The sequence below is a fragment of the Homalodisca vitripennis genome, chromosome 4 (assembly GCF_021130785.1).
Source record: "Homalodisca vitripennis isolate AUS2020 chromosome 4, UT_GWSS_2.1, whole genome shotgun sequence".
Taxonomy (NCBI): Eukaryota; Metazoa; Arthropoda; class Insecta; order Hemiptera; family Cicadellidae; genus Homalodisca; species Homalodisca vitripennis.
In genome coordinates this window covers 163,751,261-163,895,439 of record NC_060210.1, presented here as the reverse complement: position 1 = coordinate 163,895,439, position 144,179 = coordinate 163,751,261, and the positions used below count along the sequence as shown (strand labels likewise).

General features: G+C 33.4%; 6 protein-coding genes and 1 long non-coding RNA gene across 7 annotated transcripts in view; 3 read left to right on the top strand and 4 right to left on the bottom strand.

The window, feature by feature from the left end:
- The window catches only part of LOC124361263 (neurobeachin-like protein 1), a 155,692-nt gene extending 136,761 nt beyond the window's left edge, over positions 1-18,931 (bottom strand). Inside the window, 6 exon segments of the mRNA XM_046815310.1 lie at positions 4,381-4,434; positions 5,573-5,661; positions 7,598-7,793; positions 13,577-13,729; positions 15,607-15,813; positions 18,730-18,931. Of these exon segments, the coding sequence (XP_046671266.1) occupies positions 4,381-4,434; positions 5,573-5,661; positions 7,598-7,793; positions 13,577-13,729; positions 15,607-15,813; positions 18,730-18,801 (771 nt within the window). The 5' untranslated portion in view covers positions 18,802-18,931.
- Positions 18,932-23,710: 4,779 nt separating this feature from the next.
- On the bottom strand, positions 23,711-30,843 carry LOC124361516 (synaptic vesicle glycoprotein 2B-like). The gene is made up of 4 exons (XM_046815570.1): positions 30,717-30,843; positions 27,788-29,331; positions 24,440-24,618; positions 23,711-23,873 (listed from the first exon to the last, which is right to left on the bottom strand). Exons 2-4 carry the CDS (start codon positions 29,309-29,311, stop codon positions 23,780-23,782), a joined length of 1,797 nt encoding a protein of 598 aa, XP_046671526.1. The 5' UTR covers positions 29,312-29,331; positions 30,717-30,843; the 3' UTR covers positions 23,711-23,779.
- A 15,145-nt stretch (positions 30,844-45,988) lies between these two features.
- LOC124360509 lies at positions 45,989-70,234 on the bottom strand. The gene is made up of 7 exons (XM_046814199.1): positions 69,850-70,234; positions 60,920-61,348; positions 60,582-60,670; positions 58,331-58,487; positions 54,206-54,273; positions 47,687-47,756; positions 45,989-46,766 (listed from the first exon to the last, which is right to left on the bottom strand). Exons 1-7 carry the CDS (start codon positions 69,997-69,999, stop codon positions 46,587-46,589), a joined length of 1,143 nt encoding a protein of 380 aa, XP_046670155.1. The 5' UTR covers positions 70,000-70,234; the 3' UTR covers positions 45,989-46,586.
- Positions 70,235-74,759: 4,525 nt separating this feature from the next.
- LOC124360507 (dual specificity protein phosphatase MPK-4-like) lies at positions 74,760-107,709 on the top strand. The gene is made up of 8 exons (XM_046814198.1): positions 74,760-75,374; positions 79,545-79,676; positions 83,798-83,897; positions 86,014-86,100; positions 95,173-95,321; positions 96,447-96,546; positions 96,786-97,009; positions 103,913-107,709. The coding sequence occupies exons 1-8, from the start codon at positions 75,305-75,307 to the stop codon at positions 104,014-104,016; spliced, it is 966 nt and encodes a 321-aa protein (XP_046670154.1). The 5' UTR covers positions 74,760-75,304; the 3' UTR covers positions 104,017-107,709.
- Positions 107,710-107,711: 2 nt separating this feature from the next.
- On the top strand, positions 107,712-112,707 carry LOC124360508. The gene is made up of 2 exons (XR_006922245.1): positions 107,712-109,277; positions 109,407-112,707. It is a non-coding gene; the product is annotated as an uncharacterized LOC124360508 (long non-coding RNA).
- Positions 112,708-113,976: 1,269 nt separating this feature from the next.
- LOC124360505 (paired mesoderm homeobox protein 2-like) lies at positions 113,977-142,980 on the bottom strand. The gene is made up of 5 exons (XM_046814196.1): positions 142,576-142,980; positions 124,205-124,389; positions 116,893-117,037; positions 115,930-116,040; positions 113,977-114,457 (listed from the first exon to the last, which is right to left on the bottom strand). Exons 1-5 carry the CDS (start codon positions 142,697-142,699, stop codon positions 114,339-114,341), a joined length of 684 nt encoding a protein of 227 aa, XP_046670152.1. The 5' UTR covers positions 142,700-142,980; the 3' UTR covers positions 113,977-114,338.
- Positions 138,103-141,207, top strand: LOC124360506 (pupal cuticle protein Edg-84A-like). The gene is made up of 2 exons (XM_046814197.1): positions 138,103-138,231; positions 140,697-141,207. Exons 1-2 carry the CDS (start codon positions 138,136-138,138, stop codon positions 141,060-141,062), a joined length of 462 nt encoding a protein of 153 aa, XP_046670153.1. The 5' UTR covers positions 138,103-138,135; the 3' UTR covers positions 141,063-141,207.
- Positions 142,981-144,179: the final 1,199 nt, after the last annotated feature.

Here is a 144,179-nt window from a genome sequence, read left to right as displayed (position 1 = left end):
ATACAAAAAAACTTTAAACCTCATTTTGAAGTGTATTGTTATATAGAACAAAATGCTGTAAATCTGACCACAAAAAAGCATAAACTGTTTATAAATGTCATCTCTTCAAAGTCTGTTGGCTCCTAGTAAAATTGTTTAGTCAAGCAATATGCAGGTTGATCATGTAGGAAATGGTTTTATTAACTTCATTGTGGATTTTAAACACTTTCAGTTGTGCTACGATCGCAGTGTCTTCCTTAAAATATGTAGCCACTCTCCCCATATGCATAATTTGCTCTGGGGAACTGAACAATCAGCTTATATCCTGGGATTGCAGTACTTTTTATTTCCATTTTCAAGAGCCATGTTCAGTTAGAACAAGAATGGTTGCTGATATAAAATGGCTGATAAAAGCTATTTTGACATCAGTAAAACTGTAAATAAATGTTTACTAATGTTCTCAGGCTTATTTAAAATCACAGTTGTGTTTTTAGGGCCTAAGTTTAGTTGTTTAATTGTATTTTCATGATTTTTAAATGAAAACTAAAACTTGTTTTGTTGAATGTAAAATAAATAATACAGTATTAAATAAATAAAAAGTATAGTTGACTACTAAACTAACATTTTTTTCTACAAAATAGTGTAACTCCCAATTGTACAAAGAAACAGTCCACTTTTCTTCTAGGCTGTCTATTTGTACTAGTCCTTATAACAAATATACAATTGTACCAACTTTTCCAATATATATTCTATTTAAATTATTTTTTCAGCTAAAATCATACCTTGAACACTGAGATCTAAAAACTTACTTTGCTCCTATATAACTGACTCTGTTACCTCTGGGCTAGTCCCTGAACAATTTTTGTCTAGAGCCTGTGCTCATTGTCAACCTTTGTAATCTGGCTTCTTCTTCCTCTAAGATAATATTTCACCAACTCGATAGCATTTTCACAAAAACCATAAAAGTACATCTTAACTAATAACATATCATGACTTGTAGGGCTGAAAGCCTACAAATAATTCATGTAACTTAACTATATTTTCTGCTGTCTTTAGCATCAATGAGATCACATAAACAGATTCATCAAGGCAGTATATGTACTGTGGCTTTATCTAAGACCAGATTGTGTTTCTAACGGAATATTTTTATAATTCGAGTATTTCATAATCTGAAAAGTGATTATTTTCTCCAGAATTGCAGACAAAATTGAAATAGATCCAAACTAATTAATGCTAAGAGGGTGGGCGCCTTAGGTAGGGGATAATCTTCAGAGTTTTAATCAACTGTATAGATATTTCATCGGTTCCTGTTGCTCTTGATTTTACTTTGTTCGTTGCTGATTTGACATCAGTAGTGACTACATGGACATTTATAACAGGTGTCGTACCATCTATTTTACTCAAGTTAAAGTAACACACATTTTCATTATTAGTATTATTTTTCACTGCCCTCTGTGTAAAATATTTATTTGACTCATTTAAGTCTAGATCATTTGATAAGTTTCTCACTGGTAGATTTTCCAACGATAACGACAAATTAAGATAAGTCCAAAAATCTTTGGGGATACTTGAAGATGACAGTCTGTAAAATATGTCCTCTATGACTTCCATTCCATACTAATTGGTTCAGTTCATTACGTGTTTTCTCATACAATGCCCAATTTTCATTAGTGCTGGTTTTTTAAAATTTCCTATGTTATTTATTTTTAATTTTAGTAATATCACCATTTATCCAGTGTACCAAGTAATATTGCGGATGCTCTATATATTCATTGAACTGTCTCAGTCAATCTCAGATCAGCAGCTACAGCAAGTTCTTTATTAAGCTTGGAAAAACGATTTAGGTAATCATGTTAGGCAGCTGGTCTTTTTTTGTCAAATTTTACAGTACAACAAATCAGCTTGTGATCCGTTATCTTTTCTCCTCTAAGGTACAAAACACCTGGTGCATTGATTACGATGGGTAACCATGCAGTGAGAGAGTGGCAAAATAAAAAATATTTGTAGACAAATTGGGTAAAACTATGACGTTTTCACATGTGACATAGTAACTTGTATCCTGACGAAATGAGCTATAGATATGAAATTTTGCTCTTACCTTGTTGTATAAATAATTTTACTCTCTGATTAAATTTAATTATGATAAAATCAGCCCAGAAGGAGACAAACATACATGCAGGTGAAACTAATAGATATGAGATGGGCAAATTTCTCACTTTAACTATTTTTAAACAATAAATCACAGTAATAACCCTTTAAGCACCAACATCTTAAGGCCTATTGAGAAACGCCAAGGTGATATTAACCAATTTTTCAGTCTTTGTATAGAAACTCATTTTACATTTTGTTAATAGAGATAAATAAACCAATTTTGTTCTGTTTTGTTGTAAATTTAATGCTCTAAAAGGGTACTTAACTTAAAAATATATAATAAATTATTTATTACTTTTCAAACACACAGAAAATAGTGAAAATTTTGAAATTTCATTTGAAATTTTGAGTTTGTTGTGAAATTAGAGAAATAAAAAAATATTTTATATAAGGTACCATGTATATAAAAAAACTGGTAAATAAAAACTACAAAATGTGTTATTTTAACCTAGATATGTTTCACTAATTTAATTAATAATACTAATAATTAATAATATATTATACAAGGTCTGTCCAAAAAGTATCCAACCGCCAACCAGTAGGCGGCCGCGGCGTAACTGACCGGCTCGAACCGGTTATTGGAGGGGAGGGGCGAGCCTACTCCTTCCCATATTAGGCATTGAATGCGATCCGGTCACTCAGTGAGTCACAGCACTCTGTTCCGTACAGTACTGTCGTGTGTGTGCGTCGCATTTCAATATGACTGAACGTGTTGAGCAGCGCATTTGCATTAAATTTTGCCAAAAACTTGGCCATTCAGCATCAGAGACGATTACTATGATACGGAAAGTTTATGGTGACGTGTCTATGGGCGATACACAAATAAAAGAGTGGTTTAGGCGGTTTAAAAATGGCCGCATATCAGTGGAGAGTGATGACCGATCTGGCAGGCCTTCAACGGCCACAAACGCTGAAAATGTTAAACGTGTTCGTGCAGCAATTAATGAAAACCGTCGATTGACTGTCCGAGAGCTGGAAGAAGATTTAGGAATACCAAAATCGTCAGTTTGTAACATTTTACACGAAGATTTAAAAATTAACCGTGTTTCGGCAAAATTTGTTCCTCGGCTGCTGACAGAAGACCAAAAGAACTGTTGACTTGAAATCGCACAGGACAATCTGGATTTGATAAAAAAGTGACCCAGGGCTATTTAAAAAAGTTATTACTGGTGATGAGTCATGGGTTTATGGCTACGACCCTGAAACAAAGGCTCAATCTTCACAGTGGAAAACTCGCAAAGAGCAACGGCCGAAAAAAGCAAGACAAAGTCGAAGCAATGTCAAGACAATGCTGACAGTTTTTTTTTACCAGGACGGCGTTGTTCATCACGAATATGCTCCAAGAGTCCAGACAGTGAATGAGGAGTATTATCTTGAGGTCCTAAGGCGGCTACGAGATGCAGTGCGAAAGAAACGACCTGAACTGTGGACAAGCCGTGACTGGATCCTGCACCACGACAAAGCGCCAGCTCATTCCTCAAATCTTATTCAGCGTTTTTTGGTCAAACACGACATCAACAAACTACGACAGCCTCCCTACAGTCCTGACATAGCTCCTTGTGACTTCTGGCTATTTCCGAATTTAAAAAATTCCTTTGAAAGGAAAAAGATTTGACGATGTTCAACAAATAAAACAAAATGTGACGAAGGACCTGTTAGCCATTCCACAAAATGAATTTAAGGAGTTTCCGGAAGTGGGAGGAGCGTTGGAATTAGGTAGTGGCTTGTGGAGGGGAGTACTTTGAAGGGGACCAGATTGCCGTTGCCGCAGAGTAACGTCAGTTCATGCCAGACGTCAAGGTCGGATACTTTTTGGACACACCCCGTATATATATGTCTATTAAACGTCCTACCAGCAGCACGTTTTTCTACGGAAAAACTAAATGTCCTCCAAATAGGACTCAAAGGGTTATATTTCAATCAAAATGACATCTTATTTTAAACAATTACTTTATTGTTGATTGTTATGAAAATGAATTTCCAAGATGTGATTTTTAGAATAACCTACATAAATTACACAACAAGTATAGTAACATCTAAAACAATGTTGTTCTTTGACATTTCAAATAATATATACATTGTACTTTTAGGTACATATGGAGGAAAAAGCAAACAACACAACAGAAATATAAAACTTATGTACATTCCACAATGAAGTGAAGACAGCAATAAAAGTGATGATAGCCAAGCAATGAACACACAGGCTGTGCATGCACTGCACTCTACAGTTCACCTCAGCCTACCACTCACCCTTTCATTATCTGTTTTGGAGTCTGAACATTCGATTTCATTTTTAAATGAGCTCTGTAAAAAACATATCTATTCATATTCAATCTGTTGCCTGCAGTGTAAATATTAGACTTAAACTAGCTACATGTTCGGTGTTTCTTCTTACCAGTAATGAAATGAAACTAATGCCACACTAAACACATAAATGAATATACTAATAGATTTATATGACAGCAATAAGAATACAATGAGATAAAGTTAACTAGCAGTTATAAAATTAAGAATTAAATTAAATTATAGAACAATTCTGTGCAAGAGCCTTGACTGTTTCATTCCTTACATACTAAAGATTCCTATTTTCCTAAAAGCCATAAACCGAATCAATTATTAATTTCAGAAATAATTAATTGTTTATAGTTTATTGCAAAGTGATGTACTCTACATCTTTAGAATCATTCATCATGTACATCCTCTAGTTTTCTACTGAAAATATTTACTTTTAATTGCAAAACTAGATTTTAACATTGGTCCTAACTCTTGAAGTTTGAACAAGTCATGTAAGTTTGTGCTCAAAATAATTATTTGGTCAGGATTGTTTAGTTTTCAAAATTCTGATGTAAAGAATATCATGTTCAGAAACTCCCCAGGAGTAGCAAAGCAACAATTAAATTGAATTGACAACTCCCACAGTGTAACAATTCACAATTATTCATGTATTGAACATGGCTTAGTTGCATCAACCACTCCAACATAAATTCCCGTTCATCACTGTGTGATACACATTAATCTGTACTAACTGTTCTTTTGTGGGACTACTTAAATTTTACCAAATACATCTGTGTTCACATTTAGCACAAACATTGTTTTTGATGATGTCTGAACAAATTAATAGTTAATTTAATTTTATCAGCAATATTTTCTTCCTTTGATAATCTTACCAATAGTACAAATTACCTTTTATTGATGATGTAAAACAATAAATTAAAAAGTTTTTACCTTTTACCTACACTGTGTTTTTTATTTTCTAAATGATCTTTTATGTTATAAATAAATAAATATGGCCCAAATGTAAGCCATATTGATGACAGATATCAACACTTTTAATTGTAACTGTTCTAACAACATACACACAGGAAGTTTAGTTTGAACATCTCTACAGATCTAAATGTTGACATGAGTACCAGGGTAGGAGAAAGGAGAAGCAAATACTTACATGGGCACCACACACAACAGCTCCGAGCACGCTGAGCATTTCTCTACTGAGCTCAGGGAATTGAGTTACAATTTTTGTTTCAAAACATTCTGAAACATAAAGTACAATACTTAGCTGAGCTATTTTATGTTATAAAGAGAAAAGACTAAATTTGTACAATTTTGACCAAAACCTTCATCACTTCTGCTTTCATTATATAAATTCCAATTTTATGCCAAAATTACAGCCACTGTGTTGTAGAGTACTCTATGATAAAAAAATGTGACTTTTAACTTAGAATCCTCTGCATATATTCAATTTACAATGTTTTAAAACACAAGTGACTTCAAAAATACATATATTCCTTCAGTATTTGGAATAGGTAACAAGTAACTGTATAGGATTTCCACTATCATTGGTGATGAAGTATAAGAAAGCTTTTGTAAAACTTCATAATTTGTTAAATAGTATTACTGTGGGTAGACTTTATAGCCTGGGAGTTTTATTTTAAGTATTATTTTCCTATAGTTATATTTCTATACCTAAGACTTTATCCAAGAGTTTCTTATGGGAAGATCTTTACTAAATATAAATAATAAACAATTAGTATTGACTGATAATGGTTTTGTAACATGTTGACTGCGGCAGACACCGCTGTGCACATGCTGTCTTATGAGATTAGTAACGATCACTCACTGTAGACTAGTAGTGAAGGTGTAAACGTAAACAATTCATTAAAATTGAGACACTAAAAATTAAGTTTCTGGGATGAAGCATTTATGGATTTGAGACGTGTTAATATTTATAACTCAGTTTTAAACTTTAGCTTTATGTTAAAGATGGAGACTGATGCACAGCTGGCAACTAATTGAAACTACAGCTAATCCATCAGTTGGCTACACGAGGGAAAATACTAGAGAGAAATGAGATATGTCTTTAATCTCATAGTGTATGTTTAGGGCATAGTTTGGGTCCTAAATCTGAAACTACTTCAACCTCTATACTGTATTTATTTATTTTTTTTTATTTAAATTCTTTATTGAACATATTCTTAGAGAATAGTACAATTTAAAAATTCATTTATCGTGTAAAATGGATGGTCTTGAAGCCAGAGTTTTTAGTTTGTGTCCAAACTGCAGCCGGTCTCTCCTCTTCAGTTCTAGTGGGAGGGCGTTCCACAGCTTTGCTCCGACATACGTTGGCTTCTTCTCCGTGGGCGCTAGGCGGTGAGCTGGAAGATGGTAGTTTGCAGCATGCCGAGTGTTGTAGTCATGTTGCTGTGCTCCAGTCATCACTTCATCGGGTGATTTCAGGTGTACGTAGGTCACAGCTTCTAGGATGTATAGGTTGACCACAGTGAGAATCTTCAGTTCTTGAAAGGCTTGCCTGCATGATTCTCTTGTGCGTAGGCAAGTGTGTATCTAATATACTTACTACATGGACCAATTTGTTGAATCCAAGAAGCAGTTCTTTCCACTATTTACTTGTTCTATCTCAGAAACCAAGAAAGGTAAACTTGAATATAATATGACTTTATACTATAAAAAAGCAAGTTGGAATATTGATGACTTGAAATATTTTTAAATTAAATAATAAATGCTTTAATTAAAAAGGCAGAGTTGGTGTTATCAGGTGCCTTTCTACCACTTAATCTTAACTTGACAATGTCGCTTTTTTATTTTTGGAAATACAACATCTAACTTTGGTTCTGTCTGCTTTAATTGTATCATGTCTTATTAATATTGCGTATAGTACTTTTAAAATAGATCTATTCACACAAGTTTTAAAATGTATTGCTCAGAATAACCATAGAGACTAATTACGTGCATAAACGGTGAACCATTATTAAGTGAAATACATGTGTAATGTTTGTAAAGTTAGAGTACTGTATACATCATAATACAACTCATCTACATTAAGACATGTGTTAATAAGATAATTTACTTGAACTATTTTAGTTAAAAGTACAAAAGAAAACAAACATATTTGTAACAAACAAAAAATAATTGTTATTTCATAATGAAGTAAAATAAAATTAATAGTTACCATAGATAAAAGGAACAATTTCGTTGTGCAGTAGCGCAGGGTGGAATGCAAGCCTGTCAGGAGGAGGGGGTGGAGAGGGGGTCTGCAGAAAGTGTCTCCACATCAAGTAGGGGTCGTACAGGCATTCAAGAAAATGACATAGATTGGTGCAGAACTCTCTAGCTTCTGCTTCAAACACATAGTCTCCAGCCACCATCTAGAAACACATTTATCATAAAATGTTCCACATCAACTAGGGGTGATACACGCATTCCAGAAAATGACAAAGATTGGTGCAAAAATCTTTAGCTTCTGCTTCAAACACATAGTTTCCAGCCACCATCTAGAAACACACTCATCTGGCATATCTATGTTTTGATCCCATTTCTATTAAGTTCACTTAATTAGGAACACAAATAGATAAACAAGAATAGATATATGGTTACTTTATGATTTATTTTCCAACCTATTATAAGAAACGTATAAAATAAATATATGAAAAATGTGATACCTATTGTTAAATGATGTTTTCATTGTTATTGTTCAGCATTATTGATAATTTATACTAACCTTAGAACTGTTAATCACCATTATCTTGTTGGCAAACACAATTTCTGTAGTTTCAGTTAAATTTTTCCTGTCAAAAACATACCTTCATACAATAACTTCTTTTCCTAAGTTTCCTAGTCTACATTAGAGTTTCAGTAAATGCTCCTATAAATGAAACATGACTTTGAGCAATGATACGGAATAAGATGCTGAGATGTAGTTTTCTTCCAGTGCCCACACCTTACATCACAGATGCTAGGGAATATACATGTAATAGTCTGAGTGACGTCCCTATTGGAGACAGTATCACAAATCTGTCCTGGAGTGAGAAGACAAAATTAAGTGTGGAGAATGGAACTTTCACAATCATTATAAGATACATTAGAGTTGCCTTTGAGAAGCTTCCTAGTATGCATTTGCTTTCCAGATAATGCTTCTCAAGGAGTCCTTTAAATGAAACAATATGTAGTAACGAGATGGAGTAAGATTGAATGACCATAACTTATACCTTAGATTCTAAGGAATATATTTTTGCTCATGTTAATGGTCTGAATGGTGTCTACTGGAGGAAAAACCAAAATCTGTCCTGAATTAATGGGACAGGATTGAATTTGGAGATTGGGATTTTCTAAATATAAGTTACCTCAGAATTGCTGTAGGAAGTTTCCTAGTCTACATCAGGGTAAAACAGTAACTCCTGTAGGAGTCCTTTGAATCACAACTTGGCACAAAGATATAGAATGAGATGCTATTATGTAGTTTTCTTCTAATAATCATGCTGATAGGGCAGATTCAATAACTGTACTTATGATTCATACTTTCATAGAGGGTACAACCTCTTAGATACAAAACACAATGTATTGTACATTCATTGACTACAACGGCCAATGCGTTGTACCTATCAATATTCAACTATTGAAAGTAAAGTTTATACAGGTTGCTTATAAAACATTACATAATGTTATATTTAGAAGGACTGCAATAAGGAGGAATGTATTTCTATAATGCATTATTTTAGAATTAATTGTCTAACACATGTGTCCCTTAAAATTTGGTGCCATTTTCAAAATTTTTGTGGTATTCACTTTGATAATTTTGTAAAATTAAAATTATTTTTTACTCTTTAGTTCATTCATTTTAGTAAAAATACTGAAGTCAGTTTCATTTTTAAAATTGTATTATTTAAAACCTTGTGTGAAACTCTGAAATGGCCCGATTCTATAGAAATTAATAACCGTCACTTTTAAAGTATATGATAGTTGATCCAAAAACCATTTTCTGCATATCTGCCTGTCATTATACTGTTATGATATAATACTACTTTCCCACGTGTTTTCTTTATGTTGTGAATTCTGAGTGCTTTCGTTTCCTTCTTTACATGTGGAATTAAGAGAAAATCATCCGAAGGTAGGCAAGTTGAAGAAGATGCGTTAGGCAGCAATACTATGCCAATTTTTCCATATACTTGCTAACAGAAAGGTTTCTGTATTCAGGTTTGTTGGTTTCCGTTATGGTGGAAAAACCAGCCTTCTGCCTGCCACAAATTAGTTTTATAAATACTACAGTGCAATCTTTCTGGAACTTAAATATAAAGCTTGATAAATGGTTGGCCTGATGGAACTAACTATGAATGGGAATAACATTATGTGATCTTTCCTTCATTCAAGTTTATTTTTTACAATGGAAAGATTGTGAAGGAAACTATTTTTCCGGACATTTGCAAATGTTTCATGATACAATAAATCAGTAACAGCTACAATTCGTAATCAGTGGTGTTCCTGATTTATTGTATTATTGAACAATGTCAAATGTCTTGAAAAATCCTGATTCCTTCATGTTAACTTTATTGACAAGAGACTAATATAATAAGGTTCAAAATTGTAACATATTCATGCAAGACAAACTATAACCAAATAAATTATGTATTTGAATTTATAAATAGATAATTCATTAAATTCATGCAAGAGCCAATAAACCCTCAGAATTGTCTTCTTATAGAAGCTTGAATTCCAATAATATAATCAAATCAGATTGGATATTATTAGGCTCCAATGGAAAAAAATTATAAAAATACCATATCAGAGTACAGTATTTAAAATTATACATAAAAAATAATTGAATATAGTTTTTATTGATTAGTTTCTTATTGTATATTTTATATTGTCTTTTATATTCTCTGTATATATAATATTGTTTTTATAATAAGTTTATTTACTGATTTTACTTATTTAATTACGACTAAAACATATTTAACCATTTAAAAATATGTTCATGTTTTCCTTGTTTCAACTTTTTAGTATAAATAACAGGTTATATTAATCCAATAAGAGAATATTGATATTATGTGTATATAAATATAATTATAATATATAAATTTATTTGAATAACGTGTTGTTTGAAATCTTTATTTGAAAAATATAAGAAAAAACATACAATAAATAAACATAATAGACATTTAAGGCTTGTTTCAACCTTCCAAATATACTTATGATTATCCAAACATTTCATAAATTATTTTCTAATCAACAAATGCCTCATGATGACAGTAATGTCATGATTAAAATGAAACTCCCCACCACTGTATTATGTTGCCACACCTACGCAGTCATATTAAACAGAATTGGACTAATCTATTGATAAAGAACAATAATGATAACAAACAGAACAAGGTGATATAGCTACGATTTATAACACAACTAACTGCTATAGTAATGATTAATAATAGGCTTTATTAAAGCCTGTTATTCACAGAACATGTCAAAGAGATATACTGTGACATCTAATATAAAGGGTAATATTGAGCGTTTTTATCACAATATAGTACACTTAAAAGAAAAAAGAATATATACTGTTGATTTTTTTAATTGGTAAAACCATATAAATCAGATAACTTTATGTATTTAAGTTGATTTTTAATTGGATTGCTTAATATGGAATTACATCACATTATGAAAAACATTACAGAATTAACCATAGATTTAAATCGTGAGGGGAATGAATACAACACATCAGTTGTTATAGATTAATTAATTAAAATATAGACATTGTATGTATCAAACTTATAATTGCACATGTGTTTTCTCCATACGGACATGATTTACAAGAATTTCTTATTCATTTCAGAGGGAGGGTCTTAAAAACAATCCTGAAAAGTCATATTTTCATTCTCCTGTAGAATACCACCAACCTAAACAACCTCAAATGCCTTAGGCTTGGAAATGCATCTGTTACATTCTAAAGAAGTAAAGTATGTGGGTGTTACCCTATATCAAAACCTGACATGGAATGCCCAGCTAGACAATATGTTCAGTAGAACAAAATACTCCCTTGAAACCTACTATAACTATATTAGCTATTTAGTTCCTTGATATATCAGTATTAACCCTGTCAGTGCCGTACCTATTTTGCTATGTTACTCTCTTAAATTACTGGTCTGGTTTTTTTATATTTGCAAGATTTTCTGAAATAACCACTTGACAGATTGTTATGATTGTCGTTTTAATTTTTTTGTAATAAAAAAAAGAATATAACACCTATTTTTCTGGTAAAAATAAAATACAATATATTTTTAATGTGTTAGTACATTTTTTATACACTTTATAACTGAGTGTTATTCAAATTTGTCCATAAGTATTATTTTTTTAACCCTTTCAGGGCCAGGACCAAATATGAGATGTTGCAAAATTTTTTCACACATCATATTCGCTTGTGACTAGTCAAAAGTGCCAGGCTAAAATTGGTGATTTTGCAGTCTCTTAGATTAAAATTTATAACTTTTCATAAAAATTAGAGAATGACCTAAAAGTTGCACCAAATTACTCGTATAGATATATACTATCAACAACAAAAATATATAGATGTAGTTTTAAGTAATTAAAATTTTTTTTTAATAATGTTTTAATAGATTAGATACATTTTTTTATTTTTTTTGTAAATAACTAAAAAAATGAAAAATAATTTTACTGTGGGAAGCTATTTTATTATATTGTACATTTAGAAAGGAACAACCATACAAAATTTTGTGTTATTTCTCTCATAAATAAATTTTGTATGACACATTTTGTATAAATATGCATAATTGTACTTCGCAACAAGTGATAAAGCAACTGACTCTTACACTGCAAGAAACTTAAAATAAATATTTACATTATGGATGTAGTACCGGTAAACAGATGATTGTAGGATCCATAAACAGTTTCAATACAGTTAAAAACACTATTTACCAAGAAATATTTACACAATTTTATTTGAAATTTATTTACACTTTTTCTATTTACAAATATGCTACTTACAATTTCACTCCCGTGAGATCGCATATTGTCAGTCATTGTAACTACTACACACAAGCTAAACACGTAACTACTAACACTACTAATATTTACAACCACAAAATAAAATAATGAAGAAGAATCCAACATACAATAGTACGATTACACTAAAGCATAGAGAATTAACAACAATAGATCGAGTCAGCTGATAATGTCACGTGACAATTATTACGAAATAAAAATGCATAGACCTCCAAAATAAAATGATATTCATATTAATTATCTACAAATATACCAGGGAATAAAAAAAACATAAAACTTTAATCATTTAATGTCGTATTTATTTAAGAAAACGACGAATATCAAGGTGACTATATATTGCCGCCTGGCGCTTTTCGCATATGTCACTGACGGCAATATATTGCCGCCTGGCCCGGAGAGGGTTACATTTTTTAAGTATACCAAGTGAAAGGCCATGAAATTATAAACAAAGTCCATGCATAATATAATATTTTTCCACAGTAAACTAATGTCAACAGTAGATCATCAAATTTGTATGTACTTGGTAACAGTACTGGGAACAATAAAGCAAATAAAAACTCATTGCTATGGAAATATCCAAATATCAATATTGATATTATTATAATACTAAATGTAAATTGAACATTGCTTTATGATTTGTTTTACATCGAAACGTAATTACAGAACAAAGTAAATAGTGGTACTAGGCAAACACGTAATTCACATTTGACGAATTTATCGGTTGACAGAACATAACAAAATCTAATTTAATTATCATTCCGTAGTGGATCCAAAGAGTGGATCCTGAGAACTTTAATATCATCTTTCAAGCAAAGGTCTACAAATTTCTCAGCTTGTCTGTGAGATGCTACTTTTAATTTTATTTCTCAGTCTACTAGGCTAAGATTTTTAGCTGTTAATACCTGCCAGTCTCTTGTAAACTATTTAAACTATCTTGATAAGGCTCATTCACACATTCCTGTTAAGTCCAGTAAGATAATATTTACACCTTACATTGTAAATACATATTTTATTTACAGACTTATTGAAAACAAATAATTTCCAATTTCTAACATTACAACATAATTTATTGTATTTTGAAAAAGTCTTCAGAAAAGGTTAATGGAATAAACATATTGAAACAAAAAAAAACCAAGTTCACCTGATGAATGATTGCATTAGCTATCCCGACTGCTTGACTAACAAAGTCACAGGATGCAATGAGTGGGATGTTGTCGAAGTTGCGGCTGATTGCTGTGAGACAACGAATCAACAGATCGACCTCTACAATGGCTTCTCCTTGTAAACCACCCTGCTGGTCACACACATCATAATAAATTAACAGGTGAATCATATGTTTCACAGTTGTTATTCTCTTGTATACATAACTATTATTTCAGCAGTTAATACTGTGCTGTTGCAAGATACGGTATGCTACTTGGAGGCTAGATTCTGACCTTAGTTAGAGGCTAGGGTGTAGTGATATCAAGTTTCAGATGTTTCCTGATATCTACATTGGTATGGGGCCTTATAAAGATGTATTAGTGAAGGTATAGAATTTAGCATTGGAAACTGAATGTCAGCACCTTAACAGAACAACCAAGGTTGGAATCACCATTGGTAGGCCTTCACATAATATTATAGGACTCTCTCAGATGCTAATTGTTTCTAGAATATTAATTAAAGACATTTGTTAAGCATGCATCACAAGATTTATAGGTCATCATTCGCCCATTACAATGTTGTATTGTATCAAAAAATAACAAAAATAGTAAAAGAAAATATTGATTACAAAAGTTTCCTCAATTGTTATCTAGATCAAATCAGAAATTGACTAAGAGAGAATTGCTTTTCCTGCAGTTAGCAGAACTGCTGGTGGGAGTAACAAGCTACAAATCTAATGAGTATCCCACTGAACAATGATAAAATCCCTCATAAAGAACCTCATGGGAATCCCCAATGATAATGATTAAGCGATAATCTGCTGAGTCACCAATGATAGCTCAGACTGTTTTTGTTTACATATTTACTGTAGTGTGATAGTGATTTAATATTCAAAAACTACAAGTAAACTGGTTTTTTCTGTAGTAAGATCTGAAATAATACAAATAATGAAATATCCAGTGCTCAAGTAATGTTAACACATTAAATGTAAACATTTCTGGCATTATGGCAATCCAACTGACATCAGCAGTGATTGAGTTTAAGAACCTCTATACTGTGTAAACATTTCAAATAGTTGTGAGAGATTTTTGTACAAAAAATCTATAAACATAGTTTAAACCATAATCTGAACAAAGTGAGTTTTATAGATTTACTGCAGATTGGTAGGAAACTTTACGTTTGTGCTGAGCTGTTCAAAAACATTACTAAAATATATAATGGTCAGTGACAAAACTACTGGAGGGCTGGAGTTGAGGAAGATCAACTCCTCCCAAAAGCTCTAAAAAAGTTAGTAAATGTTATACATATAACAGCAATCCAACTTTTTTGAAATAAATCAGTTAAATGGTTTATTTTGAATTACTATACCTATCTAATTTATTTAGATTTATTCTACACCCCTTGTTATGGTGTGCTCTTCAATCAGATTCATCCTTTCTCCCAAAGCCTAAGTCGGCACCCACTAAGCAAGACGTATTACTACAAAGTAAACAATCAATAATAGGTCTTATAAGCAATTTACTTGTATAGTGACATAAATAATTACATAAAGTCATCAAAGATTGAACATTCCCTCTGTTCAATTCTGACAGTATTGAAAGAATAAAAATGAAGAATAGTGGAGTAAAAGGATAGGTATTACCTTTGATTTTATTAGCTACACAAGAGATAACTCATCCAACGAGGCATGACAAATGTGAGTGCTCGCACTACACTCTGTAGAGTGAGAGGCAGGCCCAGGTAGTAAATATTTAAAAGGTAACATCAAATTTACATGGCGCAGCCCTAGCACTCGACGTAGGAACTTACTGAAATACTCCTCAGGACCTCAGCACTTCTCATTTGTATCAATGATTTATCTCCTGTGTAACTAATACAATCAAAGGTATTACTACATGCTACCTATGTTAAAAATAAAAATGAAGTACTATACTCATGAAATTGGAGCTTTAAAACTAATACAATAATTATTAAATATTCAAATTACAGTATAGTTATTAAGAAATGTTTAAATAGTTTAAAACTTACCTTATCTACATTGTCTTTTGCTATAAAAATGAACTTCCCTATAGCTGGTAACAATTCTTCAGGAAGTCTGGACAAGTGAGGCCCAAAGTCATCTTTGACTGAATTCCAATCCGGGAGTGTTTTTATGTCTGACCATTCTAGTTTTAACTGAGCTTCCCAGATTGCTACAAAACCTTTAATGAAGTGGCGAAAATGACTTTCTTCATTCTATAACAATGAATTGAACATTAAATACATTTTGCACTTCATAACACATTTTTGCCATCCAACCATATTACTACTGCAATTTGAAATCATCTTGAAAATATATATATATTACAAAAAACTGCAAGTACAAAAACCTATTTCAATTTATTAACAACTTAGCTTGACTATAAAGAACGTCACAAGTTGCTTTTGGTCTGAAAATAATTGTTATGTCACGTAATATTTTATGTGTTTGTATATTTATCAGGATTTAATATTTTGGTTTTAAAGTACCCTATATGTTAAATGGTAAAAATGGTTTAAATGGAATTTATATAAACATTAACAACGACAATTTGTGTGTTGAATCTTAATTGAATTGGTTATTTAATCAATTAAAGCTAGTTGACTATCTTGTTTGTATAAAATATAATTTGTAAACAAATGTAGAATCCTTTCTATTACAAATTCATAAGCTTAATATTGCACTTATGATGCTACAATAATTGTATTTACTGAACATTTAGAAGATGTCCAACAATACTAAAATTGAGTTACAATCAATCAAATCTCTTTTGTGTCCAATACAAACTTTACAGTAGAACAAGTCTAATGATATTATTTTTTTTTTAATAAACTGCATTTAACAAATTAAAACAACTTTCTGCTGATTAAATATTGCATTATGTTATATTATTTACAACATAGTCTTTAAAAAATCAAAAGAACAAAAAAAATTATTTACAAAAAAAATGATTTTACTTTGTTTTAAGAATAAACAACATATCTCCTCGTGTAGATCATGGGGAAGCCTAGTGTAAATTGAGAGACAGACATGGTTTGTACTTTGATCATTGAGAGTAAGCATGTTCCTTCCTCTTGAGCAATAGTGATGGTACGAACTATTTGTAATAAATTGTTTAGTTATGTTCCTTATGTACATGTACACCTCATATTTCACTGGCCTTACCACTGTCATTATTCCATTTTCATAAAAGATGAACACTCGACTGCAGTTCACCCATGTCCCAAAGTTGCTTTCTCAAAGTTTTTATTACTTGAGAGCCCATTCCATTACCACAATGCTATTTTATAAAGATACCTATTGACTATTAAGTTTTTTTTTTTTTTAATGCAAATGTATGTAACTTTAAATCAATAAGGATTGTGTATTCTTTGAATAAATTTGAAATTATTGAGTAATCCATGTTTAATAAACTTGGCTTAAAGTTGTTCTCAACTTCTCATATTCTGAGAACACAGCCTTAAAAAATGATGTTTACATATTGAACTATAGCTTAATTATGAGTTCCTATGGAAAAATCAAAGAGAAATTGGCATAGCATTATATGCATGAAATGCTAGAAGACCAAATAAAGTAAAAATGTAACGTTTGCTTTTATTTGTTGTGAACTTATCTTCAGCCAATATGCTTTCAACATATAATTGAAGAAAACTATGTATCCTACTTTCTTGTTATCTCATTGACCATCAAATGAAAACTTTAAAGACACCTAGTCATCATCTCAAAACCTTTTGGACCAAATACTAAAAGTTTACCTTTTGAATCAAAGTTCACATGTGTTTGTATTCAAGTATTGTTAATTTACTGTGTATGATATGAGGTTGAGTGGTAGAGAGGGTTTGACAGCCCTAACGCTGCCTCTTCAATAAATGCAATTTTCATTTCATTTCATTTCAAATACTGATCTGGAAATTCCCCCATCAGTACCGCCTGCAGTATTCCTCCTAGGTTAATATCAGTGTAGATTATAGCAAATACTAAACTAAACTAAATAAAAAAATAATATAACTGGTCATTCAAAGTTTTGAACGTTAGAACTATCTTCAAATTTAAGTTATTATTTAAGTGGCCTACATACATTTCTTGTTATACTTAGACGTTTAACACAAAAAAAGATTTTTTTGCCATTATTATTGAAAAATTAGACGGCAAAAAAAATGTCCAGAAATAAGCCGTCGTCGTGAACGTGTTAATATATTTAATAATTGTTTTCTCTGTTATTTCTTTTGTTTCATTGGATAGAGTAATGTATTTATTGTGAATTACAGTAAGTAACTTTTTTTACCTCCAATTATGTGACATATATGTATTAAATGTATAAGAATAAAAATATAATGTCTAACATATTTAATCTTACCCTACAAGTAATTATAACAAAATTATATATAAATCCATCACAATCACTTGACCTATATCATATAGACCTAACTATTTACACTACTTACTTTGAATGATTGAATCTTCAAATTACATGTAAATAATTTGATATAAAGAATAATACTCTCAATACATAATTCTTCTCACTATATTATGTTAATCATTTAGTCCTATAGATTAAATGTAATAAGCCTACCACTGCCTTGTCGCCAGGCTAAGTTTTAATAAAAGACCAGTTGTACATAATTCATGTTCCACAGAAAAAATTGCCTCAGTCCATTTTGTGCACAAGACTATTACTACAGAAATATTCCTTATTAAACTTTGAATGTATTACATTCCCACTAATGTAAGCCTACTATAGTTGAAAAAATGCACTCATTTTCTTCAAATAAACATTAGAAAATGTATATAATTTATACTAAATAAGACTTAAATATTACTCTCATATTGTAAATAAACTTACATTTAATGTTTATACCACACTTTATTTGTTTTGAAACTCAAACATAATAAATTAATCATTTTGTTGGTATGATTCATAATTTGTTACACTGATCATAACCTAACTTTTCTTGTGTACATATGAGAATTAGTAACGCAATCCACCAAATATTACTGATATGGATTATTATATATTCAGATTAAAAAACATTCTGGTGAAAAGTTTGAAGCAACTAAATAAAGAAAATTCAAGAATATTAATTTTTCTAAGTGTTTTAATATACTATAGCCTAAGTGTACTTTTAGGTTACCTTAGTTGTGTATTGCACCCATGATGAATATATTTCTTGTTTGTTTTCCATTGTAAATACATTTCCTGACATAACAACTGCTGTGCATACTTAGCGGAACAAATAATTATCACTAAATTGTTTCTTCTCCGAGAAGAATTAATAAGGATATCCCGATTCAAATGTAAATAAACACGGTAAACTGACACTGACAGCATCTACAGTCGGCTGCATAGAAATTTTTTTAAAGGTGGCAGAACAAAGCAAGGAACCAGCTGATACAGACTCCATAGAGAACGAATAGTTATGAGTGTATAAAATTTAATTATTTTTATCACTTGTTAACCGCAATAAAAAGAAAATTGTCAATTATTTCCACTGAATATGTATAGCAAACAAATACTAATTTACAGATTATTTAACAATTGTCATGCCTATGATTGTATTTTATTATATCGTCTCGTCAATAAGATAGTGTGCTGTTTGCAATGTATTAGAGGGTTTACTGTTGATTTAGACCAAGGCATTAATGACTTTTAATGTTATACACGTAAAATTTTACTCCGTCATAATTATTTTAATGGGATCATCGTTAAAATAAAGCCTCACATCCGCTTTCTGCAGGCTCACTGTACTAACATTTTACGTAGGTATTCCATCTAGGTGACCAGAACTAGAGGAGCAATTACACAGTTATCTCGATTCATTTGTTCGTGCTCCCCCCTAAATGCCTGTTTAGTTGGGCTCGACAGATACAACAGCTAATGAGACTTCTGCGACTCCTATTAGAGATCGGCTCCTCGTACTACTTACATATAGTCCGCGCCAAAATTTGAAATGTTTTAGAACGAAATGCGGTCTTTTAAGGGGACTGTTACCCAAAAAATAAATAAAATAATAATTTTTTTTATTTTTCCTTATTTTTCTTTGGAATGTACTTATTTCGTTGCAGTAATTTGTTTTTTTCCTATGATTCCTATAAGTTGGTAAAAAAAAAAATATTATTGAAACCCTTGGCATCTCATTTTTCGACACTAACTGAACATCAGTCATGTTCCACTAACTAACACTTTCATATATTTCACCCCGCATCATTGTTTTGCTGTATTTAACTTTTTATGTTGGCTATACTGTCTAGCATCTTTATTTAAGGTTACTATTATTGTTACTAGTCCTCCTCCGTAGACTAATGGATATAGTCTCGGCTCTCTAACTGAGAGATCACGGGTTCAAATCCCGGGGAGGTCCAATCAGGCATAGACACGATTAGAGTACTGTGCAAATAAATACCAGTATAATAAATCAGAGTACTTTGCTAATAAATATCAGTGTAATATTAAAACCAGTGTACATCGAAGCCAGCATAGCTTAAAAACTGAGGCTTAAAAAGAGAAAAAAAAAAAAAAAAAAAAAAAAAAAAAAAATATTGTTACTACTGTCATCTGCTTACAGTTTTATGCTTGTTTACAAACAACTCAAAACCAAAATGAGTCATTGAATAGTGTCATTTGGTCCCTAATACCAAAAAGATCTTTTGTAACTCTGCCTACCCTTAAATTTGGTGTTTACTCTGCAGTTTGTAGCTTTAATGACGGCTTTTCTAGTAAATTACAAGTTTTGGAAGCATTAAACCTACGTCCAGGGAAAAATTTTGTAAAAGCGATGCAGCGCCTAGAAATAGTGCGAGTGAAGGAAGCGGACAAGAAAGTTCAAGAACTAGAAAAGAAAATAAGGAACAAGAGAGCTTTGAAAAGAAAACGCCTTGAATACATGTTTACACAAAGTGAAGATCCTAATAATCCATCCTACAGCTTAAGGAAACTACTAGGCTATTGTAGTAAAAGACATTTTCTTCGATTCCCGTAAGTTGGTTTTTTTTCTATTTAGATGCAAGTTTTCTCAGCCATTTATGAACTTAGACCTCTCAAATTTTTACCACTTGTACTTTGTACTATAATCTAGGTCCTGACCAAAGGGTTTTACAAAATAAAAAGTATTATCTTAGAAATAAAATATGTTTTGTGATTTTTTAAGTTTTAAAAAGGTGAATTCCTTAAATTAGTTTTTTAATACTAAAAGATGATAAATTCTAATTTTTGTTGGTCATGAACTATAAAAAGTTGTGCTTTAAAAGACAAAAAAAATCAAAGCTCTATCATGACTCATTATTTTAGAAACCTGTATTAAGTTTATATGGACTAAGATAGGCGGTAACAATCCCCTTAATAATCAATAAACATAAAAACACTTTTACACTTGCAAGAAGTTTACTAATGAAAATTCTGCGCATTTCCAGTTACGTTATGCAGTTGATACCAGTATGTTTGAAATAATGAATAAATCTTGATTTTATAACTTCGATTATGCATTGACAGCAGGAAACTATTAGTATACCGTTTCAAAATATATTAAAAGTTGAAAATGCACCTCAAGAACTTTAACTGAATGCTGCAATTCAGATGCAGATCTTCTTTCATTTTTAGGTAGGTTGTTAAATTTATTTCGTAGCCTAGGTTTATTGATTTTATTATTGTGTTGATTATTCCAGTCATTGAACAAAATTATTATTGTTACACATCCATGTTTTTAAATGTTTCGTTGCAGATCATTGAGTGACGTCTTTTAGAAAACAAAACACTTTGCAAGAGGAATGTTTTCAATTTTTGAGGATCAACATATGTGAAAAAACCTTCTTAAAATTACCTTTGTGGAATCCAAGTACGTACATGTACAGAACAAACCTTTCTGATGAACATGTAAAATCTATTTTAGTGATAAAGGTATTAAAGTTCGAGCCAAGATGCGCTAACAGTGGTGTTATTATACAACAACTGCACAAATCTCAGACAAGATATACAAGGGATTGTTCAATAGAAAAAGCGTTGTTAATATTTATAAAGAATTTCAACTTTAATTAATAAATAAATGTTTTTTGTATAGAAATGTTTGATCTTTCTCTTAATAAATCTACTGCATTAGCGCACTTACTGTAGAACTTTCAAGTCTTAGTAGTTGACGTATCCAACCAATGAATGTTATACGTTATAGCCAAAAACAACTTGAAGTTTGAAAATGAAATATTTATTTTTGGCAAAAATAGTGAGATAGATTATAATATTGTGTGCTGTAGAGACACCACATTTGATTTTTTTTTTTAATTTTGGATTATATAGTTTTTATAATAATAATCTACATATAACCCAAGGTTATTTAAATAAAAACAAAAACTAAATTCATTTTAATTTTTATATTTTGCTCCAGCTTATTTTAATATTTTGGCATATTTTTAACAATTATTACATACGTATTTTTGAATTTTTGTAGTAAATGTATTTTGTTGAACGAAAACTATATATTTATTTAAGGGAAGGTGTTGTACCTCTGCTCATATTGTGCCATTGACCACCCCTACAAGTCCTGCTACCTGGTGCCATTTGTTCAAAGTTTCTCTATTTAGTGCACAGAATGTCCGCTATAGGCACTGCTGTCTTTAGAACCAATTTTGATTGTAGAATCTGTTACTCACAAAAGTGGACACAAATATTTATTTGCTCTTTTTACTGTCAGGTAAATATTTTCAGTTAGAGTTCTCATAATTTTCTTTACTTTCTGTTAACGATGATTTCTATCAGTGCGAATAGTCCGTTTATCTTAATTTCTTTAAAGTCCAATAGATTCAATTCAAAATATAAAAATAGTCTTTCCTTTTTTTCTAAAATATTTTCCATTACATGGCTAAGAAATAAGAAATTGAATATTACTTTCAAAAAAGAAAAGTGAAAATTGACTTGCGCACTTATTTCTTTTAGAAACAAAACCCACGCATTGCACATTAACCAAACTCCACAGCAAGTTCCGAATACCCGGATATCAAAACGGAGTAGGTTGAACGGACCAGTTTTGCTGCTATTGAGCTTCCTATACAGTACTTACTACAAGTAAATTCTCTTAATACTAGACGTATTTGACAATCAAATATTAAGTTACCTACAGTAGTATATTTTGTTGTATCAAATTCTGCTTTAAGGCATACACGTGGAGTACAATGTTTTGTTTTACTCGTATCCGATGGGCGTAGGGCGTAGAGGGATGAGAGACATTTTAGGTATAGAGTCTTCCAACTCAGGAGCTCAAGAGGCGACCCTTGCACAACACGCACACATCGTCACACGCCTATTATTATCGTACCGATGACTCATATTATAATATAATACACCGGCCTTGGTCTAGTTTTTACATTATTATGTTAGGTTAATATTTATGTAATTTTTTAATTCTGCATTTTATTTCATGAAAATAGAGTCGAAATAACTACATTTCTGATGTATCTTAGAAACAAGGGGATCATTGATCAATGATCAACTCGACTTCTAATATACGTCTAGAATGTCGTACGCATTCCGTGTTTAGACTATATTTTCATGAAATAAAATTCAAAATTAAAACATTGCAAGAATATTAAACTAACAAGAACATTAAATATTAGTAGTTTTGCATATTAAAGCCGATGTGTTAACAAAATACTTAAAAATAAAAAAGTTAACTAACTTATGTTTTAATACTAGGTTTTATATAACTGACACAATGTTCTGGTGAAATCTTTAAATAAAACCGAACTAATACTCTTTCGGCATAAAGTCTTCATCAGAGAAGTAATGTGTTGCAGTAAAACAGTACTGAACTCTCTTAAATTTTAAAGAAATATTAAATGTCAAAGTATCACAGATAAAACACATAATGATAAGAACGATCATGTGAACACACAAATTAATGTCCGTAGAGACAATTCGTCTGGTGGACATAACCCACATCGTCCTGCCACTCCTGAATATCTGATCACCACATTAAAGGACAACTATTGAACCTAAACTAACTTTTGACGAAATAATTAACAAGATATTAGGTATTAAAACTCATTCATAGTAAGCATTACAATAAAAACGTAATTTTCGAATATACTTATAGGGCAAGAATAAACTATGTAAAATAATTTACACATGAATTTGTTGAACTATTTATTACTCCAACAAATAAAACACTGAAAACGAATTCCATAATTGGAAAGTGTGGATCAGGTTTCCCGCCTCATAGTTGGCAGCAATAAGCACGCCAGCCCGCTCAGCACCAGGTTGGCTCCCATGCCGTAAAACAGGTAGCTGCAGTGCCTGCACACACAGACACACACAGTAGACCTGATTTAATACCGTAATTTATATTTCCTCATTGTTTATATTTTATCTTAATTATGGTTTTTTCTTTAGTTTTTGCACTTTTTCGTAACTATCTCACACTAACATAACTAACTAAAATATTAAATAATCGGTTTTTATATTTTGATGTTTAATTAATGCTATAAGAAGTATATATTGTTTATAATAATTATTGTATTTAAAATATACATTAATATTAACACTGTGTAAGAATATTATGCATTAATAACGTTATAAATTATAAATTATCAGGAAGCACAAAAGGTTAATAATATTCGTAACATTTTAAAGAAGCATAACTTAAGAGGATGGAATCATTTCAAATTTTTCATACTGTTTCAACCTTTAGGAAGGACAGTAAATATTTGATTTAATAATTTATAAAACAAATCAATCCAACTGAAAACCAATTATTGCACCGCCTACCTGCAATAGAAATATTTTGTATTCAGAAGTAAGCTGTTAATGAACCGGTTTGAAATTTTAAACTGTATAAAGTGCGTTTGCCCCCAACGACTTACTTGTCGATCATGACACCAAAGACGACGTTGCCGACGACAGACCCGATGCGACCGACAGTCACGGTCAGAGACAGCGCTGTCCCGCGTGTGTTGATGGGGAAGATCTGGACGATGGCGCAGAACAAGATTGCCTCCGCTAGGTTAGTGAGTGACTTGAGCAGACTGAGCATGGTGACGGCCTGGAACAGAACCAAAGCACTACAAGACACAACTTCTGTCCGTCCGTAGATATCCCTCTGTGCAATATGGAATTTGGCAGTCAACTATGACGTAAAATAATAATTTGATTGTTCAGGTCCGATTACCAGTTGCTGCCAAGTTAATCTTCTACGAACAAAGTAATCAGAGTATACAATAGGCTGTTTTTTCAATATTTTAAAGATATTCAGTTTGTCAGTCGAGTCAGTTTTACCCCAGAAAATCAAACCACATGAATCGAAACCTAAGTAGCAATCACACACACACACACAATCGAATGAGCTAAGAATAAGCAGAATATAGAACAATTTATTTAAAATAATCAGAACGTGGTACTGACAGATGACATTCAAATGACAAACTTTAGACAAAGGAAATATTTGTCTACATAAATATATTATATAATATATATAATATATAATACATATATACATAGTATAATATATACTTGACCTACGAAGAGACAGACCTATGCGTAAAAAATTAATTAATTTGATGTGAAATATTTTTGTGCTCGATAAATATTTGATGTACGACTAACACCATGTCCTTCATTTATTTCATTTACATTTAAATAAGTGTTTTAACATAATACATTTTATGTTTTACATTTAATTTAATAATTACATTGCAAATTTTATTTTAATGGTATCAAACAGAAAAAGAATGAAAATGATAGTTATTTTAATTATCATTTGTTACAAACAGAGATAATTTTGTAGTAAGTCTACCCTTAGAAAATTACTCGTAAACTATTTGTCTAAAAAAACTAGACTGTCATTAAAAAAACAATCATAAGCACTATTAAGCGTAGCCTGGATCATCTGCACAATGGAACAGCTCCATTTACTTAGGACTAGACAAAGAACTGTTGAATGGTATTCTCAAACAATATATATCTCAATGTTACACGGTAAGTATTATTATTGCCTTACGTGTAAAATGTCCTCTTTAGAGTCGTGCCTAACTATTCTTCAGAAGGAGAAGAAGATATAGAAACATAAAATAAAAAATGTCACTTCTGACTCAAGCACAAGAAAGTCAGATTTCACATGAGGCTGTCGACTTGAAGCTGTATTAATAGTTTATAAACTTAAACCTATAGTGAAAAAGTGGTGGATGAGACAGTGACACCTAAGAGTAGGGCATATTAGTCGGAGAAGAGTCCTTCTTAACTAGTTCATATCCTATACAAATATTTGGCCGACTTCTTACAATTTTACTTCTTGCATCAGATTTATTTCTCTGGTAAAATATTATACCCCCGGTTAAGTTAACCATCAGGAAAACGCAACTCTTGATGAACCAATCCGCCTGGTGTACTTATAATCATAATATATTTAGCTCCCTCAAGGAACAGAAGCACCTGTTCTTTTAACCTCCGGTAACCTTGCCTGCCCTGAGGTCTTCTAGATGAAATAAAACACTATGACCATCTTTTCGGCTGATAAAGATTACCGCATTCGGTTAAATGTTCATCAGGTATTCCAAACATGTTTACCTTTAAACTCGCTGTGGTACGGAATTACTTAGAGGATTCAAAGTCAAGCCCACTTTTCTGGTATATTAAAAATTTTAAATTTGGCAAAATTTTAGCTTAGTCCATGTACTCACTAGAAATTGGCTGACAGCTATCAGTTTGTTCTTTTATATTACAAACTTCTTGGATAAGAGGATTCATCTGATAAGTTAAATTCGGAGGTGGGGTTACCAGGGAGCTAAAAGTACCGTATTATTAAGTTATTTACTGGATTTTAATAAAGTTTTGTCTTGGAGGGTGTTTTGTGGCTTAACCGTTGGAGATACAACAAAAAATGACTGTGCCTTTTATGTAGGAAATTTTAAATTCTTTAACAATTTGGCAGTGGATTTTGAGCTATATCCTCTGGTTTGCCTAGTACACAACATGGGAAAAGAGACTGCACCGGACAGACATTGTATATTTTTGTAGGAATGTGAATGGCTGCCATCTTGAAACTCCTTATTGTTGTTGGCTAACAAACTCGTCTAAGCTATGTACAAATACTGTCTATGTATCAAGTTTGGCATAGATCTATTAAGGCACACGGTAGTTATCGGTTCACAATTATTCCCGCAATGTTGTGTACTAGATAAACTTTGTACGCCTATAATCTGAAAAGCATATTAAAAACTGTTTGAAACAAATATTTTTGTAAATTACCTGAGAAATCTAAAACACTTTTTTACTTCGAATGGCCGCCATCTTTAAAGACTTTAGTCTAAAGACGTAGTCAGAAAGGTGGTCCTTCTAAAAATATTAATTTTTTAGTAAACGGTTATTATTATTTACATAATTCAGTATTACTGACATGTACTGTTGAAACATCGTTCTCAACAAAGAAACGGGTCAAGAACTTTTTAAGGAACAGAATGGAGCCTTACTCTCTGTCCACTACGGGATAATATCAGTAGTCTGGATTACCCCCCCCCCATTTTTTCCTGGCTACGTTCTTGCTTTAGTCCTTCTGCAATGTGGGAGCAGACATGTATTGCTGAGATGTTTGTCTCCGGAAAACAGAGATAAATGTACTAAAACATTTTATACCATACAAAAAACCATAAACACTCACAAAATCCATTGAAGAATATGTTTCTTATACTCTGAATAGTGACAATATATCTTATAAAGATTATTTTGTTATGTTTATCCTTAATTCTTGGTCCTCATTGTATCCTTAATCATTTCACATCGAGTGTGTACGAAATTGTGACAAACTATTGAAAGCCTAAGTATCTAATCATGTATGACAATATGTATGGAGAACGTAAAAACCGTGTATTTAAATCGTATGTAAAACTTTACTCTTGCTTTAAATATGTAATAAAATAATGTTAGAAAAAATACGTTTCAGGAAGTTTCCATTTAAATAAAGATTTTAAGAAAATAAAGCGTTTTATGTAATAAAACCTCAAGGTTATAAATGTATATAAGAAAATTTAACCTATTGCAAGAATCCTAATACTATGTTACACTGTATTAATATTTGTACTACATTACATATGTTTATAAAAATATATACAAGGATACGTATATATATATATATATATATATATATATATATACGTTTTGGCACCTAACTTATATATATATATATATGTGCCAAAATACAACATCGTCTGTAACTTTACCTGAAATACGGAATAGACGTGAACAAGGCAGGCTGCGGGTACAGCAGCGCTGAGCATGATACCGACAAGTAGGACTTTCTTGCTGACCAGCTCAATGAGACACAGCAACATCAGTGTGGTGGGCATGCAGGCCAGGCATGTGATGATGGTGTGTAGAAACGTCTCTAGCTTTATTTCAGAACTGGCCTGATCCTCCTCGGCCTGGATAGAAGCGGTGGTACACAGCGAGGGGCTCGAGCCGGGATGAGTGTCCAGGTAGTGTTTCTGGCGGTGCAGCAGCTCCGGCACCCACAACATCATGGTGTAGTACACCGATATTAAGCCGAAGTCGACGTAACAAGTAATGATGATGTTGAAGCACGATCTACCGCTGAACAGATCTGCGTGCTGTTTTAAAATCCCCCCCATTAAGTTCTTTACTCGTTTACAAAAAGGGATGTTCTTCACTGTTTGGAAGTAATAATGATCCGCTTCTGCACTCTCGCTAAGAACTTTGACCGAGAACTCGTCTTTGGATTTTCCGGTGTTGCTGACAAACATTCTTACCAAAACATCGCGAGTCTTTGTCAGTTTCCCCTGAAGCAGTAGAAATCGTGGACTCTCCGGCATCCTGGACAAGCACAGGGCCGCGATCATACTGGGGATGCCACAAGTGAATACGAACATGCGCCAGGAATCGTACACGAAAACGCCTCTTTCACCGAACTCTATTTTATGCGGGAGAATCGCCAAGCCGATTACGGGCAGAGCGATGATGCCCACAGTCCACATCAACTCTAGCCTGGCCAAGTACCGGTCCCGGTGAGAACTACCTAGGAACTCCCCTAAGTACGCGAACACTATGCTGGTAGCACCGATTATACCGAATCCGTTAAAGATCCGAAGCACGTAGAAAGGCTCGTAATGCTGGCAGAGGCTGGACACGAACGAAGCCAAACAGTCGATCGAGAGGGCCCAGAGAAGAACGAACCTACGCCCTCTACTGTCGGCGAAATGACCCCAGAAGTAGCCCCCGACCACCATACCCCACAGAGGAGCCGTGTTTAGCACTCCCTTGTCGACTGACTTGAGGTTGAAGTCGTTCTGAGCCGCGGGCAGCACGAGTGAGAGTGTCGTCGTGGACAATGAACAGCAAGCATACACGAAGCCACACAAGACCCACAACTTGTACTGGAAACAGCCGTGACCGGTTTCTTCAATCGCTGTTTCAAAATCGATTGGTTCTTCTTCATACGAGGGAGTTATTTTCATCAAAACAGTTTGAATGGACGCTATACTCATGCGTTCAGGTGGTATGAACGACTGAGACGGCTGCAGCGCCCCATGTGGGCCCGCTTTGATGTTCTCCGCCACAGCCTGAGACAGGACTCCGAGCATCAGGTGACCATCGACCTCAGAGAGACCTGATAGATTTCGTCTTAGTGATGTAAAACTTTGAACAGTGTGTGCAGGAGTTAGAGTAGGCGGGGGTTCATTGGCGTTCCTACGTATATTTTCTTCGTTTCCTCTTGAATTTTCTGGCATCTTCTTCTATCAAATCTTAGCTACAAAATAAAAAGCAGATTATATATAAATGCAAGCTTGGGTTGACAACGAATTGTCCTTTAAATACTCGAATGACTATTAAGAACATTTTGTACAAGAACATATTTTGGTACAAGAACTGTGAGTTTTAACTACTGTGATTATATCAGTAACATTCTTACTACAGACAAGTTGGGTACGTGATCTGATTAAGCGGCGAGTATATGTGCTTACAGGTTATAATGACAAAGTCCAAATATTATCATCCAAATTTTAATTGATGTGTAGCATCAAGTTCAGTGAACTAATGTCTACTGTTGATTTTACATTGTTCATCTATTAACTGAGGATGGCTCTCCAAGCGTGGAAATATTTCAAGAATGAATTTGTAAGCAATGATTCGACGCGGTGCGGTGTGTGTAAAAGTACAGTTGTAAATATCTAGAATTCTTTTTTTGCGTTCGTTCTTGATCTCATTTGTTTTAGGTACTTTAAGTGCATTAAAGGTATCAAAGTTTAGCATAGTTGCAAAGTATTCTAAAATTAATAATGTATTTCGTGTATTCGTTTCATGACAAATTTTACAGTAATCAAAAAAACAATTATTCAGTATTTTACACACACTCATTACAGCGTTCATACAAACTTTGGAAGTAATGTTGTTCAAAATCAATATAACATTTTTCTTAATGCAATTCAACTTGGGATCGGTTCTTAAAATTGGATGAATATTAAAGAATAGAAGTTCTAAAAGTAGATCAGTGACTGAATTTAAAACAGAAACGACGTACAAATAAGAAGCTGTAATATTTTCGGCTACAATCAACATTTTTAGTTTGTGAGATCTAAAATAGTGTAGACTTAAGCTTCGTATGTTATCCTAACAAAAGCTTTAAATAATATACTCGATCAAATCACATTTATTTTGTAAATGTGGCTCTACTTAACTCCTAAATAGGTTATTTACGCTGTAAAAAAATGATATTTTTTATTTTTACAAATCCAGAATTATTTGGAAACAAGATTATTCATGAAAAAAAGTTTTATTGGTCAGAGTGTATTTATGTCGATTGTTTAATTTTTCAATCTGTAATGTGTGATTTGAAGACTTGAACACTACTAAAATCGTGCTTCGCCACTTATTAATGTCATCTTTTAATGGCAGTAACGCAGTTTCTGTACGTTATTAACATGACATTTAATTATTGTTTTATATATATTGTCTCAATAAAAGAATATCACAACGATAACAGTTACAATATATATTGACATATTAAAATTTTATGTTTCTTAGTTTGTGTTGGTTAGGAAGAATAGTGGTGAAGGTGTCTAACAACCTTTTATTTGTTATTTATAGACTTAATCAAAAATTTATTTATAATCTAAGATAGGTAATCCTACTTACACGTTGAAATATTATCCAATAAAAGCTTTTGATATGAATAAAAATGTTAATTCACTAATGATATGTATTTTTATTTTCCAATAGTATTGTTTACGATAGTAAATAAAAACACACCTGAGAAAAGAAAGAACAAAACAGCGTCTCTAAGTGTTCACGCGACAGACTGCTTCACACAAAAAAAACTATGCAGCTGTTTTATAAAAATAACCAACTTTAAAAAGCGTAAATATAAGAATATAAAAGGTAAAGTATAATTTTAATTGGAAAAGCCGAAAGTGAACCAAACCGAACAATACAGTTTTTTTAAGACGACGCTAAATTTTAACAAACATGTATATTATTAGATCATTAATTTCAAAGTTATACGTTGTATAGACATTTCCCCTTATTTCAGTCCTTCTAAATATTATGCGTAAGCAAAAAGTGGCACGGTTTAGGGTTTTTTTTTCTAAACAATGACCAATTTAATAGTTGAATGCTGTATTAACTGTTAGTGATTATTCTTTATACTACGTATTTCATCAACTTTGTCTTCATTGCCCCAGGATGGATTCCACATTACCTCCAATAGGGATGTCACTAAAATCAATACTATGAATAACATGTTTCGAAGTGAAATGTGTAATAATCAGGTGGTATCATTATTAATAACCTATGAATAATCATGAGGTAACTCGAGAAAATTTAACAAATTCCAATCTTGCCCTCTGTTTCGCCCCGTTGCTCCGGAATATTTTTATATCGCGTCCAGTAAAGACGTCGCGTCATCCCGAAGCTAAACACGAAAAGTCATGTTTTCTAGCATTTTTGAGGTAAGTTGCAGATATTCTGAGGAACCCGCATTCATGCAATCCAATTTAGGATTTGTCATATGGTTTAGCGAGCGAAACTTACTAAATGATTTCTTTGGTAATATACTGGTACAATCCTTGAATTATTAGAGAATAACTACTGTGTGGGACAGTTCTCTTAAACTTAAACGATTCATTAAAACTGTTTTAGTAGTTTCGAAAAATGGGTACTCATGAAAAAGAGAAAGAGTTAGAATGTATGAACTATTCCTTTTTTGAACTCGGTTACTGACGTCCGTTGTATTTGCTGAATGTTTCATAAAAAGCATTACCGTATATACTTAACCATCCTGGCAGATAATCTCTGATATGACACCACGATATACCGTGTGTCCCACGACAAGGTTTAAACGTTTGATTTTATATTATTTGCCCATTTATGCACCAAATATTTTCAAACTCTACACAATTAATAAAATATTTTTTTTTAATATTCTGTGAAAATTAAAGCTCCCTGGCAATTGTAGAAACGAAAAATGGTGACATATTGAAAATTTTACCATTTTGCTTCTTATAAAAATCCATTTCTTGAAGTAACTGATTGATTACTACGTTGGGTAGTTTTAAAGAACTTAATAAAATTATATTTTATTAACAACTCACTTACTCATTATAAATATATTATAGTTTTTAGTGTATGAAATATTCTACACATTGCAACATTTTTAGAACATAAAATAAAATATTTTACTTACGTTAGGTACTTAACAAAATATAAAAATGTACAAGTACATAAAGGTTCATGTTGTAAAAACTCATTAGTCCCAAAGGGGGAAACCATATCTGATGAAAGCAAACAATTAACACAAGATGGTGACTGATTTCCCTGTTTTTCTTCATAATCTGTTTCATTTCCAGCATTTTCATTATCCTCATCACTTTTATCTGCTTCAGACTCACTTCCATTTTGGAGACCTTCTTATTCTTCTTCTTCTGGTGGGGTTTCCTGAGATTGCATTCCTGTCCTTTTCAGATCCTTGTTTTTCATATTGCCCATGAAGAATGCATCAGTACAGTTGTTGATGACAATGATGCTCTTGACACGCAGCAGAATTGACTCCATCACAGCCCTGATTGGTGGGACGAACTGAGTTAACCCTAAGTCCTTACTGACCTTGATAAAATTGCAAATGGTTTAAATGAATTATAACGCTTATTGTTGCTCTTCTAGTCATAATCATGGTCTTAATGCAATTTTTTTTATTAATCATATTCTCTATCGTTTTGTTATTCTATAGTGTTGTTATTTGTTCGTTTGTTATTCATTGCTCTGTTATTTTCGCTTTGTTATGGTTATTATTGAGTCCGTTGTTTTTGTTCTTTTCTGTTATCTTTGTTAACTGATTCGTAGTACTTTCTAGTCACCGTATTATTAGTATTTGTAGCAGAGTTGTCGGATATCTTCATTGAGTAAGTATTTAAGTATTCAATGTCAGATTTAGTTGTAAGGCATTGCATTGACAGTTAAGCATCTTGTAGCATAGCTATTGTTATATCCAATTGTTTGTTTACTCGTTAAGTTTTTTTGCTGATTTTTTTTCTTAACATGTGCCATCAACTTGTTGTAAAGTGTAAATTGTGTATTGCCGTTGGAATGTAAATAAATAAATAAAATAGCTGTTTGATTAAAGAATATTGCTTATGCTATAAAAACATAACCTAACCTCCTCCCTTACAGTTTTACTGATATAGAAGTTTGAGAAACGGCGTTTAATGTTGAACAAAAGGTGTTAGCGTGGACTATTGCTTTTGAAATTACAGAGGCAATTAAACAATTTCGGGTTGCCTACCCAGAAGTTGAACCACCTAGCAATCCAACATTAACTAAGTGGAAAAATCTTTTGTTAGAAACTGGAAGTGTTGTAAAAAGTACTGTAGAGGATCCAATGAGGAAAGAGAAGTACTAGTAAGGACATCAATGCTCCGCTCCCCATGTAAACCGAAATTACTAAGGATGGTTGAACTTGAAACTGGTATTCCAAAGTCTTCAGTACGGAAAATAATTAGGAAAAACAAAATTAAATTTTACAAAAGTCACCTAGTCCATAATTTTCTTGAAGATGATCCCGACAGGAGAGAGGAATTTTGTTCTCGTTTCATTGAGTTTCATAAGCTAGATCATAATTGGCATACTCAAATTGTTTTTTTCAGACGAGTGCTCTTTCTACCGCAATGGTGCTGTAAATAGGCATATTTGTAATTATTACAAAACTGATAATCCACACATTCTTGACCAGACTCTACTCAAATCAAAAGGAATTACTGTTTAGGCAGCTGTCAGTTGTAATGGGGTGCTATCTTACGACATTTCAGACAGTACAATGACTGGGAATAGGTATGAACAGGTTTTTAAAATTAAAAAGTCTTTTGCCTCATTTTACGGTTCCAGAAATGGATCAAGCAATCTTCCAACAAATGGTGCTCCTCCTCATATCGCAAATCCTGTCAAGCGATTACTAAATGACAACCTCCATAGCCTTCATAATTGGATTGGTCGTGGAAGCGATTGTTTAGATTGGCCACCCCGATCCTCAGATTTAATGGGGGGGGGGGGGTGGGGGGGGGGGGGGGTGGGGGGGGGGGGGGGTGGGGGGGGGGGGGGGTGGGGGGGGGGGGGGGTGGGGGGGGGGGGGGGTGGGGGGTGAAATTATATAATATTTTAACTGCATAACATTTACAAATGGACACTCTCAGTTCATATTTTTAGTTAGTTATGTTAGCAATATTATATTAATTTTTTTTTCCATTTTTGATTTTCCATGGACATAAAGTCTTTATTCTCCTATGTCCATTAATAACAACAACAACATAACAAGTTTACATCATAATGTTATATAGTATACGAGGGCTGTTTTTTTTTCAACTTCCGATGTAGTATAAAAATAAAACTAGGGAGGGTAATTAAATAAATTTATCATCAAAAGTTAGGTACATTATTAGTTATTTTTCAACATAATCGCCATTTAAATTGAGGCATTTTTCATACCTGGGTACAAGCTTCTTAATACCTTCTTCATAGAAGTTTGCCGCCAGTGATTTGAGATGGGTTTTCACGGCGTCTTGCAGCGCGTTGTCTGTTCGGAAGCTTTGCCCTCCTAGCATCTTCTTCAGTTCCGGGAAAAGGTGATAGTCACTTGGCGCTAAGTCAGGACTATACGCCGGATGGTCAAAAACATCCCATTTAAAACCGTCAAGAAGACGCTTTGTCAAAGCAGCATTGTGAGGATGGGCGTTGTCATGAATGAGCACTACTCCCGATGTGAGCATTCCTCTCCTTTTGTTCTGGATAGCTCTCCGCAAACGTTGTAACGTACCGCAGTATCCTTCCGCATGGATTGTGGTACCTGGCTCTAAAAACTCAACAAGCAATACACCTTTTTGATCCCAAAACACGGTGGCCATAATCTTTTTGTTGTTGAAAGTTTTTTTGAATTTTTTGGGTTTGTTTGGAGAGTTTGAATGCATCCATTGTTTGGGACTGCTGTTTCGTTTCTGGGGTGTCGTACAGAACCCATGTCTCATCTCCTGTCACGATTTTGGACCAAAAAAAATCTTCGCCATCAGCTTTTCATAACGGTTTCAGAAAAGACGTTGCTGACGCCATTCGCCGAGCTTTGTGGTCATCAGACAACATCTTCGGCACCCATCGCGCACAAAGTTTTTTGTAGCCTAACTTGTCAGTTACGATAGAGTATAGGGCTGACTTTGAAATCTCAGGAAACTGATTGGATAGCTCCGTAATCGTAAACCTTCGATTGCTTCTTACACTTTGGCCAACTCGATCAACGAGGTTCTTCGTTTGCGACCGACTTTCGTCCTTGGCCCCCTTCATCATAAATGTTCAACTCGTCCATCTTTAAATTTTCCTACACCAATCACGCACTGCACTGTCCACTCATAAAGCTTTCATTCACCGTATACTCGTTCCATTCTATGGTGAATTTCTGCTGCAGATAACCCTTCAGCTTGCAAGAAACGAATGACACTTCTCAACTCACACTTGGCGGGAGATTCTATCATGGTAGCCATGTTTATGTGTCGCTAGATAAATTGGAAATGGCGTCGGCCGTCCGAAAATGAGTGAGGTTGTAGTGGGAGAGGTGCGCAGTCGACTGCCGCGCATTGCTGACCGATACCGCTCGCCCAGCCATCTAGCGGCACGATCGGAAGTTGAAAAAAAAAACAGCCCTCGTATATATATATATATATATACATACACAACGTTTGATAAAAAAGTAACAGGAATTTTCATTTTTTGAGAAAAATATTTGTTTATTTATATATTAATGTTGTTACCTTAAAATTAGTTCCCATTAGATGTTATGCACTTCTTCCAATCCTCGAAACACTTCTCAAATTAGATTTTTTGTATAACCTTTATTTCTTTCAGTAAAAACAGACATGGGACCATGTTTGGAGAATATGGAGGCAGGGGAATCGGCACAGTACTGTTTTGGCAAAAATTCAAGAACAAGCAATAAACAATGCCAAGTGCCACTGCTCCTTGAAAATTCTTTCAATACTATTGAAACTACATTAAATAACTAAAGAAAGAACAATGAGTTATGTAAATATTTCTATATATGTAATGTGAAAGGAGTTTGATGACTAAGTTCATTATTGTAAACTATAGAGCATACATACATATAAATAAAATATTGAGTTAGTTTTTATATAATATTATTTTATATTAGTATTTTATATAATAATACAGAGAAACATTTATTTTAAATAAAGTTTCAAATTTGATTGCTATAACATAAACATAAAGTATAGTAATTATGTTATAGTGAAAGTCTTGAAATTAGTTTCTGGCAGGTATTTAACCCTTTAGTGCTAGAGATAAAATTAAATCAAAAAGTGCTGAGTTATTTTTTGTATGACTATGTGAAAAGTGCCAGAGGGTTTTGGACAAAAACGCAAGGTTTTAGAAACAAATATACATACAATTTATTTTTGATCATAAAAAGCTCCCTTTTTACTTCTATTTAAAGGTAAATGAATTATGTATCAGGAACTATTTAACATTCACATTTTTATATATAATTTTTAAGATTAAAAATTCACTTTAAACAGCAACATTTCTACGGAAAACAAAGTAAAAATCAAGTTTGAGGTGAAATAACTATTATAAAAAAATTTTATTTTGAAATTTCAATACTTTCATGAAAAGAAAATTTAAAATTTTACAACCCACAATCATGTGTAATACCCTAGTATTGTACCATAAACTAAATTTAAAATAATAATTAATTGCTAGAGATTATTTTTACTAAAACGCAAGCTAAAAGTTAAAAATTCACCTAAATTTTTTTTTTATCATAAAAAGCTCCTTTTTAACCTTAGAAGTGTGTCCATGTTACCAAAGATAAAACGTCAGTCCATTTTTGACGTGTTGCAAGGGTTTTTTTTTAAAAATTCGTAAAAAATACTTAATATCAAGAAAACATATATTGTTATACATCGTTTTTTCTTCTCAGAAGTTGTACTATGTGAAATAGGAATAAATGTTTTGATATTCTTTGGTTTAGTATATATTTTCATGAAAATTGCAAAAAGTTTTATATGAAAATTTCAAGTTTGGACCTCTGTTAAGGTATTGAAATATTAGAGTAAGGTCAACATGTTAAATGTATAAAATGTAGAGAATTGTATACCAAATTAGAAAATATATTAAAAATTTCTATTAAACAAAAATTGTAATTTTGCCATTTTTTTTTACAAAAGCGAAAATGTACAAAAATGTACAAGGGTTTGGTTTTTTAATTTTTTTTTCCCTCCAAATGTGACTCCAAATTGATATAAAAAATAGTTTTCTATTGTAAAATTATACATGTTATTTGAAAACACTAAAAGTAAACAACAACAAAATAAACTGTTATTTTATTATAAGCTTACAAAAAAAAATCTTTTGAAAAATGAAAATATTTTGTAACAAAATTCAGAAAAAAGCTAAAAATTTTCACTTATACTTTTATGTTTATGTAATTTTTGAATATACTCTTAGTAAGTATGTTTATTTGGCTAAAATAAAATATAATATATGTTCAAATACTTTGAGAAGGAACTGAGTTATGACATTTTTTTGTTAACAGTCGCACGTTGAAGAATTTACTCATAAAAAATAATCTGGTTTGCAATGTAAAAAAGAAAATATGAAACATTTTTTAAATTTTTTTTACTTGTTATGTTATGTTAGCACATAATGTTTGAAAGAATATACACTCAATAATTTTTGAAACTGAGTAAAAAATAAATGTTGTGCGTCAAATATTGTAAAACCTTGCATTGTAAAATTTTTGACAATATATAAACAATAGATATTATAGTTTAAAATAACATTGTTTTTATAATGTTTTTGTCATTTCATATGCATTTATGCAGTAGAGTATTTCAACCTGAAAAAATGGAACGCAATGGAACGAACACAAGCGTAATGTAGGCCTACTGTGGTGTAACAAGTTACAAGACAATGGGCCGACAGGGATGGGTTGGGTTGGTCTTGATGTGACGCTGTGATTCATCTCTTTCGTTTCGCACTGCCGGAAACCTACTTAAACTAAATTTACCGCTGATAGATCGTACCGGTAGATCGTTTTCTTTCACTTTAAACTGTTTTTTTTTAATTTTCTTTATTGATAATAAATAACTGTGTGAATGTTATTATACTAACCAGCATAAAATATGCTGGTTTACAACTTTAGAATTGTCCCTTTTTAGAATATTCATAGTAAATCAACTATTCGTTTCTAATGACTTTCTGTTTGCACTGGAAGAAAGAATATTTCATTCCGCGTCTATTAACATATGGCTGCACTGTTTGCTGTGCAAACCAACCGTAACTTGCTGTGATTGGTTGAAAATGACGTATTTCTTTGACCCGGCCAGCCGCGAAATTCAGCTCAAATGATGACTTCTTCAGAAAACATTTCACACACAACCGTAATATTGAAGTTAGAAAAAAAAAAGATTTATATGAAAAATTGTAGAGTGGAATCTCACAATTTCAATGATACCAAAAACGTGGTGATTGTTTGAAGATAAATAATTTATTTTTTAATGAAAAACTGAACCGACATACAATATGCTGGTTCCGCACAACACACATAAATTACAACCGACATAAAATATGCTGGTTCCACACTTCTAGGGTTAATTTGTTTGAAAGGCAAACAAATTGTCCATCAGAAAATATATCACAATAAGATGTTTATATAATAAAACAAAATTAAAAATCACTTTAGACAATGACTCTTTTAAGGAAACAAACTAAAAATCCAGTTTAAGGTAAAATAACTAATATAAGAAAAATGTATTTTTAAATTTTAATACTTTTATGATAAATAGCATTTAAAACACCCTAAAATCACTAATATCATGTATCATCATCATCATCGTTAGACGTTTCCGTTCTCACGGGTCGTCGTACACAGCCTCCTCCACTTTAGTCTATCGTTCCATGTCTCCTCTTCATCCACCTGTATTTTCTGTAGTCCCCTTCTCTCTATGTCTTTCCACACTTGGTCCTCCCATCTTCCTCTCGGTCTTCCTCTTGGTCTTCTTCCTCCTTCCTCCTTCTCCAGTGCTATTCTAGGCATTCAAGCACTAGAGGTTTGTTTTGCTGAAAAGCACAGGGTTTTGGAAAATATTAAGTTATAGTTTATTTTTCATGACAAAAACCATTTAAAAACAATGCAAAATCATGTGTAATATAACAGCGATTGCTAAAACGAAACTCAAATCATAAACATAATCTTATTCAGGCAATTTTCAAACAAACTCTACACTGTATTCATGGACACTCTGATGTAACCGCCACAAACATCTAAAAGTTTTATTAAGTGACTGTCAGCACTTTTTTAATTAATTATAATGTATAATATAAGTTAGAAACATTTTCAATTAATAAAAACGCTCAACTACTTGTCAAGACATCGCGATCGCGATCTAACTGAGAAAGTGTTATATTTAAGTTAGTTGTTACGTCACCTAACAGCATTAAAAAATAGAAATAATAGTTGAAAAGGTTAGTTTAGTTCATGTATTGGCCTTTGGTATGATATCAGACAGTACGGGATAAGTTATAGAGGTACTACAAATGAAATAAAAATCGTCTCCGGCACTTCGCGTAGGAACATCTCATCTCGGTGCGAGAGTCTCAGCAAACAAGCGCGTTTTTTACATTGTCTCGTAGTGAGATCCCTGGCACTCAAAGTGTTAAATACTAACTTAGAGTTAGGTTTGGAAATGTTTATACAGATGATATGTTCATAGAGAAATATTCTCTCTGGGTTTTTATGGAATCATGTGTTTTTCTGCATAAACACAATTTGTCTATAAATACACATTCTGGAGAAAATAATATTATATATTATATTCTCTTCCATAATAGGTTAAAGAAAATTATAATCATCCTCACTCTAAAAGTTAATTTTATATACAGTTGTTTAGAAAAACACTTATCATATGAAAGTTTTGTATTTTTTATGTTGAACATGATTTTATAGTGAAAATAATTGGCCCTCATTTAAAAAACCAAAGTGTATGTATATTTTGGTTTTTTAACCCCTATGATACAAGTGGATTAAAGTTTTTCCAATTACACAACTTGCATTTAAAACTATTTTCTCTAAAGTTAATTTCTGAGGAAATATTCTAGTGTTGCAGGAGTTTTGTCCCACTCTGAAGATGTTATGCAAACAAATAATAAAAAGAAATCTGGCATAATGTGAATTATAGAGAACAAAATACTGTATGCACTTGTTTTACACAACAATGAACACTGTAGACACAGCTACTTGAAATATCAACTGGTAAATACAGCATAAACTGATAACAAATTTCAGACTATGACAAATAATAATAACTTTTACTGACGAGTGTCTAGTTTTGACGTTGAAATTAGTTTTGAGTGCATTTAGTAAAACGATAAGTCAAGTGGGATAATGGATACCTGGAGGATAACTGTACCCTTTGGGTGGATGGCGTACTTTGCATTAATGAATGTTGATTTTTTTGTAGGGTGAAAAGTCCAAAAAGTCAAAACACAAGAAGAAATATAGTGGTAAGGAAAAAGAGAAAGAAAACATGAATAAAGAGGAGAAGAAAACAAAAAAGAAGAAATCTACTCGAAGGACTAGTGCTACAACTGGACCTCAAGGCCATGACGAACTGGAAGAGTTTCTCAATTCTCATGATTCAGCGTATGAAGCTTTCTAGTACTTATACACTTGTGCACATCAACCTGTTTTAAATAAGTGGTATACTCAGAATACAGCTACATTAATGTATTAAATTACATTATAACAGTCCTTACAATTATAATCCAGTGTTATTAATGAGATACATAATAAATATTTTATTGTAATAGATTATTTAAGGCTAGTGTAAATGAATTAAAGATCTATTAATTATTTTAAGTATAAGTTTCAATAGTTTTTTGTATATTGTGTACAGTGTTATATTGTAGTTAATTTATTAACACTTTGAATATTTAACATTTCAATTCTTGTCTTCCTTGTTGTGTTTATTTAAGGTTTTGTATTAGAAGTGCAACCTCCTGGTGGTTAATATATAAAATAAATTTTGAGTCTAGCCAAAAAACGTATTTTATATCCTGCTCTGTTTAATCTCACCAACAAATAACTTCTGAGCAACCTTACAGTATTGGAAGATAAATTCACATAGTATAGGTGAGTTGCCAAAGGTGTTGCAAGGTTATCAATCAGTATCACTTAGTGAACATTATCTATGTATGAGTCTGTAGTTAACTGCACATATACAGGGTGTCCCACAAGTAGCCCGACAAACATTTTAAGTTCTTTCATCCCATCAAAATAATGAAAAAGGTTCATATAAACATATGTCCGGAGATGCTTTGCTAGCGTACTAAGTCCAGCGAAAAATTACACCCTTTTTTTAATAGGGTGGAAATAAAACGAAATTGATGTTTTTATGGTGTAAAGTTAGGTGTTACGTATATTGGATTTTATGTAAAGTGAACTGAAAAATTGAACAAAACATTCCAGACCTATAAGACCACCCATATCTGAAATATCAGATAAAATATACAAAATTCGGTCTCAAAAAACATGCTTCGTTTAGATTAGAACCACATTAAATTCATTGAATTGGTAATAAACACGCAAACATTTTAACAAAAACTTGTAGGAAATTTAATTTTGAAGAGAATGAGATAAAATAGGCCAATAATAAATAAACTGAAAGATTATAAAATTAATGTTTAGTAAAAGCATCACATACCAAAAATAAGACATAAAATTAATATCTTTTTATTAAATGAACGTTCTTCGTAGTTTTTTGAACTTTTTGTTTATTTATTATTGGCCTATTTTACATCATACGCTTCAGAATTAAATTCTCTACAAGTTTTGGTTAAAGAGTTTACGTGTTTATTATCTATTTAATGAAGTTAATGCACTTCAAATCTAAACAAAACTAGTTTTTGAGTCAGAATTTTGCATATTTTGATATGGGTCGTCTTTGAGATCTGGGACACATTTATTCAATTTTTTAGTTTATTTGACATAAAATCCGGTAACTTTACACCATAAAAACATCAGTTTCACTTTATTTCCGTCCTTTCCCAGGAAATTGGGTGAAATCTATCACTAGCCGTAGTTTGCATACGTTTATATCTCCTTTTTTTATTATTTTGATGTGAGGAACCCACCTGAGAAGTTTGTCAAGTTACTCGTGGGTACTTTGTATAACGCTTATACTGACATGTAGTGAAAAATATCAAAGTTTGCTTGTCCTTCAGCTTATCTGTACAAAGTTGTTATTTTCATCCAATTTTCACTATATTTTTTCTTGTATAATTCAAAATGTAGTTTAATTACTCAAACCATTTGGGCCCAGGACAATACTCTACATATACGAAGATCACTTGAAAGTTTTGAGATACTGGCAGACAGTGCATACTGCAATAATCTTATTTGATTGTCAAGCCCCTACCAGTACCTCACAGCAAACTGAGTCCAACAGTGAACTCTCCTGTTTGGAAACATCAAACTCATTTAGTCATGGAGTTATTGAGAGAGCATTTTCGGTCTATGAATTTCTATGATTTTAAAATCACTTTGTCTCAAGGGAAGCGTGTTGAACGTCTCAAAATTGCCTTTGGTTCTGAAGCACCATCCTGTGGCAATATTTTAATGTGGTATTTAGAATTTTGAAGAGGCCTTAATTCATTTCAAGATGACAAACATTCAGGAAGGCTGCATTCTGTTGTCACTAAAGAAAATGTTTTATCAGGAGCACTTTATAACTCAAGAGGCGCTTATAATGTACGCTAAATGTCCAGTGGACATTTATTGTTCTCTATGGATTAAACCGCAGGATTGTGAATAATATTGCATGACTTTTAAAAATGTTAAAAAACTTTTTCTCAATGGGTATCTCAAAACTCACGAGTTAGCAGTTGAGCAAAAAGCTGAGCATGTGAAAATCAGCCAGCAGACCGTCCAACTGCTTAATATTGGTGGTATTTATATTATTTTAAAAATTACCATTGGTGATGATATGCACATACCATTTTATGACATTCTAACTTGAGGAGAGAGCAGCCTATGGGAGTTTGAAGACGATTGTCAAATCCTCACAATGTCAAAAATCAACGATCGGTTAAGAAAGTAAATGTATGCTGTTTTCTTCAGGCTGGTGAAGACTATTAAGCTGGAGGAACAGAGGACTGTCATAGCAAGTAGGTACACTGAACAATGCTTGTCCAAAGTTTTTCAGGACTTGGAAAATTAAGTATGTTTAAAATGGCACCACAGCTATGTTTCTTCTTACACTGTTGCACAAACTTTTGGATTCAGCTAAAAATGCATAAAAACAATGGAGCATACCCCTTATTTAACTGATCATGCTGTGTGACTTCTGGTTATTCTGATGGCGAGATCCATAAATATTTTGACTCCATTCCACAAATTGAGTGATTGGGTAATTTCAACGAGTGCAAAATCCAACTTAAAAAGTGCATTGACACTGGAGGGGATTACTTTGATCATGCCTACTGATTGGCAAGTCTACTAAAAACGTCATATATCTCATAACTTTTAGAGTGACCCTTGTGCAAATTATTTTCATTAATTATACAATGGTTCTTAACCGCCAAGTCTATGTTAACACAGGCGATCTGACTTTGTCCTCAATTGCTACACCCATTTTATATTGTACCAAACCGCTGCTTCACTACACAATGCGTGACAGCAGTAAGATATTACACATTGGCCTTTGTGTTTATTTGAACCACAAAAAAATCCAAAATAGTGATTTTTAATTGTTACTACACACTGATGGTCAACTAAGGAACTATCACGAAAGCATATGGTGAAGTTTTACTTGGACATTACAAAATAGAATGTTGTTTTCTAGTTTTTTTCAATTGTGTTCCTAAAGTTGCTACTGTAATATTTTCTGTTTTGATTGTGATTCAGTCGATTTTGTAGGACTATTTATCAATATTGGATTTATCTAAATATGTTGTTGTGAGTTAGGCATTCAACAGTGTGTAATTTTTCTGAGAATAATGGCTATTGGGATGGTTATTAACCACGATCTGACATGAGGAATCAGGAGATTCTGGTGGTAGTTTGGTAAATAAAGATGTTGCTAAAGTTCATCATGGTGGACAAGAATCATACTACGTGTATGCAGTCTGTGGAACAACAATGCATGCCTAATTAACCCAGTAGTACAGGTGACAGCACCGTTGTAAACTCAGCACTTCAAGCGTTGATAGTGCAACAAGTTTTATTAAATTTGATATAGTTATCATCAGTGAATAAGAAAGACAAGGTAATTTTTGTATTCAAGGATATTTTGAGTTTGAATGGGTATTATGTTGTTTATCGTTTACCCCAAATTATTGATATTAAACATGTTCAGAGCAGAGCCCTGCAGTGAAAACATTCTCCAACTATTGTGACATTTTTAATGGATTTTAATAAAACTGGACATATTGTTTAATGGGTTTAGCTGACCGAAATATTTCAATCAAATATGACCAGACACTACGGAACTCTAGGATGAAGTGGTAACTGTCTGTAATGTGTGATTACAGCAAACTCACAAACGTATCATCCTCATGACAGAACCAAGGGAATGCTGACATCAAGTAGAAAACGTCAGACTACTTGCTGACATGCAGTTGTCATACAAATGCTTCTTGTCCAATATTACAGCAGACAACAGAACAAAACAGGACCAATATAACGATGTATATTATTATGTCAGTAACATACTTATATGCAATTGTTGTAAACGTAATAATACTATACCGTGCAGAGGTTAACCAGGCAGAGGACTGCATCCTAGGCACAGCTTCCATATAAGCACAATACATTTTATACTTGTTTAAGTTGAAGTAAATTAAAGTAGGTGCTTCATTTTAATAAAAAGAATTCAACTATAAATTGTCATCTAAATATTCTTTTACACTACATTATATTCTATCTAATAATACACTTTTTATGATGGCTAGAAATCATTTATTTACATCAATTCTAATTCCTATAGAAATGGATTCCTCTCTGATAAAATTAAATTATGAGCTGGAACATTAAATTTACAACTATTCTGTCTCATACAAATGTTGAAATCCCTGTTTAAATAAAGGACTACGTATACTTGTAATACTAAAATAGTTCTTATAATTGACTTTTGTGCTTTAAAAATAAAGTAGAACTTTTGGAAGAACTATTTTGAAAACATAAGATCCAGTCAAATTTCTATCCAAGGAAACACTGGGATTTTTATCCTGGGAAAACACTTAGTGTAAATTGGTTAAATTAAGAGTTGTCAAATAAAGAAAAATCTTGCACTGAATTTCTAGCTTTAACCTTTTGTGGATGGCTGTAAATCGCCAAAATATCGGAGTTCTTTTTTTACAAAATCATTCATTTTGTATTTTGAGAATTTGTAAATGTTTTTAAATTACCTCTTAGAAATATGGTTTTAAACAGTGTTAGGCTACATAAAAAATAAATTTGTATGGTTTTGTCCTGACTTTTTTTATATCCGCAAATGGCAGAGTTGAATTGGATAACATTAGTCTCAGTTTCAATAAGTAAAAATCTGTTTACTTCATACTAATTTTTCACATGATTATTTTACTTCTTTTGTAAAATCTCAAATTTTTGTTCTCAAGAAGAATGTATGTTTCATATGTGTATAAAATAAATGATATGGTAACCGTGAGGGCAGATTGTTAATGAAAATTAAAATAACAATGATCCCAGAATAGATTTTTGCTGTGATCTGAACCTATTTTCATAACATTATTTGCAGATGCTGTTTTTATAAAAATTTTACTTAATAAGTTTTTTTTATTTTGAGATTTTAGTAAAAAATCCAGTGCTTTCAGAGTGCCAGGATAAGTAAAGAGACAGTAAAAACAATAGCACATTTTAATGTGACAAATACTATTTACATTATTTCCGTAAAATAAGAACATGAGGAATAATAAGTTACATAAATAACAACATAAGAAATGTTTCGTACAAATTGTTTACATTTAAAACTTTGGATTCTTTAGTAAAATTTATGTCAATATTTATTACAATATTCAACGACGTACTTTACAAGAAAATAACGTGGAGCAAATGACAAGGCACTATTAAACATAACAGCTAAGATAAAATAAAATCAATATTCACTATTTATTGTACAATTTAGCCATGATACATATTCAGATACACAGCAGTTATACAATTTTTTTGTTTAAAGATTCCTAAGAGTACCATTTTTACTGTAGTTTTCTCTCGTTTACACAGTATTTTTGTATCAGTATTGTATTCGATTTATACAAAACTCGATATGTTTTCCCATTAATTTGTAATTTTCTAAAATGATCTTACACAATTTTTATTTTATTTGTTACAAGCCTCAGAAGAAAATATAGACAGTTTGGCAATGGCAGAAATATGGGCTCAACTTAATATAAGCTGGAGTCCAGAGATAGCTCTAAGTAACACTAAGACTGTGAAGCGGCTCATTCGATCTTGTCAAGAGGCAGCATGGCGTCGGACAAACACCTGGAGCTCTCCCTCAGAGCAGATATCACATGGGGGTACACAAGGCAGTCGAGCGGAGTCAGACCCAACATCAACGCCAGCTTAGTTGCCAGAGTAGGTTTCACTATGTCTGTTTTCTCCTCTGGGTCTGGTTGCATCTGAAATGAATTTTTGCAACTTTTATCGATAAACATTTTTATATTTTACCTAAACTGACATTATTTTACCTAGATTTTGTAGAAATCTACCCCTTGCAACCACCCAGAATTTCAGAAGGCTTTTTTCATTCTCGTTGATCAAAACCCAAACTACTAATCTTAAAATGTGTGTGTGTATTATATAAAACTTGTGCTACATATTGCAAGCTTATAAACATTATAACTATTTTTGTTTTTAATTTATTCAAATAAAAATGAATACAGAGGTAGTACTTGTACTTTCAATAGACTGACTAGCCATCCTCAACCAATAAAACATTGTCAATATAGTGGTTGTTTGTATGTGTGCATATTTTTTATCTCTGCTACTGTTTAACATTAGACTAAAAGTAGAATTTTTTTACAAACTAAGCAATTTCATACAAATTTTGTAATACATTATTCATTATCTCTTAATATTTAAGATGGTGGCCGTTCAAAAGTTTTAAAAATACTCATTCATATTTTAGTTATTAGGCATTAAAAAGTAAAACTGAAAATCAATTTAGAATACTTAACTCAATTATGATAATGTTTGTTCTTACATTTCTTTATCTTGTAAGGTTCCAAAATGTTGGCAACCTAACAAAATTGAAATAATATGTATTGAATCTCCAACATAGTTAGTCTTTAAAATATAGCATTTAGCCAACCTACAATTCACATTGTAAAAAGCCTTTGAAATAATTTTTTTTAAGGATCACAGAACTAAATCTACATAGACAGAAAGCTTGTCACTTTCCAATGCATTAGACTTGGCTTTATATCACAACTTTTTTTCTTACTACACTTGAGACTAGTAAACTGAACTTATTTTTTCTCCTTATGAATAAATAAACACCATAATTATAAAACTAATTGTTTGTGTGTGTTAGCTTTACCTTATCGACCACGTGCTTGAATACTTTTCCTTCACCATCGACAAAGAAAACAGAGAATCCATCGTACCACCTGCAATATAAAAATTGTATGTTATGTTAAAAAGGTATGGGTAGGCCTGCCCCTACATGTAAACACAGACTCAGCGACGCTCCGCCAGTTTTAATTAATTTTTAAACGGTTTTTTATTACTTGATAACAGTGTTTGACTGCAAATTGGTGATAGTAATGTACATTAATGTGAACTCAAAGTGACTTGGACAGTTTATCTCATCCGTAAGCAATTTTGTTGATGTACATAACCAACTGACTAACAAGGTTAGACTTGTTACATAACCACACAGTCGACGTTTGACATGACTGGGAGCGTCGCGAACCCATTAACAAGCAGTAATCACTACTGATATCAGCTCCTGTGGCAACACCGGTAGAGTATTAATTTTTCTAAGCGGTAAGATCCCTGGTTCGGTACCTGGCAAACGGAGTTTTCAGTTTTTTTTGCGTCGGGAAAATGTTGTAAATAATTTTAATAATTTTAATCCTTGCATTTTATACTGTTAATTCTTCCATATTTTATTGTTACTGTATTATACTTTTATTGCATTTTTATCCATATATTTATATATTTTATTTATTTATCAACGATGAATTTCACTGTTGAAAAAACTAACTCTGGAAACCCTGTATTATATTCAACAACGTAAAATATAGACAATTAAGAACCCTGAGAAATGGTGAGATTTCCTGGCGCTGCTTGCTGGGGAAGAAGTGCGGTGCATCAATAAAAAGACCGATGCGGATATAACAAGAGTAAGTGTGTGCAATGTTTAAAACACACTGGTGAGCACGGGAGTCACCATGCGTTCCCTCTTGTCTCCGCTGACCAAAGCCTCGTGCTGTGGCCGCCTCGTCATCCTCCATTCCACCCGCTTCAGCTGCAAAGACGTCTGCACCCTCCACACCATCGACACGTCACGCCGTCTGCGCCGGTCTGCTCCACGCCCGACCCTGGCCTCGCACTGACCGACACCACACCTGGCCCTGGGGAACCAATAAGCGTTAGCATCAGTCTTAGGAACACCTGAAGACCCAGTAGCGGAGGTTTCCCGGCTTAAAAAAGAGGTTTACGTGTCTGGAAAGCGAGTTTAAAAAAACTGTTGGATTCACACCATCGAATCCGAACTCCCGACTACTTGAATTCACGGACCAGATATTTCCAGTGAATAATTCGCAACACGCTCCGTGTCGACCGGACCGGCCCGCACTTCCGCGACGGTGGACCGCGCGGCGTCCAGTGCGAGTCCGTCCCTCAGCACGCGAAAAGGACCCCGCGCTCCGATTCCTTGGTTTGGACTCAGTGCGCAGTGCGATTTGCAGTCAACCGCGTGTGCACGGTGTGCTGAGAATATTGATATTATTTGCAGTCAGAAAACAAAACAACAATCGAGGTTCTTCAGGCGGAAAATCAATACTTAAATCAACAGTTGACAGCAAGAAAGGACGCAGATGAAAATTCTAAACAGCCATGGATTAAAGTTACATCAAAAAAGAGATATCTCCAGCTGAAAAAACTCACTCTCAGGTGTTTTCAGTAAAAAAAAATAAAAAACTGCCTGCTCATAGACAAAAAGAAGGAAATACACCTGAAAATCTCTCTAAACCTATCCAGCCCGAACCATCCTCAAAACAACAATTTTAATCCTCGCAAATAACTGCAGACTTCCCTTACCCGATCCCCCACCTCCGCTCCATTACTATTAGAGGTGACAGTCACGCCCGTTACATCGCGGGACTTGTCGGGGACATGACTCGCTCATCTCCGTTTCTCTGTTGGTGACGTGTGCATGCCTGGCGCCGGCCTGCTGGACATCGTGAGCTCGGGCCACACACCATCTCGACCCGGAACCCACTACGAGGTGTTAATCGCTGGCTCGAACGATCTAGCAGTGGGCAAAACAACGCAAACATATACAGTCACCTGGAGGCCCACATCGCTACCAGACCGGCTAACACCGAGCTCGCTGTAGTCACCTTGCCAATTAGACATGACCTGGCACCAAACCATCCCATCCAGGACGAGACCGTGCTCGTGAATGCTTATATTTGAGGAACTGGCCGCTCGCTATAACATTCAAGTGATTGACTTCAATAAAATCGGCCGTAAGCATTTCACGAGGCACGGTCAGCATCTCTCAATGCGGGGTAAGCGGCTGATGGCTGAGATGGTGGTGGGGAGCCTCCTGGAGCCGAGACCCGCCCCCTGCGGGACCGAGGAAGCCTGCGCGGCCGCCGCACGTCACTGCTCCGACGGCCCGCCGCCCCTCCTGCCATCGTGCCGGCGCCTGTGGCTGCCAACGGGGGAGACGGCCGACACCCCCTCAGCATCCCCCAAGACACCAGCATGTCACCTATGCCGAAGCGGCGAGGGGACCGTGTACTCCGGACGGTGACGGCCTCAAGGGACGCTCTCTTTTTTAGGGACCGCACCTTCAAGCGACGGGGAGGTGTGACCGCCGGTGTAGAAAAACAAACAAAAAATTCAAAATTTCACATTCAAAATACGATACGACTGCTTCACCAAAATTCTCAATCGGCAACCAACAAACTTGAGGAAATTCAACTCATGTGTGAAGATTTGAAAACAGATGTACTTGTTGTAACCGAAAACGGTTTCAACAACAAAAACATACATCTTTGCCACATTCCAAATTACAAATTGGCAGACGTTTACTGTCGACACCACTCCAAAGGAGGGGGAGTTGCTATTTTTGTGAAAAATAATTTCACCTTTTCCAATTTTTCAATTCAAGGAAAAGTTGATCGCGACTTTGAAGCAGTTGGTATCAAACTTCAAGGCAGTGACACAACATTGTTGGTCATTGGAATTTAACAGGTCTCCCAGTGGAAGTGAAGAAATTTTTTTTCTAAATTTGAACACTTACTTACAGACTTGACCAATCACAGAAAAGACTTCATCCTCATGGGTGACTTCAATATTAACGCAATGGGACAACCAGAAATCCAATCACCAAAAGATGTGTGGATTTGTTGAGGTCTTTTGGCCTTGAGTTGCTTGTCAAGTCTCCAACGCGAGTAACGGCAAACTACTCAATCAGCTATAGACAACATCATTTCCAACATTCCAGGTGTCGCGGTGTCCGTGGTCAACACAGCAATCTCGGATCACTGTGGCCAAGAGGCTGTAATCAGTGGAAAAACACTTCGAAAGGGAGCTCAAAATCACAAAAACAGTAAGAGACATGAGGCCTGGAAACATTGCTCTTCTGAACACTTCCCTGTCCAAAGAAACGTGGAACTTTCTAAATTTAACGCAATCAGTAGAACAGCAGTTGCAAACGTTTAAACGAGGTCCTAAATTATCATCTAAATTTGTGCTGTCCTACGAAAAACAATCAAAGTTTGTCAAAAAAAGGCAAAACAGCAATTGGATCACAAAAAGGTATATTGGTGTCGAGAGAGAAATTAAAATTTTTCTCCGAAATCAATAAAAACACTTCGAACGCTGAATTCAAAAACTCTTTTTCAATCGATACAAAAAAACATATAAGAAAGTGATCCAAGCAGCGAAAAGCTATGGATGTCTCAAAATCAATTTATATGTTCAAAAAATGTTTCAAAAACAATTTGGGGCATCATCAAAAATAACAAAAGACAGGGTGATCAAATCAAACTTAAAATTGGAGATGAACTTGTATGTGAGGCTGGGGAGGTGGGCGAACGAGTTTAACAGATTTTTCGCGTCTGTGGCTTGCGAGCTAAACCCCCCGGCCATTGCCAGCCTCAAGTGAATCTTAGGCGAATACATAGTCCAGTAACGTCACTGGCACTGGTACCGGTTTTAGAAGAAGAGCAGCTTGATCGAATCTTTAGACAGCTCCCGTCCAAAAAATCGAACGATATTGAATTGACGTCTATGTGGCTCATAAAGAAATGTTACAAACATATTCTGAGGCCCACTAACACATTTAATTAATTTGTCTTTTGAACAAGGAGTATTTCCCTCACTCCTAAAATCCGCGAAAGTAAGTCCAATTTATAAAAAGGGCGATCCCTGTTCACAAATAATTATCGGCCTGTCTCCATTTTGCCAGTTTTGAGCAAAATTTTTGAAAAAATCTTTTTGATCAGAATGCTGAAGTTTTTAAATCAAAACAACCAATTCTCTGAATACCAATTCGGATTCAGAAAAGGAAAATCAACTACCGACGCTGTGGCGAATCTAGTTGAAATGGTTGTTGAGGGTATAGAAAATCGAAATGCCACCTTAGGTGTCTTTCTCGACCTATCTAAGGCATTCGATTGTGTTGACCACGAAACATCTGCCTCGACATTTTGGAAACACACGGCATCCGAGGCGTGCCACACTTGTGGCTTAGATCATTTCTAAGCGACAGAACTCAAGTTGTCCAAATCTCAAATCAACTTTCAAACAAAATCCGGAACTGGACTATGGGGTTCCTCAGGGATCTATTCTTAGCCCAATTCTGTTTCTGCTATATGTCAATGACATTGAGTCATCACTAATGCACGGAAAGGCCGTGCAGTATGCTGATGACACGACTCTCTTTTTCAGTGAAAAAATCAACATCTCTCTTGGAAGAACGCTCTTTTGTTGATGTCAACAATTGCGTTCAACACTTCAACAGCCTCAATCTCCAAACAAACACAACGAAGACCAATGTCATCAACTTTGCTCTTCGGCCTGTGGATTCTCGGTGTGGTCCTGCCACTATGTTGGCAGACTCCATACTAGAAGAGGTCTATAGTTCGAGATTCCTTGGAATACACCTTGATCGAGGGTTGACATTGGAATAATCAAATTGATCACGTTTGCGCCAAAATATCCTCAGGAAATTTTGTTTTGAGGAATCTAGCCAAATATTTGCCCCACTCAGGTACTGATGACGGCGTATTATGGCTTGATTTACCCCCACCCTTACCTACGGAGTGGCATTGTGGGGTGCTTGTGCAAAAAACAATCAGTTGATGAGGGTCTTCAGATTGCAAAAGCAAGCGATTCGAGATAATCGCACATTTGAAATTCAGAGAGTCATGCAGAGAATCTTTCAAAAGTTTGCAGCTGTTGACCCTGCCGAGAGTCTCTACATTTTCGAAACAACACAGTATTGTATGTCAAAATGCGTCAAGACAAGTGGCCAAGACATACATTCATATGAGACCAGAGCCAGGGGAAACTACCGAATTGGCCAACACAGAACGGTGATTTATGAACGCCTGCCATCACAAGCAGGAGTTCATTTCATCAACAAGCTGCCACACCGAATAAAAAATGCCCCAACGCCCAAGGCGTTCAAAATTCGTCTAAAAACGCTTTTTAGCGACACAGGCATTTTATAATGTCGACGAGTATTTGGCAAAAAAAACTGGGAGACCAGCCAATAGGTTATGTCGCCCCGTCGCTGGTGGTGGGATGATTGGCGAATAAAAGGAAATGAATGAAGGTGAAATTGTATGTTTGATTGAGGATTTTGATGTAGAACGGATGGAAAAATTTTAGTTACAATAAACGTTATTTGACGCATGCTATACATGTTAACCATGTCTTGGCAATAAAGAAATTTGATTTGATTTGAATTACAGCAAAATAAAAACCAAAACTTTACCTAAGTGAGTGAAAACTTTATTTAAGATAACACTAATTATTTTTAATAAATTTCTGCTACATGTTATCACTTCATTGGCTGAATGTTAGCAAAGTCTTTCACTTGGGTGGAGGAAGAAATTTCTTTCCTGTCTCTCTGCATGATATCTGAAAACAAACTGACCTATAGCCTTGAAATTTTCCACAAAGTTACAATTCTATATAAGCAACATCGAATTTGATTATCAAGCATGTTCATCCATGGAATTTGACTGAGCTTCATAGTAGCCTGTCTCTTAGTAGATGGATAAAATTTCTCTTCTGCCTGCCTGGGAATTAAAATATTTTTTTCTGTCTGATTGCCTCTCTGTCTGTACAACACCTCGCAGATGAAGTAATGAAGTGTACATGACTTGAGATTTTGCATGCACATTCAGCGTTCAAGCCTGTTACGAGACATGTGGTCTAGCCAACTCCTACCTAGTACAGTATATGTATAATATCTGACAACAGAATTGGAAACTACTGAGTTACAAAACAAAAACTATTTGAGATGTATACAATAATATTATACTCCTAAAGTAATTGTTTTATTTTCCTATTGCATTGTAGACTGAAAATTGAGGTGAATATTTTGAAGCCTCATAGCATGGACTTCAATATAGTATAACCCTCATCATACTCGGTAATTAAGTGAGAGTACCAAACTCTGAGAAAATACTGTACGTACTGGTGTGTCCACATGGCACCAATAGGCTGTTACAGTTTCAAATCTTATAACTTATAGATATTTTTATAATCTGAAATTTTATAATAGCAACCATGCAAGAACTATATTTTTCCTTTACGTTAATAAAAAATAAGATTTATGTTATGATAAACAGATTTAAAAACTTACGATTCTTGTTCTCTTTCAACAGATTCTTTCATATTCAGTATGTTGAATTTCCAGAAGTTGAAAAAGACCTGAAAATGAAATACAATTAAGACTAAAATGAAAAATTACAATACATGAGTAAAAGCTCTCATGTAAAGTAGCCTCTTAATGTGACGATGGGGTAGAGGTGCATATCTTTTTAAAGCCATGTATGAAATTTTAATATGGAGAAAGTAAGATATTTACAGCAAATTCACTACCAACCTTGCAATTTACTTTCTGAAAGGGCAATGAAATTATTAAAACATTAAATACAACACTGTAACTGTTTCCCGTGAAATTTTATAAATTTAAGAAACAGTAAACATTTATTTTACAGGGTTTGAAACTTTTAAAATAAACTTATGCAACAGACATTTTCAGTTTTTGTGGTTACATTTAAAAATACAATTCAAAAAGGTATATGTATGTATGTATGTTTGAGAAAAAGGGAAGAAAGTAAATAGCCAACCACTATAAGCTGACACAATAGCAATGATTTTACCCAGGCTATTGTTTCTGAAACTTGTCATCAAAATAAACAAAATAGCTAGAACTAGCAATGAGTTGTGCTATACATGCTTAGCGGCAGGAATGCATACTCCGTAATCCCTGCCCATGCCAATATTATAATTATATATAATTTAAATAAACATTGAATCATAAAAAGTACTTGTTCCGCCGGGACTCGAACCCGGATCCCTCACTTGCCGAGGGTGAATGTGCTACCATTGCACCACAGAGCCCTTACTTTTTACAATTCAATTATTTTATACCTGGCCGTATCTGTCACATATGCGTTTAAATAACCGAACTAACATATGATCGGAAGAGCAAATACCTGTAAAACGACTTTTATTTACATTAATTAAATTTGTATAAGTGGCAATAGCCGAATTTAATTTCAATAAGTTTATTTCGCAACAACATGTGATGCAACAAACCCCCTTTTTCTGAGATGACTTCATCTTTATGCACGGCAATGTATGGGTCATAAAAGGACTAACTCCATAAGGTCCAAATAGCCACTATAGAATGGCCGGCCAGAAGTCCTGACCTTAATCCATTAGAGCATGTTTAGGAAGAGCTGAAAAGTTGTGTTAGCATCTAGTAACATTGGTAAGCTGAAAGCTGAGCAAAACAAAATACTGACAAAATAGCCTTTTAATTATCATTGTACAAAGAAGTGCTTTAATGATTATTACTTTGTTTCTACTTTAGATTTTCTTATCTTTCTTACTCTATGATGAAATAATATTAATTTTTCATGTACTCTGTATTTTTTAACCTCTTAATAATTTTTAAACTCAAATATTAACATAAGCTTTAAATTAACACTGATTTACTATTAATTTTTTAAGAAATTTTAGTGTGCACGATAAATTTGTCTAGGTGTGTGTGTGTGTTTATATATATATATATATATATATATAATTTTATTTTTAAATGCTAAAGTATAAAATCAGAAATGTGATGCTGGTTACAGCTAATTACTTAGATTACTTAGCATTACAACACAAAATGATTTTCTTGGATAAAATATATTTTTATTGAAATATGTTATGCATACATATAATGAAAAGAAATCAAGTTGTTAATGGCCTAACCTTGGTTTTTTTCACCTTATTTGTTTATTAATTATAGTTAATTTATGTTTCTAAGTAATATTTAATGTAATTTTAATATATCTTAGTGTAGTCACATCATTGTTGGAAAGGAGAGTTGGTGTAGTGAAGAATATTAGAGGTAACATCACTAATATTTATGACAAGGTCTCCTAGTTTTTAAGGACTCTTTCTATGTGTTGTGCTTGTTTCAGAGCTATCATCCCCAGACAAGAATAGAAAGTAGAGCCATATACCAAGGGATGTCACCCCCATATTTATGGTAGGGTCTGTTGGGGTGTTAAGGGAAGAACAATACTTTCACCCCAGGACAAAGGCTCTGAGTCCTTTTGGATCTCACACTAGGGTAGAAAGCAGCAGCAGCTTTCTACATTTCACATAGTTCAGGACAGAGGGCTGCTGACTAGTTAAATATCACATTATTTTACTAGTTGATCATTAAAATACAGTCCACTAAATATTAGTCAAGTTTTTGTGCAATAGTATAGTGCAAAATAAAGTTTCACTTAAAAGTTAACTAAAGTATTTTATTTATAATTATTCCAATATTCAAGGCATACTGTGAGTCACTACAAAAGTCTTAAAAGAACAAACAGTAAATAGCACAAGCATTTGTTTCAGTCAATCATAAACACTGCATACATTGTTTTCACTAGAAACAATACCTGGAGAATGCAACATAAACTGGCTTCTGATTTTAGAGTAAGACAAGATTGATCTTAATCAAAGCAAGTTTCCGAGTTATGAATTTTTAAAGTTGCAATTCTGTTGAAAAGTGGCAAAAACCGGTATCTGTTTTTATTGTCATCAACATAAAAACAGAAGATGTATGTAAATTATTTGTTTTATATGTCTAAACACAGAAAAACGCACTAGATTTTAATACAACTCCCATTATTGTAGCTCTACTGTTTAGTTTGTGGTTTTCGAACTCGGATTAAGTTCCTTTTTCTACTAGCTGTTTTACTAAGTTTATATCAGAACACTAATTCATAAATTATAAAAGTATTGTTTAAACTTAACATATTTTTTAAATAACTGTGTACACATCTATTTGTATTAGACAAATTGTATTAAATAAAACAAATTGTTGCATTAAGTTTCTTTCATTATAATAATATCATTTATTATTTCTTCTTTTATATTTGTATAATACAGTGATACTAAACATCTATATATATAAAAATGAATGTTTGTATGTTTGTCCTTTATGGAATCGTGAACTATTGGACCGATCATGATGAAAATTTGTACGTATATGTATTTTTCCACGGAGAAGGTTTATAAGCTATGCCCATCCCTTTCCCGATTCAGGATTCCGCCCCACTGGTTACAGAAATACCCATAAGAAATGCATTGCAGCAAACATATGTTAACGTCTTTTCAAATTTTTAATCAGCTGTTCTTTGTAAACATATATTACACTTATAGTTTTAAAGCATAGAGTAAGCTTAAGAGAAACGACAAATTTTGTTTAAACTGTTTTTGCAATCACTGTTAAACATAGACTTTACTATCCAGATAATACAATTCAAATTTGACGTAAAAATTCACCTTTAACTGCAATATTTATTTAATATAAACCATGCTCATGCTTGATCAGAAGAGTAATGCAGATATCATAATTACTATCTTACGTTGGCTACAAATATAAAGAATGTTATAAAATCAACCTTAGTTGTTTTTTTTGACAGAAGTATGGTTCTCAAAACTCCGTGTGTACATATTCTCTCGATCGAGACAACAAAGCAAGCTCAATCGTGGCATCGGAGATATAACTAATTTAATCTAAAATTTATTATAGTAAAAAAAAAAATTTACTAAGTAATATAAGGACTTCGGTTCTTAAGATTTGCGTGCGAAGCCGTGGGTAACAGCTAGATAGAGGCAGGAATATGGTACATACCTTCATAATACGCCCAAGAGGCTCACGATGGAACGACTATCAATTATCTCAGCAATGTTTAGAATGTGATAGAAAAAGAATAAGTGAATATAGTGTACTGTTTTCAACGGGAAATTGCGTGCGAAGCCGCGGGCAACTTTTGCAAAAAATTATTGAAATGCGCAGCAAAGCGGGCCGGGCCCGCTAGTTATGTTATAAAAACTGTTACTAAAAACTGATTTTTACTCCATATATTGTAAAAATATACACAGTATATTTATTTACAAATTCTGCAGACAAGAAAAAAGTTTGAACACAGCTTGCATCATATACAAACTGTGCACAAGTTTGAACATTATTTTACAACTGCACAGTTGACAAATAGGTAGTAAACTATACATAAATCTACAAAACAGTCTAGGGAAATTTCTGAAATATCAAAACCTGGCATTAAAATGATTACTAAATTGCACAAAATTAAATGTTGAAACCAGACTTAATCTTGATTATGACTTAATATGGTAAGATATTTTTATTTGATTAATTGATAAGGTTATATTCTTGTTCAGAGTAAGTCAACGATGTAGGATTACTTACTTTCATGCCAGAAATTCCTCTAATCCTCCAACGAACTTTAACAGTTCCATCCTCTGGGTGAGATGTTATCTTCAATATGTCAAACTTGACGTAAGCAAATTTAAAATGACCAATCATTCGTAACAGAGCAATCTGCCTTACATAGTGGAAAATACCCCTGAAAAAATAAGCAGGTTTACTAATAAAACTTATGGTTTTAAGAAACCCAAACAAAAACATGATTTAATTGAATGAATAACATATTAATCAATCAATTTATATTTTCACAAATATACATCTACAAAATAATTAAACTTACTCTTGAATTTAACCTGTTGAGGAGTACTGACAGCTATAACTGTCAACCTGTCTAGGATCTACTAGCTAGAGTAAGCAAAAGTATCATTAATGGACTCCAGGGAGTAAAGAACACTTTTAAGTTGTATATTTATTCAAAATGTATGTTTAACATTATAAAAAAAATCAACATTTATTAACTTCATATTGCCTTTAAAACTTTCTTTGATTTAAAACAATTCCTTCCTTTTATTTTTTAGAGTTTTGGTCAAGTATAATTTCTTAAACATAGGTGCATATAAAGTACTGCTTCACATTTAGTGCAGTCATAAGCAGTTTATTTTCTTTTACTCTTACTCCATGTTATATTTGAGCACAAAAAGCAGCATTTTGATTAATAATTATTTTTCATTTTATATCATCCTGTCACTAGGAGCCAGCACCATAAATCAATGATCAATGTATTGCAAGAACAGAGAATAGCGTAAAAAAGGGCTTGGCATGAGGAAATTACAGGACAATTAGTGGCAAAGTTTTGTTTATAATTCTGGCGCTAGGAGCCAGCACCTTACAGCAATAATTACTTTGAACACTTCATAGTCGAAACAGTACAGAAGAATGCCACTAGAGAACATATACAGCCATAATATATTGTTTGAAAAAGACCATGAACTGTCAATACTACAAAGTTAAAACCACCATTACTCCTTTGGGATAATACTGTTATAACCATCATACTCTTTTGGAGCCACTTTCAGCTAATCCTCAACAGGTTAGTATAAGAGATACAATTACAAATTAAGATATAATGTGGCAGAGGAAAGGTAATGTCTTTTGTGTATATTTATATGTTATGTATATAGTGACCAATTTTGGTCACTAAAAACATATGGAAACTTGCTTATACTACTGGCCTTCGAACATTAAAACTAATAAAATATGTTAAAAACTAATTTAAAGACTTTTTAACAAAAACTATTCTTTGTTTTGTTTTATTGTATTACAATTTTTTTTTAATTAGTTAATAAAAAAAGTGGTTACAATAGTTGAAAAATTATTATTTATATATTTACCATATTTTTTATACATTTTATGTATATATAGTTTTATTCACATACTGTACTGGAACAGCATAATACTCACAAATTACATAAAACAAGTCAATAATAATAATAATAATAATAATTATATAGTGTAAGAAATCTCAATAACTTTCTTGCAGCACAATTGTGCATGATGGCAGAATGCAAGAAGTGTGTTATAAGAAAACAACATTATCAGATGCAAAATAATGTTATTTGCAAGTATACAAAGTATGTTTAAAAAGTAACAGGAATTTTAATTTTGTGTAAAAAGTATTTATTTATTCATCTACATTCATATCATATCTGGTGATATGATATGAAGTGGAAGAAAATTGTTTGGAAAGACAATTGTATATTGCTAAGATTTGAAATTTTAGTGGTATATTTTATTGGCCCATAGTATTAAAAATGTTATCCTTGTTTCATTTCATTTTAATAATATGGAAGAGTTATATCACTTTAATTTAATTCACCATCACCTATGAAATCCAGTTGGCATTCTCACATTTTCCATACGGGTATAAAAGGCATTTAATGGGAAACTGTAGCAGCTCCCACAGGATTGATTATGATTCTATAACTTGATGAAGGTCATATAATATTCAAAGTACCTTTTACTTGTCTAAAACCAATAATTAATGAAGGTAAATATATCTCTCTTATCAGAGGTTACTATTTTTAGAGACTGCAGATGTCTCTGATTTCATCAGAATACATTGCTGACTTACTGGCCCGTTTACATTAGGGTTCCCAGTACACGTATCTAACAATACACTTCATCTAATACAGACACATTAAACCTAAACCATTTAACTGACCATTATAACTACAATTGCTAGAATGTCAATAAAATATTTTAAAAAGAATATTGCAAAAGGTGCTATACTTACACTGTTCTTGTGCCTCTTATGTTGTTTTCAAATATCAAGTTTTGGTGGTAAATCGAATAATCAAGTGGTTGTACAAAAAGCTTTGGTAACTGAAACAAAAATTAAGAAATAAAATTATAACATTTAGTTGTTATCAAGTTCTAAAATACCATCCAAATTTATAAACTTTACACTGCAAGTAGATAAGGCATTAGTGACATTAGAACTTAGTGTAGAATTACATTTACAATTCAATGTGTTTTAACAGTACATGAAATATTGAATAGTATTCGTTTGTTTGGATAAGTACTATTTTATCTAAACAACTATTCACTATTACTAAATTAGCTTCAGCTTACCGTATTTGACAATACTTTATGTACAACATTAAGTTGATCAGCTGATGGTTTTCCACTTTCATTTTTTGGAGGCTCTGGCGAAGGTTCCTTTGTTGTCTCAGATAGCAATATCATTTGCTTCTCGTAGTCAGAAATGAAAGGGCTTGAAGTTATACCAAACAATAAAGGTGACTGTGAATATTTATTGTGAAGATATGTCTCCCTGAGCCCATTTTGTGGTAGAAGACTATCCTTCCTACATGCTCTTTTATTAGTGTATACTAATGAAGGTTGGAATGAATTAATCTGAAGATTTAAACTAAAGGATGCTTGCTCCCCATTATTACAAATATTCAACTTTGGTTTGAACTCATTTTGATCTTCTTCAAACTGATAGTCTTCTATGGATCGGATTGATGAAATACTTCTTAATCTTCGTTTGCACAAAAACTGAAACAAACATTTTTATTCATCTTATAATCTTAAAAGGATTCTAGAAAAGTTTTGGGTACTTTGGAATTATACCGACCACACCCTATTATTTCTGAAAATAAGGCAAATAAAGAGAAACTAAACTAACCAAACTGAAACACAACTCTTTATTGACAAAAATATAAACTTACAATATTTATGGATGGTGTGCCGCTTTACTGGGACGACCAGAACTGGACAGTGTCGACAAGAATTGTGTCGAATGGATTGCCGCAGCACTCTGCCGCCACCTCTAACCGCCAAATGTACTCAGGTAGGTAAGAATCGAGGTGGTATCATGTCATGACCACGATGTTGTTTGTTTCACCATTTAGCTGACCCCCACATCCTTTTGACTTACTGTGTGTTTGTGCTGGTCTCCAAGTCCATGAAGTTGTATTTATGATTTACTGTGTAATATGTAAAACCATTGCCTCCAATTCACGAGTTTTATACCCCTTCCAGCTATCTGACATGATAGTGCTGTCTGGCTTAATATGTAGGGCAATTTGCTGCATTAATGTCTTTACTCCACGGTTAGGTACTCTAACAAGAAATCTCTCACTTGTTTCCCTACACAAACTGCCAAAAGCTCACTGTTGTGGCAATATACGTCCAGCATTATTTTTCCATTTTGTAAAAAAAACTCTCATCTCTTTTCTACCATTCTGTCATTTCCTCCCATCATGCCGGTGTTTCATGAGTCAACCCAACAAACATACATCTCGCTCATATAATGGTTCCAGTCAACAGCAGTTTTTGATGCCATGTCTAACTTCCGCTCACACCACTTCACTGATGTCAGCTCATATACCCAGCTGTACATGAAACAAACAGCGGTCACTATCGGTATGCGACAACAACAACCTTGAAACGATGAACCCACCCTCAAGCCAACTTTCTTCAAGAATGGTCTTGTTGTGTATTTCCAAAAGGGGACGTTTTCAAAAGAATACAATGTCACGTCATGAACGTAAACATTCGCGCACTGTTTGAATGCAGGCAACAACTCATTCTGTTGAAAAAAACCTATTGCTCCCTCTTCATTTCTTGGCAAGTCCCATATTTTCATAGTATCACCCATCTTTCATACGCAATTCAGTAACACACAAATAGATCACACTGGAACACAGTAGTCTGATGCCACAAATGCCTGTCCAGCAGGCATTGACAGGCATCGCTGTCAGTGAGGCGGGCCAGCCTCTGGGCAGAGTCTAGTTGGCGGTTAGGCGGGGCCTTGTCAGGAGCATTGTGCGAGTAAACAATGTTTGAGTTGTATTCACTAGAGATGGTTCTATATAATTATTGAACAAAACACAACTAAATACACCAGTTTTCAGAAATAATAGGGTGTGGTCGGTATAATAGCCTTTATAGCCGGTATACTAAGCCTTAGCATAACTGAGGTTAGGATTAGGTTCAAACAGTGACCGGTAGTTTAAGTGTACTTTTAACATTGACAATCTTAATTGATGGTGTGCTTGGTCTGTGTTCTGTAAAATAGGAAATGCACAGTTTATTGGTGACACAGCTATAACCTCAATTCATCAATAATTAGTTTCAGACTACCGGTGTACCTTAACCTTAACCTTAATTTTAACGTATACTTTTTTGACAGTATTATACTTTATTACATTATTATGACTAAGAAATTGCCAAAGAATCCTTGTGGTAATTGTCTCAAGAAAATGTGACCAAGAACAGTATTGCAGTGTTATGTAGTAGCTGTTTGCAATGGTACCATCGTAAATGTCTTGATAACCTTTCAGATGAAGAATACCAGAAGGTTAAACTAAAACAACTAAAGTGGACATGCTATGAATGTAGTAAATCAAGTATTCAAAATGTTGAAAACAAAGAAGAGGATGAAGTGGTTACGGCTGAGCTAGTTCAGCAGATTAAAAACCAGGACTTAATAATAAAAACACTATCGAACGATCTTAACCAATCATGCGAAGAAATACAGCGATTGAAAAATCATAACACACAATTAGAAAACTCTTGTACTTACGAAGGAAGAGACAATTATCTTATTAGAAAGAGAAATAAAAAAGTTTCTTAAAAATACACTGGCCATAAATTAGTGACAAGACAGGCAATGATAAGACCAAGCCTAAGGCTAAAGTTTTGGAGGTAGGCCTACCAGAAACCTTCTCGTCAATATTGAAAAAAAGTCGAATAGAGCTAGGCCTACAACCAAACCTATGGAGAAAAAAGGTTTTGAGACCCCTAACCGCTATGAGACTTTGTCTTTAGAAGATGAACCTAGCTCAACCTCCGAGAGCGAGGATATCTTAACTGAAGCTCAGACAAGAAGAACAAAAAGCAAAAAAATATATGGATATGTGCCGACAGTCACGGTAGAGATTTGTCATGGGAAATAAATCAACAAGTATCCTCTTATGAGGCTGTTGGCTTTGTGAGACCAGGTGCTCGGACAAAAACAAGTGGCTGAAAATTTACAATAACCTAAATGAAGTTGAAAGTGAAGATGTAGTAGTTCTTATAACAGGTTACGAATGATGTATCAAAAAATGAATCATTGGAAGCTGTTCAAGAAATTTTCCAGTCTATTAGAATTTAATGGTAGGCCTACTTGCAATATTATACTTGTAGACTTGCCAAAAAGGCATGACTTAGTGAACTGGTCATGTGTTAACACTGAAGTCAACAATACAAATTTTGCTCTAAAAGAACTGTGTGACAAACATAAAAATGTTACTCTAGTTAAGGCTAGCACGGCAGAGAGAACACTACATACAAGACATGGGTCGCACTTGAATTTAAAAGGGAAAAAGTGGCTGGCTAATAAAATTGTGGAAAGTGTTGGGCGAATGTCAGTAGGCCTGGTTTGTCCCAACCCTAGTGAAACTACTCATTCGGAAAACTCCAGACATTCTGTAAGGAGCCCTCTAAAATAACTTCAATTAATTTCTTACATCAGAATGTACAGTCTTTATCAAATAAAGTTCAGCTGCTTGAACAGATTTTATCTGAAGTATGACATAGATTTTCTGTGCATAACAGAACACTGGATGTCGGAAGACGAGTTTAAAAACGAGTACTTACTTATTAATGATAGGCTACTAGTGTCTAATTTTTGTAGAACAACTATTGGTCATGGAGGGACTGCTATTTACTCAAGATACTCTTCTCAACAAGTAAAGGTAAATCAAGCAATTAATAGTTTGTCAGTTGAATTGGACTGTGATCTGTGCTGTGTTGAAGTTGTTGACCTGGACCTAGTGCTTGGTTACAGTTTACAGGAGTATGAATGGAGATTTTATTTCTTTTCTCAATACAATGGAAAAAGTACTATCATATATTAATAGACTTGACAAAAAATCTATAATTTGTGGAGATTTTAATCTAAAATTTTTAACTAGTGATAAAAGACGCAGACCAGTTTGTGAACCTGTGTCTTACTTATGGCCTACAACTGACCATTCACGAACCTACTCGAGGTAAAAACTGCTTAGATAATTTTTTTTACTTCTTTGACCTTACAAAAATTGTACTGCTACAGTTATTAACTGTCATGTGAGTGACCATTTGGACAGCTATTAATTGTTAACAATACTTATAAGGAAAATAGCTCTTATCTTGCTAAAAAAAGAACTGTCATATATGGGTCCTAGCTTAAAGACTGTTCCTATTCTAAGTGACTCTAACATCAATGTATTCAGATTTTACCTTGCCCAAAGAAAAATGGAGTGATATTTTTATTTGCTAAAACTAGTGTAAATGAAATGTTCAATGCTTTTATGCTCACAGTTCGGTATTACTTTAATTTAAGCTTTAATAAACAGGTTAAGATTAAAAGGAAAAATACAGTAAATATTGGTTCTAAGGCTAATGTAGAGTGGTACACTGATGAGGCTGTGTGCTAAAAAAGATAGGCTTCACTTACTTTATGAACATTTAAAATCTTCAAAAGGGCATGAGTTTGGAATGTATAATGTATTGTAAACAAATCTGAAAAAAAAGATTATCGCAAGCAAATTAAACACACAAAAAAAACAATATAATTCTAAACTAGTAAAGGAGTCAGGAAATTCAGAGCAAAACCCTTTGGCAGATTGTAAATAAAAGTAGGAAAGGTGAAACTAAAACAAAAGACCCAAATATTTTTTTCATCAATGAATATAACAGGTTTTTTATTAACATTGCCAGTAATGTAAAGCCGAAATTAAACAGTGTAGCAGCTAATTGGGCTTTAAAAAGCAATGCAGTATGTAAATAATTGCAAGGTACCTGAGCATATGGTAGGGTTTAAGTTTTAGCTATGTAAACTGAAAAAATTGTCTTGGATGCAGTTAGTCATTTGTCTAGTAAAGTATAGTAAGGACCATTATGGCTTGAGTAACGTTTTACTGAAAAAAAATAATAGATTGTATTTTGAATCCTTTGACAAGGCTAATCAATTTATGTTTGGCCCAAGGAAATTTTCCCAGATTGTTTAAAAATAAGCAAGGTCATTCCTATATTTAAGAAAGGTAAAAAAGATGACTTGAATAATTATAGGCCTATAACGGTAAGTTCCTGTCTTTTCTAAGGTCTTAGAGTTAATCATAGGCAAACAATTAATGTTTTTATTTTGAATTGAATAGGCTAATATGTAACAATCAGTTTGGCTATAGAAATGGGTTATCTACCACACATGCCCTTATAAAGCTAGTTGAGGGTATACATGATTGTTTTGAGGGTAAGGACCTTGCTGCGGTCCAACGTTCTGTGACCTCAGCAAGGCCTTTGATTGTGTTTCACACGATCTTATAGTTTTCTAAGCTTGAGTATTTTAGGGTAAAGGGTGTGGCTCTTCAAATCTTTCAATCCTACCTTGAGAACAGAGTTACAATATGTACAAGACAGTAATGAATCCTCATGTCTCTTGCCTGTCACGTGCGGTGTTCCGCAGGGATCTGTTTTGGGTCCTTTATTATTTATTTATTATGGTTAACGACCTCAGTAGTAATATTCCTGCGGAGATTATTCTCTAATGCAGATGACACTACTGTCTTAAATAGGCATGATAGTGAAAGTCTGGCATTAGAAAATGCTAAATATAATCAAACCCTCATTGAGAATTGGTTGGCTGCTAACGAACTAGTGTTAAACAAGGAAAAAAACCAAAACTGTACTTTTTTCTCTTAAAGAAAAAAAATATGAACTTAGATGGTCCAATGTTCTTAGGATTAACTTTAGACCCAACCCTTAATTGGCACCCAACACATATCTGTCCTCAAAAGTAGGCTTAGTAAAAGCATTTACGCTTTAAAAAAGGTTAAGTGGTGAGTTGGAAAGGGAAGGCCTAAGGCAGGCCTATTTTGTGTTTATTTCATGCCCATATGTCTTATGGTTTAATAGTATGGGGTGGTGCTCCCAAGTCAGAAGATATATTTGTTTGCACAAAAAAAAGCTATAAGAGTAATTACTGGTTCCCATAGATTAGCCCATTGTAAACAATTATTTATTGAATTAAGAATATTGACTTTACATTCCCTATACATATTTCAGTGTCTCATGTACTTGAGAGCTAATTTAGACAAGGTACATACAAGAAGCTCCATTCATTCCCACAATACTAGATCTGCAAATTTAATTAATTTACCACAAAATAGGCTATTAAAAAGTGAAAGAAATCCCATAGTTATATCAAGCCGATTAATGAATAAGTTACCCGACCCCAGTCAAGAATTTAGAAAATGATAAATTTAAAATCTGTATCATAAATTTTTTATTAAAAAAATCCGTTTTATAAAGTGGAAGAATTTCTTTCTGAGAGTTGGTCCGAATTGGATTTTAGCCTGACCTGACGCTTTCAAAGAATCTTTTGTCACTTTGTGCTAAACAAATATATGTTTAAGTAAAATAATATCTATCTATTTATTGTAATGTCCAATGTGTTGTTTATTATAATGTTTAAGTTAGGCCTGTTGTAATTTATAAAAATGCTATTTTGATTAAAATATTTACTAGTATTGTAATACTATATTGCTGTTATTTATATTATAGGGCCTACTGTAAGTCTTAAAATAGTCCATTGGCTTAGGTTATATTTATGTAAACAATGGCTTGTGTGTAGAAATATTAATCTCATAGTTACATGACTTGCCTATGTATTCTATGGAATATCTTGTGGTGAATAAAGATTCTATTCTATTCTAATAACAAAGTACCAAATTTTGCAATATTAAGGAACAGGTACCTAGCTGCAGATTCATGTTAAGATCTGCTCTAGCCTCACTGCAGCTGCACTCTCGTCTTAGTATTATTTTTTCAATAGCTGTGGTACACTATTAACTTAGTGTTATTTGTTATGAACTGTGGTGTAGGCATGTTATGGTAAAAACTTGACTACAGTGCAATTTCACACTAAAATATTGCTAGAGATTAATTATTAATCTGATAAATGCTGATTAATTATTAATCAATATTTACCAGAAATGTCTCTATACTTAGAGATGATTGTCCTCATTCTAACAAAGTATTCACATAGTATTGGGTTTTGCTAAAGAAATCTCACTTGGAAGATTCTTCACGTTTAAGCAGACCACCTTTATATATTACTAAGGGTAATATTGCTACTGCTGTTAAGAAAATTATTGAGACAGACAAGACATGAGATTGAGAATGGTGCATTAATATACCAGCAGTTTAAACTATTCTAAACTAACACCTTCAGAAATGTTTAAAACATTTGAGAATAGGAAATGATATGTGCAGAGGATAATTAAAAGCAACAAACAGCAGTACTAATATGATGTGTAGACAAATTATGAATGTTTAAAGATGAGAAGACACTTTTGAGTGTGCAAAAATTCATGTCTATCAGAGAAAGAATGGTGGCCATATGATAAATTTAGTTTAAAAGAGGAATAGTGAATTGTGTTGGGTGGAGACTCTGAAGAATGCCTATTGAAAGTTATTCACTAACTCCAAATACTTTAACCAAAGTTTGCTTTTAGTCTTTTGGTTTTGAATATTGAAGATTCAAATCATTTGATAGTCATAATCTGATTGTGTTGGTGGCCACTTATTATACTGCAGCCTACCAAGGTACCAACCCAAAAAATCTTACGAATAGCCTACAGTAACTTTATCGCATGTGTTAGTTGCATACTGAAGAATGTACCTATTTATTTGTTTACAAAATTATTTATTCTGCGTTGTTTCTTGTTCTACCATGTTTACCTCTTAAATCGATACAAAAGTTAGAATTTGAGTAATACCTTAAATTTTGATCTCTTCACTCTAAAATTAGTTTTTTGACTAAGAGAACTTGTTTTAAATCTGTAGGACCTTTGGGTACGGTCCAATAAGCGGACCCGGTTTTTTATATCGAAATTGGCAAACGATATTACTTAATCATAACCATCGATATAATCAATCGATACTGATGAATTATTTTTAACAACTTAAATAATCTATATGAACAGCTGTAAACACTTTCAAATAATACAATTAAGGTAATATTTTAAATTTCACGTAACATTGTGTATTAAAATGGCCGTAAATCTTAGGAAGCTTCACGAAATTGCTTTAAAAGACGATAAAATATGTTTTTTTATGGCTTCAGGATGTTGGGTTAGTACCTAAGAATCCATTATGTGATATTTGTGGAAAGGTAACAAATGTAACTGTCAGAGGAGCTAACATGGTCGTCTTCAGATGCAAAAAAAGAAGGTAATGGTGGACACAACTTTAGTAAAAACGTTTTCGTTCTGTTTCATTTAGTTAAAGTTATGAGTTTCCCTGATTTTGGTTATGTTCATTTATTATTTGTTATCATTAAATTCACATTTTAATTTAAACATATGATTGTTATTACTTTTATATCAATTGATAGTCTATGATTCGATATGCGAATATTAGGTATCGATGATTATATTCTTCGATATAAAAAACCGGGTCCGCTTATTGGACCGTACCCGGACCTTTCTATGAAGAGTTTTCGATGAGATACAGAAAACAGCATGATTTCAGGGACTTCAGCTTTTATTATTTACCCTTAGTATAAAGGAATTCAGCCATGATATTACTTCCTTCATGATACTAACACTCGATTACATTGCTGATACTGTGTTCTCAGCTTACCATACAATATATAACCACCGCCCGCGGTGTTATGCTAACTGCAGATTATTACATACATCAGTTCAAGGCAGTAATAGCCTCAAGACTTACAACGAACTTACTAATATCTTTAGCTCAATACAGCCATAGCCATGAATTGTGATAGGCCTAGTAATTTTTTAAGTTGTGTACGGTTACAAATTTTAAAACATAACTTTCTGACAAAAAGGATATACTGAGTATAAGTTACTAGCTACCTACTATAGTATTATTTAGGATCTACATATCTACATATTTTCAAAAGGCTTTGAACAGTAGGGATAAGACATTGTTTCATCAGCTTCTAGATTAATTTGAGGTAAGCATATCTTATTGCTTAAGATATAAGAGCTTTTAATTCTTACCTGGTTAAGAAATACTGATCTAGAGATGGCTCCCGCAATACTGGGTCTTGATTGTAATGAATCACTATACAAATGCAAATTTTTCCTACTTGAAATAACCTGAATAGCAGGAACTATTTTACACGAATATGTTCTAATTGAAACTGCCATTTCATTTGAATTTTGTAATCCAGGAGACTTCTATGACATTATTTTAAAAACAGTTACACTGTCCTACAGACAGAACGAATAGTATTACGTTTCCATCCGTCGATCACGCCACTTCCACTTCAATACAACGAAGAAATGAAACCTAGGACATGAGGTGATTCCTATACTACTTCTCAATCATATGTTTGTACCCAATCGAAGATCCAGACAAAGTTTAGCACTAGAGGGACAGAGAATCTGACCTGACTCACTGTGTATACCACATGCTTTCACAACAGTGCTCACATTTCTAGAGGAACTAAAATGGCTGCAGACGAAAATTGACATAAGGCCTGCTATACAGCCAGCAAAGAAAATAGTTTTAACGTTTCATCATAAAACACAAACATAAGTCCTATGCCTTAATATGTAAAATTTAAAACAAGATTTTCTTATAGGGGTTTACATTTTTTATAACTTTGAAAGTGAAAGAAAATTAGTAACTTAATAGTAAAACCAATATTACTTTGGGCCTATTGCAATTTAATTATGCCCCTAGCTGATGACCATAACGTAAAACATTTTGTAATGTTGTGAGTTATAGCTTTAAGCGGCAAAAGTATTATTATTGTAAGGAATAATTTTCAAACATTAATAATGATTCACCGAATATCGCTCCGATGTCTATAATTTTTTTTATTTGAGTTATCGTTCTGTGCGCCATTTTAAGAAAACTCTGGATGTTGCTTCAGTGGAAACATATTTCTTAATGCTTTTCCCGTTTGAATATCAATAGAATGATCATCTAATTACAGACAGACTCAATAAGAGTCGTGTTTAATTATCATACACAGACAGGCGCAGTGAGCAAAAGTCAAGTTAATTCTAGGATTAGATCCACAACAGGTTTTATAAAGATAAAAACGTCAAAAACTCAGTAAAAGAAACAAAATCATTTATTTTAAATTAAAAAAAAACAGGGCTTTTGGTTATAGGCAATCTTTATTTTTGAATCAACGGTTTTTACATTACATACAAAACAAATTAACAGGTAGAAAAAGATAATTACTAGTTTGCTTCGTTCAAAGACAAGATTTAAATGTTGTATTTGATAGTAGAAAATTGAATGATTTCTTTAATGCCATTCAAAACGTATGGTATGTTTTGTTTTAAGGCGTTCTCTTAAAATTGGCTGTCCGACATGAAATGCAATTACTAAAGGAACTCTCTTAAAATTTACAACGGCGTTTTTAGCCATGATCTCCACAATCCTCCCAATAGAATTAAGCCCTAACTCTTCATGGAGGTGTGCGTTTATAATATACTATATATATATATATATATATATATATATATATATATATATATATATATATATATATATATATATATATATTGTATGCAGAAAATAAATGCGCAGAGGCTTCTTTAAACAATAAAAGAAAAAGACTTCACATAAGTCCTTTAATGTTTCGACTAATATTGTCGTTTTCAAAAAGGATACAAAAAGTCTATATCCTTTATATACTCCTTTATATATATAAGAGCTATATATTCCCCTTCCTCTACCTAGACAGGTATACATTATTAGCTGTTATAGTACACTAATACATTAGTAGCTGCTTGTATATCATTAGTGTGTAGACCAGCTTTCGAGTAGAATTTATATTTATTAACGGATATATATGAGATAAACGTCATAATCTTGTGTCAATATTATGTTCATGTGCAAGTTTTATGTTGATTTCTTGTGAAGGTACACACCAAAGTACCTACTTAATATATTACATCAGCGTTCCATGAAATGAAAGGGCCTTCAATTCCAATCACTGGTTGCATACTGTTTTATTAATACCTTATTCTCACATTTTATTATGATTTATAAAAGTTTCTAAATCTAAAACAAGTGCACGAAAGTTGTAACTCCACTTCGTAATAAAATGTTTCTTCTTTTATATTGGTGAACTGAGTTATTAGAATATAGAGCAATATAACTTTGAGAAAGATGTGGTATGTCAGATAAGAAACTTTTAAAAATAACAGGCTACAATATTAAACCTTGAGGAACCCCTACTCTTACTGGGCGCACTATTGAAAACACAGATCAAAGAAGTAAACTACGCATAGGTAAGCGAGAAGTGAAGCTAGGCTAAAGCTGTTTCAGTAAGGAGTAGGGAGGAAATGCACGAGTAGTCCACACTGTTACTTCACTACTGCAAATTATTACAGTATAATAATAATATATTCAACAATTTGTAGAACAAGTTGTTTAGTACATTTTGATATAATATTAACAAATTTGGTCATTGAATATTTGATAACACATACAAGTAATAATGATTTCCATAGATATTTTTGTTCATGCGAGTTGTGTATCCTGCTCTCTGTTTTTGGTTACCACTGGATACTAATTAAATAGGATATATGCCGAAATGGTATATAATATTGTTCCTCATCACAGAGGGTGTGGCCATGTAAGCATACTAAATTATCTGTTGAATCATTGGTCTTCCCGTTCTAGCTTTACGGATATTATAGAAGATTTTGCGGATATGTGTAGTATCCTGGGCACACGATTCAGCAATTATACACCCATGAAACGTTTGGAAAATACTCGTTTTCCCAGTTGTTTACTGGTTATCTGAAAAGACCATGGCTTTTTTTAATAGAGAAAATGCCATAGATTGTAAAAAACTGCATTAAATTCTGATAACAATTGTGAGGTTGAATATCATCTCTTGAACTTTCAGACGTTGAGGTGAAGTACCTTATTCTTTGGTTTAAAAATTATCTTTCCAATCGACAACTGTTGGTCAAATTTGCTGCATCAACTTCTTCAGCTTTTAAAGTAAGGAGTACCTCATGGCTCAAATTTAGGACTTCCCTCTTTAACATTTTTATTAACGATTTTATAGCCAAAGTCGACGTGGTGTATCGCTAATTTTTTTTATTATATTACGCTTTTAACTGAGATCTCTCTTACTTGGGACTCCAGTGGTCTTCAGCATAACATTGGCAGAGTCAATCAGTTGTGTAAGAAAATCTCTATGGCCTGGACGGAAATAAATGTTGCATTATATCTTTATATCGTTGTAGAGAGCATATTGTTCATAACTATTCCTTGGGACGTGACCACATTATTTGACGCTTTGAAGTTCGAGATCTAGGTATTATCTTTGATACCTTATTTCAGTCTACAGATGCTCATTGAAGATGTCTATTTCAGAGCCAATGGAAAACTCAGTTTCCTTTACAGACTACCTGCAAATGACTCAGTATTCTCATAATACCGTGTGTCACCTTAATCCGGCAAATTCTTGAGTACTATTTTGTGGTCTGGCTTTCTCACTACAATGAACATATTTAGCTTTCGTTACCTCTACATTGATCCAATGCCCTTGCACCATTAGTTCGTGTTAAATAAGGACATCTTCGCTAGATGGGTGCCTCCATTAGGTACTGAGAAGTTTAATTTAAAAGCTAAACGTAGAAATGGTCTCTCTTCCCGTATTGAACGCCCATTCGTCTTGTATTCGGATTGTATTCATGGTTCCCGTAGATTAACAAAAGAGAGTAAAGTGTTTTCAACACAACGCAATTTTTTAAATGGTCTACATTATCCATCATATATTTTTAATCAGAGTGGTAGTTAATAAATGTAACATTTATAAAAATATGCTTCAATGAGAATTGTAAATTGGAGAGGACATTACAACAACCTCCTATTGTTAAAGGTGAATTATTGTACCATTAATTAATGAATTATTAAATGTATTATATGAACTAAATGTCATAGGATCGTGGAAAAGGCAGTGGCGGGACTGACTGACAAAAGTGACTACTTCTTATAACGGGCTGTGAATAAAATCATGTACATACTAAAATATATGGTAAAATATTGGTTTGAATAAATCTATGAACTGCTAATTTATTTATTACTGAATCCAAAGTAAAATTGATTAACTTACTGCATTATTTAATTGCAGTATTTATAGGTCATCTGATTCTAAATTGAATTTCACCACTATTAATATTAGCTCCTATTCCAGTTCATAACTAGTTTCGTCCTGACGAGATTTAAAAAAGGATTAAAAATAAATGTTTTAGATATTTTTTAGCTAACAAAGCGTTAGTGCAATTTTATCTTGGAAGAAAATTAGTCTTTCCGTTGACTATAATTATAACCTTTACTCAATTACGTGGAGCCTTACACTCACGTAAAAAATAAATTACGTAAAAACATATTTTAATAAAAAATTTTGCTGAAGAAACGTCAAAAACATTAATTGACTTTTTAAAATATAAATTAAATATAACAATGTCAAACGATAAAAACACGAGTACAACGAGATATGGATATACCTAAAAGATACCTAAGAAAACAAGGTATTTAGCAAGATTTTATTCTAGAATGTTTGTGACAGTTCAGTTATTATAAACCCATAATTTCATTTTTAGTATATAATGAAAATTAAAATGTAGTAATTTTTTCTGCCTTTCCAATTTTTTGTCAGTATCATTTACATTACAATCTTGAATTTCCGAAATAAGAAACTTGACTCGTCCCTAGCGGCTACAAGGCGAACAAGCGTGACGTTACGTTACGTGACGCGAAACATAGCCTACATCCATTATCCGCCAAAAGAAGTATTCACTTCAATAATTATTATTATGTTGATTATACATAGCTAAGAGTAACACTTTCACGTTTCTCTTCAGTCCATTGCTTAAAATAGGGTATTTTCTTTGAAGGCGTGAAATGAAAAAAAGTCAATGTTGATTTGGAAGAGGTAATAATATGTTCTACTGTCGTCTGCTCTGCTTTGTTTGTTTACTTTTCTGAGTGAAGATGAGATGTGAAAACTTAACCAGAGCATTAACGTATTTTGATAGTTTAAAATGTAACAGCAGAATGAGCTTTTACGGAAATAATTAATTTAAAATAAATTTGACAAAAGAGTACTTAATACTTTTGTTCGGTCAGTCTTTGTAATGTTATTAGACAGAGTGTTCGAGTTCATTACTTAGATATTTTCGAATAGTTTCATAGATACGTTGGGATAAATGCTAAGTCTAAAATCAAACCCTAAAGCTAAATTAATTTTCAACAGGCTACTATATGAACAGCATTAAACAATACATTTGTATGCCTAGCCTAAATTACAACTAATAAATACATCTATAAGGGACGAAATTTAATTCCTTGGCTATATTTTTATACTGTGTGAAGTTTTCATCCTTGTACCTGGGCTATTTAGGATAAAACTATCTCGAGATAATTAAGTTTGTTCTGAAGTTCAGTAAATGGAGATTTAATACATTAAAAATGTTAAAAAGGGAAGATTTTGATGCTGGTCCTTCAAGTATTGATCTTATTGAAACAGGCCTGTTTTTAGGTAAGTATTCTTTACTTCAGAAATTTTGAAAATGTGTTGGTTATCGAGACAGTAGTTATTTTATAATAAAATATCTGACTTCATATTTAATCTTTTGGATACTGATGTCCTTACATTTATTTTACATATAAAAGTATAGCTTCACTACAATACAATTATAAAACCCTACAACATAATTCAGTTCTACATTATTGCTCCAAATTAATACAAAATATAATCATATGTTTGGTATTTGACTAATAAATGGCAGCAAGTACAATAACGATGTACACGTGTTCCTTGTGTCACAAAGAGACAGCCGTGTTTATCCTTGAAAATAGAATAAAGTACGTAAATGTTACATTGTTTTATTTGTAATATTTCATACATATAAATAACATATACAGTTTTTTATTTATCATTAATATATTAATTTTTAAGATTTAAAACCCAGCGAAACTATATTGTAATTTGAAATACCATTTACGTAATTTGGTTGGATTTTTTGTATTCAGTATTTTTAGATACTCATGATATCAAAGATTTGATACTCATTAATATTAAGGATTCGATACTCATTAATATCGAGGATTCGTTATTCATTAATACCGATGATTCGATAATCATGATTTAATTGTGGTGTTGGACACTTGTCATACTGCAGGTTTTTAAACTTAAAAAAATAATGTTATTTTTATTAGCTAATCATTTGGATAATAATGTTCATATGTCGAACATTTATAAGTATTTAAACATTTAAATGTCAATGAAATGCATTAAAAAAATGGGTATTTATTTACAATACCGTGACCATGAAAAATGGACTTTTTTTCATGGGTTGGGCATTTATAGCCAAGTATTATTATCACAGGTGCATATAAACTGGGGGGAAAGTATATCATTGTATTATATTGATGCCTTTCGGCCATTATTGCATTAAGAATGGAAAATAACCGACAAAATTTTGTCGAACAACACTTGGAGGGTTAAGGATCAGGGGCATCACGTGATCTGGGATTCGACTTTTGCAAGCTCGAGTTAATTTTTTTTCTAAAAGAGCAAGCAGTGCGCAGCACTGCGCAGCGGGCAGGCATCGTTGACAGGATTAACGTCATCATTTCAGTAAAATTGCCAGAGGTACTGTCAAAAAACAGAGTTTTCAGAGGATTTCAAAAAATCGTAACTCCTTTGATTTTCGTTGCCGACGAATTTTTTCTTCACTATTGTTTTCAGGAAAAATTGTAGTTTTCAGGAAAAAAAAATTAACATACCTTTCCATGGTCACGATTTTGTAAATTGATACCAAAAAATGATATACCCAAATATAACAGTAATCAATAAATTAACACACGTCAACTCAAGATATACTAATACACTCATCATCACTGTCAACAGACGCTGACTGTGTGTAACTTATTCCAATTTATGTTGACAATTGTTTATGTTTTATTAGTTATCGTGTTGTATTAGTTTTTTTGTTTGTTTGGTTATAAATGTTCTAGTGTAAATATCCATTGTTACAATATTGTATGTTTTAATTCGTAATGTGATTTACAAAATGGTATGATACACAAATTATTAATTTTAGTTTTAATAGTTAGTTGTTTTAATATTCATAGTCATTCATTTTCTAATTATTCTGTAGCAAAACATTAAAGAACAGAATCTTTCTCTGAAAATAAGCATAATAATAAGAACAAATTACTTGATTGATAATGTTTAATTGCAATTTTGAAAACTGAAATTGGAAAAAATATGAGTAGAACAGCTAAGTAAACCACAAATAAGATAACAATTTCTCCCCTCATATAGGGTTGCCATCCAACTAGATTTCTCTGGAAATTACGGGATTTTCAAGGTAAAAATATAGGTACAGAGAATTAACTACATATCCATTTAGCATACATTTTAAGGTTCAATATCTAATATGAATGAATTGTTACTTGATAGTGGACAAAGAAATAGGTCAAAGTAATACATAAATAGTGTATAATAAAAAATACAGTTTTCTTTTTATTTAGCTATAGTGGAAAGATTTTCCAATTTGCGTGTTTAGACAGGGTGGTTTATCTTTACTGCTCAATGGATGTAAAGCAGTACACTAACTGTAGTAGAGTAAATAATAAAAAGCATTTAATGTGTCAAATATAGTTTTTTAAATTATATTCTTGTTTAGATTTAATAAATATCTTTTGTCAAATAAAGGTTTATTAAAAAAATAGGACACACAAACAAATAAATTTTGTATTATATCCATCATTTCCTCGCTCTTGTAGGTACTGGTTCAATCCCCAAAAATAAGTAATAAAGTATTAATGAGTACGTCCTTTCAGTTAAAAGAAATAAATGGGGTTAATTAAGTTAGGTATCTTGATATACATAAGTTGAATAATTAATACGGTAACTAATAACCTAAATGATAATGTTGGTAAACAGCAAAATTTGTTGCACTGTTTAATTGAACTTTTAATACCGTACCTCATTGTGCAAAAACTTGATTTTGAACATGCATGGTTAAAATAAACTTGCAATAAATAGTCAGTTATTTGTTACCCAATTTAATCATTTAAAGTGTCTTTTAATTTGTTAATAAACTTTCTACAAAAAAGGTACTATTGTCACTTTCTTGTAAAAATAAGTACTTTTTAAGATATTTTAATTTAAATATTTCGAATAGCCGCTATTTTGAAATTTATTTTGCAAATTCTAAAAAACTTTTTCATTGATACTTTTTTGTTGACTCTATCACCATAGAGTTTACTAAGGTTTGGTTAAAGTTGGTTGAATTAGGTTTTAAAATTATTTATCCTTTTCGGTACTTTGGGATTATACTGACCACACCCAGACATGAATCGTTATTTGACATTTTACTTCTATACTGATTACTAGATTAGCGTTAGAACAATATTTCGTCAATATAAAACAGGAATTGTCTTATCGAAAACCACTCCCCATCCTTAGACAGAGGTCAAAGTCGAGCGGTCTAGTAGATAACGTGATTGCAGAGTCTCGCCGCGCCCGTTCAGCTGGTGCGTCGCTTTGTTGTACTTCCGTGTTTTACCCCTACATTTCTCCAAACACAAAAATTCAACAAAAACTAAACTCTTTATTGAAAAAAACACTCAAAACTTGTTTTTATTCTTGATCACATTCCGCCACCCAAAATGCGAGTGCCTCCGGCCATCAGCGACAGAAAAACATCCCTCGAGATAGTACCTATCAGTAAAATATCAAATTCTAGAGGGGCTGATCAGAAATATAAATTGAATTGTAATGGAAAGGCAATTATGTACCGTGCAAAAAGCTTAAATAATCATGTGATGCCGCGCGGCCTACCGTAATCGGGAATTGGGATTTTCGAGAAAGATAAGATACAGCGACAACAATACCGATCACAATACCTGGAAATGCTTGTAAGTTTGTAATTTTGTAATTAAAGAGTTGTTTTTTTCGTTCTGTCATGTTTGTTTCTATAAATTTACATTTTTGTGTTCTTCATACTGGGGTGGTCGGTATAATCCCAAAGTACCTTATTTTCTAAATAAAAAAAAAAAAAACAGATAGATAAGTAAACACAAATATATAGACCATTAGTAACATTTGATTTTTTGCTTTATTTCTCGCAAGAGACAGTGTCCTAAAGTTTGTGTAGAGAGTTTTGTTACATTTAATACTGTATATCCACATTAAAAAATGACATGTGTAAAGTAGTTATTTTGTACTTTTGCATTTAAAACAAATAAAAGAGTTATAAAGCTCTTTGCAAACATAAAAACTACATTACCTTATAAATTTATATTTTTCTAAGAACATTCTATACAAATAGGGCTATTCTAATTTTGTGTACAGTTAACTTACAACTCATATTGTGATAAAATGTGATACTGTCTTGTATACAGTAAATTTTCTTTCATTATCATTTTTCAGAAGCTTCTGTAAAAAAAGGTATTTTAATTTCATAATTGTGTGGCCTAATTCTCTGTTTTTGTCTAGAAGAAAGTTATATATAGGCTTAACACTATTATTTAAGTTAGAATAATAAGGTGCAAAATATCTAATAATTAGTTTGTATTGAGGATTTCTGTAACGAACACTTCCAGTCTTCTCAAATACAAAACTTACATTTGTGTTTTGGGTAAAAAATATTTACTAAGTTAATGTGTATTAAAATACGAAACGTAATTTGTGTAGGAAACGTAACAGCTGCAACAGATAAAAATGTTTTGGAATCCAACAAGATAAACAGAATTATTACTGTGGATTCTTGCCCACTACCACTAAAAATAACTGACTTGCCAGGAATCAAGACTTTGTTTATTCAAGGTAAGTCCTGTGCTTCTAAACACTTTGATGTAACACTGCACAGTAACACACCATGCAGGAAATGAGGAGAGTATTGTTACACTTCAAAAACATTTGTCAAGTAGAATAATAGAATTTATATATTTATATTTAATAGAATAATAGAACATTGTTCATTATACAACAATAATAATCTTGTCATTTTAATTGATTAGTAGAATTAAATAAACAAAACACTGCATATTAGTCTGTTAAAAACAAAATTTGTACAATAATCTGGTTTTTAAATCTGAATATACCTGACCCTTACTTGAATCTCTGAAAACTTAGATCAATCTTCTGGGATGTATACTGTTGTTCAAAATGTCATAGTTTTGTTTAACCGGTGTAATGTTGCATGCGTGAGTGGTTGGCATTCCTAATGTATTCCTTTGCTATATACACCCCTTTCTCAAAGATCATCGGTTCTGGTCAAGGTAAGCTGGTTTTCAGAGGGAAGTGAAACAAACCGTGTCCTGTCCGTTGTATTTTGTACAACGTGCTGTTCTTTAATGTACTTTATATTCTGTGAATTGTATTAGAAACTTTATCAAACATCATGTCTGACATATTTGATACAAGTGAAATTAAATCTATACTTCAGGAGCGATCTGAATATGACAATGATATTGATGGGTTCATGAAAGATTGTAGTGATCGGAGTGATGTGGAACTAAGTGATAATTTTGATTTTGTTCTTGGAAATGGTAGTGAGACAATTTGGTGTACATTTGAAATAGCACACATCTGCAAGGTCAGAAAACTAAACATTGTGAAAAAACTTTGTGTAGCAAAAGGACATGCTAGGAATGTAGATAATGAAATGAATGCTTTTTTATCAATGATATGTCTTGAAATTGTATACAGTGAACAATTAACCTATTGTCATCCCTTATTTATATTTAGCCAATCAATTTACAACATTTATTATTAACGTTTTTTAATATATAACTTGAATTTCATTGTAATTAAAATGGAAGCTGCCAATGCAAAAAAGAAAACTATGGCATGTTTTTTCAACAGATGAGTGAGTAGCTATTTGATAATTTTCAGTGGATGTATTAAAATTGCTCAGATGACATCTTTAAGAAAAAAAACCTTTGGACACAAGCATTCTGCTAACCATACAACTGTTGACAAAATTACTTCTAAAACTAAAAAAATATAATTGAGAATGGATTTGAAAATATAGCGGAACTCCCACTTAATGACAACCAAACTATTTTAGAACAGCCTACTTTATTGAAAAAGAAAACCGGCCTTCCACTTTAGGCTTTTGAGAATATAAGCACTTGGGTGTATAAGTACATTCATTCAGCTAATATTGAATTTCTATAGAACATGTAATGTACAGTGGATTGTCAAAAAACTGTCGTCTCCCACATCTTTACTTAACTTAGCAGTAGTATATGACATTCAAGTCGAGTAGTCCATGCTTTCAGAATCTCAGTAAAACCAAAACACAAATGTGCTTTATGCATCCAAATTTATAAGAAGAAATGTGCATTTTTTGAGGCTGTAAAAATAAAGTCTGGAAAGAAAACTTTAGAAGCAAAATTGACTATCAATGAAAGAAATTGTAGTGTAGAAAAAAGAAAAACTCCATAAATTAAGCATGAACGGTTGCTGACAAGGGTCATAACAACTTGCGAAAGAAGAATATTTATAATGATTTCCAGCAACAAATCTCATCTGTTGAGAACGTTGTGTCATCAAATGTCCTACAAATTTGTTTTAGAGGAGTTAACAATGTTAGAATAAAATTGTTTGAACAGTATTAAAAAACATATAAAAGCAGCAAATCATAAGGTGTACAGTAAATGGTATTTCTCATATTTCCTTGGAGGATGAATAAAATCATGTATTTTAGGGTTAAGTTTGTATTAATTTTCTGTGGGAGAATCCTGGACATCTGTTTTGCCGTGAGATCCGTGACCCACCCCCACTTATCGCGTTCCAGTGCTGAAAATATTACGAGTACACACCTATCTAGGACATAGTAAAATAGCTGGTAAAACTATTTGAAAAATTAAATAGAAAGGTTGACAATTGACAAAAATCAAACCACTGACAATTGCCACACTAGCAATCCAATTGCTTGTTATGTAATGAAAAGAGAACTTTGAAAAACAAGGATGATATGATGGAAGGATGACCTTCTTTTTTACCCAACAGAACTAAAAAAGTTGACAGCTATTTGTAGGGGTTCCAGGATGATAAAATGTTAGTATCTTATGTGACTAAAGACACAAAAGAGGTATACTTTTGTCAATGATGTGTAACACAAAGTTACTGACGAAGAAACAAGTAAGCCTAAAATTATCATAGTTTACTACCGGAGGCAAAAAACTTCAGTTGTTAGGTGTGACTGTAACAAAATGTTTTTATTGTATTCTCTATCTAGGATTACAAGGTGGTGGTCTCTAGCACTTTTAAAAGTATTTATGAATATTACAATCATTAATAAAATGGCAATTTTAAAAGTTTTATTCACAATTACTCACTACCATGCAGAAAAAAGACTATCTAAAAACTTAATGATGCGTTTGATGAAGGAACACTTACAAATGAGACCTAATATCAGGTAACTAAGTATAGAACCACCACCATAGAAGAGGAAGAGATCAAGCAACCTGTAAAGAAATAAGAAAACATGCTAGAGGGAAGAAAGATTCTTCAACAACAATGAATTATACTCGTATTAACTGTTAAAAGTTTGTTTGAAGGAGAATGCTGAAAAGCAAATCATTTGTTTTAAACAAAGCAAGTGACAAATGTTGCTTTAAATTCAAAGAAATACCTACAAGTCCCAAAGAAGGTAAAATTTTGAAGAGACCAATTGTCCAGTTGGTACTTTGAATACAGATTCCAATTGGTCAAATTTTTTGTGTAATTTGCAATCCAAGTCAGTAAAAAATGTCAAAAAATGAAGTGAATATACCACGATTCCATAAGTCCCATGTCCCATATTAACATTTATAAATAGAACATTACGAACATATATATATATATATATATATATATATATATATATATATAACAACCAATATCCTCTGAGGAGGAGAGGTGGATTGTTAAAGGACTAAGAGTCTTGGTTTTTGGATATATGAAACTTTAACCCCAACCCTAAATGGGTGATTGGGAGTAAATTACAATTTTGAAATGTGCATTGTACCACCATTGAGTGACATCTTACTTTAGAGGTCCTTTTAATAGAAGATCAATGGTACAAATCAGAGGGCTATGGCAATGGCCCAATCCAGTAAAAATGATGGCCTGTCAAATAAGTTAAAAAATCATTCTTTGTTAACAACTGTATGGTTAATTATTTAGTAATGTCATTTTTATGTTCAATAATTTAGTAAACAAATGACCTAATAAAATTAAAATCCTACCTTAACGTTTTGTGACCTCCAAAACAGAAGTTTTTTTATTTTTATAGTAAATATTTAATAGTAAGGTTTTTGTTGTAATTAAGTAGTATAATTCACTTGGTCAGTTTTAATTTCTTTCGTTTTCATTAATTTGACATTGACGTGGCTGTCATAGATATAAATTAAAATAACAACTGCTAAACTCTTACCAGTGTTAACGATTTAGAGTAACTTTTACATTTTGCACTTATAAACCCAGCACCAGCAGTTAACTGGTAATATTCACAGAATGGTTAGTCTCAAGAGTTTGCATTGAACACTGTATTACACGAGACACTCGTGTCACTCTCTTAGGTGACTTCATATCAAAAACTCCCACAAAATATGTTGATTATATTTATTTTCACATTTATGTATGCAAATCAAATTATTTTGCTGCATTATTTCTCCAAAATTAGTAATATGATTTTACTGTGTCAAATATATTTTGCTACAATAATTTATATGTCTGTATCAAATGTGCCCTAACGGAGGGTGCACCAGGACACATACTGGTGTCTTGGTGGACCAGCTCAGTTCTGTATTCAATACACTAATAATGCATAGTATTAAAAAGTATTAACAATTCAATTATTACAGTAGATATAGTTAATATATGTATAAAAATAAATATTATTACTGTATCATTTCTTCGTTTATGAATTTAAAACTTTAACTATTTTATTTCAGTGACAGATTTGCCCCAAGAAGATCTTCTTGCTCATTTTGAAGAAACATATAATTTCATAAAAAATTCCCAAGATCAGAAGAATGTGTTATTAGTTCATTGGTAAGCTCTGCAATTCAACTGTACATATTTTCTGTTTTTATTAGTATAATTATAAGGAGTAGTAATCTGCATTGCCCATGTTGAGTAGTACATATTGATAACATGTGTATAATTACTCAAACAAACCATTTGTTGGTATTAAAAATCAACTTCTATAAAAATATAATAATGTAATAGTTAATTTTTCAATATCCATTTAAGAGCATAAATAAATTGACAGCTGTAATTTGAAAAACAACTGGAAATATAAAATTACATTACTCTGGCTCTTTTTTGTAAGGGATAGTAAGTATCAAGCCTGTAGTTATAGCTTGCATCAATAGAGTAAGATTATTTGCAATCACTTAAAAATAGGTCATTTATCACAATGAATAATCTATGTAAAAATAATACCAATGTTATGTTAAATGACAGTAGTCTTCCAAAAATTATAAATAGAGAAAGAAATGAGCCCTAGACAAACATATCAGCACTTTTAAACACCAATTTTCACGGCTTATGAATTTAAATATAGAAGGATGTAACTATGACATCATATCTGATGAACGGAAAGTTTCGGAGTATTTTAATAAAAAGTTCGTCAACTTTTCTAGAGAGATTAATCTGAACCCAGGTGTAAACCATTTGTCTAATTAAAAAATTAAAAACTCTGTATAATTTAGCATTTTCTGGTATGTTTTGTTTACTTAAACCTACATTTTAGTCATACAGTAGTTTAGTCATTTACCTGAAGAAGAGACCAGATTGCAGATCTCGAAACTTAGTGTTACCGATTGTATTGTATTACTGAATTATGGCAAATGTCCGGAAAAATCCTGTCTCCTTCATAAAATTTGTTTGAGCGTTCACCACGGTATCTTGGAAGAAAATTATACAATAAGTTGCCTGGTTGTTAAATCAATCCAAAAAGACAATTAATTTAAAATCAAAATTTCAAATGTGTTGAAAGAAAAATATTATTACTCTATTAAAAAAATATTTATATGATACAATAATTTAATAACATTATAAAAATAAATAAATCAATTTATACATTTAATTTTTATGGCTATGTGTAATCTCTTAACATTATACATATTTAATTAATACATTTATAAGATTAAAAGAATGTATTATGTAAATTGTAACATTAAAGAATTTTAATTTCAGTACTTATGTTCAAATCAGAGAAATCTTTCCTGTTTTGAATATTTCACCTGTATTTTGTAAAAAGTATTGCTGGTTTTCTGCCAATTTCCCCCTGTTAAATGATTTTAACTATCGTAAGGTATTATTTTGTTTGTTTTATTTAAGTTTTTCAAACTGAAAATTCATGGAATTGAACTAATATTAAAGTATTTTATCTACGTTATGTAAACTATTTATATAATATTTATTATAGGATTTAATTTTTTCTATTTGGGAGAGTCCTGTCACTTAGGCCTTTCCCCCAATATATTGCTAAATTGATGGGTACTTTGTAACATTTTTTCTTTGTAACTCTAAAGAATGTTAAACAAATTTCATGTTTCTCAGATTGAGGTAAAACAATCTATTTCTTTCTTTTTCTCCCTAACATCAGAAATTATAATTTAATTTCTTCAAACAGGAAATACAAATGACTATGTTTGATTGTGGTCTTGTACCGATTGGTACAACACTCCGTGTCAAATAAATCTGTTGTGGATGTATGGTTATCTTTCTAATACCCATTCAAAATTAGAATACCTAAAATGGCATCTAACTCCTCTCAGTTATAGAAGAAACAGCTTTATTTACTTCCCAGTAATGTTCTTACTTTCTCATTATGGATTGAATTTTTAAGTTCCATAGTGATATTTAAATTTTTTTTGGTAAAAAGTAACTGAAACATTAATGTTTTTGGACTGTTTCAGATATAAATAATGTTTTGTTTCTGTTGCATGTTTTGTGTCAAAGGTTTGTTGCACCATAAATGACTATTTCCCCTCTCATCCTTTCACTCTCATAAATTAATGTTGAAATACTGTTAATTTATACTTAGTTCTCCATTAGCAGCTATATCTGTATATTAATCCATTCCTACAGTGAATTAATATTAAATGAGTAAATAGTAAGTGACTGTTATTTTGATAAATAACTATTCATTCTCTTGCAGTTATTTTGGTGTATCTCGAAGTGCTACTGTAGTCATTGCTTTCATCATGAAGAAATATGGGATCTCATACCAGGACGCTTTTGAGAGGTAATTTATTTGCAATAAAATGATTCAGATAGATATGTAAGTAATAAACAAATATATGGGGAGATTGTTTATCTTTGCATTAGTTTATCGTTTTATTTGACTTATAAATTTGTAAACTTTCAGTATTATAGCATGATATTGACAAAACACATAATTGTATACAAATATCAACTTAATATCTAAATAATACCTTACTTTGTGATTATTGGTAGTAATTTCGCATAATTAGAATAAATACATAGTTTATTTTGTCAAGATAGAAAAGCAAGACATGTACTGTAAAAATTACGTTCTCTATATAAATATTCAGGTGTGATTCTGCTCAGTGGCAAGTTATGAATTTAAATTGCACAACATTGCCTAACAACATAATTATATTTCATTCTTAAAATTGTTTAGTATCCAAAGTGAATTATGTTTTCAATTAAATAAGATAAAATCGAAGACACATAGTATAGACAAAATAAGGAACTCATGATTTCAGGATAACATTTAATCAAAGGAAAAACTCTTTTGGTCTTACTGTATTTTTATATCCACTTCAGATTTTGCCCTTATGTGACTGACTTTTGTGTTAAGACTGAATTTCTTTATATGCTACCAATCTTTCTGAAGCTGGGGATTATTTTTAGTAGTTCCTCTGTAAAATCAAAAGTCTTTGGTAGTAGTGCTGATTCCAACTATCCTTAAACATTCTCCACAAGCGGACCATGCCCCACTGTCCAAATAGCACTCGTGTATTTAGTTGTCTCCTTCTAAAACTAATAATATCACTCACAATGAATGTTACTGTACTAATGTAATACTATTTACAAGTTCATCCCCACTATTCCGTCTTATTTGGGGTACTATGAGGTTGGTAGGGAGGCCTGCCCCTACATGTAAACACAGACTCAGCGACGCTCCGCAGTTTTAATTAATTTTTAAACGGTTTTTATTACTTGATAACAGTGTTTGACTGCAAATTGGTGATAGTAATGTACATTAATGTGAACTCAAAGTGACTTGGACAGTTTATCTCATCCGTAAGCAATTTTGTTGATGTACATAACCAACTGACTAACAAGGTTTAGACTTGTACAATACCACACAGTCGACGTTTGACATGACTGGGAGCGTCGCGACCCATTAACAAGCAGTAATCACTACTGATATCAGCTCCTGTGGCAACACCGGTAGCGTATTAATCTTCTAAGCGGAAGATCCCTGGTTCGATACCTGGCAACGGAGTTTCAGTTTTTTGCGTCGGGAAAATGTTGTAAATAATTTTAATAATTTTAATCCTTGCATTTTATACTGTTATTTTCTTCCATATTTTATTGTTACTGTATTATACTTTTATTGCATTTTTATCCATATATTTATATATTTTATTTATTTATCAACGATGAATTTTCACTGTTGAAAAAACTAACTCTGGAAACCCCTGTATTATATTCAACAACGTAAAATATAGACAATTAAGAACCCTGAGAAATGGTGAGATTTCTTGGCGCTGCTTGCTGGGGAAGAAGTGCGGTGCATCAATAAAAACCGATGCGGATATAACAAGAGTAAGTGTGTGCAATGTAAAACACACTGGTGAGCACGGAGTCACCATGCGTTCCCTCTTGTCTCCGCTGACCAAGCCTCGTGCTGTGGCCGCCTCGTTCATCCTCCATTCCACCCGCTTCAGCTGCAAAGGACGTCTGCACCCTCCCACACCATCGACACCCGTCACGCCGTCTGCGCCGGTCTGCTCCACGCCCGACCCTGGCCTCGCACTGACCGACACCACACCTGGCCCTGGGGAACCAATAAGCGTAGCATCAGTCTTAGGAAACACCTGAAGACCCAGTAGCGGAGGTTTCCCGGCTTTAAAAAAGAGGTTACGCGTCCTTGGAAAGCGAGTTTAAAAAACTGTTGGATCACACCATCGAATCCGACTCCCGACTACTTGAATTCACGGACCAGATATTTCCAGTGAATAATTCGAACACGCTCCGCGTCGACCGGACCGCCCGCACTTCCGCGACGGTGGACCGCGGCGTCCAGTGCGAGTCAGAGCCGTCCCTCAGCACGCGAAAAGACCCCCCGCGCCCTATTCCTTAGACTTCAGTGCGCAGTGCGATTTGCAGTCAACCGCGTGGTGCACGGTGTGCTGAGAAATATTGATATTATTTGCAGTCAGAAAAACAACAATCGAGGTTCTTCAGGCGGAAAATCAATACTTAAATCAACAGTTGACAGCAAGAAAGGACGCAGATGAAGATTCTAAACAGCCATGGATTAAAGTGACATCAAAAAAGAAAGTATCTCCAGCTGAAAAAACTCACTCTCAGGTGTTTTCAGTAAAAAATAAAAAACTGCCTGCTCATAGACAAAAAAGAAGGAAATACCCTGAAATCTCTAACTCAAACCTCTCCAGCCCGAACCATCCTCAAAGCAACAATTTTAATCCTCGCAAAAAACTGCAGACTTCCCTTACCCCGATCCCCCACCTCCGCTCCATTACTAATTAGAGGTGACAGTCACGCCCGTTTACATCGCGGGACTTGTCGGGGACATGACCGGCTCTCCGTTCTCTATTGGTGACGTGTGCATGCCTGGGCGCCGGCCTGCTGGACATCGTGAGCTCGGGCCACACACCATCTCGACCCGGAACCCACTACAAGGAGGTGTTAATCGCTGGCTCGAACGATCTAGCAGTGGGCAAACAACGCAACATATACAGTCACCTGGAGGCCCACATCGCTACCAGACCGGCCAACACCGAGCTCGCTGTAGTCACCTTGCCAATTAGACATGAGCTGGCACCAAACCATCCCATCCAGGACGAGACCGTGCTCGTGAATGCTTATATTGAGGAACTGGCTGCTCGCTATAACATTCAAGTGATTGACTTCAATAAAATCGGCCGTAAGCATTTCACGAGGCACGGCAGTATCTCTCAATGCGGGGTAAGCGGCTGATGGCTGAGATGGTGGTGGGGAGGCCTCCTGGAGCTGAGACCCGCCCCTGCGGGACCGAGGAAGCCTGCGCGGCCGCCGCACGTCACTGCTCCGACGGCCGCCGCCCCTCCTGCCATCGTGCCGGCGCCTGTGGCTGCCAACGGGGAGAACAGCCGACACCCCTCAGCATCCCTCAAGACACCAGCATGTCACCTATGCCGAAGCGGCGAGGGGACCGTGTACTCCGGATGGTGACGGCCTCAAGGGACGCTCTCTTTTTTTAGGGACCGCACCTTCAAGCGACGGGGTGGTGTGACCGCCGGTGTAGAAAAAAAGAAACAAAAAATTCAAAATTTCACATTCAAAATACGATACGACTGCTTCACCAAAATTCTCAATTGGCAACCAAACAAACTTGAGGAAATTCAACTCATGTGTGAAGATTTGAAAACAGATGTACTTGCTGTAACCGAAAACGGTTTCAACAACAAAAACATTACATCTTTGCCACATTCCAAATTACAAATTGGCAGACGTTTACTGTCGACACCACTCCAAAAGGAGGGGGAGTTGCTATTTTTTGTGAAAAATAATTTCACCTTTTCCAATTTTTCAATTCAAGGAAAAGTTGATCGCGACTTTGAAGCAGTTGGTATCAAACTTCAAGGCAGTGACACAACATTGTTGGTCATTGGAATTTTACAGGTCTCCCAGTGGAAGTGAAGAAATTTTTTTTTCTAAATTTGAACACTTTACTTACAGACTTGACCAATCACAGAAAAGACTTCATCCTCATGGGTGACTTCAATATTAAACGCAATGGACAACCAGAATCCAATCACCAAAAGATGTGTGGATTTGTTGAGGTCTTTTGGCCTTGAGTTGCTTGTCAAGTCTCCAACGCGAGTAACGGCAACTACTCAATCAGCTATAGACAACATCATTTCCAACATTCCAGGTGTCGCGGTGTCCGTGGTCAACACAGCAATCTCGGATCACTGTGGCCAAGAGGCTGTAATCAGTGGAAAACACTTCGAAAGGGAGCTCAAAATCACAAAAACAGTAAAGAGACATGAGGCCTGGAAACATTGCTCTTCTGAACACTTCCCTGTCCAAAGAAAAACGTGGAACTTTCTAAATTTAACGCAATCAGTAGAACAGCAGTTTCAAATGTTTAACGAGGTCCTAAATTATCATCCTAATAATTTGTGCTGTCCTACGAAAACAATCAAAGTTTGTCAAAAAAAGGCAAACAGCAATTGGATCACAAAAGGTATATTGGTGTCGAGAGAGAAATTAAAAATTTTTCTCCGAAAATCAATAAAAACACTTCGAACGCTGAATTCAAACTCTTTTTTCAATTGATACAAAAAAACATATAAGAAAGTGATCCAAGCAGCGAAAGCTATGGATGTCTCAAAATCAATTATATCTTCAAAAAATGTTTCAAAAAACAATTTGGGGCATCATCAAAAGTAACAAAAGACAGGGTGATCAAATCAAACTTAAAATTGGAGATGAACTTGTATGTGAGGCTGGGGAGGTGGCGAACGAGTTTAACAGATTTTTCGCGTCTGTGGCTTGCGAGCTAAACCCCCGGCCATTGCAGCCTCAAGTGAATCTTATGCGAATACATAGTCCAGTAACGTCACTGGCACTGGTACCGGTTTTAGAAGAAGAGCTTGATCAAAATCTTTAGACAGCTCCCGTCCAAAAAATCGAACGATATTGAATTGACGTCTATGTGGCTCATAAAGAAATGTTACAAACATATTCTGAGCCCACTAACACATTTAATTAATTTGTCTTTTGAACAAGGAGTATTTCCCTCACTCCTACAATCCGCGAAAGTAAGTCCAATTTATAAAAAAGGGCGATCCCTGTTCCACAAATAATTATCGGCCTGTCTCCATTTTGCCAGTTTTTTGAGCAAAATTTTTGAAAAATCTTTTTTGATCAGAATGCTGAAGTTTTTAAATCAAAACAACCAACTCTCTGAAACCAATTCGGATTCAGAAAAGGAAAATCAACTACCGACGCTGTGGCGAATCTAGTTGAAATGGTTGTTGAGGGTATAGAAAATCGAAATGCCACCTTAGGTGTCTTTCTCGATCTATCTAAGGCATTCGATTGTGTTGACCACGAACATCTGCTCGACATTTTGGAAACACACGGCATCCGAGGCGTGCCACACTTGTGGCTTAGATCATTTCTAAGCGACAGAACTCAAGTTGTCCAAATCTCAAATCAACTTTCAAACAAAATCCGACTGGACTATGGGGTTCCTCAGGGAATCTATTCTTAGCCCCAATTCTGTTTCTGCTATATGTCAATGACATTGAGTCATCACTAATGCACGGAAAGGCCGTGCAGTATGCTGATGACACGACTCTTTTTTCAGTGAAAAATCAACATCTCTCTTGGAAGAACGCTCTTTTGTTGATGTCAACAATTGCGTTCAAACACTTCAACAGCCCTCAATCTCCAAACAAACACAACGAAGACCAATGTCATCAAACTTTGCTCTTCGGCCTGTGGATTCTCTCGGTGTGGGACCTGCCACTATGTTGGCAGACTCCATACTAGAAGAGGTCTATAGTTCGAGATTTCCTTGGAAATACACCTTGATCGAGGGTTGACATGGAATAATCAAATTGATCACGTTTGCGCCAAAATATCCTCAGGAAATTTTGTTTTGAGGAATCTAGCCAAATATTGCCCCACTCAGGTACTGATGACGGTGTATTATGGCTTGATTTACCCCCACCTTACCTACGGAGTGGCATTGTGGGGTTGCTTGTGCAAACAATCAGTTTGATGAGGGTCTTCAGATTGCAAAAGCAAGCGATTCGAATAATCGCACATTTGAAAATTCAGAGAGTCATGCAGAGAATCTTTCAAAAGTTTGCAGCTGTTGACCCTGCCGAGTCTCTACATTTTCGAAACAACACAGTATTGTATGTCAAAATGCGTCAAGACAAGTGGCCAAGACATACATTCATATGAGACCAGAGCCAGGGGAAACTACCGAGATTGGCCAACACAGAACGGTGATTTATGAAACGCCTGCCATCACAAGCAGGAGTTCATTTCATCAACCAAGCTGCCACACGAATAAAAAATGCCCCAACACCCAAGGCGTTCAAAATTCGTCTAAAACGCTTTTTAGCGACACAGGCATTTTATAATGTCGACGAGTATTTGGCAAAAAACTGGGAGACCAGCCAATAGGTATGTCGCCCCGTCGCTGGTGGTGGGATGATTGGCGAATAAAAGGAAATGAATGAAGGTGAAATTGTATGTTTGATTGAGGATTTTGATGTAGAACGGATGGAAAAAATTTTAGTTACAATAACGTCCATTTGACGCATGCTATACATGTTAACCATGTCTTGGCAATAAAGAAATTTGATTTGATTTGATTTGAAAACATTCTTGTAAATTGAAATATTCTTAAATTGCAGATTGTACATTTGCATTAGAATTAAATCTTTTGCTACCAACAAATGGTCCTCCTGCTATCTAGAGACTGTTACAACACTACTACCGGGCATGGTTGTGAAAGGACTAAATAAACAAATTCTCACTAGCATATGGGGTCTTTAATACAGCCTACTGTAACCAGATGTGGCAGTGAAAATATAATTAATAATTAATTAATCAGTATTAATATTAAACTTTGAAATAAACTTATTGTACTTTCTGATAATAAAACACTATCTGAGAACATTTTGGTTATTCAATTAGATTAAATTTATACTGTTGAACCTTAATGATAAGTCCAAAACACATAATTTCAGTTCCATTAACTTTCAATTGAAGATACTACTTCATAAGGAGTTAAGAAAATGATCTTTTATACTGGCCGTGTTCAGTAGGTTGAAATAATCAGCAAGGGCAACTTGTATCAATAATAATCACTCGGACTACTGATTAGTGAAGGTAGGTGGACCTCAGGGCTCAGTACTGGGACCATTGCTGTTTTAAATTTACATTAGTGATCTCCCTTAGTTTATCATAAATACTACAAATAGGAATCAAATGTTAACAACTCTCCTTGCAGATAACACGTGTTTAGTTTTTCACCACATCGATTATGGTACCCTATTCCAACACTTTAATTTAACTTCCTCTCGACTCCTGGAGTGGTTTACAGCAAACAAGTTATTTCTAAACATTTCTAAAACAAATCTTATGAAATTTCATTCCCAAAAATCTCTTAACATCACAAACCAATTTTCTCTCAACACTCATATTCTTAACAAGGTTCATTTTACAACATTTCTTGAGGTTCATTTAGTTTCAATCTAAAATGGGACTCCCACATTAACTTTCCAGTTAAATATATTCATTCTGCAACTTCTGCTCTGAGGTCCCATTCTAAGTTTGTCTCCAGGGATCTTTCAGCTTGGGTTATAGTGGCTTATTTGAATCAAAATTTAGCTATGGATTTACAGTCTAGGATTTTTGCAGTGCTTACTTATTCAGTAGGAATTTCTGCATTGAAAAAAGGCCGTTAAAGCTTGTCTGGGGGCTGGACCAGTGGGACACCTGTAGGGAGTTCTTCAGATGAAGTGATACTCTCACCCTGGCATGCCTCCTCATTTATCCAATTATTGTAATTTTTCTGTTTAAAAACAAACACAGCTTTTCAATCCACTGTCATAATTATAACACTAGACACAAGGAGAATCTCTTGATGACTGTTTCCGTCTTTCATTGTCTCAAAATTAAGTTTTCTTTTTGTACATAAGCTTTATAATTCCCTTCCATATTCATTAAAAAATGCTAATAATTAAAAAACTTGTAAACAAAATAAAAAACCCTTGATTGGGAGTGCTTTTTATAGCCTTTAGGAGGGACTTGAGGAAAAACACCAGAGGCAGTTCACTTGCTATCGTGAACTTTTATTTATAATTTATTGTGTAGACTGTGATTCATTTGTATTATCAATAAAACTAATACAAATGTATACTGTACAAATGCGTACACTATTTTAATTATTATTGATATATATTTTTAATGTTTAATGCTAATATATGACTTTCACAAAAACCTGTAGTTCTAACTGTGTTAATAAAGAAGTTTTATACAAGTAGATTTTCTAAGCAATGTCCAGTAATCACATACTACATTGTACAGAGTGAAACAAGCAAACAATTCCTAGTACTGAAATAACACAAGTAAAATTGATATATTTCATCAGCCATTGTCGCTATCCAGTTGGGAACTGCCAAAGTCCAGTATGTGTAATGCACCGTATTGAGTGTGTGTAATGAACCATGTCTATAGAGTTTGTATTTAGTTTAAACAGGAATTCGTTTTATCTTTATTTATTTATCGTTTATATATTATCATTTATATATTAACAACACTGAGTTTGATAATGGTGCATGTCATTCAATGGAATTTGGTTGAGCATTTGCAAATATTTTTACATTGGTCTTAAGGGTAATCATGATGGCAACGAGAGTACAATCATATGACATACTAGCATAATAAGTATATTATTCACACAGAAAAAAATAATAGAGTGAAAATAAATTTTTAAAATTGGTGACAAGATCTGATTTCAGCGCTCTCTTGTGTTGTAGTATCCTCTCTAAATCACGAATCTTTTATTATTTAAATACTGCTATTAAACCTAACTTAATAAACAAACATTTGAATGTATCATGTGGCAAGATATCTCGAAAAGATCATTTGTAGATTTAAATTTTGGATGAAACTGCATTTCTATCTAGACAAGAACAAGTTCTATGATAGTGCATGTCCAACCGTGGAAATCGGTTACGGGTCATTGAAGCCTATCACTTAATAGTCTGACACAATGTCTTTTTTGTCTGCCACGAAGACATAAAATTTTCTTTTATGAGTAATTGCCTATCCGTTTATCTGACTGCAAGACATCTCGAGAATGAAATAAGCTATAGGCTAGAAATTTTGCATGGAACCTTAGTGAATCCTGTTAAACGACAAGTGGGGTGGTGTACTCCTTCATTGTATTATAGAGATATTATCTTCAACTACTAACTGGACGTTCTTTACTTGAATCCTGCCAAAGTTTTCTTGTCTTTCAGTGGACTTACCTTTACTTGTATGTATTATGTAATTTGTTGCTAAATTTCTTATGTGTAACCAGAGTAAAGAGTCTACGCAGATTTGTTGGACCCAATGCTGGATTCGAAGCCCAACTGCAGTTATTTGAGAGGATGAATTATACAATAGACCGTAACAATCTTCAGTATAAAATGTACCGTTTGAAACTAGCTGCAGAAAAAGTTAAAAAAGGTAAATAGTTTTATTTATAAATTTTTTTGAATAAATAAAGCAATAACCAATTATTGTATATGACAATGTATCTAGTTCTACTGATTTTAGCAGCAAAATTTCAATATCACACAATATGAAATTGAGTAGTGATTTCAAAATGTATATAAATCACATACATGCTGCTATATGGTTTGTATACATAAATATACTTGTTTTTAGGGATTTACTACTTAACCACAGAAAAGAAAAAAGTTTCGATATGTTGATTAGACCAATTTACATTGCATTTTTACCCCAGAATCAACCCTCTAGATCCATTTCTTCAGAAAGCTAAAAAGTTTTTTTTTTCAAATTTCTACCTGTTTTTGAAGATAATGAGAGAAAGAGTTAATAAGCCAACCTCACACACCATATTTACTGGATAGATACTGTACTTAGAAACATATGTATTATATTCAACTTTTGAAATCTTGTATGTTCAATGATAATAATCTTATGAGTGAGTTTATCACAAAGAATAATAGTAAATTTTAAAAAGGTAAATTTTATACTTAATTCTGATGAATACTTATTACACTATTGCAAATAGCTGTGTAGTCAGTAAACTCCTTGATTTTGGGCATCTATGCTATTTCTGTTGTTGACTTAACTCGTAGTAAGGGGTTTGTTTTGTTCATTTAGGACAAAAAGCTCAGAAACCTCTTATTGCACTTAGTCCTAAAAGGACCTATGTGTTTGCTTTCAGAGTGACAGGATATTCAGGATGGATAAACTTGAGGTTAGGGTCTGGCTCCTGATGGGATCCCATGAGGAGAGATGGTGGGTATTATATCTCAGTCACGTAACCTTGGAAGTAGGGGAGACGTGCTCTGTTCCAGTCTCTTTCAGTCCTTTCTCATGTTAAGACTAGCAACAGCCTTTAACACTAAGAGAGTCCCACCCATTCCAACAGTCATCCTCAGCAGTAAACTAACCTATTGATGAACCTTTTTATACCAATATCTTAACATTTGCGATTGAATGTCTTGCTGTAGATATTCTTTCACAATGTTATAAATCTTTGTGTCTTATGTGTCAGGAAAATACAGTAGATTTGTGAAATGACCACTGTTGTCAAGTATGTCGCTTTGCTTATGGTTGCAGTGAAAATTCTCCCCCTGGACTGCTTGGACGTGGTGCAGCCTGACCCTTCTCTCATCAGAGTGAGCCCCGACCCTCTGGTCTACCGGTGCTGCAAGTGCAGGTACACCTACACTTGTTAAAACATCTAGTCATGTACTAAATACTTTAACTTTTACTATAGTCAAACGGGGAAAAAAAGTGACTACTAATTTGTATTGAGATGTTTAAATTTTTATTAAATGTTTGATAAAGTACCATTATAAAGTATATACAAGAGAGTTCCAACAAATAGACGGTGTCGGATACAATTGGTTTACTGTATCTGGTATAAGTTAAAGTTAAGTCATTTGTATGTTTCAGACGAATAATAGCATCTGCTGCTAACTTAATGCCTCATATACCCAGAGAGAAGCCCTCATGGAAGGATGCAGCATGGCCTGCCAAGGTGAAAGAACAGCCCGCCTGCATGGCTACATATTTTGTTGAACCGATGATTTGGATGAAGCCTGCTCTTCAGTCTGAACAAGGGAAACTGCACTGCCCAAAGTGCAATTCTAAATTGGGCTCTTTCAGTTGGATCATGGGTAATTATATTAAAGTTTTGAGGTTGTAATACTTTTAACAATAACCAGTTCATTCACTGTTCGTAATCAAGCATTATGTTAAACAGTCAGTAAATAAAGCTTGCTTAGAATAACGATAATATAAAGGCTATAACATCTTAACATGAATTATAATAACTTCTTAAATGTTTTTCATGGCATAGTCCGTTTTGTTTGTTTCTATTGTTTAATGCACATTCTCAAATTATTAATCTTTTCATCATTTTACCTCTAGGAAGTAAGACATTAAACTTGCCTTTTATCCTGATTCACAACAGGAAAAGTGATTATACATCTGATGTATTATATCAAGAATCAGATGACACCTTTCTTTATAATCACAACATACAATAAATATATTTATATAGTTTTTTTTCTCACCATGTAGTTGATGAAAGGGAGTACTGAACATGAGGTGAATGTGTAATTATTGGCGTACACCATATAACTGTGTGCTGGCTGTGCCACTGTCAATTTGGCAGGATTTATTTATTTATTTTTATTGTTCTGAATGGTCAATGAAATCTCTAGATTACTAAGTCTAATCCTCAAATCTGTGGTATTCATAGGAAACACATAACAAGTGATATAATGGTGAGAAAGTAAATTTGAAATTTTAATAAATGTCAAACAAAAATTCTGGACAAGGGAAATAGTGGGGCAGACCTTCTTTAATCAATCATGAGTAATTTTAAAAAGTTGACTAACTGTTAAACAGAATTGTAATTTTACTATTTCTTTACTATTTAATGCTAAAACACACTGCAGTCACAAACATGTTTTGAACAATTAAAAACAGAAGATAGGAGAAAATTAGTCATAGAATTGTTTTATTTCATGACATTGGCTGACTACATGTCCTGAAGACCAAGTCAAACATTAAGATAGAAAGATTGGCAGAAAGCATCCACTCACTATTCAGCTCCAAACTGACAATATGCCACTTAACATAAAGTAATCCTTCTCTGTTTTAAGAGCAACTCACAGGTGCTCTGATTTTCTGTATTCATGATAGAATGTTTTAATGGGATTCTCAAATATGATTATCTTCTGTAATTAATGCATCAATCATGGCTCTTAGTATGTAGGAAAATACATTAGGGTGTGTTAGAGGTGTGTGTACATTAGGCTCTTGAGAGGAGTGTATGAGACAGGTTGTGTATTTAATTTGGCTCCACAAAACTTATGATTTTTACAGTGATTTTAAAAGTGTTTTTGTGTGAAAATTTCAGGTAAAGTTGTGTAGTTTTTAAGGTGCTACATTGGAAGGTGGTATTTTTGACGTTTGACTCTTTTTTAATTGTAAAATCTCAAAGAACTTAAAAAACAATTGTGATAATTTCCTGTGTTTTGCAACTTTATAGATAAGAAAGGGTCTACCTTCTTATCAGAGACAACTGACCCTTGGACTTGATAACAACCCAAACCCAATATCAACAGTCAATCTGTTATCTTCCAATCAGTGGGAAAACTTTTGATTGAATGAAATTAACTTCTGTTGTCAGAGTTCTTTGTGGCTTACCCGGTTTGAATAACTTACTCATAACCTGAGGGTCTTCAGTTCAAAAACCACAACCAGTAATATACTTTTTGCAAGTTGTTAACATCATAAACAGAGATGTACCACTAAATTATATTATGGGATCTCCTTATTAATGAAAATTAATTTATTTTTGTAATATTATTATTGTACATAGATTTTACAGTGCATCATATTTTATTATAATTTTATTAACAATTACATTTTGGAGTGATTGTTAATGGTGACGCTAATTGTGTCATTAAAGCTAGAGTATTTTGTGACTGTGCACTGGCATGCATACCTACAGAGCCTGCCTCAAACTATCAGCACCTTACACGTTACGTCTCTCTCATCAGCTGGCCTGTATTGTGTAGGCTACCACTAACACGACATTTGGTTGTCAGTCAACCAAACATTCTTATACAATACTGAAAAGCACTGAACTTCATTTTAATTTTTGACACCAACCATTTGACACAAAGGAATTCAGTCAAATCCTTTTAAAATCACTGAACCTATTTTTATATTTGACACCAACCATTTACACTAAGGATTTGGATTACCACAAAGGATTACCAGTAATTTTAACACAGAGGAGTCTGACAAACCTCACTATAAAAACAGTTTCATCTTTGACAATCCACATCTATTAACGAAGAGGCTAATCCTTACAATGTTCAACAGTGGAGACATGGTCTTTGCCAAACTTAAGGGCTATCCTTATTGGCCAGCCGAAATTAAAGAAATTAATTTCAGATGAAAGCATATCAAGCACAATGTCACCTTCTTTGGCGATGGAAAAAAAAAAACAGCCATCGTGAAGGAAATTGTGATCTGTACCCTTACAACGAAAATACTAAACTAAACCCTTGGGAAGACAAAGACTGATAATTTTAGAAACAAGAAACTCAATGAAGCTCTCTTTGAAGCTGAAAAACTTTACTTAAGCAGAGTTATCTATTCTTAAACATGACAGCACCAACCACGTTAAGGCTTACAGCCAAGCTGAATCACCCAATTGTGGTCAATTAAAGAGCTTGAAAACAGCCTGGTTTGAAAACAACTACTTTGAAGACACAGAGAATGAACATGACAAATTAGAACTAGCCGCTAAAAATAGGCTCTGCACTGCTTGAAGAAAAAAATAAGATCCTGAGAAGAACAGAACCTAAGGTTAGAAGCTAAATTAACGAGTTTTGAAGCAAAAAATTGAAGAGTTAGAAAAAACAGAGGAAACTCGTATCACCAAAATTGAAAATTTACTTCAACAACTGGAGCAAACTGAAAGTCAACTGGAGAGGGGAAAAACAGTTCACACTAGAATCACAAACCATTTACGAAGAAAATGATAGGAAACTTGGCCAAGCCATAAATGAGTACACTAAGAAAATAAAAGACCTGGAAAAAGAGACAAAGCTCCTAAAAAGTAAAGTAGGGGAACAGTTGATGAAACAACTCTTTCCAATATTAGGACTGCTAATGTCTCTGTACAAACAGTAGCACCCAACGTAAACCAACAATCACAACCAGCTTCAAACTCGCCATCCCTTCTAAATGAAATTGTACAGCTAAAAACAAAACAGGGATGCATGGAAACTCTAATTAAAATGATGACAGCCCAAATTGAAAACCATTCTTTTAAACAACAACAAGTTATCTGGGCTACAGCACACAAATGACCTTTTGACCGACTCTGACAAAATTATGCTCACAGAAAAATAGCCAAACATGCTCTAAAAAACCGAACACCTCTCTGACTAATGGCAATTCAAAGAGAGCACAGACTGCAGAAAACATCCAAACATGCACAAAAAAAAGAACTTAAAAATGTGTGGACAGAGACCAGCACAAAAAGAACCCTTAAAAATCAAGGGAAAACATTCCAAAGCATCTCTTTACAAGTCGCAAAAGCCCAAGAGAAAACTTAAGAAACCTGAAATATCCTCACCTGCTAAAGTGGCTAAAAAAAATCCATGATGAAACTAAGTCATGGACCCCCGCTACATGCTAAGCTAAAAAGCAGAGGATGAAAGCTACTATGATTTCTTCCTCAAACACATTGATTTTTACAGAACACTCAAGACAGTATATCCTGACTGCTCACTTACTTTTTTAGGCAATGCCAAAGTGAAAAATCTTACATTCCTAACCAAACAAAAACAGGGAAAAACAAAAACTCAAAGTATAAAAAAAGTCTCAAATAAACTTTCCGTCTTACACCAAAATGTAGAGCGAATAAGTAAAAAATTCAAAACGGCTAAATCACCTTATAGAAGAAACCAACCCCCGACGTAATCATAATTAGCGAGCACGGGATTAAAAAAGATCAAATGGAAAACACCAGACTGCCAAAGTACTGCCTAAAAACACATTTCAGCCGTGAAGACCATAGAAAGGGAGGTGTCGCTATTTTTGTCAAAGATGAACTAGCAACAGCTGCGCAACCCATAATCATAGAATACAACAAAGAGCTGACATGTGAGATGGGCATGATCAAAATATCGCTAGGTATAAGGCAGCTATACATCTTAGGTGTCTACAGAACCCCAGCAGGACAACTTGAAGAAGCTTTAACCTTACTCTCAGCGACAATTGAAGAAAACGAGGGCCGAGAATCACCCGATTCTTGTTATGGGAGACATAAAATGTCAATAGTCTGAAAAAAGACAGGGAGAATGAAATGCTTAATGACACCCTAAGCAGCCACAACATCACTAGACTAACCACTCCCTCCAACACGAGTTACCCCAACATCCAAGACATCTATAGATTTCATCTGTACAAATATGTTCACGGATGAAATAACTACTAACGTGATCGATGCTGGAATTTCTGACCACTCAGCTCAAATCTGTGAAATAACACACACAACAACTCTACCAAAACAACAAAGTACAATGCGCAGAATATTAAACCAAAGAAACCTTAACTTACTAAAGGTTCAGTTGGAAAATGAAGACTGTGCGAAAATATACACAACACGGACTCACCAGAAACAGCATACAAAAATCTTCTGTCAACAGTGGTAATCAACCTGAACTCAACTTGCCCTAGAAAAAATGTCCGCCCTAGGAGGAGGAAGGCGATGGTTTTTGCTGACGAAAGAAACAAATTGCCTGAAGCAAAACTATTTACAATGTCTTCGAAAATATGAACTCACTGGAGCGCTATCAGATAAAAATGAAATGAGCAAGGCAAAGAAAGATTATGATATGAGTCTGAAAATCAGTAAAGCGCCAAGCATCAGGCTGATCACATAGCAAATGCTGCAAATAAATCAAAGGCATTGTGGCAGGTCATAAATAGTGAGAGAAAGAACAATCAACCAGAAATAACACAACCACAAATTGCTATAGGACAGGAAATCATCACTAACCCCCACACAATTGCTAATCACTTTAACCAGTTTTTCCCCAATATTGCAGAAGAAAATTACCCTAAAAAACCAGCCAAAAGTCACAAAACAACCTGCACCTCCACAAACCTCAGGTAATGATTTAACACAGCTACCTTTCACTAATGAACAAGAAATTGAAGAGATCATCGATAACCTTAAACCCAAAACCTCGTCAGGATTAGATGAAATTTCAGCAAAGATGCTGAAACACTGTAAGAAAGCTTTAAACTCCACCACTAGTCAAAGTAACAAAACTTATCCCTCGCTCATGGCCACTTTCCAGCCGCACTTAAACAAAGTAAAGTATACCCCAAGCTAATAAAAAGTGGAAACCAGACTGAAGCCAAAAAACTACAGACCCCATATCATTAATCTCAACCTTATCCAAAAGTAATTGAGAAAATAGTTTTAAAAAGATTAATGGACCCACTGTGAACATAACAGCCTTGTTAACAGAAAGCCAACATGGCTTCATCAAGGGAAGATCCACAACATCTGCCATAATCAAACTTGCGGAATTCATCATTGATAGCTTGGAAAAAAAAAATCTGATTACTGGAATTATGCTGGATTTCAGCAAAGCTTTTTGATTGCTTGGGACACGAACTGGATCCTCAACAAACTTGAACAGCTTTGGTGTGAAAGGCCAAGCCTACGCATGGTTCAAGAGTTATTTGGAAGGAAGAAGTCAGGTTTGTTGAGATTCAAGACACACAAAAAAACATACGCCAAGAAGTAAGATCTGACCCTTTACCCATTACAAGGGGTGTACCTCAGGGTTCGGTATTGGGACCAGTCCTATTCATTCTCCTGACAAATGACATGCCACAATATCTAGAAATGCACTGTACTCCCCTAATGTACGCTGATGATACGGACACTTCTAGTCTTCGAGTCCATCACCAAACAATGTGGCCATCAACTCTTACATTGCAACTGAATAAGGCATTATCAATACTGTCATGAAAACGACTTAGTTGTAAACGCTGAAAAAAACCAAACAATTAGCTTTTGGGAGAAGACAGGAGGAAGTCCCAGAACTACCAGAAAGTATCAATGAAAAGCCAGACCAAATTCCTAGGAATGACTATCGACAATGCACTATCCTGGAACAATCATGTTGACGCACTCTCCAAAAAATTGAACTCCTGCTTGTACATTTTAAAAAGAGTAAACCTCGTCAGTGACGATGCCACAACAAAAACTGCCTACCATTCATTGTTCGAGTCTCACTTACGATATATGGCCTTGCAGTTTGGGGAGGTACAACAGCAGGAAACCTAATCGAATTTCTACTTCTACAGAAGAGAGCAATCAGGATTATGGCCAGCCTTGGCCCAAGGGAGAGCTTGCAGAAAGGTCGTCAAAACTACAAATGTCTTAAACTATCATCGGCCTATACATAAAAGAAGTCATATTGTATGTAACGATCGAACAGCTTCAACGAGGCCTTGATATACACACACACAACACTCGTCATTGCATCAAACTTTCACCTCCCTCTACATCACACTGCAACATATGAGAGGAAAACCATCCTACATGGGGAGGAAACTCTTTAACCTTCCCCTACCAGAAGATCTAAAGATGCAGAACGTGAAGAAGTTGAAGACAGCCCTGACCAACTGGCTCATCGACCGACCATTTTTACTCCATTGATGAGTTCCTGGACTGGAGGAAGAATGAAGAACACATCCACTGAAGGAAAAAACCTATATAAAATTGACACCATTGCATTTCTCGATGTTATGTTAATAAAGAATTTGTCTATTGTCTATTGTAGTTTTAGCTAAATAAAATACCCCTTTTTTACAATACAATGTTGTTATTTATGCCAAAATAGTACTTAATTTTTTAACACACTTTTATAATAGTTAAACCTAAAAGAATTACAATCCACCATAGTATGACATTGTATACTTGAGTGACTATTTTATCGTTAGGTTAAACAATTAAAATGTTCTAGGTTGTCAATGTCCCTGTGGGTCAAAGATATCCCCTGCATTTTATCTGGTGCCTTCCAAGGTGGAATGGAGCAACATAGTTCAGAATGTACAAGTCACTGTCTAAGCTGCCACAGCTGCCAACTGTATGGACGGAATATTTCCTGTATGCTGTAGCTTATCTTACTTAGCTCCCGTTTGTACTCATGTAGTATTAGACTTTGTAGTATTTTTTCTTGTCTGAGAATATACGTTTGACATAAGATACTTAATTATACCGATTGTATTGTTTGTGCTATGTAAAAAGGGCAAACCAAAGACATAAAAAAGTTAAGAGGGTGGTGTTCTTTGTTTGGAAGCGGAGAGCCAATTTGCATTGTATATCATTCAACCTTTTATTTGTGAAATCGATAGAAGCATTTCCTCTTACATAGAAATCAATTGGTTATTCTAGTGGTATCAAAACTAAAATTTATCAAAGAGTCACAAATATCAAACGATGACGTGCTTTGCAGGTCATTTTATTTGGCTTGAAATACTTAAAACAAGACATCAGACATAAATAAATGTTAAATCAAGCATCAGCAACAATATAAAAACTAACTATTTGGCTGAAATGGTAACTCAGCCATTGTTACATTGTTGGAGGACAGTGATAAAACTGTTGTCTAGCTATTGTTATAAATATATAAAGCTTATAATAATGACCAATGAAAAATTTTATAATCTGTTTTTGTTAACCCTTTCAAAATCCCCCTTTTTTGATCCCACTTTCTCTTTTGTGGCAAATTCCTCTATCAAAATACTAGGTTGTGTACATATACAAGCTATTAACATTTCTTTTAATATGAAAAAAATTGTTGAAACTTGACAAAGAACCATAAAATAGTGTTTTTAAACACCCTGAGAAAAACAATAATATGTTTGTTATTCTAATGATGGTCAGTACGAACTAATACAAAGTAGTAGTTAGTACTTTAAATTTCTCTAGTAGCAGGATTTATATGGATTAAATTGTTTTTAGGGAAATGGTGTGTGTGGTTTTTTTGTCCTTTTTACATGACAGTAACTGATATGTATATATTCATACAGTGGAGTCTCCAAATACATGTTGTTATAATGAATTTCCTTGAAGAAGAATTTCTAATTCCTTCAAAAGTGTGTTAAATATATTACTCTAATATGAATTATTTTGGATTGTAACATTGATATAACAGAATTGTATGAGTTAACTCATTTGTTACCAATGGATACAGTATCAGTATGAGGTTTTTGTAACTCATTATCATTCTCTGTTTTTTGGTTGTCAATGTGTTAAGGTGGCGTAGTCAGTATTCAAATAGGTTAATTCTTATTAAATTTTGTTTAACTTTCTTGGTCACAACCTAAGACACCTTTCTAAAAGACAAAGAAATACATTTAAACTGTTTTGAATATTCCATGAAAAATTCTAGGGATTTTGTGAAGTATTTGGGGTTATCTTATAGTAAGGCTCGCTGAAAAATGGTTGAAAATTAGGATATGAAACTTTTTAGTTTGTAGTTTGTTTGATTGTCAAAGTCAAAGTCAAAATCTCTTTATTTGCATAGTCTTCAAGACTAGTAGAGGTGTCAACACTATATAATACATAGAAATACAGTGAAACAATGTAATGGAACTAAAGTAAAAATATTACATTAAATTTTTTGTCTTTATAAAAATAGTTGTCTCCAATTGTAAAATTCGTTCATTGAATAAAACGGTCGTTCTTGCAGCCGGGATTTTAGATTACTTCTAAAATGAAGGTGGCTTGTTGTCTTTATTTCCTCTGGTAGTATGTTCCATATTCTCTGCACCAGTGTAACTCAGTTTCTTCTCAGTGGATGTTAGTCTGTGTACTGGAAGGCAGAAGTTTCTTGCATTTCTGCTATTGTACTGGTGATATTTTAATCCGTTGCTTGCAGTTTCAAGTGCATTAATGTAGACATAGGTAGCAGTTTCCAGAATATAAAGGTTGATGACTGTAAGGATGTAAAAAAGGTCTGATTTTAAGATGGCAAAATTACTACTCACTTTAAATTACAGTTCCTCATGAAATTAATGAAAAGTTTATATTTTTTATATTTTAGGAACAGTGAATTAAAGAGCTGAGATTATGAAATTTAAAAAAAGCAATTCCAATTCCTTAATGTTGATTGTGGACAAATCTCAAGGATATAATATATAATTAAATTTATGCATTACATTTATAAATTGATCAGATAAAAAAGAAACAATTATATTTTGGTATTGTTATTTATGAAAGAAGAAATTACAGCATTGCTAAGGAAGGGTAAATTACCTTACAGGCATAGAGTTCAAAGCCTGGAAAATGGAGGTCAGGTTCTGAGATATTCATTATGTAGAAGTTATTGTTCAGCCATAAGACTTCTTTATGTAGAAAATATTGGTCATGTTTAGTCTCAATATTATAGAAAACTTGTTTTTAAAGATGTTTCATTACAATGATTTTGTTCTTATATTCATTATTATATTGAGACTCAACTGTATGTGCATATTCCATTAAATGATAGTTAGTTGAATATTATATACATTTTGACGATTGAGAATAATATTTTTATACATATTAAATTTATTTTTTTATACTATTCGTAGTTTTAGTTTTATTTAATATCACAGAAAAAACAAATAGTTATTATTGAATGTATTACATTTATAGACTTGTTATTTACTTTATTCAATGGTAATATTTTTTAAAATTTTTTTACTTAAAAGAGGAATGTTTTACGTTAAGTTTTAATATGTTGTAATTCTCAAATGACCCAAATATAATATAATACACATTCAACCATCTGACTTTGTATTGCGTCTATTTATGTAGTACTTTTTGCATTGTGAAATATTAAAGGATTTAAAATTTACTTAAGTAGGTAGGCTAGTGAACAAGTCTTTAAAAAGACACAACAATATTTTATGAAGTGCAGATCATTTACTGCCTCAAACTGGCAGTCATTTACCTCAGATGGCAGGCCATTTTGAGTGTTCTGTATCCGTATTTTAAACATTTTGTAAAATCTACATTTTTAGTACAAACCTGTATGTGTAATACATTATTGTTTTCAGGAAAATGTGGAGATAATATGATATAAAAATATTATGCATAAACCATAAAAATGACTACATGTTTTTTCTTTTTTAAGTTTTAGTTGTGAGATAATTTATGGTAATTAAAATCTGTGAAAGCCACTTTATTTCTGATTTTATCTAGTTTAAGACAATGTATAATGGTATCTCTTGAAGAAAAGTTGTAAAACCCACAAATAACACAAAAAATGCTGAATTTGTTACTATATTTAAAATTATTACAACAAATTTACTATAAATATAAGTTTTACACAAAATTTTTCCACAATAAACCATAATTGAGTGAATTATATGCACTACAATAACAATAAATAAATTAATAACACATTTTAATTTTTGAAACTTGGGAAATACCCAAGTTTGTTACTGTGGGTACAATAATTTTAAAAAAGTGTTTGCTCTTAATATTTCCAACATATACCAAAATTTAGCATATTATAGCCTGAAACAAGGCTATAACAAACTATAAAACAACATAATAAACCATACCTCTGAATATCACTAATTTTCAAAACGGCTAAATGAATACGATCTTTCTGACTAGTTTTATGACGTCACTGTGACATCACTGTTTTCAAAACAAATGTCACCATTGAAATCAGCAATTCTTTCTGTTTGAAATGGTATATAAATAGTAGTGGTAAAATAGTATTGATTTATGTACTATATAAACTGTCAAAACGTGTGTCAGATCAACATTATAATGTTGATTAACAGTTCTAGGGTTAATTGTTTTTTTTTTTATTTTTCTGCTATTTATTATTTTTAAATATTGTATATACATTTATTATTATTTTCATAGCTCTAATACTCTATTCTTGTGGTCATTAAACCTAAAAAGCTTATAACCCTAAAAGTCTTATAATCATAATGACTGGTAACACACATAAGCCAGATGTGCTGCCAGTACAAATTTACAAATAATATCAAAATAATATTTTTATGACATCAGTTCAGAGCTCAAAAATTACTATAGTTGAGGATCTATATAGGGAACAGTATATGTCATATGTACTTGAGATTTAGAAGTTCACACCCAATAAATTGATAACAGTCCTACAAGACTTTGATACTGAGTGTCTGTCAATTGTCTTGAAAGTATTACAGTGATTCATCAGTTGTTTTAAATCAAGTATAAGAAGTAGAACAAATTAGTTAAGTTAAAGTTAGATGTAGGAAATGGTATTTTTTGTCCCTGATTGGACAGAGTGCTGTGTAAACATTGAGTCTTTACCCCACATCTTGAAGAAAAAAGCCACCAAAGAATGATACTCTATGAAATACAAAACAAGCTAATAAGTTAGACGTAATTGACAGAAACGTCTTGACAATATTGATAATTTGACAGTTCAGTCAAATACAAAGCTTTATTTTTGTTCTGATACTCCATTTAACAGTTCAAGTTCAGATAACTAGTACAACAAAATTTTAGCTTTGAAAATCTTTAAACTGCCACAGTTATTACAAGAATATTGAACAATTGGACGTATATCTCATTTGAGAGTTTGTTGGTATTATTCAGCTATTTAGGTACATTTATAGATTAAGTCAGTGGTTATTTAAAGTGAACCAGATAGCTCTAATAAGTACATGTGACAGTTTTAAATGTGAATTCTTTCTTGGACAACAAACAATCAAGAATTGTTTGGAATTATGATCGTTCACGTTTATTTACAAACAGATCATTCTGTTTTCCATTCAGTTAAATTTAATACAGACGATTGCTATAAATTTACAATCTCATATTAGATTTATACTATTGCTTATTTGGTCAATTAAAAAAAGGTTAACTAATATACAATATTTGAAAGGTTCATCACACAAGCAAAACTGTTGTTCAACTGTGAAAAAATACAGTACTGTTGATGTTCACTTTTCAAGTTGACAATAACTTTGATTTGTATAGGTTCAATGGCTGTGACAGAAGCAGCTGTGATGCTCATGGTTGTCACTATAGTTGTATTTAATAATTTAATATATGGTAAGTTATTTTAGGTGTCATAGATTACAGATAAAATGTTATTTGGATGTTGAAACTTTGTTTTGCATATTAACACATTTACTGCGGCAGACGCCTTATGGTGCACAACACTAGGAAGAGTAGTTAGTCTCTCTCGTTATAGAGCCGCAGTGAAGGTGGTAACTACATGTGTATTATAGCTAGGCAGTTATTTTACAATAGTTAACATGTTGACTGCGGCAGAACCTTATGGTGTAACAGTAGGAAATGTAGTTGGTCTCACTCAGTATAGAGCCGCAGTGAAGGTGGTAACTACATGTGTATTATAGCTAGGCAGTTATTTTACAATAGTTAACATGTTGACTGCGGCAGAACCTTATGGTGTAACAGTAGGAAATGTAGTTGGTCTCACTCAGTATGGAGTCGCAGTGAAGGTGTTAGGAGCTGTTGTGCAAGATTTTTGGATCTTGAATTAACATAAGATTTTATTTTTAATAAAGCTAATATTGTGTTTTATTTTTATACTAATTAAAGCTAATATTGTGTCAAAATAAGCAACTGTGGGCCCATAGCCCCATAAAAGAACATTAAACCACCCACTTGTCACTAAGCCTATTTGGCCAAAAAAGCACATCATATTCACCTGATTTAGATTTTAAGAATTTAAGTTAATGATATTTGGTTTAATTTTTGTTTATTGCAAAATTGACTGTATCCAAAAGAGCTATATAACTTAGTTTATTCACATAAGTTATTTTATCAGTAGGTCTTATTTTTCAGATAAGTTTAAATAGTGTATTAGGATTTTATAAATTAACCCGTTAGGACTTTAACCTATTACATATTATTATTTCTCAATTTTGGTTGCAAGGTTTTACAAGAAATATAGTTTAAAAGATAACATTTACACGTATCAAACTCTTACTGTGCAGTGTGTACAGTTTGTTATAAATAAGTTAGCATTTCAACAAAGAATTTGTTAAATAAAACTAAAGTTATACACACTAATTAGCTGGGTCCATATAAGTCACACCTTTATAATTCATGTTAGTTACCATACAGAACTTCATGAAAAAATATTTGTATATTGTGTATAAACTAAACAATATGCAGCCAAAACTTGGCAGGTTGAAATTGTACAAGGAATCTCAAAAGTGAATGAAAAACAATCCAGTATACTACTTGGATGGATTCTTGATGCTTCAGAAAAAATCTATCAATGAATAACTTGAATTACATGTATGTTATTCAACCTATAATGTATAAATAAATTAGATATTTCACAAAACCCTACAACCAAAAGTTTGGGAATAAACCAGTTTAAACTTAGTAGTGACTTTTAAGGATAAATATCAAGATTGCCTTCAATAGAACCAGTCCTTAAGTAATTTAAAGCAACAATTTTAACTTTAACACTGTTTGTTAAATAATTATCCATTAAATTATTCATTACACTAGTGGTGTGCAGTGACTGAAAATCTGAAAACCTGGATATTAAAAATTGTTTCCATTAAAAATATGTTTGTCATAAATTTTATAAAAATGTCGTCTGGATTGTGAAAATAGTGTTTATAAGAAGAAAATACTAGAATCATTTCTATTTGTTGCCATTAACATGACAAAATCTCATCAAGAAAGAAAATGCAATAACTGTGGTATTTTGTTAAAGTGTATTCAATAAGAATTCTTCCAGGCTATAGTAGGGTCATTCTAGAAGCTATCTCTGTAATGAAGTCTTCAAAGCTTACCCACTCTTATAACGCAAGTCCTGGGGGAGATGGTTGAACAGTTTTCTACCCATGACCCATATACAAGAAGTAACTGTTTAGAATGTTTTATGTATATTCCGAGATCTATGTATTTGTATTTTCTTGATTGGAGCAACATGCTTGCTTAGGTATGTTTATTTACGTTTGGAAAATATCGTAGGACTCCTTCATATTATGTGATAAGTGCTTTCATTGAGTAGTATAAGGAAAGATTTTGAAAATTGTGTGCGAAGCCGCAGGTAGCAGCTAGTCTTATAAATATAAATAAATTACTAAATGTGTTCCTAAGAGCTAATCTCGGTTAGAACTGGACCAATTCGGCTAATTGAAATGCTTTTGATTGTTGCTTTTTGAAATGTTCGTTGGAAGTCCAAAGAAGGGTATATACTAAGAATAATAAAGGAAGTAATATGAAGAGAAAGATTGGTAAAGTTTCTGGGCTTAAGTATGTATGTGTATATTATTCATCGCGACAAGGCAATTTCAACTGTAGTTCTGAAAATATCTTGAACTGAAAGAATATTGCAAGAGCCGGAAGTAGACCCTTTTTGGCTGAGTAAGTTTCTGAGACCTGCATACATACATATAATTTTTGATCGGGACGATAAAAAGAACTTAAATATGACAAAGTAAATGCCTTAGATCCAAAGGAAATTAAAACTGAAGTAAACACTTTTAGATCGAATTAGTCTTTCAATCCTACTTAGGTAATATATTTTTCCTCATGTAAGGCAAACTCAACTATGGATCTGGAAATATCTTAGATTAGAATTAGATTATGAGGGTTGAAAGTAAATGGTTTTTATACTGGAGTAGATATTTGAGACCTATGTATGTATTTTCTTGTTCGGGGCAATAAGGCAAACTCAGCTGTGACGTTGGAAATATATTGCAGTCAAACCAGAAATGCTTCTTTAAGCACAAAACCCAATATAAGAATCAGTCACCTAACCTCTGATCCTCTTAACCAGGAAAACTGAAATAATATGGCCTGATGTATGCCTACTTATGATTGAAAAATATCATAGGACACCATTATAAGAAAAGAAATTTTCACTTTCTTTTTCACTGTGCACCACTTTTATGATAGTTCTTCTTATATCAATTTTACAGAGTTGTGAAGTACAGTAGATTAGAAGTATTAGCTTCTTGTGATTTACTATAAACATTTCAAATTTAATTCAAATGTAGAATTAGAGTTTTAGATCTTCGCTTTTTCATAGTTCAGTATTACATTTGACTCTGTTGTAGTGTTCCTACTACTGGTGTGGATAATGTACAAATATAATTAAACAGGATTATTTACAAATCCTAATCAGATAATGGACTAAAAAATAATGAAGGTGATTTTAAGATGGTAATTAATATTAATTCCAGTCTATATTAAATAAGCGGTATCTTAACCCTCTGTCTACCTGGGATTGGAAATTAATTTTGTCATATTGTTACAGAAAACTAACTTATTGTTACAAGCTTCAAACTGACTACCTTTATATTTTTATAACCTATATTGTTTGTTTTTTGTGTTAAATCAAATTTGCTCATGTTTAGCATTGTTGATCTTATTATTTTATGTAATTCTCAAATATTTAATAAAATTTTGGAAAAAGGATTTGGATGAAAATGTTACTTAAACTAGTAGGAAATGTAAAAGGAGACTAATTAGGAAAATACTGCAGAGTGCCAGAGAATGTCCTCGGCCAGGTAGACGGAGGATCAGGAGATAGGTTACTTCATACAGACTGTAGATATGTGCATTTAATGTGCTACACAGTTCAGTAGTACCAACACTACAACTCTGAGAGTGAATAAATGACAAAACTGTATGTGATGTATTTGTGGTGGAATAGAGTAGACATTAATAAATAATGTGTGATGTTATACACTATTTACAAAGAAGAAACTTGTTATATTCTGATTGTAATTTATCAGTGCTGTGTTATAATAAAACTATTTTGTTACTGCACTATTATTTATTTCTTTCCTTGTGCATATTTTATTGTGATGTACCTGTATTGCATCTTGTGTTCGTAAACATATACTAATTTAGAAAACAGATTTTAACTAAAGTATAACATTCTTGTGTGGTTGTCTTTATATATTTTATGCTGTTGTTGAAACAGAATATTATCTTAACTAATCTAATATTGAACAATTTCTTTTTGATCAATTATATGCCCATTTCATTCAGATATAAACTCCAAACTATATTTAGAAGGTTGCAAACTTTACAAGTGGTTATATTGAAAACTAGTAATAGAACCTGTTAAAGTTAAATATAGTTAATGATCTTTAGAAAATGAACCAATTTCTACAACCAAAAACATCACAAAACTTACTTTCTATACGGTTTTTTCCAAGTTATGTGGTGTCCAATTGCTCTTAGTGTGGGACATGTGTGAACTTATCACTCCTGGGTGACTCTAAGGTGAAATTAATTTCACTGCCCTCTTGGAGGTGCAGATAGAGAGATTAGGTTCTGGTCATGACTTGTCTCCATTTTGGCCACCCATCATTACAACCACAGTTAAATGTTACTAATGTCCCATGAATGTTGCCTAAAAATCAGTAACTTTCCCTAGGTAATTTCTAGTATTCTAATATACCATATTTAATTCCTCAGTAGTGTGCATGCTCACTACCGAACTAACAACAGGAAATATCTTCAATCACAATAAGGTTCCAAATGAACATTTCTTTTGCTGTCTCTCCTGATAAGGCTAAGGTTCTGACTGGTCCGTTTTTGGCTTCATCTACCAGTCTAAATTGTTGGCCAACACACGTAGAGTTAACAAAAAGGAAAACACTGGTCCCCAACACCAGATAAAGTGCAGACAGCAGAAGAACACAGCCCTTGCCATTATTCCATTACATTATTCCATGTGCCAGCACTCTTGCATTTTAGGTATATATACAAGAAGTTTATTTTTCATGCTTAAAGAGCCTTCAACCTTTTAAAGTGCAAGTTACAATTAAAGCAAGATACAATTCTAAAAATTGATAATTTTTGAACATTGATACCGCTTTTCTGTTATGTTGAAATATATATTGTAATGGGTATATTCCATGTATGGAAAAACATCATGGTGAATAAAAAAAATTTCAAACAGTATAATAATGTTTATTTAAAATAGAATACAGTTATAAAAATAGTCACAAGTTTTATATTTATTGTAATGAATAATTACTAAATAATTATTGTCAAAAACCCTTCATACATATTTTAACCCTTCGCCTCTAATAAAGACATTTTTCATTTCATTTCATTTACATATTTCTAAGTGCTTAGTAATTTTCCAATTCATAAAAATAAACAAGTTTACTTTTGCATAGTTTTTAAAGATATCAAAATACATGACTGTTCTTAAAATTACCCTTGGTAAGAATGTTTCAATATTAAAAATGAACAACAATTTATTTGCACTGGTTCATAGAGCTACCTTATACTACACAATGTTTGCACTCAAGGGAATAAAATTACATTAACTTTAATATTTATACATTGGTTTTTGTATCTAAATGTAATGTCTTATTTGTAAATATTCAATAATGTATTAAAGTTCTCTAACACTAAAACTAGATAATATCTATGGAAAACTACAGATGTGAGGGGTGGAGAGTGTATTCGTGTGCCCGGAAACGGAGATTTGCTATACTTGTAGATACTGTACATGAACCATGGATAGGCAGTGGACTGTATGCAGAAGTCTGTAATCCTGTGAAAATAGTTCATTTTATTTCAGTTTGAAAAGTATAATGCACCAGTAAAGAGAGAAAAGATGATATAACTTAATATGCTTATGATTAGAAAGGTACTTAATAAAAGAAAGAAGTTGTTACATAAATACATTGCTAAGAAACATTCATGGACTATAGTAGTATATTAAAATTTTAGTAAGATTTGGTTTATGTAAGAGCTATTTTACAAGTTTGCTGCAAAGCGTTCAGATTGTGTTTTTTGAAATTACATAAACCCACCAGAACTTTACTTGATTTCACTTTGGTAGACACTGGTTAGGTGTGATAGACTCTGTTGAAGTAAGAATTCTATCATGTTTAGCAAAAACATTGTATATTCAATTCTATTTTTTCTAAACAGTAAATACTCAAAACAATAAATTTAGTTTAGTTATTTACTGCTCTAGAAACAAAATAAGCTCCAGCCACAAAAGTTGAATTCATTTCTTTAGCTATATTATATTTATACATATATTATTTTGTTCTCTAAGGACAAGAAGCTGAAAAAACTCTCATTGTATTTTAGTTCAAAAAGGACCTTTGTGGTGTTTCTAGAGTGAGACGATGGAAAAAATTGGTGGTAGGGGCTCCCTCCTGTCAAAATCTATGAGAAAGGACGGTGGACATTAGTATATCTCAATCATGTCACCTTGGAAGAAGGGTAGAGCAGCTCGGTACCAGCCTCTCTAGTCTAAGTGGAGAAGGATAGTACATCCTTATGTTTAAACTAACAACTTCCTTTAACACTAAGGAAGCCCCACTAACTGTAACTAGCCTCCATAGTAGACTAAACCTATTGAATACCCAAGCACCCTAATATCTCGCCATTTGCGGTTAGTGATGTGCTGTATCGGACGTTAATAGAATTGCTCAGATTTAAGTGATACTTTGGATTTGCTGTACCTAGTGTAGGTTCAACTGGAAGATGAACCAGCCAGAAGTGAACCCTCCTGGGCTATATATTATAATATCTATGGGTTATACGAGTATATCTGTTTTAAAACAAATATTTTTCGTGAAATGTCAGGGAGAGGATGACTATAGGACCCAAGGGTGTTTGCTCTGCCACTGATGGTAGATTTTAATTATAGAAAGTGAAATTGATGTATCCACATGTTTTTATAAATTTCATTAAATAATTATGTTATTAACTCTACATTACAGGGTTATCTTTATATTAGAATAATGAATAGTTATTTTATTAAACAGATATAATAGAAGAAGTATTTTTTGTTGCAATAATCAATTTATTTTCTACAATATGCATTTATACAACAAAAGTTTTTAACACATTGCAAACGTTGAAATAAAAATATAATAAACAAGATTGTTCTCATGATCAAGAACAATAATTATAGTTCAAATGAATTACTAGTAATAATCATAAAATGGAAGGAAAATCAGATGAATCAAATGATTGCAACCACTGATAACCCTTAATCAGACTTACCGGTTGTGAGGAAAGCACATGGGGGTGGATGTGCAGGAGGACTGGACAACACTTGGTACTGAGGTGCCGTCTTCCAGGACCCATAGTAATCCACAGTGTGGCTGGGCAAACCTGGAAATAAAGGATAATTCTGTTATTGTGGCAATAAACATGTGAACAAATCTCTGGTCTTGTAATTTCGAGATTAGAATTTTGTATTTGTCTTGTTTTATAGTAAAAGTTATCACTTATTTGTGGCTAACCTGTGTAAAATATCAATAAATTAGTCTTTGCTGTGTTCAACAAATTGGATTGTCCAGGCCAACATGATTGTGATGTCTACTGACTGAGTTCATTGTTCTGTTCTGTCACTGTTTGACAAGGAAGAAAATTTTTGAAATAAATAATTCTCCAATATAAAGTTTGTTATCTTACACAAAAATTAGTCATTGATAGACATAGAATATTTCTATTCTACCATATCCAATAACTTGAACTTGATTTTGAATGTCACAATTGTTTGGTTGCAAGATAATAGTAATAGTTTTCATATTCAAATATGTTTAACTCATACAATTGTTTAAAGAGAGGTCAAAATACTTATAATTATTGTTCCAAATATTTATGAATTGAAGTGCCGGTCTAATATGTCATCGGACTTGCGCTAGAGATAGTGCAGGTTCACATCCTGTCTGTGATCACAGCACTTTATCAATACCATCGATCTTGTACTGTATTGACTGTTCCCCTCATTCTGTTTGGTAAGATCCTCACACCGTCCTGTGGCTCAGGGGGATGGGCAGAATAAGGCCTAAAGGGGATCGGATTTTTGTTTTTATAAAAAAATTTCAATGACACTAATTTCTATATAGAGATTGGTCATCCAGAGCCAAGCCTTATCTTTTTATTGTTAGCACTGCAATCTCTTATTTTCCAACTAGTTCCTTTCAGTATCTAAGAAATTCCCTCTCCAGCTCTACTCACCTGGATTAGGTAGCACTGAAGTTGTCGGACGGGCCGCTAAGCGGGGCTCCGCACTCTGAGTCTCCACGGGCCGTCCTGTGTTCCTCTGGCTCACCAATGTCCTCTCATTACGTCTAAACTTAGCTCTCCTGTTTTGGAACCAAACCTGAAACAGGAACATGTTTTGTTTTTATTGTTTGGCTCTTAACTGATAACAACTTCAATGTACCGCTGCTATAAATTCACATATTTAGTCCCTTGAAACGTGTAAGCTGCATGTATTTGCTAAAAAAAAGTATAATTTGTAAGTATAGTTTTTCATGTAAAGTTTATACTTTTTGAATATTTAAAGTAGAGAATATGTAAATTTTCGAGATTTCAATTCTTAATAACAAATAAAAAAGTTGACAAAACTCAAAAGCGTTTGGACGTGCAATAATTATACATTTTAAAATGAGACATCTCTCATAACCCTTTGGCCAAAAATAATGATGTAAAAGTTTTTGAGACTTAACATTTTTCTTATGGAACTAAAATCAAGATGGTCACTAGTACTTAAGTTGGGAGATTCAAATTAACTTAGTGCTAATATATGTACACTGTTTAAGCTACTTAGTTGTGGAGTCATACAATTGACTACAACACTGATATTGAAGTAAATGTTTTCTCATAATCCTTCCAGGCTCATACATACTGTAGTAGGTAATTATTAACACTTTAGATTATGTTACGTTTTGCTCTCCAGGGTGTGGAATAGATTCTTGTGGCTTAAATAATGATTGTCAATGCCCCTGAAGAATCAGATGTGTTATACAATTATTATAGGATGAATATTATATGCATCAATTGACATTATGTTTTCTGAAAAGCAAACCCGACCATTTTTTCTTCATCTTTTTGTTATGGTCTAAACAAAATTATAATGAGTGGAGTATTTTGACAGAAAATATTTAAATATAAATCTCAATATATTGTATGTTATGAGTTAAAAATTGATATTTTTGGAACTATTTATTTTCGATAATTGTTTAATGACTTTCATTAAAGTTAATAAACATGTTTTGTCCATTTTAGTCTGTTTTTAATTTCCACCAGAGAATAACAATGTAATAAGTATTCAATAATGCTTAGGTAAAAAAGTCTTATGAGTTAATAATTTATATTCCATAGAAGAGGAACAAGTTGTGTTATAGTATATCTTATTTTGAGACCCCCCTGTGAAAAATTTGTTATAAGAAATGTCTATAAGTACGTTTTTATGTATATATCGCTTTGATCATAGGTAGGGACTAATTTTTTGTACCAAAATTGACATTCAAGCGTAGAAATATGCACTGTATTTAGTATTTCTACATACAGATTACATTTTATAATTTTTTTAATACGATTTATAAACATTTTTTTATTTCAGGCCTATTACTTACTATTAAAAGTAGGGTTTAAGTGAGTTACTGGTGGTTTTGTACCACTAAATTAAAAAATTACATGACTAATTCTTATACACTGTACTTTTTGTATTTATTTGTGTAAAATGTTCTATGATGATGAGGCTTGATGTTGAAAGGACACTCAAAGTAAGTAAAATGGAAACCTGTATCTAAACAATAATGTTCAAAAGTTATAAAATGTTGAATTTAAGTTTTTAGAATAAATATGTGAAGTTGAGAAAGAGCCTGTAATAATGGATAGTCTGATTTTAATAAGATTGTTAGTATAGTTTTTAACACCTCGACAAAATACTTTGCTTCTGATAAGCTTTTTATATGAATTTGTTTACCTGATAAATTATGATTTTTATTTTGAAAGTTGTATTTTTTCTAAGAAAATGGTTTTTTTAAAAGTTTTTAGAGATTTTGATTTATTAAAAATAAAATCCTATACAAAACACAGAAGTTCCCAAACCTTTTCAGATTCATGGCTCTCGTAGTGTACAGATCTGTTACAGCGCATTTCATACAAAGCCATATGGGAGACTCGTCTCAAATTGGTTGAGATTTTATACAACAAAATTGGATTTTGATCACAATATTAACATTAAACAACAACATTAATTGGTTTTGTTTCATTTAACCTTTGATAATTTTTATTAATAAATGTAAAGGATTTGTAGTTACAGAAATATTGCTTGATCACTTTTATTGTGCATGAAATTGCCTAAAAACTGTGTTGAACTTTATGTTACGAAAGAAACACGGTGATTTTATTGTGTTACTATTTTTTATCATATTGTCTATTGTTTCGATTTATTAATTCATAAAATATTTAGTGTATTAGTGGATTCGTTATTAGTGCAATGTTCAACAGGAAAATATGAATTTTTATACATCTGAATGAATAGATAAATATTCATACAAAACTTCAACACTAAAATGTAGAAGTTTTTGTTTTGGTTTGAGATTTTTAGATAAACACACAAACAAATAGACAGGTATTAAACTAGTAATTTAAAACACATTCCTTAACTATTCTGAACTGACTGATGGATATAGGTGAAGTAATCCACACTCTGTATATAACTTTCTTTCAGTAAATATTACTAGGTGTGTCTGCAAGTAACTTGAATGTTGCTGCTGGTTTCAATCTATTTCTGTCTGAGTTTCTCAGTGTTTATAATTGCAAATTTTGTATGCTAGCAGCACAATTAAACATAACGTAGAACAAAAAATATAAACACACACCATTTTTAAATAAGGAAATTTATTATTGTGCTAGGTTCTACTACTAGTGACACTTGATTGTTTATGGTGTTAAATTACTTGTTCATAGTGTTGTATAACATATAAGATTTTAGTTTATAACAAATAATTTTAAATTAAAAATTTATCATGAGTTTTATAATAAAGCACTGTTATTTGATCAAATTGATGGTGGTTTAAAAATATTCTTTAAATGTAAATACTACGTTACACAAAATTGAGTTCTCATTCATTTTGTACTAAAAATGCAATTTAAAATAAAAATGTCTTCATAATAATAATTATTAGTACATAAAATATTTTTCTACATACAATTTCTGTAAAACATAAATAAAGCTTTAAAAAATCGTTCACACAGTGGTTGCTTTTTACATATGGTTATCTGAAAAACTTGTCTATAATAACATTTAAAAGAACAATTTTTAGTTTAATACAGCATTAGAGATTTTGAGAAATAGGACAATGAAAATGGCCAATTCAACTAATGTGAAGGATATTCAACAGTACCACATTTGTTCCTTTATTTATTAGTTTTCCTTACTTTACTTTCTTACAGATAGGCTATTCGTTTAACAGAGAAAATAAATAAATAAATAAATTGAACAAAAAATTGAAGGAATGCACTTTAGGCAAACATTTACAGTTCACAGATTAGTCGGCACAAAAATAAAGCAAAAATTAACTATGCTGCTTAAAACAATACTCCAATTTTAAAAGGTCCTTTGGAAAAACCAATCCAGCTAATCAAATCAAATAAAAATTAGTTATACAATGTGTTTCCATTTCCACTCTACAATTGATATTTCACACAATTATATATTTTGGAGTTATATAAATTAGAACAAAAATTGGTATATACGTTCTATAGAAAAATTATAATTTATTATTTTATAAGCTAACTGTTCTTGTTAATTTATAATTTTTGGATTATTGATATCCGTTTAACTTACAAACTGTTTATGTATAAATGAATATGTTATTGCTGTTATTATTAAAATTGTTGTTACTCTGGTTAAGTAATGATGTGAGACGAGAAACATCAAGTGATTTAATGTTATTGAAAAAGTGGTTTGATCAGAATGTCCTTTCCTTAAATATAACTAAAACTAAATTTATGCCAATCTGTCTAAATATTGTCAGATTATGTTTTAGACTATCTGATCATACATAGTTGTGGAAACCACAGCAACAGTACCTGTACTTGGGAAGCAATGGATAAAATAAATTCATATAAGTATCTTGTAGTTATTTTTAATTTCTGTTTGAAATGGTCAGATCATATTCAATATCTCAAACAAAAGACACGAAAGTATATTTTTACTTTTAAGAACCTAAGGGATATTCTTGCTGTTCAAGAAATAAAAATGGTTTACTATGCATACTGCAAAATCATTATAATTTCTTGGGGGATAGCTTACAAATCTAATTCTAATCCTTTGTTCAAAGTGATAAATGATAACAGTAGCTTTTAAAGAATTTCATAGATTTCCAACTTCTATATTATTTTAAGAAACTAATATATTTACAATAAGACACCTTTTTATAACATTAATTTCTCCTTAATTCACGTATATAAAAATTTATATGATTTGTTTGATATAATTCAACACATCTGTAACACACTTATTGAAGATCTACAGGAGTTCTACCTCTGTAATTAACTAAGTCTTGCCAAACACCAATTCTTACTTAGCTCAATGCTTTTTATAAATATCAATAAACAGTTTCCAAATTGTAGCTTTTTAAATGAAATTTGTACATTTATTTTAAAAGAAAGGTTAACCAGTTTTCACTGTCTGTTAAGGATGCAGATGGAGTGCTGTCTAAAAACTACTATGGACAGTCTAACCCTAACCTGTGTATGGCCACCCCTCCTTTCCTTCATTGCTCGTTATCACTGACAGTTCCATTTTAACCTGCTGCGATCCTGCCATCACGCTTTTACTATTACAAATCACATTTACACAATTTTTACATCTTTCGTTGCTATTTTAAATTTATTAATGTTAAATATCCAATCCGTTATTAATTTTAGCAAGAGCAAATGGAGTCTGGACACAGACATCATAGCACATGCAGGCTAATTTCCCAAGGACAATACTTGTCTTTGTGGGGCTTCTTCTCTTTTTTCTTGCATTTTAAACTACCTTCTGTAATTTTTAAAATTATTTTCAATTATACAGATTATTTGTTTAGATTGCAATATTGTATAGGTAATAAAAAATCAATTCATTCATTTATTCAAGTATAATAGTTACTTGTATTTTGACTTCTTTTACTAGAATTTCTATTATTGATGAATCTCTACAAACCTTGTTTTACTAGTTACTGCTAAGGCGGTATTTTAATATAAAAAGGTAGAGGGTGTCTTATTTTTCTAGGTGAAGTTAAGGCTAAGAGATCCTCTCTAAAACTTATGTTTTTGTGAATATCTAAATCTGTTTTGCTATAATTTATTCTTTGATTAATTTGCTTAAGTTTAATAGTTACTCGTAAAAAATGTTGACACTATTACGTAGCGTTTTAAAAGTCTTTAAATAAAGACGCACTATAAGAATAACTTTATAAATTATTACACTCTGTCTTCTACTACTAGTGACACTTGATTGTTTTGATCTTGTGATGTGTTTTCCACAATAAACCATCTTAGGTGAATCAAGCGTAAGATTTGCTAAAATGATGTATACAGTAAGTGCGATAGAATTAACGGAACTAGAAGTTCTTCTTCTTAGGAGGAAGTGAAGACACAAGATAATGGGCTTTGGTGTAACGGTTGCTCAATAAATTCGATGATCTGTGCCACCGGTCGTACAAAGACAGCTGGAATGGTTGTGTGGGTTGTTGTGCAGGCCAATCTGAGCAGTAACCAGGAGGACAGAGGCGGTGTTGTGGTGGTGATAGTGGTGGCAGTGGTTGGAGGCCGAAGATGTGGGAGGCAGCGGCGCGGGTAAACACTGCCAGCTGTGTCTGTGCTGTCTGCCCGGTCATGCGATCTGCACACGGTGACACATGTCCCGTACATCGCCTCCGATTAGCTTACACCCGGCCAGTCTGACACTCCAAAGGTTACTACCAGAATGTTCCAAGGGCTTCTATTTCCATAGCTCAATGTTGTAATCAAAGAGATTACAAATGATCAGCAACAATCTGCATCAATACCAATGACATGACTTTTTGGGCGTCTTAGGTAGCCTAATATTGATTTTGAAAACAAGAACGTTTTAAACAAATAAGCCTTTATTCGAATTTACTTACAATTTGTACATGGAATCTGAAATACTTAATCAGCTAAGTTTACGTATTAGTATTAATCTTCTTCATAACGAGAATAAGAATCTGTACTAGAAAAACTGAAAATCATACCATATACAAACCAATAATAAGCTGCAATTGGAAACTGTTGTTATCGAAAATATACAAGTGCGCTTGATGTACAAGTAGAAATGTAGAAGGAAAGAGGATTTTTCCGGATATTTGCCATCGTTTAGTGAAAAAAAAATCAGTAACACTACGTTTCGAGATCTGCAATCTGATCTCTTCTTCAGGTAAATAACTAACCTATTACATAATTACAAACTAGGTCAAAATAAACAAATCATACCAAAGCGTTGTGGCACGCCTAAGTCAGGAATAACAACCACCATGTTATTTGTCAACTCCACTAACTCTAAAACATGCACTTAAAAAAACTATACACAACACTAATCATTAAAACTGAACTACAAAATACAGGTCACAATACGTCTGCATTCGTCTACGAACCACCTACGACTACTCGAAAATTAGTGTTACTGATTTTTTGTTTCACTGAACAATGGCAAATGTCCGGAAAAATCCTGTTTCCTTCACAATCCTTCCATCGTCAAAAATAAACTTTAAACATAGAAATGTAGAACAACAGAATTGTCTACATGCTACTGAGCATTCTACGAGGATCAATAAAGTTGCAGGTGGCAGTTTCCCATTATCAGTAGATGAACATCGCGCTTAGGGAAACCATTGACGGCCAGATAAAATGATTATTTCAAAATACTGACAGTAGTATGACAGTCGAGGTCAGAATTACAGTGACAGCTATTCGAAATGATTTTCTAACCAATATTCTGACAAAAGACTGAAATGAACAGAACTTTTAGGGCATAGGTCATCCATCAGAAGATCAGTATTTTAAAACAATGTCAAATTATTTCATCTTTTAGGGTCTAGAGTCAGAATTCACTTGAAACCGATTTGTTGTGTTTGTAATCTGATCTAAATGTTTCATAAGACATAGTTTTAAAAATAATGACAAAGTTTGCAATTAGATTTAGAAGCAAACAGTAAAATACACTTCCTTGTTGTTCATTTAGAGAAAACTTCAACCCTGAAAATGAGTATTCTCTAATATTCAGGGTTTCTCAAAGAGTACTGATGAAAATACGGGCTGTGTTTGAGAAACATGCTTTGCTTGACCTGACTCTCAGTCTAACTGTCGTTGTCATTATTGAATTCAGATTCATGGTCCTTGACTTCGCTAAACATTGTATGTATCGTGCGGTAGTGCATATTGAAACAAGTACTACAAATTAAAAGATTTGGAGTTTTGTAGAGCTAAAAGAACTAAAGCTACAAGTTAACCATTGTAAGTACAGACATACCTGCACCCTGGCCTCGCTGAGTCCCACACGCCGCGCTAGCTCCTCTCGCACGAAGGCGTCCGGGTAGTGCGTCCTCTCGAACACCTTCTCTAGGGCACCTAGCTGCCCGCTACTGAACGTCGTGCGGTTGCGGCGGGGTTTGCCTTTCCTCCTGCTGTCTTCACTCTCCACGCCGAACTCTTCTTCTGAAATAGGGATGACAATTAAACAGTTACATATTCATGCAAATCAGTGCCCTCCCCATAACATTCAACTTTATTTGGAAAATGACTTGATATGGTACAAAGAGCTCCTCAGTGACGTGTACGACGGGCGAGATCAGCCAACGTCAGGCACAGAGGTGAACGTCTATATTGTTTAGTCGAGCGGTGCGGCAGTAAAGTGCTAGAGTGAGAGTGGCAGCCGCACACCGTCTGTCCCGGTGACAAATCGGCTGCTAATCTGAGACGTCCAAACAGAATTAGCCGCGGGCTTTACGAGCCCTCCTTAACCCGCGTCGCTGCTGCTGCGTGGCCCTTGACCGTGTCTTTAGTCTGCTCTTATATCTCTCTTACACTGTATCAATCGTGCCCTCTACTCCTCTCAATCTTGTCAGCTGGACAGACATTTATGGAATTTAGTGTTTTTATCAATATGTAATAAGCAATAATTTTTATACATATACAGTTAAAATTGTCGAATCACTGACTGATTGAAGACGAGGCCATTCTTAGAATTTTAAGACCAATGCCCAGGTTCTGTCAAACGGGGTGGGCGATCAGTAAGTAAAAATTACAATTGGAGGAACTATTCTTTGAGTTCTAGTTTAACCTAAACGAAATACTATCCAGTAAACCGAAGAACAATTTAAATTGTGGAAAGCAGAGTTTTGACACTATACAAGTCAGAGGTGTCATTGACTGTTCTTAGCAAATACCAACATGTGACGCCGATGACCCAAGTCATGAGTCATGCCATGTCAAATTTAAGTAATGCTTTATTACTAAGTTCTGTTAAACGGGGTAGGCAAACGGTGTGTAGAAGTAAAAATTATATTTTTTAGGAACTATCGTTTGAGTCCTAGTTTAACCGAAACGAATGCTATCCAGTATATTCAAGAACAGTTTAAATTGTATATGCCAAACAGTGGGTGCAGATGTTTGACTCTGCGCAAGTCAGAGGTGTTAGTGACTGTTCTTGACAACGCTGATAACCCAAGTACGTATTGAAGTAGTGCTTTATTACTTGGTTCTGTTAAAAGGGGTGGGCGATCGGTGTGTAGAAGTAAAAATTATATTTTTTAGGAACTATTGTTTGAGTCCTACTTTAAATAATCGAAACGAAATGTTATCCAGTAAGTTCAAGAACAGTTTAAATTGTATATGCCAAACAGTGGGTGCAGATGTTTTGACTCTGCGCAAGTCAGAGGTATTAGTAACTGTTCTTGGCAATTACCAACCCCACCGATGACCAAGTACTAATTTAAGTGATGCCTTATTACTAGGTAGGATAAACTGTTTAGTATTAAGTATCACTAATAAAAAGTCCAAAACCAATGGCAACAATTGGAGATCCACTGTTTTACATGAAGACCAAACAACGGATATTTGGTCTTTGCTATAACGGCAAACGCTTAAGTACAGCTGTCCCATACCAAATCTAGTTATTTCACCACGTCTTCGGTGACCTGTTTAGTTACGAGACTTTTATTTGTAACTATCAGTCATCCAGGTCAGCCAGATTGTACAATACACATCATTGCCGTTTTCTTTAAATTTCCTGTTCATTTCGCTATTGTTCTGTACAAGGACTGAACAATCAAAATTCATTTCACCTAGTCTCAACTGCATGTTTAACTTTGGAAGGTCGTTTGATTTAGGAAAATGCACACAATTGTACTGAAGAAGGCCGTGACTGGAAGCATTAGTAAGATGTAGATCCACGCATACTATTAATGAAGGGGGGTAGTAGGCCTACATCCATGCTTATGAGAAGCCTTTCAAGAAGCCGAACCTTCTAATAATGGAACAAACGAGCGGGATATAGATTGTTTTTATAAATCTTTCAAGAAAGGAAATAAAAATATGAGCAAGCCATGTTTGTTTAAAGAATACGTAGAAACAATATACGCAAGGTTGGGCTTTAATGAAAACAAAACACTGATTAAAAAACAAACTTTTGTAAAAAAGCCGATTTTATTAAATCGGCGACATTCAGTAATTGGAAACAAAAATAAATTGTATGATACACAACTGAAGATTATTATCACAAACGAACTTCTAGAAATTTCACATAGTAGTTAGATTTTGTATTTCTCATGTTTTTAATTTCTATTAGCCTGCAAACTCATTGCTTAGACTAAATTACGTTTCATTGTTTGATCGAGCTGACGTTTAGCACATAAAGCCAAACCCCTGGGTTTTTACGTCATAAAAACATTCAAAGACCAAATTACCCGGGATCCGTCCCACTGATCTCTACAGTTGAAGAAATGCATTAGTGAATAGTCAAAAATTTCGTCACACGTTTATAGTAAACTTTGCATCACTACAGTGGTTTTATTAATAATACGTTTGTGAACAAAAGTTGGTGATCATTACGTATATTATCATTTATTGATACTATTGTTCTGTTTAAAATGTATAGAACGCGTGTTCGTGTTTTATACTTTCATCACACATAAACATATGATTAGACTAGGACTAAAGCAATCCCTACAGACAACTAAAGCAGGAAATATGTTCGATTGGAATACATCAAAATCACCTTTAATACTCTAGTTGATACAGTAAAAACATTAATACAATTCAGTAGGCCTACTTAAATTTAATAACGTGTAGGCTTACAAACCATAACTTTCTGACGTGTAAATATTAACATGGGAATAGATTTGTTAATTGTCTTTGTTATTACTTGGTCAATAATAACCTAAGTGCTTTCCCCAGCATTTTTAATAATAAAACGTGATTAAAAAAACTATTACAATTAATATGTCATAATTTATATTTCTTACTATTGTGAAAGGTTGTTTAATTTTTATCTAAAAACCTGCAGGAGGTGATAAAATGGTTCTACATATCTGTATGATGAGACAGATAATTAATACAAAACTAAAATTTCAAACAACATTTGAACAATATTGTTACCATAGTAATAATGATTTAAAAATTAATTAAAAATACAAACTTGAGGGTTTAAATACCATTAGATGTTGTGTCCCCTTTAAGTTGAAACTACACAAACCTGCCGAGCTTCATTATATTTTACGCTTTTGATGAAGTGAAATAATATTTTGCTGGTATTCATATTTCAACATCATCGATCGCTAGACATCAGAGTTCCTTGTATAACTCTAAGTTAAGAGATACATCCGAAGCCTCACACTTCGCTGCCTGACATCACCTGCGAGAAGTAAAGAAATTGATTGAGACCCTTAAATCCAAAGTCTCGCACTTCACTTCCATCATCACCAGCTATAAGTGAAGGAAATTTTGAGCGAGATCCCCTAAATCCAAAGTCTCGCACTTCACTTCCATCATCACCAGCTATAAGTGAAGGAAATTTTGAGCGAGATCCCCTAAATCCAAAGTCTCGCACTTCACTTCCATCATCACCAGCTATAATAAGTGGAGGAAATTTTGAGCGAGATCCCCTAAATCCAAAGTCTCGCACTTCACTTCCATCATCACCAGCTACAAGTGAGGGAAATTTTGAACGAGATACCCTAAATTCAAAGTCTCGAACTTCACGTCTAGTCATCACGTGCTAGAGTGAAAAAGGTTTGAGAGATATCATCTGAATCCAAAGTCTCACATTTCACGTCCAGTTATCACCTGCTAGAAATGAAGAAATTTTGAATGAGATCCTTTAAATCTAAAGTCTCGCACTTCACGTACAGTTATCACCTGCTAGTAAAGGAGAAATTTTGAATGAGATCCTTTAAATCTAAAGTCTTGCACTTCACGTCCAGACGTCAACTATGAGAAGTGAAGAAATTTTGAGTGAGACCCTATATACTCGTAGATTCAGTGATTTGATTTAGTGTACTCTACATAGTCAGCTGCTTCAAAATGATCTGTATACGAGGTAAAAAAAGTAAAGTAAAGATTTCTTATTTTACAAGGCAAAGTTGGGGCTAAGAAGCCCTCTCTAACCCTTAACCTGGGGACCAACGGCTTAAAGGTGACTTCCGAACTACCACCTATGGCCGGGCAGGCGGGCTGCTTGCAAGGACAAGATCGCTCAGCGGTCACCTATCCAAGCAGGTGTCTCGATCTTGGGTGTGTGACAGGGTGGTGGAGTGTACATTTTTATCTTTGCATTGTGTTAATTAGTCTTGACAATACATAAGTAATGAAACGGGTAATACTTTTTGAATGGTTATGTTCTCAAACTAGAATCATACTCTCTTAAAAACGTGCTTGTTAAATTTACAGTTAATTCACAGCTTTATTTGACAGGAAATATGTTAATGAATTGAACAGAGAAGGATAAGATTGAACAAAGAACTTTCTTTAGCTATGCTTAGTTTGCATTTTTGCGTCAAATTTTAGCAGAGTATGGCACTAAGAAGCTGACTAGCATTACTTTTCGTACAAGTGTTGTAGTTCACAATCTATTCTCATGTTTTGTTCATTTGTATTACAGGATGATAACTCCAAAAAAGAAAACAAACAGGATTCAACAAAATATAAAACAGCACAAAAATCAGATCTATATATTCGCTGATACTTTCTATATAGAAAACACTTCAATCAGCTCCAAATATGTCCTTTTCCGAGCATCGTCTGGATTGCAACATCTCTGTAACCGCGGCCTCTGTTCAGACAACGGTTGCATAATAAAAATAATAGCACAAGCATCTGTCAAGCGTCACACAAGACTATTTCTTGTTGAAAAACTGAACAACAATCATTAAATGTTAAATATTGAAGTAGCATTGTTTAAATACTAAGAGAAGATCAGGTTAAAGTCTATGAGAATAGGACTAAGACAATGCTTGCCCCGGGCGCTACTGACCTTTTATACGCCCCTGGTTATACATGGATAACTCAGTATCGTGATAAATATTTGAACTGCAGATCATCGTGCACCGGTTTACACGTGTTTGACGATAGCACATATTTTATGTACTTACATCATAATATTATTTTCATTTGGGCAAACAGTGATCTTTACCAGTTTCCATCCGATTTTGGTAAGAAATCAACAGTCTTTGTTCAAACATTGATTTTTAAACTAAAGGTCTACTTCATTGTCTATTAATAAACGGGTGTAACTAAGAAACTATAATAGGAGTCAATGTTGATTCTACTTCATTTCTTCATTCATGAGTATTGTACTATTTGTCAGTGTCTGGAATTTAGTCAGAATATATACATAATACTTATTTTTGCTCCTTACGACTGTTATATTTAGAACAAGAGCACTCTAACTGCTCGATAATTACTTGTTGACTGCAAACTGTTCAGTCTTTTGTTTCCGGTAGAAACCATATTTTATTTGCGTGCTTTAAGTTTGTCAACTAATATTGTAATGTACGATCGGTTTCACGTCCATATCTAGTTAGTTACTGTTAGTGATATACGTATACGGCAATCTGTATTTTTAATTTTAATTTTTATTTAATGTATCTACAACTACGTATTTATGGTACATTTTAATACATGGTTATATTATTAAAATCATTCACACTGACGATAAATTATAAAACTTGTTATCAAAGAAGTCCATGTGGAATGTCTATAGCCTAATTAAAAGAAATAAAAGTGTTATAAATTTCAAACAGTTCTTGTGCTCTTCTGAACTTAGTTCTGTATTATATTTGTTGTAGAGTTTTAGAAGTAAAATATGGGAGCTGATTGAGCCACAGCTCTGTTTCCCACATTACTCGGTCGTTATACCTAAGTTTTTGAAGAGAAGAAATTAGAGATGTTCGCGGACCCCAGGGATGTGCGGTTGCGGGTGGCGCAAGACGAATGTGGTGTCAAGACACGCACTTAATGAGCCGGTGACAGACCCATCACTCACGCACGCACACACACGCACACACGCGCACACGGCTGAGTTATTACCTAATTAACAAGCGTCGTTCAACAGAATCGCTCCTTTAATTTGGCTTCCAGCTCAAAGAAACAATAACGAGGACCTGTGGAACGTGCCTGCGGGCAGGGTCGCGAGTCTGTCTATTGTTGAACAAGTGTTCGGCCGCACCGCGCGCTACAGTGACAACATTTCTTCTTGTGTGTGACAAAATACTAATGTGTATCTGAAACTGTTGTCAGTTGATTCCATCTGAATAAAAGTGCGTTTTGTGTGGAGGAATTAACGTTGGCATTCATAAATTTGACTTTTAACACTATAACTATAGCCCTTTAGCATTATGCTCGTACATTATACTATATGTATAAGTAGACATCTGTTATACATGGCGTTCCTAGGGGTTATAGAATACATTAATTAAGGAGCTTGAAATAGAACAAAACATGAATGAAAAAACGCAGTTTTAAATTTGTATGTAAAGTGTATATACAGTTATAACTATTCCTATATGAAATTATTAATAACAAATATTTGTTTACAGAACTAAACTATATTTTAATTTTTGGGTTGTTTCTTATTTCCATGTCACTAAGTTTTGAATAAACATGAATTATACAAAAGAACATACAATATATACAAAACTATAAATATGTGAATTTTTAGAATAAATAGGAATATTCAAATATATGGTAGAAACTTTTAAAAGATTAAACTAATTTTATAAGTTATAGGTTGATGAAATATGTATAAAGAGCAGTAAAATGTTCGATTTAAAGATAAAAATCAACAAATATATATTTTATTAAAAATAGATGCAAACAAAACCAGATTGAAAAAATTAGAAGTTTATTGACTTTTGAGATTTATTAGAGTGTGTATAAGTATTTTTCTTCTTTATACATCGATTGGAGTGAATAAAAATAGTTAATAGTGTATTATAATTATTTAGGTACAAAGTATAACTAATTAAATTAAACTATTTTTACTTAACAAGTCATAAGAAATATTTTAGGCTGAATGTAAGTATTGAATGGTTATTGAAATTCTCCAGAAAAACTCTTGGACTGAATGCAAGCAATTAAATGCTTAAATCTTTTTACATAGCAAATTATTTAGAATTCCAATTGCTTATCAAATAAGCTTCTCAATTGAAAACTGATTAAAATATTTTGGTTTTAACGAAACCAAAAGCTGCCATTCAAGCTTTATAACACTTGGAATTGTAATAGTTGAGCCTATTATGTTTTACGAGATATCAGATGACCCAACAATTCCCTCAGACTTGTGAGGGAATTTCCAAAAGTTAAGCCAGATAAAGCTTATCTTGTCAAATGATTCTTGTTGGTATTTTATATAGAAACATGAAATATTTTATTTATGAAATTGGACTTAACAATTAATTTTCAGCGCAAAGTATAAAAACGTGACTAAGGATTTTAATATCATTAAAGCATTTAATAAATAGTAGTAATAATGATTTTCCCCGGGGTAGCGGCAATGAGAATTATGGTCGATAAGGGAAAAGCTTGGGAATTATGCTGGTAACAAATCTTACATGTACCATTCGTTGTAATCTGAAATGTTCTTTTTGGAATCCTCAGATTCCCATTAAAATTTCTTGGGTTTTAGCGTTAAAGAAATGCCACTTCCTTAGAATTCAAGTAACTGAGAGTTTATTAAATGCCAATTTTCTTATAAATTGCATATATTGTTCCTGCTGCTATGTTTCTAACCACCACCTCTTGATGTAATACATTTTAAAACTTATTTAAGGGATAAAGTTTGCGCATTCAAGTCCATTTACCTCCTTTTGATATCATTAGTGTTGGAAAGATGTAAGTCCTAACTTGTACTAATTAGAGCAGAAGTGTTTACGAGAGTTGTTATGATATACGCTCTAGAAAGTCTCCGTATTAATACCGTGAGCTCTATGTTCTGGAATGCAATAAATTGCGCTTTTTGTATTCAAGAACAACAACAGGGAATACAGTAATGTATTTAAATGCAATATTAATTAATACAAAACCTATCAATACCCGACTATTGGCACACTGAAGGGGATACAGTACACACGACCACATGGTGGTGTGGGAGCCGTACTATGCGACATCACTGTAGCTGCAAGGAGGCCTCAACGAGATCGTGTAGTCTGTCCACCAACACCTACCAATACCCGACTATTGGCACACTGAAGGGGATACAGTACACACGACCACATGGTGGTGTGGGAGCCGTACTATGCGACATCACTGTAGCTGCAAGGTCTCAACGAGATCGTGTAGTCTGTCCACCAACACCTACCAATACCCCACTATTGGCACACTGAAGGGGATACAGTACACACGACCACATGGTGGTGTGGGAGCCTTACTATGCGACATCACTGTAGCTGCAAAGCCTCAACGAGATCGTGTAGTCTGTCCACCAACACCTACCAATACCCGACTATTGGTACACTGAAGGGGATACAGTACACACGACCACATGGTGGTGTGGGAGCCGTACTATGCGACATCACTGTAGCTGCAAGGAGGCCTCAACGAGATCGTGTAGTCTGTCCACCAACACCTACCAATACCCGACTATTGGCACACTGTAGGGGATACAGTACACACACGACCACATGGTGGTGTGGGAGCCGTACTATGCGACATCACTGTAGTTGCAAGGCCTCAACGTGATCGCGTAGTCTGTCCACCAACAAATACCAATACACGACTATTGGCACACTGAAGGGGATACAGTACACACGACCACATGGTGGTGTGGGAGCCTTACTATGCGACATCACTGTAGCTGCAAGGAGGCCTCAACGAGATCGTGTAGTCTGTCCACCAACACCTACCAATACCCGACTATTGGCACACTGAAGGGGATACAGTACACACGACCACATGGTGGTGTGGGAGCCGTACTATGCGACATCACTGTAGCTGCAAGGAGGCCTCAACGAGATCGTGTAGTCTGTCCACCAACACCTACCAATACCCGACTATTGGCACACTGAAGGGGATACAGTACACACGACCACATGGTGGTGTGGGAGCCGTACTATGCGACGTCACTGTAGCTGCAAGGCCTCAACGAGATCGTGTAGTCTGTCCACCAACACCTACCAATACCCGACTATTGGCACACTGAAGGGGATACAGTACACACGACCACATGGTGGTGTGGGAGCCGTACTATGCGACATCACTGTAGCTGCAAGGCCTCAACGAGATCGTGTAGTCTGTCCACCAACACCTACCAATACCCGACTATTGGCACACTGAAGGGGATACAGTACACACGACCACATGGTGGTGTGGGAGCCGTACTATGCGACATCACTGTAGCTGCAAGGAGGCCTCAACGAGATCGTGTAGTCTGTCCACCAACATCTACCAATACCCGACTATTGGCACACTGAAGGGGATACAGTACACACGACCACATGGTGGTGTGGGAGCCTTACTATGCGACATCACTGTAGCTGCAAAGCCTCAACGAGATCGTGTAGTCTGTCCACCAACACCTACCAATACCCGACTATTGGTACACTGAAGGGGATACAGTACACACGACCGGTGGTGTGGGAGCCGTACTATGCGACATCACTGTAGCTGCAAGGCCTCAACGAGATCGTGTAGTCTGTCCACCAAAACCTACCAATACCCGACTATTGGCACACTGAAGGGGATACAGTACACACGACCACATGGTGGTGTGGGAGCCGTACTATGCGACATCACTGTAGCTGCAAGGCCTCAACGAGATCGTGTAGTCTGTCCACCAAAACCTACCAATACCCGACTATTGGCACACTGAAGGGGATACAGTACACACGACCACATGGTGGTGTGGGAGCCGTACTATGCGACATCACTGTAGCTGCAAGGCCTCAACGAGATCGTGTAGTCTGTCCACCAAAACCTACCAATACCCGACTATTGGCACACTGAAGGGGATACAGTACACACGACCACATGGTGGTGTGGGAGCCGTACTATGCGACATCACTGTAGCTGCAAGGCCTCAACGAGATCGTGTAGTCTGTCCACCAACACCTACCAATACCCGACTATTGGCACACTGAAGGGGATACAGTACACACGACCACATGGTGGTGTGGGAGCCGTACTATGCGACATCACTGTAGCTGCAAGGCCTCAACGAGATCGTGTACAGTAGTCTGCCCACCAACACCTACCAATACCCGACTATTGGCACACTGAAGGGGATACAGTACACACGGCCACATGGTGGTGTGGGAGCCTTACTATGCGACATCACTGTAGCTGCAAGGCCTCAACGAGATCGTATAGTCCTGTCCACCAACACCTATCAATACCCGACTATTGGCACACTGAAGGGGATACAGTACACACGACCGGTGGTGTGGGAGCCGTACTATGCGACATCACTGTAGCTGCAAGGCCTCAACGAGATCGTATAGTCTGTCCACCAACACCTATCAATACCCGACTATTGGCACACTGAAGGGGATATAGTACACACGACCACATGGTGGTGTGGGAGCCGTACTATGCGACATCACTGTAGCTGCAAGGCCTCAACGAGATCGTGTAGTCTGTCCACCAACACCTACCAGATGTTTAAAACCTAGAGTGAATTGAAATGGTTCAATTTTACCATATTACTATGATCGCTTCCCTGTTACAAGGTAGGAGTAGGTTACAGTCAAAAGCTCAGCTAAATCCCATTCACGGGCACGAACAGCCATCAAACACGATGTTGTTTAAGTATAAAATAAGTTACAAGCAAAATTTAAATTCCAATTTGTTCTCGGGATACCCTGCTGAAATGAACAGATAGACAGAAAGATATACGTAATAGAAATGTTGCCAGCCTCCTAGTTGAAAAGCTATGTTAAAAGTTTTATTTTATGTTATTTTTTCCTTGTTTATGGAGTAATTTTACATTGAACTAGATTATTCCTTGATGTGAGTGTAAACTAGCCTCAATTTAAGTTTGTCACACATGATGTTAATTATAAACGGTTTCCCATGACAACGATATAAGGGTAATATTAAAAATTGTTATTGTTTACCGATATATCCATAATGATATAAAACAAAGTATTTCACAAGTTTTTTGTTAAATGAAACTATGTCGAAGATGGTAATAGACATCACAGATGAGGACTTAAATTAATTAACAAATAATGGATGTACTCATAACTTTTAATTTTAATAATGTAATTTTTAACAATCCACGTTATGTCAAAACTTTTGGACCAGGCGAATTAAAAGTCTTGTCAATATAATTATTTTCAAAACAATCTCTTTAATCAATTGTGTATTGCATCTTATAAAACACTAAGAGGTGCATGTGTAATAATCTCCTGCTTTAGCAAATGATCTTGGGTGTAAATGCTCCTTACGTCCTTACACCTGCTTCTTACACTCGATCAAATGCGCTTTATTGATACAATGTGCTTACTACGGTAAATGCCTTAGATTGGAAATAGAATACAATAAGTGGAAATAGATGCTTTTTGATTTTCATACCGAGATATATATATATATTTTTTTGACTTGGCAATGGGACTAACTGGGACTTATTATGTACATTTGTTTATCGTAAAAACGAGAAAAAACTGCTATGGCATTTGTATAACGTAGTTAATCCGAACCATGAATAATAATAATCCTTTACACGCTAAACCTAAAATAAAGGATAACTATTTGCCAGTGGCAATTTTTGTTTACTATTTGAAACTCTTTACAATGAACACTGATATAATAAGAACCATATACATGTAAGCTTACGATTCTAAATTATTGTAGGTTACCATCATAATAATGATACTTGCTTCCAATAAGATTACTACGGACTTATTCCTCCTCTCTAGTCTTAAATATTTCAAATGTTACTGAAACTGTTGGTGCTAACCTTTCAAAATGGAATTTGTTATAGTTTTAAGGTCATTAAATGTAAATATGTATATATATATATATCTGTATATTATGTGAGGTTGAGTGGTAGAGAGGGCTAAATAGCCCTAACTCCGCCTCTTGAATAAAGGCATATTTCATTTCAAAAATATTATGGATTGCCGCAGACAAATTTGTGTATTTCATTAGTATTCATAAACATTGTTTCACTCTCCGGCTTGAGGGATTTTAAAACATTCTGAAATCGATCAGAAGATTGAAATATATTCCAATGGCAATCAGTCATTTTCAGGAGTATTTATTATGCCGTTATAACGGATATACCTATGACATACCTGTTATTCTACAGGAATCGCGTGCAACGCCGCGGGTAACTGCGAATAATGATTATACAATTGCGAAACGGGACACACAACTTAATATTGATTACGAATAGAATTAAACTGATATATGTATTAACAAATGTGGCAAACCACCTAGAAATAAACTTGCAAATTATTAGGATGAATGGAAGTTAATAGATAGATGATGGGTTATCGTAAGATTCGTATAAGTTATAGTTCTGAGAGTTTCAATTGTGATTTAATTGTGAAATATGCATATCGTTTTAATATTATAATAAATGAATTATAATTCATGCATTAATTCATTTAATTAATTAATTCGTTAAATATGATTTTATTAATTTACGCTTTTTTTATCATTACTTTGTTTGTAGTTAAGAACCATCTGGTTTTCCGAATACTAAAATAATTATATCGTATTTCATTATAAAAACACAAATTATAAACATCGAGCTAACTCAACATTTAGATAGAATCAACCCTTCCCAACATAGCTAAGTTATGTGTAGACTATTATGTTGAGGGTTACTCATCCTTTACAGCCATAGGATTTTGTAATCACATAAGATATTCGGGGTAGGTTTGCTTGTCATGCTACATAAAGTAATATGAGTAACAAACATCAAAATCATATTGTCTAGTTACGAGTATTTATTGCCTTCATATTGCATTTAATATACAAAGTTTTGTTAAAATATCCTTTGGTTGGTTGAAAACAAATTAATAGACTATGGTTAAGACGGCCAAAACCATGGACTATAACCAAAGATTGTCACAGATGCCAAATATTGAAACTACGAAGGATTACGCTTACCATTGTGCGCGTGAGTTACTGCTTTCGTAACTGATTGCTTCGTACGCTTCTCGCCTTAAAAGGAACTTTACTTTTCATATAAACAAGTTACCCGTCAGGCAGAGCTGGTATTTTTTTATTATAAGGTTAATTTCTTTATATAAAACTATCTCGTTATAACAAACTAGAGAAAAACCGGACAGGGACGAAAACGGAGCAATTACTAATAGAGAGGAAACGGAAGAAAGATTTCAAACATTCAAACGGTAAATTGGGATCTTCCCCATCAAGCTCATGCTAGCAAGGAATCAGATAATAAATAAATAATCCTCACAGTTTTATACTTATAATATTTAATGATAATAAAAACCTACAGTTCTAATATCTTCAGTTTGTAATGAGTTGGTTCATAACGAACGAAATCAGGGTTCTAATGTGAAGTATTGCAAATATTTAACCAACCAAGGCAAAAAGTCTCTATGAAATCCAAAACTGTATTTTTGAGCCATGTAAAAACGTCGTCATAAATGCAAAACAATTTGTGATCTACGCATACATATATTTTATACTTATTGTGTTTACGCTTTATTGCTTTATTTGTTTTGGATCACTAAACACAAATTAATACTTGGGCTGAAACAAGTTCAACTGGCTAGTATATCATTTATTGATTGTTTACTTAACCTTATTTAGCAAACTAATTAAACAAATCAGGTAATAATTGTAGTGCAAATTATATTATTATATGGAAAATTGGATATTTAAATGAGGTACACTTGTTTTACCTAATTAAAAGGATTTACACGATATCATATAATGAAGATTTCTTATTCTTTACAGTTGCGAGTTAGTGTGATTATTGAAGTGTGAGGAATGCGCTACACAGGTACGTCGCTACGGTATATAAAGTGTAACAAGAAACAACGTGTCAGACCAGACCCAACATCGCCTCTCACCATGTACCTTCAGGTTAGTAGTTGTACAGCCGAGCAACAATACAGTTTAAAATTTACTGTCGCTTTTTAAAATAGAGTTTGTAAAGAATATTTCATAACAATATAACGACATCGTTTAAATTTTATAATAAAATTAAATTATAATTTTATAATTTTCATCGGTATACTAATAATGCGTAAGGCCCCAATAGAATGCACAATTTTGAATTTTAATTCTTCCATTTTTTTGTAATAATTTTGGGAAGTGTAAACAATAAAAATGTAAATACATTTTTGGCTCAATATTTGATAAAATAAAGTAATAATTACTGTATCATAACGACAATCTTAGAATAACTTTCGCTAAAGAAAAATTTAACTCAAAGCATTTTATTCCCTTAAAGTGATATTGCTTCTTTCATGAAGCTACCTATGAATAATATATTTCAACTAAAAGTATCCTTAAGTAGAGTAATCAACGTCTCATATTATGCTTCTACTAAAGTTTTCAGTTTTACTACAAGTTTTACATATCAAGTACATACAAATGTTAATGATAAACGACTCAATAACGTGTATTATTGCTCAAGTGTATAATTTGCTCAACAGTATATGCTCTAGTTGCTCAGTTGTAAGATCTGTATGAGTTCTTCTACAAGCAAATGCGAGAACACGAGAACACAGAACACGAGAGTTGTATTTTTCGATCATTAAAGGTTTTATCAGTATTATTTACATTTTGTGCTCGTAAACGCAATTTCATTTGGTTTTCTTATACGTTGAGATACAGATACGTCAATTTTGCATTATATATTTCACCGTAGGTGAGAATCAATAGAGGTTAGGAAGGGTACTACAACACAAAAGTCCTCTGAAATCAAATAATTTCACCTACGTTTAACATTGACTATCCACTCTAGTATGTACCTTATCATTCCACGAATACATATGTCATGTTAAAAATCTCATATGATTCTTCTCAGTTTGTTTACAAAGTTATTTTTGACGTGACAACGTCTTAAATTAGGTTGCGGCTCGGAGTCACTCATGAAAAAGTGTAACGCCCGGTAACGTTACGATGCCCGTCCAGTGGGTCCGCCGCACGGGATCCGCACGGGATAAAGCAGATAACTGTGGGTCCGCCGCACGGGATAAAGCAGATAACTATGTTTATTCGTGAAAATGTGGAGTGCTTAGATTCGTCATTTACAACAACTACAACAATAAAGGTAAATAATTGTACACTGATATTTCATTATCGTAAACTATGATTGATTGATTAATTGTTAGATTGACACAAAAGTTGAGAAACTGAGTTTATAGGTTATGTCATACTATTGACAAATGTTGATAGTGTTAAGTAAATTATTAGTTTAAATCACTCTGCAATCAATCGTAATTCAGTCGATTGAGAAGAAACAGCGCGTATTGCTAGTCAAACATTTAAAATAACAAATTATAACCTCTAACCTGTCATAACAGTGCGACCAAACAAACGAACTAAACCGACCAATCACCACGCGCGGAGTTAGAATTTAACTGTGTTTAGCAAGAATTTCAAATTCCAATTTTAGTAAATGTTTTATTCAACTTTACCATTTACAATAACAAATTTTAATTAATTTCAAATTATTTACAATGTTTTAGTAAACAAAATATATTTCTATAGTTAAAATTTGTGCAATTCTTATTTTCATTCAATTTCTTGTTCCTATTGTGCAATTTAATAATATTCATATCAATAAATATTCTACCGAGAAAAAAGACGTTGTCACGTAAAATCTTCGCCCGTAAAACCGACTTTACAGGCAACCATAATGTTTTTTCTGCTTTATTCTCGTTGCCAATGTTTTTATCATGGTTACTTGTATGACCAATGTAAAAATGTTTACTAACGCTCTGTCAAATCCGATGGAGTGACATGTATCACCATCGAACTCGATGCTGCCTAGGCTACATAGATAGAACTTCTATGTATGAAAACAGTAGATAAAAACAAATCTTCATGGAAAATTTCAAACCTATAAGACAGAAAGACAGCAATAAAAGATTTACAGTCCTCGAATGGTAGGCTTCTTTAACGCTCATCCAGTGAGAGATCCTTTACTTTAGTTAAATATGTCCCATCGAAGTTACGAGGTCTTTAACTTTCGTGTTACAAAACAAAGAAGAGCCCAGATAGGCAATTACGTTGTCGGTTTATACAGCTATAACGTTATCGGTTTTGTCGTCAATGTAAGAGTGCTACATTTTGAACAGCTCTGCTGAGGGATCTGGGTTTTCTTATATCTTATTTTGTATAATAATCTCAGACCTCCAAGGTCTTCTGCCTAATCAAAGTGGAAACGTCTCTGCTTGACGACTTCTGAACACTTTTGCCTTATCCATGAGAATATTATGTTTATCGAACTTTATTATACGATGCAATCTGTGTTGTATATTAATTGTGACCAGCAGATATTTTATATCATATACTTAAATAAAATCGTTAACTTTTAGCTGTTCCTGGTATCCTGCGTGGTAGTGGTAATGTCCGCCTTCCCCCAGCCCGGCCACGACCATGGGTTCCACGTGGAGTACAAGGAAGATTACTACGACCCTCACCCCAAGTACAAGTTCGAGTACGGAGTCCACGACAGCCACACTGGTGATGTCAAGAGCCAGAAGGAGGAGCGTGACGGGGATGTGGTGCACGGCAGCTACGAGCTGGTGGAGGCGGACGGTTCCAAGCGCGTCGTCCACTACACAGCTGATCACCACACTGGCTTTAACGCTGTCGTCCACAGGGAACACAACGTCCATCCTCAACATTACCAACATCACCAGGAACACATCCCAGAACACCACGAATACTCACATTATTGAAATAACTTTCTTCAGGTGTATTTAACAATATTTTGGTGGTTATTTCGGCAAATAAAACATGACCTCTACACACGCTGGTATTCTCGAATTTATGGACTTTCAAAAACACATATTAACGTAACATTCTAAGTTGAAGAATAGTCATTTCCGAGCTTCTGGGAATCCAATGAGGAGTTTATTGTTTAGAGTTATATTATTTCATATAGAAATGATAACAAAATGTAACGGCTTTGCTTATTATTATATTTGCTTGTAACTAATTATAAACTACACTGATAAATAATAATAATTCTTAACAATTAATAAATATTTTCGGTAAGCCCGTAAATTATAAAGATTGAAATTTGTATGATGAGTAACAAAAACGATAACAATATTTTAAAAATTAACGTTACGAGCACTTAGTGAACATTTTTTGATAGACTTTAAATGTGTAAAAGAAAAGAAATGGATATTTTGAGATTTGCTGTAGGAAATCATTACAACACTATCTACTGTGTTTTACGACGGTATGTAGGTACGAAGACATATTTCTCGATATGCGTTACTTTTACATATAATTGGTTACTAATATTAGTTCATTAATATTGGTGTTAGTATATTAGTTCGGTTGTTTTTAATAATGATATTGACGTAATTGTGAATTTAAAACATCCACCTCTAGATTAAATTCCCAAGCAACAATTCTTTATCCCTTGAGTACAATGAGGATGTCATCCTGGACCGCCAGACATCGTCCATCTTCTGTAAGGATTAAGAATTCTATTATTTTTAACCTGTTAAGGTAGAAAACTATTCAAAAGAAGAAATAACTATCTTTTTGTCTTAAAGATATTTATTTTAAAATTAGAAAAAAACAAAATTCCATTTTTTAAATAAACAAATTGTTTATCAAACTTTAATTTTTAACTATTGTTAGAAATTTGTTTCAATTGTAAGAAAGTGGCATATTTTACAACAATAAAACAAATTTTTCTGTCAAGAAATGTTGTCATAAACATTCTCCTGCAAATAGCCTCAAAAAAGGTAATAACAAAACAAGTTGAATGTTGGTGTAAATCCAACATTTTGGGTTTTTGTACATAAAACCTTGCAACAACTTACGTAACGCATAAAGGATTCCGTTTTCAATTAAAAATTATTGGAGTAAAATATTTATAAAACTTAATTTTATTGTTACATCTTTATTGTGTCTTTCTTTCAATTTGTTTAGTTCTGTCATTAGGATATTTGAATGCTAAAATCAATGGGGTTTTGCAAAGTAAGGTATTAAGGCACAGTACGTGGAATTTCACTAGAGTTATTGAGTTTGATTAATGAAATTCCATTATTTGGTAAACGTGAATGTATTTAAAAGCACCAACTTGATAACCCGCTTATCGTAGAAATATTTAAGTGTTTAATCAATTTAGTTTCGACAGTATTGTACAGATTTCACTAAAACATGCGTTCTTTAAATTTTGCGGTGTGCACATGACGTTATCAGAGATATGACATGCAGCAGGGAACCTACCGTCACTCCTGTCAGTCTGGGGACTGTCGAGCTGTAGTAGAGAGGTGACGGAGAACCTGCGAGCGTTGTGAGACCCAGGGACGGCCGTGGCGTACACGCAGTCGGAGGAGTACATGTCCAGCATCGCGTCTTCGCTCGTCGGCCGAAGAAAAATACATACAAACAAAACTGTTATATCTTAGTTTTCTGACAGTGAAAACGGGCGGAAGGTTGAAATATGAGTCAGCAGCTCCAAAGCATAAGCCTCGTAAGACGGGACATTAAACGCGTCGGGTAAGTAGAGAAGACGCGAGACTTAAGTGATCGGTTTATTAGATCAGCTGTTAATTGTTGACGGACGGAGGCGCGAACAAGTGTGAACATTAATGAACTGGGAGGATGAAGAACACTAAGACACGACACACAGATGGGCCGGTGGAGAGGATCCAAGATGGGACGGCGGTGGGGAGGGGGAGGCGCCTCCTCGGCTCCGCCCCTCGCAGAAAAAATGTCTGGAATGGATGTAGCTATTATTGCAGGTGACAAGGCATAAATCATGAGTTTAAAAGCTTTATATCATTCAGTCAACACAAGGATCCTCGCCGCAGTAAGTCTTGTGGTAGGTGAGATGTTTCAGTACGGGGACCGGTCGACACTGTGGGAATGAGTCCTGTAAAACCGTGATGAGGAAATGCTTATTTGTACATTACAAACTTAAACAAAGAAAATATGGTAAAGAACTACATAGTCGAGACTACTAAAATAAAGTTCTATTGAAACATGTAAACTGTGCCAAATTTATAATGAAACTGAAACATGAAAAGAAGAAAAACAATGATGCAGTAAGTTTATTAAATTGAAGTTGTAATGGTTTATTAATTCACAATTCTACGCTGTTAAACACAGTGAATTAATAGTATAATTCATATTACAGCAGCTCCACATTCTCTTTAGTTCATTTCTTCGGGAACTTTCATTAAATCATATCTGGGTTCGTGTGTATAAGACTGAGAAGCTAATAGTTATAAAATGATTATAGCGAACATTTCCAACTAAGTGCCAATAAGTTATCTTCATTAAATAACGTTTAAAGATACCATATTACAATTTCAATAAGCACAAACAATAGTTTGAGTTAGCTAAGAAGCTATAAAAAGGAAAGCTAAGAAATTCATACAAAATTGTAACAAATGTCGAAACACGTAACAGGTTAGAACATTGCAAATGATTTAAATAATACTTTTATAAATTTACATTAAATTTAAGAAAAATAACAAAAATACAAATATTAAGGAAATAGCTGGTAAAACAGATGAAGAAGTGATTGGTTGCTACTCATACAAAATTGTAATAAATGTCGAAAAACGTAATACAGGGATGCTACAGGTCAGGGAAATCAGGGAAGTCAGGGAACAAAAAACAGGACTGGAAATCAGGGAAAAGTCAGGGAATCCGGTCTCAAGCCAGGGAAAAGTCAGGGAATTTCGACGTTGGTCAGGGAAAAATATAAAATCCCTTTACACAAATAAACTCTGTAATTTCTATGTGCTACTAATTACTTATGGTGCAGTGTTCTAAAGTATTTTACTTCTGTGTTGTAAAAGATCATTTAAGTCAATCTTTTT

Bases quoted from the DNA above. Each gene is read 5' to 3' on its own strand.
- LOC124360506 (XM_046814197.1), top strand. From the start codon at position 138,136: ATGCGCTACACAGGTACGTCGCTACGGTATATAAAGTGTAACAAGAAA. The intron at 138,232-140,696 runs GTTAGTAGTTGT...GTTAACTTTTAG, and splicing joins CTCTCACCATGTACCTTCAG to CTGTTCCTGGTATCCTGCGT.
- LOC124360505 (XM_046814196.1), bottom strand. From the start codon at position 142,699: ATGCTGGACATGTACTCCTCCGACTGCGTGTACGCCACGGCCGTCCCT. The intron at 124,390-142,575 runs GTAGGTTCCCTG...TCCCTATTTCAG, and splicing joins CCAGACTGACAGGAGTGACG to AAGAAGAGTTCGGCGTGGAG. The intron at 114,458-115,929 runs GTAAGTCTGATT...CTATTTTCACAG, and splicing joins ATGTGCTTTCCTCACAACCG to GATTACAGACTTCTGCATAC.
- LOC124360507 (XM_046814198.1), top strand. From the start codon at position 75,305: ATGTTAAAAAGGGAAGATTTTGATGCTGGTCCTTCAAGTATTGATCTT. The intron at 86,101-95,172 runs GTAATTTATTTG...ATGTGTAACCAG, and splicing joins TACCAGGACGCTTTTGAGAG to AGTAAAGAGTCTACGCAGAT. The intron at 95,322-96,446 runs GTAAATAGTTTT...TTATGGTTGCAG, and splicing joins TGCAGAAAAAGTTAAAAAAG to TGAAAATTCTCCCCCTGGAC.
- LOC124361516 (XM_046815570.1), bottom strand. From the start codon at position 29,311: ATGCCAGAAAATTCAAGAGGAAACGAAGAAAATATACGTAGGAACGCC. The intron at 24,619-27,787 runs GTAAAGTTACAG...GTTCTGTTCCAG, and splicing joins ACGTCTATTCCGTATTTCAG to GCCGTCACCATGCTCAGTCT. The intron at 23,874-24,439 runs GTAAGTCGTTGG...CTGTGTGTGCAG, and splicing joins TTTGGTGTCATGATCGACAA to GCACTGCAGCTACCTGTTTT.
- LOC124360509 (XM_046814199.1), bottom strand. From the start codon at position 69,999: ATGGCAGTTTCAATTAGAACATATTCGTGTAAAATAGTTCCTGCTATT. The intron at 61,349-69,849 runs GTAAGAATTAAA...TGTTTGTTTCAG, and splicing joins GATCAGTATTTCTTAACCAG to TTTTTGTGCAAACGAAGATT. The intron at 46,767-47,686 runs GTAAAGCTAACA...AATTCATTTCAG, and splicing joins TCAAGCACGTGGTCGATAAG to ATGCAACCAGACCCAGAGGA.